General features: G+C 46.4%; 1 protein-coding gene across 1 annotated transcript; it reads left to right on the top strand.

Moving 5' to 3' along the window:
- The first annotated feature begins 52,952 nt into the window (after positions 1-52,952).
- LOC125941055 (uncharacterized) lies at positions 52,953-135,785 on the top strand. The gene is made up of 11 exons (XM_049657975.1): positions 52,953-53,349; positions 72,002-72,269; positions 82,487-82,763; positions 89,848-89,983; positions 92,818-92,985; positions 98,359-98,511; positions 105,989-106,265; positions 113,242-113,402; positions 129,800-130,143; positions 131,222-131,564; positions 134,853-135,785. Exons 2-11 carry the CDS (start codon positions 72,005-72,007, stop codon positions 135,174-135,176), a joined length of 2,448 nt encoding a protein of 815 aa, XP_049513932.1. The 5' UTR covers positions 52,953-53,349; positions 72,002-72,004; the 3' UTR covers positions 135,177-135,785.
- The last annotated feature ends 8,394 nt before the right edge of the window (positions 135,786-144,179 follow it).

Below are 144,179 nucleotides of genomic sequence, written 5' to 3'. Positions count from 1 at the left end.
TAGAGCAGAAGGAATTCATATTAGATGCTTTTGAACGCGAACTGCACACAATCGGTATCTTTATAGATTACTCAAAGGCTTTCGACACCATAAATCATGTTACACTTTTACAGAAATGCAATTATTACGGCTTCCGAGGTGTCTTGCTAAAATTAATTGAATCTTACTTAAAGTATCGGCAGCAGGTGGTGGTCATGAACAATCACACCTCCAATTTACAAGCAATTTCAGCAGGCGTGCCCCATGGTAGTATCCTGGGACCCATTTTATTCTGGATATATATAAATGATATTGTAAACATTGACGCCTCTGTAAAATGTGTTATATATGCGGACGACACAACCTTACTTCTCACTGCGCAACACTATAAAGATCTGATCAATGACGCGAACCAGGTATTATTAAAGTTAGCTTCTTGGACATACATTATTTCTTTAAAATTAAACACTTCGAAAACTAAAGCTGTTTACTTTAGGCCTAGAAATAAACCTTCCCCCTTGCATGACCCGTTAATGCTGGGCACCTCGGAACTTCAGATAGTACCACGTATTAAATGTCTGGGTGTAATTTTCGATGAGCATATGTCATGGAATGCACATGTTGAAAAACTGTCTTCGAGTGTGTCCAGGATAACCGGAATTTTGTCTAGGGTGCGTTTTCTGCTTCCTAAAAAAGTTAAGCTTCTCATCTATAAATCCTTGTTTTTATCGCATATAAACTACTGCCATCTGGTTTGGGGTACGACAACTTTAACGAAGATTCATAAATTGCATGTAATACAGAAAAGGGCAGTTCGCGCCATTGCAGATGTTCCGTATGGAAGTCACACTTCTCCGCTCTTTGATGAAATGAACCTACTAACCCTACCAGATTACTACTACACAAGTCCTATGAAACGCTACCACACAGGGCTAAAAAGTGATAACTTTTTGGGCACACTTGCTCGAATAAACCAGCGGACCCTTTTTTACAACACTCGTCATGTTCACACGTGGTGTCTTCCACGCACGCGCACTAAATATGGCAAAGAAATGCTGCGCTTTCTCTTGCCCTTCTACCTAAATCAAATAACAATATGAAAATCTTGCTAAAATACTTTTCTGGCTTACATATCGTTTAATATTTGTGTTTTTCGTTTGCATGGTTTCCTTGCTTTTTTATGTTGACACATTTTCTTGCCGCTTTATACCTCTCGGTTTCACTTGCATTGCTTTTGGTAAGTGTATGTATGTGCATGTGTATGTGTGTGTATGTGAGTAGAACGCCCGCCTCGGCTGCGGGAGGCTGTGGGTTCGATTCTCACCGCCGCCGGGCACCCACTGGTTCAAAAGGGTACAAGCGTACCCCGGGCTGGCGTTCGGCTTCCTTCAGGGGTGATACGCTTGGGAAAGGAGCCTGCGCCCTGAATTCCCGTCGAAACCAACGTGAGCACGGAAATAAAGTGGTGTCTGGGCCGCTCCCATGGCGGTCATTTCCCATGTGGCGCCCCAAGCACCTATTGAGGTGGGGGCACCTTCGGGTTGAGGTCAAGCACCCCTTTCCAAGCGTTCAGGTCCCATACTGGCCGAGCACCAGGCCGGGAGCGCACTTGTACCTATTTTACCGGTAGGTACCCGGCGGCCGCACTTGCCTCCCACAGCCGCGGCGGATGCTCGTCTACAAGGCCGTCTGTGGTTGGACAAGAGACGCCCAGAGACAACAGCTGAAATCTCTTTTGGGCCCTCTTTCGAGATGTGGACCCCCCACGACAGCCGAGCACCAGGCCAGGGGACATCTCTACCCATGAGAAAAGCCGGTGGGTTCCCGACGGCACCGGGATTTGAACTCGGTACCTCCCGCATACGAGGCGGATGCTCTACCGCTAGGCCATTGCTGTGGTATATATATGTATATATATGTATATGTATGTGTATATATATGCAGTCTGGTTAGAGTCATAAATTAACGTCATTTTGTTGTCTGATTTCTGTTATATGATTACTAACGATGTCACTCAGGTTTTGGCAAATTCTAAATGCAGTGGCTGTTCGTGTATTTTCGCTTAAAAAGTATTTCACTGAGCACTTTCTGTTTATGTTCGATGAAATTTGAACTAAATAGGTATGTTGTTTTCACTCTGTACATTGCTTTATTGACCTGTACGCGTGCCTATCCCTGCCATTTTGTACGCGGTCGTGGTCCTAGTCAAGCCCGTGAAGAGGCTTTTTGACCCCGGCCCCCAGCATCCCAAATTATAGAATGTTGGAATCAATAAAGTTTCAAAGTTATTTTACTCTGTACAATTGTGTCCGCGAAAAGTGCGTCGATGTAGGAGCATAGCGCCATCATTTTTTGGTCGCTACGACAGCCGCAAGGTGGCATTATGCGGAGAAAAGAACGGTTGTAATGGATGACGACGGTGACATCTCCGAAGGAGATGATGCGTTGCGGCACATCACAGTGGGTTTGGCGATAACTTCGGCACGAAAGAAAGCGTTGTTTACACTCAGATAGATCCAGGAATAACAGAAAAGGCTGTGAGTTCAAAATACAGCATAGAAGCATTTTACTAGAAAAAATGGAGATAACACGCCTAATAATACGCCTAATAACACCGCCGCAATACAGCTAATCAAAAACCTCGATCAAAAGAGCAAGGCACTGCTGACGAATGCCATATAGCAACTGTTTAGAACGAAACATGGCGTGAAAGCAAGAAGAAGCTCATTTGGAAAGGCAAAGACGGTAAGGACAACACGAGTTCCTGCAGGCCATTCAACTTCGGTGATATATCGACTGGAAATACAAGCCACAAAAATAGAATGGTCCAAGTGTGTGGACAAAAATGATGTACTGGGGGAACTACAGAGTGGGTTCAGACCAGGCAGACGCTTAGAGGATAACAAGTTTCTACTAACTCAGTGCATGGATATTTCAGTAGCAAAGAATAGACCTTTATGGGTAGCATTTCTAGATAATATAGGAGCCTACAATAACGTCGACAGGGAATTGTTATGGTAGATATTAAAGGAGCCTACGATAATGAATGCAGGGAACTGTTATGGGACATTCACAAGCACGCATAGATTACGATTTCGTGGAGCTGCTGAATGAGCTATATGGAGACATCTAAGTACAAGTTGCATGGGAAGGCTGAAAATGTAATGAAGTGGTGGAAAGTCACCAAGTACTGATGTAAGGATGGCCTCTGTGTCCATTGTTGTTCAGGTGTTGATAGCATAGAAAAACGACTAGAAAACAGTGACTTAGGGTTTGATATATTCCACATGCGTAATTGACAAATGATGCAACAGAAGATGTTCTGACTGATGTATGTGAACGACATAGTGCTACTAGCGGAAATTACAAGAGATTTACAGACACTTGTAAATATCAGTGGCAATTTGGCAATCTTTCGCCTTCAAGTCGTCTTAGGGATACAGAAGAGACCCTGTGAACATATTTTTAATCATCCTGGTATGAGCATATTTCACGTTTGCTTGGTATGTTTGCCGCCAGCCAAGCGTTTCTTCTTTGTTTTACAGTGCCTTCCTTTGAGACAAAGGAATGAAGTACCCAGTTTTATCACGCAACCCGGTGAAACCGCTAAAGTGCTTGAGGTACCCACCCAGAGTCTCGAGCACAGTGCACAAGCTCCGGCTGGGGAACAGCGAACGGTTGCTCCACCACGTCCAGCTTGAGGCTACACCGATGTTGCATTTTCGCCGCCGGGACGACACTACACGAGCGTCGATAATCGTCAACACCGCCGGAAGACACCCATCATCGCTGCATCTCAACTTATCAAACGGTAAAACGCTTCCACAATAACACTTAAGTGTTCGCGTAAACTTCTCGTAAAAGGGTATTTTCCCTTCTTATTTAGTCGTCTTGGTGTGAACTCATTTCTTGTTCGCTTGGCACCCCTGTAGACAGCCGAGTGCTGCCCCTTTGTTTTGCTGTGACTTCCTGCGACAAGAAGCATGAAGCGCCTAGTTTTCTGACGGCAACCCGGTGAAGCCTATAAAGCAGGCAAAATTGGCAACTACACCGCTTAGAAATATATGTCCAATTTAATTTTATGTACGACTAGTGTGCGTAAATATCAGTAGCAACGCAGCGATAACTCTAGGTCTTCAGTTTAGCACAGAAAAATCAGCAATTCAGCAGCAAGTCATACCCGTAGTCAAGCAATATAAGTAGTTCGGCGAATACATAAACGAAGGAAAGACTTGCTCAAACATCCGCCAGGTTTATCTGAAGATAATGAGAAAGCGGAATGTAGCAATAATGGAACATAGAGCACTTTGGGGCCACAATAAAGAGGAGGTGGTGAGTGCAGTATGGAAATGAGTAATGGTGCAAGCAATAACGTTCGGGCAGTTGCCACTCTGTGTTAAAAACCTGATATCTTGTCGGGGTTGGAAGTTATCCGAAGATGGGTAAGCTCGTTGGCTTTGGGAGCCCACAGTTAAACAACAACTGAGACAGTGGACGGGTGACACGGGTTGGGATCTCTTTTGAAGTCCGAAAGGCGCAGAGCAAAATTGGTATTGAAGAAAGAATCATGGTCATGGTTCAAAATAACTGAGTGGCTGAAGTGAGCAAGTATCTGTACTTGAAACGTGTGGGCACACAATAGCGAAAGAGGTCGAGAAAGCTGGCAACCAAGTACGGGATAATTCAAACTGTAAATAGTCAACCAGGAGTCATCAGAAAGAAAATGAGAGAAATAGAGACAGTGAATTGGATACAAAGAATGGAAACAAAAATGGCAATGGATATTTACAAGAATGAGAAGAAAGAAATTGGACGGGAAAATCTGTACGATGAGACAAAGGGCAGTGCTTTGCTATTTGTGGCTAGAGCTGGCTGACTAAGAATAAAAACAGACCGGATCAAATATTCGCAAAATGATAAGGCATGTCTATGTTGCAGCGAAAATCCGGGGACCACTAAGCACATCGTAACCGAATGAGAAAGGATTCAACCAGTGAGGTCCTTATGTAATGTACGCCTTGCAGAAGCAATTGGATTTATAGTGGCCTTAGCATAGACCGGAGAGCGGTCAAGGTAAGCAAGAGGCCTTTTCAGTATTTGCACCGAGATCTATGAGCGGCGCCCCCTCGCGTGTGACGTCAAGGGGGGGCGGGGGGCGACTCGGCTGCCGCGCCGCCCGTGCGCTCGCTGCGTGGAAGCAGCTTGATGCTGTCGACCTCCCTACTCTTTTCTATTTTTTGACAAGTGAGCCTACAAGTTTCTTTACCAGTATGTACGGAATGTGCCGGGACAGTATTCCCTGCGAAATCTAGCCGAGTAGTCGTCACCATGCTCAGTGTGGATTGCTCCTGGCGTCGTTTGCTGGTCATCAGTGTGTATACGTGCGTGCACGGCGTTGGCTTCTCGACATTGCTGTTCCCGTTTTCACAGTGCATTCACAACGACTTGTCGGCCCCTACTCTGTTCTATTTTTGACAAGTGAGTCTACATGTTTTTTTACCAGTATGTGCGGAATGTGCCGGGACACTATTCCCTGCGAAATCTAGCCGAGTAGTCGTCACCACGTTAAGTGTGGATTGCTCCTGGCGTCGTCTGCTGGTCATCAGTGTGTATACGTGCGTGCACGGCGTTGGCTTCTCGACATTGCTGTTCCCGTTTTCACAGTGCATTCACAACGACTTGTCGGCCCTTTCTTGACAATGAACTGCGGCATCTGGCCTTCAGCTATGGTGCCTGCGCTGTAATAGCGTGTTTTTCTGTTCAGCGCGTGCTGCGTGTTCGATCGCCTACTCCGTTTGCCTCAGACGTTTCGATTTTGTTGCTGCCCGACGCGTTAAGCATAGAATGGAAGAAGTTGAATGCCATTCTCAAAAAACTAGGTGGTCACTGCGGTACGTTAATGCATGCAGTGATTTAGCGGCACTGCAGCAAAACGTGGTCTGGAACGTCTGAGACAAGGGCGTATAAAATTTGTGATCAAAACAAGATTACGTAGTCTTGTGCTGCAGTACTGACCTTCGCATAATTTTTAATTAAAATGAATTACTTTCACCGTGACACAGCTCACCCCTGCATGTCAGTAGGGTCAGCGTAACCGTTTCTTACCTTGCTCTATACCGTGGGTAGCGTGCACATTCCCTGGTCTAGATTTGCCTAGCGATGGTAATTAGTGATATCGGGTAACAAAAGCAGGCGACAACATTTTCTTAGACCACCGTTTCCAATTTAGTTTGCTGTGTAAGCGGGTCATACCTATTCAAAACTAAAACAAGAAAACTAATAAGTTTAGTTTTCCTGGTAACTATGCCGAATAAGTTGCTGGACCTCTGAACAAACAACGAAAAAGAAGGAGGAGAGAGCGGGGAGGCAGATGTATAAAGGCGAAATGTTTACAAGCATTTCTGCATTTTTAGCATAATATATTTACTAACGGTGATAAAATAATGTCCCCGAGTGGTTTGCGGTAGTCGGAAAGTGCGTTGAAGGAAATGGTATTATGCTAAACCTAACGAACAATTTCTTTTTTCTTCATTAGAAAGTGCTAATGAGATTTATTTGCAAGAGAATAGTGCAAAGCATTGTTGGCAATTGGGAAACATAGCGCGTAGTGCCTACTAATGTTCAAGGTAAACCTCTTCTCAGTAAAATAACGAGACCTTTGTTGTAAGAAAAAGTTTTACACTTGGAATCCCAAGTTACTGGAATTACAAGCAAAATTTGAAATTGCCATTCAACTACAATGCCGCTTTGTCAACGCAAAATTTTGCTCATGAGCCCTGCGATCGTGCTTCATTTTCAAAGCTGCGACGATTCTCACTTACTGGCTTCGCGCGATGGTTCAAGACTGAGTCACGAGATCGTGCCCCTGCCCGCGAGAGATGGGGTTATATGAAAAAGAAAATTATATGTAAAAATAAAATCTGACATTTTACGCGGCAAACGCACCACAAGAATATCAGGCACGTAGTGCTGGACTGGGACTTAATTTTGACCCCCTGGGGTTTTTTAGCCCCCCCCCCCCCCCCCCCCGAGCACTTAATTCCAAGTACACACGAGCCTGTTCGCAATTTGCTCCCATTTGGAAGAGCTTGCCCCCAGCCTTGGAAGAGGTCCGATTAGCGACCTCGAGCTAAGTAGCGCAACGCCAGCGCCACTGGGCGATCAGTTTGGGCGCTTATATCGCAGATACATTTAACATACAAGGTTTGTTGTCCTCAAGGCGCTGTTAATTATACAACTTACACTATACAAAATACAGATGGTAATTAGAGAGCGCCGTGCTACGCGATCACGAAGTAAGAGCGCGAGCAAATGCATGAAAATGAAGCTTTTCAAGCCGGATTGTAACAGACGACAAAGGCCAGTCCCCCCTCTGACCTAACGAGCACCCATTCTAGCCACTGCATCACAGGGGCGCCGTTCGCAGCGCCACCGTCGGTATCGCACGAGGCCAATTGGCGAAAAAAAGTGCAGGGAAGCGATTCATACAACCCGAACTGTTACAGCACATGTAGCGGTACAAGGTAGATAGAGAAGTTTACATGAGGAAAATGACAAAGGAGATGCAACCTGCTTGATTAAATCAAGCAGGTTAGGTGACTATTTCTTACCGCCTCGTTTAAAAGGGGAGCCCAATAAATCATAATCACCAATTGCCGCTAGTAGTTGGAGTATTTTACTGTGAGCGACTATGGAGGTATAGACTTGCGCTTTAAACAGCTGTGAACACAAAATTCTGCGTGAAGCTTGTTAAGACTGTCACACAGAGGTATCAGCGTCTTCGTGACTCTTATGGCAAGGATGCATTATCGTGGGCGTGAGAGCCATTCACCGCTTCTCCTGTGCTCCGTGCCGTAGTGCTATGAAAAAAAAAATGATAGACACCTTCGATAGCGATTTTCATTGCCACATGGGAAATGCGCTTTGACCCTTTCAGGCCCAAAATAATTCTGTTCAATGTAAAAAATTTGTCTTTACAATTTGAGATGTGCATGATTGTGGTAGTAAAAAAAATTTCTAAATCTGTGCTCACACTTTTAAATCAAAACTTATTTAATGATTCCAAATGGAATCAGTGGGACTTGCTGGACTTGAAATGCGCCGTTTCAAGCAATACGTGAAAAGCCTATTTTAGATGAAACTCTTTGAAGCAATTCTTTTCTTTGTTGAGGCAGAGGTGTGTGCCACACGTCTCGCACCGAATGCGGGAGTAAGAGCACATTCTTCTCTATTTTTTTTTCTAGTTTGCGCGATGACTTCCTTTTTCATCGGAAGAATGAATGTCACCTCGATGGATCAGCACAAGCTTCGGGACTTCTTTTTTTTTTTCATAAAACTCGCATGCGCTGATTGCCGCGATCTGTTCCGAAAGAAAATGTTTCCTTATTACGGAGGGATTTCCCCAAAAAAAGTTTATCTACATTGGATAAGCTCATATCAGCATCATAAAATCACAAAAAGCAGAGCAAGGCTTCACCAACAATACTGGCTCCTGACGCGATAATGATCCATCAGGTAACACGCGCCCAAAACATGACCAAGTATGGCATGTAAACGCCGTTTGAGCGCGAACAAACACGCGATTTAGTCAGTGAGGTAACGTCAATCGAAAATGTATAGCGTGAGTAGTCGGGGCCGCTACGTCCCAATGATTCCACTTGGAATCATCAAGATTCGCAAAGTTCGGCGGTACCCGCAAATATTTTTCGCCGAATAAGTTTACTTCGAAGGGATAGCATAACTCCTAATCATCAAAGTCCAAATGTTCGATACCAAATTGAAATAATTGTTGAACCTCTGCACGGTGAAAAATAAAGGGGATCTCAGCGAATGGCGGGAACAGTGCAATGGACGGATGGTAATAACTTTATTATTGCGATAGCAATTATATGGACACTCAAAAGCAGATTTCTGCCGTCGGCGTCGCCGTCGCCGTCGCCGTGAGGTTCCGTATGACGTCAATGGAGATGAAATCGTCGCCGCGCGCCGAACGCTGTATGTGCGAGTGAAAGGGCGCGAGGGGCGCGCGCTTTCACGGGGAGTGAACGCACGGCGGAGAACAAAAGCGCGTTCTGCGCCGTGCTCGCTTAAGGGCTGCAGAAGTAAGCGTCTCTTTCCTCCTTTACAATCACCATATATGTAGAGCAAACGCGCCTTCTCCCGACGCGCGAGAGGCCGTGGGGGAGGTGGAGGGAAGGGAGGCGACGTTTAGCTGCGGCACCAAGTGCCTATTTATATCAGAGGCTCCGGCAACAGTCACCAACGCCGCACGCATTTTGAGCGAACGCGGGCAAAACGCCGACGGCGTCGACAACAGTTCTGCGTGTTGCCGGTGCTGCTGCATGTCCAAGTTTATACAGCTGATAAAGCTAATATCATTACTCCGTATAGCTCTCTACAAATTTGCTATCGCAATTGATGCTTCGCCTTTCAGGTGAAACTGCGACAACTTTTTGAATTGTCCTGCAGTTTTGACGACCCGGGCTGAGGTCTCCCACGACGGGACGTCGAGATCTTATCTCAGCGCCGCCTCGCGAGCCTGCTGGACAGCCCAGAGTTCGTCGCCGAGTTCGGAGCTGCGCAGAGCGGCGGCCCACCTCAGCGATAGGGTCTCGGAGTTTAATTCGTTTTTGGGTTGGGCGTTACATTCCCATAGCATGTGTTTGAGTGTAGCTGTTTCCTGTTTGCATATCTTGCATGTGTCTTCTTTATGTACTTCGGGGAATATCCGTTTGTGGTGAAACGGGTTCGGGTAGGTATTTGTTTGCAGTTGACGTAGGGCCACTGCTTGTGCCATGTTTAGGTCTTTGTGTGGCGGTGGGAATACTTTTCTGGCTTGTTGGTACATCTTTGTAATGGCGTTGTATGTGGTCTGTCTGGAACAGTCAAAGCGATTTTTTTTATTTTTTCGTTCAGAGGTAGCAGCACTTCGTTGTGTCTACCAGCTTGCCAGCATATGTAGAGCAAGGGCAAAATATGAGTTGTACCGTAAGAACAACCTTTTTTTTAACCCGGGGTTGCCCACTAAGCTATAAAATTGATGATTCTATTTGCAATCACTGGGCCTGAAAGGGTTAATTTGATTCGGTTGTGGCCCACCACGCGCAACCTTTCCTCTCCTCCCGCCTTTTCCTATTCCCCACATTCTTCTGATAGCTCCTAGACGACCTCCTCAGCACGCTGCCTGTAGTTTCTTTACATACGATCGACGTAGTTTACAAGTATGCAATGTCTCCGGTATGAGCCACCATTACTCTGCGAGAAACTGACCGTGCACACGCGCCAGAACCTGCGCAGAAAGCCAATAAAAGCTTCCTTAAAGGAATTCTGCTTTTCAAGGTGCGTATATTTGTTGCAGCGACAATATGTACGCGCCCCTTGTTTCAAGGTCGAGCTGGGTACTTGGCGCATAGACGGCGCCATAAGGTATATCTTCGTTTTGTAGCGTTATTCTACGAAACGATAAAGAACAGCTTACTGCGCTACGTCTTTTTGCTGAATACTTCGACAGGATGAGTCATACGCGGAGAGTTTCCATTTCTCTGCAGCGAGGTTGTCTCCCAGGGCTCGATGTGCTTGTGGAACCCTTGCGCATACATATGCTTTGTTCGCGATGTCTGGAGAATAATTTATTTTCTTGTATACAAATAATGATATTCCGAAACGTACGTCGCCACAGGAGCCTAGCGCCATCTGTTGAGACAAACTAGTTTCATTTTTTTAGGTCGCTCCGACATACGCTCGTATGGCATTACTTGCGGAAGAAATCGGCAGAAAAACAAATATTGGGAAAAAAAAGCGGCCAAGAGTATGTTTGAGGAAGAGAAAAAGATTAAGGAGATGTATAAAAAATGGTTGAAAGAAAAGCATGTTTTTAACTCAGGTTGGCTAGGTGACTATTTGTCGCCGCCCCGTTTCAAAGGGGATGCCAATAAATCGTCATCACCATCATCAACTGCTATTAGTCTTTGCAGCGTTCTACTGTGAGCGACTGTTCAGAGATAGACGTGTGCTTTAAACAGCTTGTCAACATCCAATTCGATGTGATGCTTGGCAAGACTGCCTCACAGACGTATCAATTTCTTCGTAACGCTTACGTCATCTATTCATGATGGCGGGTGCTAGTGTTCGAGTGCCACAAGAGGTTCGTGTGTCCTGATGCCTTCCGTCTAGGAAAGGCATCGGGCAAACGGGTCGGTGCCTAAACATTCGGCCCAAAGAGCACCACAGCTTGCTCAAGAAGGCCACCTGTTTGCAGTTTAGGTTACACTTGTGCCAAACCAACTTCCCGTATCTTTGAGGTTACTTGTTGCACTGCCATAAACGAAGGTGTGAACCAGTTTTATCAGATGCCTCAACCGTGTATATGCAAGCGTTCGTCATCCACAGAAAAATGGCAACACGTGCGTTAGGCAACCACCACTGACGCGGTTCGAGCGTGATGTTAATCTGCTAAAAGTTTTAGAGCCTTACTGCCGTTGAACCCATTCCGCTCTTGTGTGGATGCATCCTCATGTTTAAGAATTCCTCTTTTCTTTGTATTTCTTGTGTGTATTGAAATAGCTTTTCGTACGGAGTTTCCATCACCTGTGTCCATGTGTTTTCCGTATGTGCAGCTACTTCATTTTCGCTAAATCACGCAGTCATGTTGCGCAGTAATAGGGGTCATCACACGCGCTAAGCAATTGAGACATACCCTTCTTGCAAAGAAATTGAGAATCTTTCGCAAGCCAACAGAGTAACGCTCGGTGAAGAGAAAGAACAGGGTATCTCCAGATCTGCGACGATTTTTAAGGTGAAGCGGCTTGTTGGTTTATCTTTTTTTGTCCGGCTGGTGGCACTAATCTGCAATGAAAAGGTGTTTGTGGTATGTTATCTTCAACAAAATTTAGGTCAATAGCACTTGGTTGGGTCGACTTTCTGCACATTTTGTAGCGCTGTCACAAAAACGTACGTAACTGGGCGCGCAGCCATACACAAGGACAAACCGAGAAACGAACCTATCTATAACACTGCAGTGCAGTGTTATGGAGCATTACAAGAAGAAATCTAATTTTAAAAGGGCATAATTGCATAACGGTTACAATTGCATCAGTTTAAAACAAAACTTGCCGCAGCACTTGGACTCTGAATTTATGCTGTCATTTATGATGTCATGCTGCCAACGAGAAGCAGATCTTGAAGCCCGTAACTCGGCTATCATTAACGGAATCAGGATTCTGTAAAGTGCCCATATTCGTGGCAATTTGGGAAAGTTGGTATGTCATAGTGAAGCGTTTGGATAGCGCAAGTGCGTGAAAAAATGCGGGGAAAGTCACGGCGCTAATTTATAAAATAGTCGTTGGATGTTAGCGCTCTCTTTCCCTGTGTTCTTTTAACGCACTTGCAGAATGAAAAAATAAACTGCACCTATTTAGGAATTTCAAGGATAAAACATTAGTCGGTAAAACATTGCCATCCAACAATAACACTCAATGGAGAGTATAACTTAAAAAAAACAACAACTTGTAAACGCTCTAAACATGTCCTGAAGTTTGTAAACTGAAGTGTAAAAATTTTCCGCTAAAAATGCCCTATCAATGTAGTTTTGAAAATTACACTATATATTTTTGTGGAGCGAGGTTAAGGATTTCCAAGTGTGCACCTGTGCTTTTTACCCTTATAAATTTTGCAAATATTGCGATAACTTTTCCAACCCTAAATTTAAATCCTGATTCCTAGTTTCGCTATAAATTACCTTTCTCTCTCAAACTGAACAGGTTTGATCCAATCGTCCCAGCGGATCTTTTGTGAAAGCATAGCGTTCATTTTACAAGCAATTCCTTCGTGTATTTATGTGCATGTTAAATATACTTCAGTAGGAAAATCAGAGTTTGCCTCTATCTAAAGATTTCTTTTAGTACAAAGCAACAGATAAATTGTTTTCCTCGCTGTCCACTACCGCATCGACTTTACGAGATTTAGTTGTAGTTAATGAAAGTGACAATCTATCTGTGCAAGTTTATTTTTTACATGTCGTAATTGCACATAAAGGTTACTAAACAACCAATGAAGAAAACAAAACGCATCCAGTGTGTAATCAGCCATAACAATATGCACTTCCTAAAAAGCCGAACGTCTTAAAGCTCTACGAGGTGTGGAAAGGGCGAAGCGACGATGAAGGCTCCGGGCTTTTAGCCAATCGGGTTCTTTTACAACCAGCTAAATGCGAGTACGCAAGCGTCTTGCATTTCAGTGCTGGCGAAATGCTGCTGCCGGGAAACAAGCTGGCGGCGTCGTGCTCAAAAAAACACCGCATATCCACGGGGTGAATGATGATGAGTGGGCGAAGCTCCGGAGGGAATCATCGGTAAACCGGGAATCTTCCGTGTAATTCTCCCAGTCTCGCCGCACTAAATAGAACGGTTGACTTCCACCAATGACACGCGCCATATGTGACGTCATTCCTATTTTATAACAGCGCCCTTCATTATAATTGCACCATCTCCGGCTTAAGGAGACGCTAGCACAAACGCGTTAGAAACGTGTAGTACTCTCTATACTCGCGGACAACTTTCTGTGGCAATGAAGGGAAAGCTACGGAGGCAAAGCGCTCACAAGTGAGGGTGCTTCTGAAAAGAGTCCCGCGTTTTAATCCACGTTGGTTTATGTTGGCGAAGAGTAAAGATAAGCAGCTTATTAGCAACAGGTAAATAAGACAGAACACACCACTGAGTGTAAAAGTTTACTCATTTTGCGGCTTTTCCCTTCCGCGTCTGGGCAAACGCGAAATCGTCGCACGTGGAAGTTGCGTCGATTCAGCGTCTGTTCCGAGCAACCAAAAGCACTGTCCAACGCTGCCGGACTACTTGGCGTGGTAACACATGTGCAGCATCCACGCGCCCGTAGCTTTCCCTTCATTGCCACAGAAAGTTGTCCGCAAGTATAGTAAGGGGGAGAGGCCACAGCGTCTTACGCAGCCGTTTACACATGCCGGAACATTCACCGCGTTTGCCGACGCCATCAGCGTTTATGAATACGGGGGTAAGGCGGAGAGGCCACAGCGTCTTACACCAGCTTCTTACACGGGCCGTAACGCGCTAGCACAAACGCGTTAGAAACGCGCAGTCTTTCGTTAATTTTGGGTATTTATTGTCATCGTGGTGCGTGTGTCCATGTGCGCTTCGTGGCGTAGTGGAGAAAGACGAAGACGCCGTTCTAAATGGTCGCGTTTTTGGAGGAACTATTTGCCGACGCTGACCGCTGACGTGTCCACGCAGGCGCTCGCTCTGTTCGATTCCTACGTTCCTGCGTTTGATCCCTGTAATAGCTTCTCCTGCTTTGGGGGCTTGGGTCAAGTATCGGGTGGTATTTTCTTTGTTCACCTTGATCTTATGTTACTCTTTTTATTTCCGTTTGAAAAATTCTTATGAGTTTTTGAGTTACTCAGCCTTGCTTCATGTCTGTCTCATCACCTGGCCTCGGGGCTTCCCCGTGGTCAGCCTCGGTGGCTCCCCAGGAGCTACCGCTTGAGTTTTTTCTCCGCAGTGGAACCGGCAACGTTCCCGTGGCCATGGTGCCTACCGACGGGGGTATAATTAACATGAAAAACCCGAAGACGATTCAGGTGGAGTTGCAGAAGGCCTCAACTCACTACCGACAGATCACTGAGGTCCGCCAGTTCGGCAAGGGAGGTATTTTATGTTGCTCGCCAGACCACAACTGCGCCAAGGAACTGCTCAATTGCCCAACATTCGCTTCACATCCGGTGAGATGTTTCGTCCCACCACATCTTGCATGCTCTAGAGGCATTGTACGAGGTGTAGACGTCAGTTTAACCCCGGAAGAGATTTTAGAGATGTTTTCGGTGGCTGGTGTCATCTCCGTTTACCGGTGTAGCCGAGTGATTGGTAATAGGAAGACTCCAACTGAGTCAGTGATAATCACATGTGCTGGTACATTGCGACCGACAGAAATCAAGGTCTGGCCCCTTATATATAAGGTTGAAGCTCTAGCTCCACGCATTCTACAATGCGCCAACTGTTGGCGATTCGGTCACAACGTGAGGGGCTGCAGATCTGCGCCACGTTGCCGTAATTGCGGTGACAACCACAATTTTACTGATTGTTCATCCGAAGAAGAGAAATGCTGTCTCTGTAGTGGTGGTCACCACGCTAACTACTCGAACTGTCCTGCGAGAACACAGGAACTTCAAATCCTGGAAGTAATTGAAAGGAGACGTTGCTCACGCCGTGATGCTGTTGCTGAGGTCCAGGGAAGATCTAAGGGATATGCAGGAGTGACAGCCCGTCAACAAATGGTTGCAGACTCGACCCTTTCCGATGCTATTGCGATAGCTGTCGAAAAAGCGCTGTCAAAAGCTATGGAACGCCTAACATCAAACCTATCGGAGACTCCAGCTCATGTGATGACATCACAAATGATTCAGCTTTTCAGTTCTGTAACGAGCCCTAACACTAGCTCGCAGATTCCTACAAATCCCATTACATCGAACGCTGGGCAACTAATAGATCCCTCGCCAGTCATTGCAGAAAGCACTAAAAATGCAAGACCATCAACTTCAACTCAGCAGACCGACAACGGATGCTTCTCTGGATCAGTGTCGGAAAACAACCAGGACGTAGAAATGGATCTTCCGACGCTTAAACGCACAAGATCACCTAATGATAATTCATCCACCTCTGTCCCGCACTCCAAAACCAAAAAAATTGTTAAAGATAACATTTTAAAATCCGATGCTAACCCCAATTCTTCAAGTTCTATCCATAAATCAAAACCCGCAAAACACGGTAAAGACAGTCTTTCGAAGAAAGATTTTTTAAAAGACAGTATATTAGAGCAAGTGATTTCTACAGTAGGCATTAATTCATCATAGGTGTTTTAAAGGTATTACAGTGGAACTGCCGTTCCATTATTTCTGCAGCCACAGATTTAGTATATTTTTGTTCTCAATTTTCTCCCGACATCATTCTCTTGCAGGAGACTTGGCTATCACATGGCCAAGATTTCCACATAAGAAACTACCGTTTATTTCGATTGGACCGTCCATCCAGAGGTGGAGGACTCGCTTTCCTGATAACAAATAAAATATGCCACAAAGCAACAATATCATATCAGTATATGTCTACGGAGTGCGAGATACTAGCAATAGATGTAACTATTCCTGGTTGTTCTCCGTTTTCTTTAGTTAATACATATTTTCCTGCAGGTGTTCAAGATATTCGATACCTTAATAACTTTGTCAAATCTTGTAGGAAAGAAATTGTGATAGCGGGAGACTTTAATTCACACCATGTGGCTTGGGGTTTCCGAACAGACTCATGTGGAAAAAGATTATCGGACTGGGCAATTAATCAAAATTTTTGTTGCTTAAACACGAAAACAGTTACGTTTATTCAAGGCCGTTATAAATCAGCATTGGATCTAACATTTGCCAGCACGGGGATGTGCGTGACTTCCTGGTCTACAGTCGACTCTGCTTCAAACAGTGACCATCTACCCATTCGATTTGATATTCTGTGCCCTCTGACTTCTTTAGAGTCTCCGGCGCGAATTTTTGTCAATTACCAGAAATTTCAGAGTGTATTAAAAGTGACCCTCAACTCCCAGATAACGGTGCCGGATGACATCAAAGCCATGAGTCTTTGCGCGGTATTAAAAAGTTCATATAAAAAATCTCAGTTCAATGTTAACAAAGATAAACGTACTCACTCTCCATGGTGGAATTCGGAGTGCACGCGGGATTATAGAAGACGAAAAGCCGCTTGGAAAAAACTACTTTACAATCAGTCTCCGAGTAACTGGAGTGATTATAAGTTTGCAGCTGCCATATTCAAAAGAACTGTATCGAATGCCAAAGACGAATATGATAAAAAACATCATGAATTCCTCTCTAAGCCTAACAACAAAAAAGCACTGTTCAGATTCCTTCGGTATAGAAAGTTCATACCGACATCAGCGAATTCTACATCGATAATTCTTTCACCACGCGAGATATCTGCTTCATTAGAATTCATAGGAAAGGGATTAGCTCAACGCTTAACATCACGTTTGCCGAATCGACAATTAAGACCTCCCATCGTGGATGACTTTGTGGAAGTCACAGTGTCGGAGCTTTCCAATATCGTTAGATCTTTGCCTGCCTCAGCACCAGGTCCTGATGGCATTTCCAATGCCATGTTAAAAATTTTGTTTGCAATATCTCCTGAGGAACTTCTCAACACCGTGAATTATTCTCTTAAAAATGCTTGGATTCCTCAAGAATGGAGACAGCCAAAATAATTCCGCTACTTAAAAAACAAGGAGCTGGCTACAATCTTGACAATATTCGACCTATTTCTCTTACCTCAAATATGGTAAAACTTATTGAAAGAGTTCTATATGATCGCATGATAGATCATATATCTAAAAATTCGTTACTGAGCCCAAGTCAAATAGGTTTCCGGCCTGGTCTCTCTATTTGGTGTGCGCATGTAGACTTGGAAAGCCGTATCCAACTTGCTAGAAATAGAAAAGAATTGAGTGCTTTAGTGACTCTTGACGTGGCGAAAGCTTATGACAGTGTCGAGTACCCACTACTACTGGACAGATTACAGTCCTACAATTTTCCGAGATATATAACGACATGGATTTTTGCATTTTTAAGAAATAGAAAATTTTATTGTTTTCAAAACGGTGTTTCTTCAACAAAATTCGATCAGACAAGAGGGGTGCCCCAGGGGGATGTTCTGTCTCCTGTCCTATTTAAGCTTTTGATGAGTTCAATTCCACTGAGCCGGGAAGTTCATCTCTATGTCTATGCAGACGACATCGCATTTTTCGCGACAGCAAGAGACATCAATTCCCTTTACCTGTCCTTGCAAACATACCTCAGTATGCTAGAGACGTGGCTTCACACTCTTCACCTGTCTCTAAACGTAAACAAAAGTGCAGTCCTTGTCTTTCCGCTTTCCGGGCCGATACATTTATCTTTAGTATATGATCAGAGAACAATTCCACAAGTAGAGTCGCTTAAGTACCTGGGTATCACATATGATGAAAAACTTAGCTGGCGTTCTCACATAGAAAATATTGCAACAAAAGGGACACGAGCTGTAGGTTTATTACGTAGAATCAGTAACCGGCGATCTGGTATGCGAAGTGACACATTAATTATGATCTACCGTATGTATGTACGACCGATTATAGAATTTGGATGTGTTTTGTTTTCCGGAGGTGCAAAATATAAAATAAGACCACTTGTTCTTTTAGAGAGAGAAGCTCTTCGAATATGTTTAGGCCTGCCTAAATTCGTTGCTAATAACGTGTTATACCAGGAAGCGCGCTTACCTTCTCTTCACACGAGATTCTGTATGCTTACGGTTCAAACCTACTTAAGGGCATATGAATCGCCTCTTAGACGTACAGAATATATATTTATTAGTGAACCAAATTCATTTTTTGAGATCACGTGGCCTCGGTTACATACCCCACAGGTTGTATTTGTGCAGGCACATTTGGCACCTTTAAATGTTCACATTAGGGAAATCATTCCGTTTGATAGGTCCACATTCTCCTTTAAAATAGAATTTGCGGATATTTTCCCCAATAACGCAAGACTGCTGCCACCAACATATTTGAATGCCCTTTTGCAAGATTATTTGGCTCATTTCCCAATAAATGTAATAGCGACTGATGCTTCCTCGTGTGAAGAGAAGGCAGGCGTGGGAATATACTCACCATCCCTCGATTGGTCTTTTTCACTTCGCCTGCCAGATTACACACCAGTTTTTCAGGCCGAACTTCTGGCAATAATTCTTGCATTGAGAAAATTACCGCTATATGTTACAAAAGTTATTATTGTCACAGATTCACTTTCTGTATGCAGCGCGCTTAACGCATCTACAAATTTGACAGCTTTAAACACGTTTTATACATTAGCTCCTCCCCACTTAAAGTTAGTTCATTTAGTATGGGTACCAGGCCACCGAGACATCCAACTTAATGAAATAGCTGATTCTTTAGCACGAGCTTCTTTAAAAGGTCCGGCGATATCTGTGCTGCCGGCAACTGCGTATATCACTGCAGCCAGATATAGGCAGTTTGCTTTGACTGAAGACAAGAAAAGCCTCGCACTAGCAAAATCAACAGACTTTATACATCTAAATTATTCTTGGAATCGACAGTGGTGTCCCAACCGGCAATTCGAAGTAACATTGACAAGACTGCGTTGCCGTATTCCACAACTAAATTTTTACTTGCACAGATGTGGTCTGGCGGCATCACCATTATGCTACCTCTGCAATGAACCAGAATCTATTGATCACTTTTTACTATCCTGTCGGCGGTTTTCTAATCATCGACAACGATGTTTAGAAATCCCACTTCGTAATCTAGGACTGCCGTTAAGCAGTTCAGTTTTACTCTCACTTGGAGCCACGGTGTTAGGATATGGCCACGGGAATGTTTGCCGAGCCATTTATAACTTTTTATGTGACACAAAAAGATTGCCTTATTAATATTTTCCCATTGTTACGTGATTGCTTTATTTATCCTTCAATAAATTATAGCTTTAGCAAATTCAAAAAGTAAAGACATAAAACCACAATTATGTTATTATTATTATTCAAAATCTACGTATTTCCTTTGCTGTATTTAATTTATTATTAGATTCATATTACTATTCCTATTCAGGCAAGGCTGAAACTTAGTAAACACTACTTAATTCTTTTATTATTGCTTTATTTCTCATTTTCAATTAGTCATTTATTTTTATTCTTATACTTATGTATTTATAAAGTAATTTATTTCAAATTTCTATCATAATACCACCCGGTTCGTGGCCTATCCCCCTCAGTGGGTTGTGCCAAGTATTGAGGCATCATCATCATCATCATCATCGTCCTCCACCACAAAGGATCAATCGGCATCCAGCCGAGGTACTGCACAGGTTTATACCAGCATTAATGATTATCGTATCGTCCTATCTCGTCTGCCCTCCGGTAAGCTCGTCGCCGACTCCGTTTTTCTGCATGCAGACCTCGCTGGTCGTCCTTACCGGGCCCAAGACTTTAGAGATACTCTCCGGAACGTTATCGATCTCAAAGACATAAGCTTGATTGGTCAATTTCCAATGTCACATGTGTGGATGGTGACTTGCAAGACAGCGCTAGCTAAAATCAAGCTAGTCACTTGTGGTGAATTTCTGGTTCGAGGTCGCCGCTGTGTTGTGATAGACCCTGAGCCTACAGAAGTTAAGATGAAGCTGATATGGCTGCCTGAACGCATGGAAGATATTTACATACATGAAGCACTTCAGTCATTTAGGAAGATTAAAGCCATATCTGCAGAAACTTGGAGGGTGTCCGATATGGAACAGATGCGCACACTTAATCGAGACGTCGTAGTGTCACTGGCGGATGGAGTTCGCGTCAGTGACATTCCGCGTCTACTGACTGTTTGTGGCCTACAGAGCCTAGTACTCATTCCTGGCAGGCCACCGTTATGCCTACGTTGCCACAGAGTCGGGCACATTCGTCGACACTGCCGCACGCCACGTTGCGAGGATTGTCACCGGTTCGGACACTCTGCAGAAGAATGTGTGGTGACATCCGCCGGTAAACTACGGAATCGCACAAGACCACCCGACCATGCGTTGCAGGACCATATCATGGATGCTACTGAAGTCTTAGATGCAACGGGTGACCTTCCAGGTGCTGTGGTGTCTGACGCCAACGCTGTCGACATGGCATCGGGAAGTGAGTGCACAGTCGCGGCGATATCTGAAGACAAGGCAGAAAATGCAGATATGACGCTCCACTGTGTGAAGGAAACGCCGACTGCTTCTGAGCCAATGGCGACAGAACAGGATAACCTCAATCGGGCTACTGCTGCAGAAACTTCGAAGACGGAACCGCCTAGTGCACAGCGCCATCTTACAGCACGCACTGCAGACGAACTTGTCTGCACCGAAATACCTGCAACTAAGCGCCCTGCATCGTGCAACACGGTTACGAGTGAAGAAAGTGACTCAACAAGCGGTCCTAGACAGTCGCGTCGCCGCAGAACATCAAAGCATTCTGGGAAGTGCAGACGCTCGAGATCAAGGAGACCTGGAGTTGGTGCGGGGGAGGATTCGCCTCCGCCTTCCCCGCCAGATCAACGCATGCAGTAATGAGGTATACCTTGTAGTCACCATGGCGCTGTCCCATCAACTTATTATTGCGATAGCAATTATATGGACACTCAAAAGCAGATTTCTGCCGTCGGCGTCGCCGTCGTCGTCGCCGTTGACGTCGCCGTCGCCGTGAGGTTCCGTATGACGTCAATGGAGATGAAATCGTCGCCGCGCGCCGCCGAACGCTGTATGTGCGAGTGAAAGGGCGCGAGGGACGCGCGCTTTCACGGGGAGTGAACGCACGGCGGAGAACAAACGCGCGTTCTGTGCCGTGCTCCCTTAAGGGCTGCAGAAGTAGGCGTCTCTTTTCTCCTTTACAATCACCATATATGTAGAGCAAACGCGCCTTCTTCTGACGCACGAAAGGCCGTGGGGGAAGGGGGGGGAGGGAAGGGAGGGGACGTTTAGCTGCGGCACCAAGTACCTATTTATATCAGAGGCTCCGGCAACAGTCACCAACGCCGCACGCATTTTGTGCGAACGTGGGCAAAACGCCGACGGCGTCGACAACAGTTCTGCGTGTTGCCGGTGTTGCTGCATGTCCAAGTTTATACAGCTGATAAAGCTACTATCATTACTCCGTTTAGCTCTCTACAAATTTGCTATCGCAATTGATGCTTCGCCTTTCAGGTGAAACTGCGACAACTTTTTTTGCAACGTTTAACGTATGTGGCCTCCGGTCCCGCCAGAAACAGGTGCAGCTACGCCGGTTGCTGTTCAGCAGACACTTTGACTTCGTAGCCGTTCAAGAAACGAAGATGGACAGCGATGAGGACACTGAGAAGGCTTTGAAGCCATTTATCTCTGTATTTCATGTATTTGTGTCACATGCTGTGGGCCTTTCGGCGGGCTGCCTTTTGTTTCTCAGGAAGAGTTTACCATATTCTGCTGTCGCATATAATGTTGACAGTGAGGGGCGATTTATACAATGCGATTTTATGTTGTATGGCTTGCCATGGCGCCTAATCAATGTATATGCCTTTAATGATGCACCGCGACGCATTAATCTTTTTGAGAACATAGCTACCTTACTTGACTGTGACCGTATATGTTGTGTTCATGGGCGATTTCAATTGCGTGTGCAATAGAAATGACCGTACTGGGCCTAGTCATAGTGATAGGAGTGCTGAAGTGTTGTCTCTTATAGTTGAGAAGGCTGGACTGATAGACACAGGGGCATCGAGTAGCCTACCCTCTTATACACATGCACAAGGAAGTACCCACACACGACTTGATCGCATTTATGTTTCATCGGTTCTTATATCCCCTGAAATGTCCTGTAAACCATAACCTGTTTCTTTTTCAGATCACTGCATTGTTACCACGCAGATTGGAAAAAACACTCGTTCAAATTTCAGACCGAACTGGGCGCTCTGGAAACTTAACTCTTCACTTGTGAATGATGGGAACTTCATTTCTCGTGTGCGGGTGGCACTCAAAACTTGTTTGGCTGCTGATATGCCTTTATTTGCGTCTTGGGAGCTTTTCAAACAAGACGTTCGGTCAATCGCGATAGAAATCGGGTCTGTGAGGTCGTTCTATAGAAAATTAGAAGAAAATACTTTACTGAAAAGTCTTAATAATCTCTATGATCTAGAATGTGAGACACCTGGCTCTTATGTGGACGAAATTACTAAAGCTAAATGTGCACTTCAGGAATATGATGCAATACGCTACAGAGGTGCCCGTGTTCGATCGCGTAATAATCGTACTTTACATTCTGAGGAACCCACACGTCAAACTTTACTTGATGAATATCGCAATGCAAAAAGCAGGCTAATACCAGATATTTATTCGCACGGGTCTCTGGTCTCTAATACAAAGGAAATAATGTCGGAATTTGAGTTTTACTACACGGCATTGTTTAACTGCCCTTCTGATAAACAAAATGATAATGTGGTAAGACGCTTTGTATCCTTTGTAACCCCTTTAACTGAAGAAGAGTGTTCTGTCATTAATGGTTCTTTCACTCAACAAGAAATAGAATTAGCTATTGACCAATTACCGATATCAAAGACGCCGGGTCCGGATGGCATTTCTGGCGAATTTTATAAAGCCTTTAAATTCCTACTTTCTCCCGTGTTACTCAAGATTTTTAAACTTGCTTTTCATCTGGATACTCTTCCTCAGTCATTCACTAGAAGCCACACAGTGTTCATTCCAAAATACACCGACAGAGAGAAACTGCGATCTGTTGAAGGCTACAGACCTATTACACTGTCTAATGTAGACTATAAAATTTTTGCAAAAGTATTACCAAACAGACTACAATTTGCAATGTCTATTCTTATTCGTTCTCACCAAACCTGCGGCCTGAAATGCCGCTCAATACAAACAAACATACACATCGCCCGTACAGCACTGTAACATTGTTCCAGTTCTTGTAGCAATGCTACAAGTAGACTTAGCTAAGGCTTTTGACAGGGTTCGTCATTCTTTTCTCTTTTCTCTTCTCGAGCATGCTAACGTAGGCTGCGTTATATTTAAAGGTGTGAAATTGTGTAGTAATGATTGTTCAACTCGTTTGATTGTCAATGGTCACCTGTCCAAGCCTGTGTCAATTCATTGCCCTTTGAAGCAAGGGTGTCCCTTGTCGCCATTGCTTTTTGCCCTTTACTTGGAACCACTTTGTTTAAACGTTACTCACTCTACTAATATTCATGGTTTCAGTGTTTTTGGAACAGAGGTGAAAGTGCTGGCATATGCAGACGACCTCGCTTTCTTTTGCACGGACAAGCCCAGTATCACAAATGTGGTGTCTAAAATAGAGGAATTCGGAGCAATTTCTGGTGCACGAATGAACGGTGCTAAAAGTTTGGGGCTTTGGTTTGGCTCATAGATATTTAAACCGACATATTTTGCTGGCAGTGAGTGGACTTGTCAACCACCAAAATACCTGGGCGTTCCATTGGATGCATATAAGTCAAGTGCACATTACTGGAGAGAACGTGTACCAACCCTAAAACGCTATGCCCAAACATTCGTTCCACATAATCTCTCAGTCTTTGGCAGAGCTAAAGCGTGCAATTTACTTTTGGCAACAAAACTCATCTATGTGCTGCAAATAATTCATTGTTCCAGGGTTTACATACAGCAGTTTCACCGAATATTTGCAACCTTTATTGGTCATCATCTTATGAGCCAATGAGGCGTGACAATATCTTCAGACGGGTTAGTGCAGGCGGTCTTGGCCTGGTTCACCTTTATGTTAGACAATTAGTGTCTCGTTTCATCTTTTTTCGAGACTGTTCTCATCCATTACTTCGGGCATTCTTGCAAGTTAATCTCGTCAACGTTTTACCAAATTTAGTAATTTCGACAAATTTTGCTTCACATCCATATTTGCAGGGATTCATGCGTGAAGTGTGCCTCTCAGTGCGTTTTCTTGCAGTGAGGTTCTCAAATGAGTACTTATTCTCTATCTCAAGGAAAAATCTGTATAAAGATCTAATTCATATGCTTCATATTCATATTTATGCTTCATATGCTTCATATTCAATTCATATTCACTGTACATCGGCTTACCTGGAGATGACGTCCTTACACGGGTCTGTAAAATGCCTATTCCTTCTCACACTAAAACATTCTTCTTCAAAGTGCACACTGAAACGTTACCTGTTAAAACCTGGTTAAATAGGAAAGGAATCTTTGTATCTTCGATAAACAGTCGTCTCTGTAATGTACCGGAAACCATAGAACACTGTTTTATTGATTGCAAGGATGCCATATTGTTTTGGGACGTTCTCCAAATGACTTTAAAAAAGGATTTTGATATAAATGCTTATACAATACGATATCTGATACCACCTCAATGTGACGATGTGCCTTTTGATATGCTCCTGCTTATGGCGTTGCACAGTTTATGGAAAACTCGCATGCTAGATCGGAATGCAGAACCACTTGTATCTTCGAAGTCACATTTCATTCGGATGATTTCACAGCTGAAAGACTTTTATGATCAGAGAGACTCCCAACCAGACTGGTATCCGTTGTTGTTGAAGTGTATCCTTTTGCCTCCCTTTTAGAGAACTCTTACCGTAATAATTGTACTGTGAAGTGTTTGTTTTGTACTTGTAGACGCGGCTGACTGTTTTGGCCGCTATGGAAATATCTTACGTATTCGTAATAAATACCATGATAGAAAAAAAGCGCTTCGTGGCGTAGTGGTTAGCGCCGCGCGTTCGGAAGCGAGGGGTCCCTGGTTCGATTCCGCGCTATGTACAAAACTTTCGGAATTTTTTTTCATAAAAGTAGACGTGGCTACCTACTACTACGACGACTACTACTACGACGCCAACTACTACGACAACTACTACTACATACTACAGAGGAGGGACAGACCCACACCCTATGGAGCTTCGCCCCTAAAACGAAATTGCACAGCCACCGAGCTATGTTTCTGCGCACAAAGAAGACGACGGCGTTGAAGTGGCGTTGCGTGCGCCGATATGAGCGAGGAAAGTGCGGGTGACAGCATGCGGAAGAACGCGGCCAGCGTGGCAGACGAAGGCGGGGTGAAATCCTACTCATTGGGTATCAGCCCTGATAGAGGTTCATCATCATCATCATCATCAACATTCCGGTTCCCGGCTCATGTTCGCTCCAGGCTCCCACCTCGACACAGAAACCACATCGCGCCCCTTCCTTTGTCCAGTGGTTGACGCACTTTGGAAGGGCATCAAGATGGGCCGACCCAGCATCTCAAGCATTGTGGCCAGCTCCGGCTGGGGAACGCCGACCGATTGTTTCTCCGTGCCCAGCTTGAGGCTACACCAGCGTCGATAATCGTCAACACCTGCGGAAGTAACCCAGCGGTGCTGTCCCTCATCTTAACAAATGGTAAAACGCTTTTACACTAGCACTCATAGTGTTCGCTGAGACTTCTCGTAAACGGCTATTTTCGCTTTCCCTCGCGTCTTACTATTGCGATTGCAATTACATGGACACTCCAGGCGCATTTCTGCCGTCATTGTCGTTGTCGCCTTGAGGTTCCGTATAAACTCCAAGGACGATAAAAGCGTCGCCGCGCACCGTATGCTGTATTTGTGAGTGCAAGCGTGATGTGCGAGTGCAAGCGTGCGAAGGTGAGCCGGCGATCGTTCTACTCCAGGTGGCGCAAGCGGCCGCGCGCGACAACCGGGCCCGCAGAGGTCCGCAAGGCGCCGGGGGAAAGGTAGGAAGGGGGAGGAGGGCTGCGCGTTCTACGGCGAGCGCCTGTCCGCATCGGGAACGGAGTCGGCCCTGCGCTGTTTTTTCGTGGCATAGTTCGCCTTGATGACAGCGGCAGCATGAAGTGAATTCGATAAATGCTGCTACCGCGCTTAACCACTCCAGCGTTTTGAAAGCCAGTTTGCGGAGGCAAGCCCGTGAAACGTCGCCAAGGATAGGGAGCAGCAGCCAAACCCCCGACTGGACTCAGTACCTGTCACGTGACGTTGGCGTGAGCGAAATCCCGCCTACGATTTTAGCGGGCCTATTTGAGCGGCCCCGACATGTATTTTCTTATTATTCTCTTCTTTTTCATCCTTCACCAACCATGAAAGAACAGTGCAAGTTTCGCACTAGAAATCGTCTTGCCCCTGCCTGGTCGCCATAGTCTACCGGACGCCTCCAGCCTACCGACAACGCCATGCTACCCAGTAGTAACGCCGGTCGTGCTTGAAGTAACCGGCGTCGCAACAATACCAAGAAAATGGAAGCGCAGTCGCGGACGGCACAACGCTAGGTGGGGTGATGAAGCTAGGAAATTTGCCAGCGCAAGTTGGAATCAGCTAGCACAAGACAGGGGTATTTTGAGATGGCCGGGAGAAGCCTTCATCCTGCAGTGTACAAAAATACAGGCTAATGATGATGATGATGATGACGATGTCATACCTGGTATTAGTGCGTGGATCACGATGAAGTAGTCGGTCGGTAGTTTGATGTAAGGGGTGACATTGATGCTTCTTCGTAGTTGTAGGCTTGGATCTTGTAGAGTCTTTCGCTTGCAAGTAAGTAGTCTTGAGTACTTGCGATGATGAGGTTTTATTTCTACTTCACTTGCATCATTATTTCCTCATTAAAATGTTCGGCTGATTGTTGATAGGTGTCGCAAGAGCTTGCGCAATTGTCACGTTTTACCACTTAGATAGTTGCAGACCCGACTAGGGATTGATCATGACTTTACGTTCCCCTCCGCGCGGTTGCGGTAACTTGAACTGCGGCTTGTTGGCGTTCGACGGCGGCGCGCGCGCGAGTGCGGTTGGTGTTAAAGCCACTGACGCCCTGTTCTCTCCGTTAGCGTAATTACACTCTTAATCTTGTTCCACATAGGTTCCAGTTAAAACAATGTTTCAGATAATTTAACCGCAACCGGCGGGGATTTTATGTGGATCCGAGTTCATTCGCGAGTTTTATCCGAAACAGTAGCTGTCTTTTCTTTTATTTTTTGCTTAGTTAACTGGAACGAGTCATACTTAACCGAAACCAGTGATTTGTTCCGGTTACCGAATTTCGTGTTTTGTGATTTGTTCCATTTACGACTGTGACGCAACGCCGTATCTGGTTCTCATGTTCCAGCTATATAACTTATGAGCGTCCGTGTAGCCTTTAACCGAGGAGGTGACAAGTCCGCCAGGATATGGTGTCCTCCAAGCCATCACGTGCACAATGCCTCAGATTATACCTGAAGTATGTAACTATGGAAAAACTCATTAATTCCTGAACAATAAGAGGCTTGACAAGTTGAGTGGTTGGTAGTGGTTTGGGCCATTTCCCATGCATGGCCTACTACTCATGCAAGTAAAATTTTTGCACGCACAAGTTGTTATTTCACGAAGGCCACTACATAAGAACAGCCTCACGCATGGACGTTACTGCATTTCGCCTGAATGCATGCCAATATGAACATTTATGTCCATGCGTATCAGCTACTTAACGTGCCAACGAAACGACTAATTTCAGTTTTGTTAAGTTCATATTTTCTTTTCAGATTTTAATGCGGGTAATGGCATACTTAAGAGTATTTTCTTGCTCTCTATAATTTCGCTATAATGACAGCTCACGCTTTGGTTCTTTTTTTTTCTACGTTATGCAATCACATAGATTGCAATGGTTATGAAATGTAGATGATTTATTTCAAGTGACGTGTCGTTTGTCGCTTCATCCGGTGGAAGCCCTAGCTAAATTTCACGCATTTGGCACATGCTTGTAAGCAGCGCTGTTTGCGCCACCTATTCTGACGGCCAGAAGGCGCGTGATTTGGCCAGCCACTTTCGGCTGAGCAAAGTTAAGGCTTTAACGCGCCAAGCAGCGCTATGCGATCGACGGAACGCTGCAAAGTGCACTGCTGGCAAGATGTTTCGGCTAGAGCATCCAGCCATATCAATGACTTCATGGGTCAGTATGCTGTAACGTGCGACTTTCAATTCGGTATTTTAAACCCTTAATTGAAGCTACTACGTCAACACAGGGGAAACATTCGGTGCGCACAAGAAGGGTGAAATATTTACGCTGACCGACTTGTACAGATGAAATAGTATACCAAAAAGCCGTCGTGGAGTTGTGCTCATCTTAACCGATGTAAACAAACTTATACACAAGTTCGCGCTTTCTTTCTTTGATCTTATATGCAAGACAAAACATCTAAATCCAAACGCCCACCAGAAACGCAGTGTCTAAGCGAATGAGGTCATGGACTACACATTTTATAAATCCCTTTAGGGGTATCTGCTTGAAACGGGCCTACACGCTTATATTTAATTTCATTGTGAAGTTATGCTGCGTGGCAACCCAAGTAAATTAAAAAAAAAAGACCGAATGAGCCCACAATACGATATCCTATCTTTCGCAGGCGTATCCTTCCTCTACAAGAACTGTAACGTACGCGCCTGTACGAATATCGAAGTACATTCGGTGCCTCCATGCTGCGGATCACGTGCGGTCACCTTCAAAGAAAAGATGGAGAACAGCGTCATGCAAAGACGCCACAAGAGAAACAGGCAATATTATTTTCGCAAGATTGTGCTATACAAGCGCTGAAGCACCGTTCAAGACCGCGCGTCACCGCGTGAGCGTCCAGCGGAATAACGCGGTGAAGGGTCAGCTACGACGCCGGCCACTGCGGTGCCGTCCCGCTGTCTCGCCTGGAAGCGCGTCCTCTACCACAATTTTTTTTTTTTTCACTTTGGTACAACGCAAACTTGCGTTAACGCTCGCCGCCTTGCCTTCCTTATACCCATTGTAACTCGCCAAGGGTCGGTTCTTCCAAGCCCTCGCTGTTGCTTTTTACTTTCTTCTTTCACTCTACTGACCTCCTCTACCTCTTTCCTTCCCATGAGCCCTTTCTTCGATCACGAAACAACTGTAGTGCTGCAACGGGGCAAAGCACACTAAAGGGTGGACTGGCGCTGGCAAAATAACGACTAAAGCGCCGCCGTGTCTCCCTCCGGCGGATTTCCTCAGAAAAAAAGAGCATATCCATGCGCTCTAACCGACCGAGTTTCACTGGCGGAGCCTTGTAGTGGTTACGGAGTTACGGCGACAAGTGCTTCACTAGTTCCGCACAGACTGTCACACAGAACGCTACAGGAGCCAGCCATTTTCTATGCCGGTAGTGGGTTTGGAAACTTCGCTCGCGCTTGTAGATTGTTCCGGATGTTCTGGGGCCATCGCTAACAAGTTTGGCTTCGACGCTTAGGACGTTTCATCCTGCGGTCACTTCTCAGAGGTGAGTGGTGAATGTTTGTACTATTTCTTAACTAGCGACAAGGCGGAGAACAAATTGTGATCTCTTGCATGCTTTCCGCCGTTCTCCTCGCTGGCTTTGTGCTCGGTCTTTGTTGTGTGGCTTGAAATTTTCTGCGACCGCCGCGGGATAAAGAGAGTTTCGGCGCGCAGCAGCGGGACGCATGAATACACGCAGCATCTGTCATGAGCATAATTTCTGTGTCATTTAGCTCTTTTATGTGGCAGATTCTGTCGAGAAATCTCGGAACTTGATCTGACGCTCGTGACGGGGGGGGGGGGGGGGGGGACACCGTGGGGCAAGGTTCTGACTGGTGTTGTAAAAGTTGTTGTAAAAGTCGCGGAGCGCTTTTTTCGTTGTTGTGTGTACGTCGCATAGACGTTCTCGCGCCTGCGGCGCTCGTGCGGATTCAGTCACGCCGGATTATACCTTTCTCGCGCCTTACGGCACTCTAACTTCGAAATCAGCTAGTAGTGCGTAGCTCTACGCCCGGTTCACTGAGAGGTCTCTGTCAAACACTGCCTTCTACGCAAGCTTTAATGAATGACATCGTTCGCTTTCATGGATGGCCTGCGTAAGCGAGCCAGTACAATTCACGATGACCTTTCAAATGCCTTTTTTTTGCATTCCTTGCTGACCTCGGGAACCTTTTTAGTGTACAGCGGACGAGTACGGAGCGCGCACAGCCACCCTACGGCTTTCTAGTTTGTAGTATCTGTGACAAGCTAGTTGTCGGTGTGGTGGTTTGATGCGTTGTTTGGCGTCTTTGTTTTGTGCGGTGACGTTTGGTATAACTGCTGGTGCAATCTCATCAAAAGTGCCCTCGCACTAATTTATCTGAGAAAAATAATCGAAAGTTAATGATCTTAGCGCGCCATTCCCGAAACATTCAGGTTATATTGAGTGTTCTTATGTAAACATGTTATGGTCCAGTACTGTTAACGTAATAACAAACTTACTGCGATGGTGCCGACAAGACATTTCAATTTTTCCCGCCATGGACTCCGAGATGGATAACGCGATCGTTGGCCTCTTCGATTATCCGTCTCTGACAGTCCCGGACCGTCCGAGAAGCTGCACACGCAACACTCATTGGTTGAAAGCACTGCTTCGGGCAGTCCGTGGCTGTCAGGGACGGATAATCGAAGAGGTCCAGTGGCACAGCATGCGATCTCGCATTAGGGAGAATAGATGCCTCCAAGTGCGTCTACCCACATGTCGAGCTATCCACACACACTATTTATGGGTCGGAGAAATGGGGTGGCTCAGATCACATGTTCTGCTTCTGAAGTTAGCGGTAGCATCACATCAAGAAATTTACATTAAAATATGGGGAACTTCGTCCACATTTCAAATTAAATTTCGAAGTTTTTCATATATTTCGTGCTTTCATCTCATTCACGCTGTGCTCTATGTAGTATAGAATCGGCGGTGAAAGTAGTTATAAAAAGTTCTTTATGAGCACTTGCAGCATTTTTTTTCACCTGAAACATTAAGAAAGTAAGCCTGGTTGTATACAGAGAGCATGCAGGTAAATTTCCAATAATTCTGCTCCGTATAATTGCTTACAGGCAATTTGAGAAATACTTCTGCATTTTTGGTTTGCTAATCTCGTCTTACTCCAAGCCATTCTTGAATGGCTGCGAAAAAGAAAAGGCTTAGTGAAATGCTCAGGATTGTAGTCTATTTCCACAAATTAAATGATTTTATGCATGAAAATAAGATTAAGTTTGTTGCCAAGGGTTTTATAACGAATCAACCTTATTTACATAAATTTATCAGTTTTTTGTTTTTATAGAACTAATGCAAGTTGATTTGCAGTGCAGGTTCCCCGCGTGTTTGCACGCCATGGCCTGCTCGACATTGTCAGAAGACATAACAGGTGTCCTAAGAGGACGCTGCACAGATTGTGAATGTGGAGGATTTCGGCGAACAGCTCAAATAATCAGCTATGATAAACTACCACCTGGGTGGTGCATCCTCTGCGGCCACTCTCCAGCTGCGCATGGAGCCTTAACCCCCTTCAGTCAGAGAGCTAATGAGAGTAAGGATGGCTGTCACTTGTCTGCACATATTTAGCAAAGTAGCAAGTTTATTTGGCCGTTTCGTTTCCTATGGCTCACTTGGTGGTAAAACTATGCAGTGTAGCCTGGTTTCACCATAATTTAAATAAATGTATTAAAAGAATATGCATTCTGAACCTAATGCAAAAAAAAATCAAAAGTGAATTCTGCATGCCTTGTACACTGCATTCAACTTCAACCGCATGAACAACTTGCATAAATTTTAAATATTCCGTTTAATGTGCTTTTATTTAATTTCTACCCAGTTCGATGCCTTATTGTGCATTGTATTTCTGCATGTGTGCCTTGTTTTTTATTCTTGGTAGCCAAGGTGCCTACCTCATTTAGAACTATATTATGCAAGTGCTCTTTAGGGTGCAGATTAGATTAGGCTGACTGCTTTTAACCTGATCAAACTGGATGCGCTATGCAATATCCAGAATGTATTTTAGTATGCACCAGCAATAAATATCAATACCATAGTAGAATTCCAACTTGTATGCACAGCGCAAAGAGACACCTCGGATGATTTGATGTAGCATCATGCAAAGCATTGCTGAGCTTGTATTAGGTGTATGTGCGATTTAATGAAAATGTGTATCTACACATATATGAAATCTTTTATTAGATTCCACCCGAATGGAGCTGGAAGGACAGCACAACTACAACAAAGGTAATCCAGTTTTTTTTAACACTCCCTTACAAGCTTCTGTCAATAAGCTCACTTTAAAAAGAAATTTTCATTACTGGAAGTAAACATACTTTTGGCTTTAGTGATTTTACACCTAATTGATCAAATGCTTTCTTTCTATTTTTCTTGAATGCGCACACTGTTGGCTACAGTTTCAAGAGGAAGCTAATATGTTGCCCATGCAAACAAGCCTTCCGGCTTCAACAGACTGTGGTGAAGGCTCCGCAGACGGCCAAGTGAACCGCATGACAACGCAGCACACGAGCAGTGCTCTGGCACCAGAACCAGCTGCTACTCCCATGAGCTCCACAGCTCAGGTAGCTTACCTGTGTAAACACTGCGACTTTTCGTCATATTACTTCAGTCGTTTTGCTAAGCATGTCAAAGAATATCATCCTGGTATTAAGGAATACAGTTTTGCCATTTGTAAGGTAACTTTTGCTGCACTTAGCCGCTACAAGACACACTATGATGAATGCCATGGACCTGCACAGATATCAGAGGAAATTCATGGTCATACTGAATTAAGTGGCCTAGAATCTGGAGAAAGCTATGCAGAGAGCTTAAATATGGATACTTCATTAGAACCGGATGTTCTCGCACTTAGTGATGAGGACAGGATGTCAGATTTGTGCAGGCTGCTTGAGGGCAAACACAGATGTTCAAAAACAGTCGTGGATACTGTTGTGAAAGGTGTATCAAATTTGTTTTATGCGAAAGGCCTGCACTTTGATGTTTTTAATTTAAACAGTGACAAAGCACGAAAACGTTTGTATGAAGCGAATTGCATCTACGTCAAACCCAATGAGATTGTTCTTTCAAATGGTAGTCGGGCATACTATGTACCATTGAAGTCCCTCTTGCAAAATTTATTCCGACATCCTGAAGGAGCAGCTTACCTCCAGCGACGCTTTTCCTTTTCTGAAGATGGTTTTCTCAGAGATATTTGTGATGGCGTCAGGTTTAAGAGTCGTGCTGAGTTTAAGCAGGAGAATGCTTTAGGGGTCATGCTTTACTGTGATGACGTAGAAATTGCTAACCCTTTGGGAATGAAGAGGGGGACATGTGGAAAGCTTACACTGTTTTATGTTACATTTGGAAACTGGAAGGTCGCAGCTGAATTCTATCTTCCTTCTTGCTGTTGCAAACTCAAGAGACCTGAAGACATCAGCCACTAAAACTGAACTACTTCAGGATTTTGTCGAAGCCATGAATGAGCTGGCAGGCAGAGGAATTTCGGTCCAAGTGAAGGAAGGAGAGATACGGGCAAAAGGGGGCCTGGTAGCATTTCTGGGTGACAGTCTCGCAAGCAGTGCTATAGCCGGCTTTAAAGAATCTTTTTCACCAAATGTGCGGTATGCATGCCGACGCTGTAAGGCACGCACTTGTGATTTTCCGAATATATTTTTACACTCAGATTGTCCTTTGAGGACAGACAGGGAAATTGAAGCCAAGGTGCAGCAGTTGCTCAGCACAGAAAACAAGGCTGAGCGGAAAGAGGTGTCAGCTTCTTCAGGTATTAAAGGCCCATCTGTGCTTGGTCTAGTTACAGGGTTCTCTTTAACTCGAGACGTGCTCTTTGACCCTATGCATATTCTTCTAGAAGGAATAATACCCAAAGAAATTTCTTTGTTTATGCGTCACCAAATACACACCCTTCGTTCATTTAGTCGAAAACAACTAAATGATTCCTTAAAGGCATTCAAGTTTCACCATTCAATCAGTACCAGTGAGTACCCACGCATGTTCGATGCGTCATTACAGCTTGTGTCATCAGCAAGTGCAACAGCCATTCTTGTAGTGCACCTCCCGCTTATTTTGAACAACATTGTTTCTGTTAATGTCTTGGGGCCGACATACGAATGCTTGATTCTTATTTGTCAAATTATGCAGCTGATACTTTCTCCAGTTTTGAGCATTGATGCATTGGGTACGCTCGAGTCGCTGATTATCAACCACCAAAAATTGTTCCTCAGCTGTTATGGGGAGCAAGCTTTCACGCCAAAGCTACACATGTTGATTCACATGGTGGACCAGATCAAGGAGTATGGACCAGGCCACCATCATTGCACTATGAGATATGAGGGGAAAAATGCACTGCCTAAGTCCAAAAAGCTCTTCAATTTCAAAAATGTTCCGTTTTCAGTAAGCGCATTTTTCCAGATTAATTTGTCCCATTCAATGTGGCATGGGAACGGAGAAGCAAAAATTAGCTTTCTTGATGGCACAAATGAAGACCAAAGCGGCATACCTTACCCTTTGTCGCCTGCCTTCGTTCAAGCAGGCTTACCAGTCTCTTCACTAGATTCTGTTGGCCAATCAGTGCAATCAGTAATGTGTGACAATGTTGTTATTAAGGTGAATGACATTATGATGACTCAGACTGTATCTGGTGATGCCGGCTTTTTGAAAATCACTGTTATTGTCCAGTTTTTGAAACAGGTATTTTTGTATGCCATGTTATAGTCATGGAAGCTTTTGACACAAATTTGAACTGTTTTGTTTTGAGGGCGACAAACCATGAGTTAGTTGTGTCTAAAAACAAATTCTTGCTGTCTTGGCCTCTCTATGTATACAAGCACGACAGTGTTTTTTATTGTTTGCCTCGGTATTATTCTTCCTTGCCGTAACTGTTGACCTGCCATTTTTTAGCCAGGATAACACTTTGTACTTAGCTGTCGTTTGGCTCTTCCATCACCTGCTGTAGCTTGCAAGTACCCATGATTTTGTTAAGTGCATTCATATAAGTTACTAGCATAAAATGTGTTTACGTTTCTAATCATTCTAGAAAATGTCACACCACATTTTAGCTGTGATTATCTCGTTTAGTTTAAGTAACACATTTTTAACCTAAATAAAATTTGAAATTTCAGCAGTGGCAAGCTTTTTCTATAGCATTCATTTAATAAGGGATATAGGAATGACTGCTCATGAAAGTATTTCTGTTGTCAAACGTCCCTTTTAACATTTTCTTAGGTGTTTTGTCTAAATGAAATAAAATTTATTACTATGAACTTTTATTTCTTTTAATACTTGGTGTCATTCATTGTGTACATTATTCCATCCCTAGGAAGCCACCAAGCAGACTTGTCGGAAGTGGGATAAAAACTTTCTTCCCTCTTTCTCTGCATACTTAAATCCACTGCTCCATGGCCAAGAAATGCTTACTATGGCACGCCGCCGCATGACAGCACAGCTAAGAGTCATTGAATTCCTTGAGTGAGTAAAATTTGCATGGTCATATCCTGTGAGGAATATTCATAATTAGGACTCTCCCTGAGCATTACGCAAATTCTCTTTCAGAAAGAACAACTTCATTAAAAGTTCTAACTCTGCTGTCAGAAGGTGGAACTACTGTGCCTTTGCAGAAGCTCTAAGTGACGCCTATCCACGAATGGTATGATAAACAAAAGGAACTGCAGCAGTTCAGCAGCTTGGATGGGTGAGCTTGGTTAAATCATTCCTTATGGTTGGAATGAAAAAGCTTTGGTGGGCCATTTGATTGAAACATCTGCTTGATCACAAAAGCTTGCATGAAGCATAGGAGAGGATCAATTTAATGTTGCGGCGGCTGTATCTCGTTCACCATAAGTTGGCCATAGTTTTGCTACTTTTGCTACAGTGAGCACCAAGTATATTAAAAACCCCATTTGCGGCTTGTAACCATAGGAAATATACTTTGTTTTGTGGTATTTGTAGAAATCTGGCAGATTTGTGGCTTTTTTAGGTTCGTATTTATTACTTGTCCACTTGCAGAGGGAGTTTATGCATTCAGTCAGCAGCTAAAGAAAGACAAGAAAATTGCGAATGAAATCCCTTTCGACGCTGACCTCAAACACTTCTGAACAATCAATTGATATCTCGTGCGATGAAGCACAGCGTGAGTTGAAGGTGAGGGTCGAAGTTTTTAGTCAGCCTTGCAGGCCATTTTTATTTGATGCGACAAAAGGCTTCCCATTTTATATTAACACTCAGCACTGCAGATATGTCACTGTTCCACACGTATATTTGCTTGTCTTGCATGTCATTAATTAAATAATGTGACCTAATGAACAGGCAGTTGTTACATAGCCCTTATCTAATATGGATTATTGGTGCACAGGCGATTTCAGAAAATGTGACAGACCCAGAAAGAATTGATCTCTCCACAATGAACATGTTGCTGCATGCAACCATTGAAGTACGGAAGAAAAATCCAGTCGAGAAACTCCCTGTATACTTTTTGAATGCAGCTGTGGTAAGCGTATTTACATAAACGAGTAACATTTTGCATGAATGCCTTCACATTTTTTCAATCTGTTTTGCCTGTTGAAGTGGCTATTGAACGAAAATTTTTACGTTGAATTCTTATTAGGCTTTCCAAAAACAGCACGCCGCACGCTTGTCTGCGTTTTGTTTGCAATGCAGACAAGTATTTGCAGACAGGTTTGAGAGCAGACATTCTTAGTACATAGTACTTTTGCAAGCACAGTGCATAAAAACTACAAGGAAGGAAACAGCACCAGAACAGACTAAATCCTAATGATTCAGACTATTTTGCAGTAAGCAAGAAAGTAAGAAAATGAATTGAAAGGAACATGTTTTTGTAAAAATATAGATTGTGTTGGAAAAAAAAAACGGGCGCCTGAGACATTTCATTACAAAGAATAAAAGCCTCATCATTACAAAAGCACTTTGAAAAGTTCAAATGTGCCCAAAACAAACCAACATGATTCAAAAAACGTACTGAGTGTTTGTTTAGACTACTTTTAGAAAAAGGCTATGGGCTTAGCGAATGTGGCATTTGAATGATTGCGTATACTGTCTTTTTAGCTTGGCATGGAGGCTGAAGTTAGGTTTGGGGCATCACTGCACGCTATGGAAAGTGAGCTTCATAAAATCCGGGAAAAACTCAACATGGACAGCTTTGTTGATATTGACTGCTATCTGCGTCCTAAAAAAGCAGAATTTGCTTTAATATCTGTGGTGAGTACCTAGGAGGAGACATAAGCAACGTTAATTCATTGCATTCAGGTGCCTAATCCTTTCCGTAATTAAAGTTTCTAATCATTAAAACACATTAAAATGACTTTGACACATTAAAAGTACACATTAAAAGGACTTTGACACCGATAAGTTTCATACTGATATTAGCTTAATATTTTAAAACACCTTAAGGTAAACAGCCCTTTTCAGTACATTAAGTGTTATGGCATATGCAGCCTGCAAGAAATGCAGTAAATTTGACCTAAATAACGAATGCATAACAAGTAACCTCCTTAGTCCTACTTTTTTCGCACATTTTTTTGCATGACCGAATATATTTTATTATTTAAAGGGGTATGCGTTTAGAAAGGGCTCAAAACTGTGCTTGTTTATATTAATGGGAAAATGCTAAAAAACTTGCATGATAATGATGTACATAGAGGTGAACTAAATAAACTTTTCTTTAGGACCCACATGATGCCAGCAAGCTCCTTCCAGGGCCATGTGTTGTCATGGAACCGGGAGCCGAAAGAATCTTATGCAAGCAACAGACAGTTCATCTTGTGCCTGGATGTTCCGTTGAGCATGCATTAATCCTATGTTTGACTATATATTTCGTACTAGATGTCTCCTATCCACATGCATTCGGACAGACCTTAGGGTTGCTACAAAGCATACTGTTAAAGAGTGAAACATTTCAGGAGCGCTTCATGTCCCAAAAGCTGAAAGGTTTGTTGAAGCAGCTGAAAAGCTACCTGACAAAGACAAGGTAGAAGGCTAGCCAGGCTGCAAACTGAATATGTAGCTAGCTGACTGCTTCAGACAAGCTCTCTTAATGTTTTTTGTGTTGCTTGGGTGATATGAGCAGCCAGTGCATGCTGCTCATTTGTATTGGCAATTGACAAATCTGTATAAGTAAAAACTCATTGAACTGAATACTATATGCCAATACTTGATTTACTTCTTGTTTATTGCGGTTTTCCTGTTTATTCCAACTGTCTTGATGTTCTTGCTACACAGACTTCTGTATAGTTGTGTACTAATGTTTATTCTTTAAGCTGGCCTTGTATTATATAAATAGTTGTTTGCACATAACCGTGCTGCAGAAAGTGTTCTGTGGAATAAAGTGTTCAAAAGTGTTTTCCATCCTTGTTTACTTATTCAGTACTGTCAGCCAGAATATCAGGCTTCGTTAGTACTGTACCTCTGTAAGTAGCATTTCATAAGGTTGAGTGCATTCAGAAATAGAATTCAGCCTTCAGATCATGCCCACGTAAAGCATTGGCGTCAGCTATCGCGATTGTAGTCTCACAGATTGTGTAGCACTGCAATTTCATTTAATATGACATGCATCTACAATAAATCTTAGGCATGACACCCGAATGCAAATGCTGCAGCCTTTACTGCGGCCATTCTCAAGACTTCACAAATTCTTTCATTCATTATATTGAGCACTCACTGATTAGCATGGCTGTTTCCGTGCACATGCACCTAAAAATTTATGTTGCCATTTTTAGGCGCAATGAATAAATGGGTGACTTACTGATTGGTCATCTCATGCCACCAGCTTATGTAGACCACATTTGGCGTCATTCACATGTCTGGTATAACTAAAGTGATATGACATTTAAATTAGACAAGTCAGCATTGACTACTATAAATTTGTTGTATAGCTGAACTGTCAACTTCAAGACAATTTTTATTATAATATAAAGGCATTGCTTTATAAAACAGTTGTTGCTTTACTGCAACGCTGCCCAGATATGTTTTCATGAAACAATTACAGGTAAAATTATAGAAAATGTGTGCGAAACGTTCCAAACAGTATGTGGAACAGTGCTATGCATATCACTAATGGAATTACTGGAGCTATGATCCAGCTAATAAACAAGTGGAACGCTGCTGCGCATAGAACCCAATAAAAATAACCAAAACACTGTTCCATATATTTTATCTGGGGCGCAAGTTACACTTAAGTAAGCGGAACTTTCTTGCAAAAAAGTTCCGCTTACTAGCTGGAACTTATCTGGAACCAGATTAAGAGTGTAGGGACGGATGTTGTAGCTGGCGGCCTTCTTTAATGGCTCGTTTTCTTTTCCCATCTTGCACTATACACTCTGGATGTCTATAGTTTCCCAATAGTGGAATCAAATGGTACAATCCATCTGCGTTGCATTGTTCTCGCCAACGGATGTGGGAATTGAAGCCGACGCTGGGTCCAAAATCATGTTTCGCGGGAGTTCAACGGCCGTGAGCCACTTTAAAAAAATTTGTTGATAAAGCATTGAAATACCATTGGTCATTTTTGACTATTGTATTGTAAACGCATTGTGATTTTGTTGAGATGTCATCGAATATTGACCACCTAAATTTTATTTAAACAGCATTGGGCAAGAAAATATGCGATAGTCGTTGAGTTACCATTGAAATAACATTGTGCTTAGGCATATCCTTGGGTAATTTTGTTGAATTACTGGTGGGTTACCATTGACGCAGCATAGTAATGGTGTTATAGTTCTGTTGACCAGTTGTTGAGTCATTATTGACACAGTATTGTATATACATTGTGCCACAAATAAGAGAGGATTGAGATTTGCTAACTCGCAATTGAAATATGATTGATATTTCGTTGGGCTAGTGCATTATTGTTCATTTAATCTTGAAATTGATTTACTATTCACACTTGCATACCCCAGTGCCTGTTGTTCATAACATTCCCTACACGAAGAGAAGCAAAGGCGAAACTGACCCATTTCAGGTACCTATATTTGCACCAAAGATACATGCACCTGAAACATTATTACAGTATATAAGCCACAACGGCACGGAATCTGAAAACGAAGGCTGGTGCCTATAGCACTCTTAACACACGGGCGCCTCAAGCTAAGCGACACTCAAGCGCCGTTTGCGCGGCGAGGAATGGCGCGTGCATGAAGAGAGCTCACTGCACAGACGCAAGCGTGCAATGCGAATATTTACCTGCGAACTTACCGTAAAAACCAGAATATAGGTCGAACTTTTTTCAAAAAACCATTGCGAAAAGTCGACCCTCGTCTTATATACCGGACATTGGCGGAAAAACTACGGAATTCTTGCAACAATGGGCAGATGAAATAAACAGCCGCCTTCGCCATCGCATTCAGGCTGCTTTTTCACATTTTTTTTCAAAATGAGCGGAAGCCGACGGCAATTCACCGTCGCCTTCAAGAAAAAGGCGATTGAGTACGCGGAAGCCCACGGCAACCCGCCAGGTTGCCGTGGGTTTCGTATCGTGCGACCATCGACCCGCGTGTTTGTCAGCACCTTATCATCACGGCACGGAGCAGCATTAAAATAAATACTGTCACCATTGTGCAACCGGCTGAGTCGCATTTGTTTAAAGGTAAGGGTGTCTTTCGGTACTTTTGCTATTGAAAAAGATTTTTTTTTTCATTTTAAGAATTGCTTAGTTGGGGGGTCGACCTATATTGCGGTTCAACCTACAGTCCGGTTTATACGGTAGCAATGCACTTATCATCAAGATTACGCAGCAGCCTGTTCGTGATTCCATCAGGTCCAGGGGCTGAGCGACAGTTAAGCTCATGAAGCACCTCTTCGATCTCAAGTTTCGTAAAGGGCGAGTCGATTTCCTCCAGCAGCCCTCCCGGGTAGTCCGGGTAATCCCAGCCCCCGCCGGGGCCCACCGGGAGGTATCGCTCCCCCAATTCCGTAAGTAGAGTCGTGTCATCGACCCCACCGCTCCTCTGTGCTTGGACCAATGGGTCCAGTGCCAACGTCTGATTTGCTTTGGAGTTAGTCTCATCGAGCAGCACCTTCACGAGGTTTCATTTGCCTCCGATGCACATCTACCCTTCTACTTTTGAGCAAACTTCATTCCACTGCTGCCTAGACAGTTCCTGACAATAGTTCTCGATTTGTTTATTGAGGAGGGCTATGCACTTCTGCAGCCTCCTATTGAGCTTCTGCATGCGCCATTTCTCAACCAGCGAATTTAAGCCTCCGACAGATTCTCAAGACATGAGCCCATTGCATGCACCTGTAAGCCAGTCTGGACCGTCTTGGTTGCGAGGAGCGCATCCTCTGCTAATCGCTAGAAGAGGTCCTCCAACGTGCCATGTTTGGTCTGATCAGCCTTGCGGCACTTTTTATTGCGATAGCAATTATATGGACACTCCAAAGCAGATTTCTGCCGTCGGCGTCGCCGTCGCCGTGAGGTTCCGTATGACGTCAATTGAGATGAAATTGACGCCGCGCGCCGCCGAACGCTGTATGTGCGAGTGAAATGGCGCGAGGGACGCGCGCTTTCACGGGGAGTGAACCCTCGGCGGAGAACAAACGCGCGTTCTGCGCCGTGCGTTAAGGGCTGCAGAAATAGGCGTCTCTTTCCTCCTTTACAATCACCATATATGTAGAGCAAACGCGCCTTCTTCGGACGCACGAAAGGCCGTGGGGGGGAGGGGGAGGGAAGAGAAGCGACGTTTAGCTGCAGCACCAAGTGCCTATTTATATCAGAGGCTCCGGCAACAGTCACCAACGCCGCACGCATTTTGTGCGAACGCGGGCAAAACGCCGACGGCGTCGACAACAGTTGTGCGTGTTGCCGGTGCTGCTGCATGTCCAAGTTTATGCAGCTGATAAAGCTGCTATCATTACTCCGTATAGCTCTCTACAAATTTGCTATCGCAATTGATGCTTCGCCTTTCAGGTGAAACTACGACAACTTTTTAAACTCGCCCCAGTCCGTCACCCTGAACTCCCTAGGCGGAGGCGCCCGGGTTTCCTGGGTGGCCGAGAAAATAAAGTGATCGCTTCCCAGGCTTTCCTGCAGGTTATCCCATTGTACGCTCACCGCGTTTTTGGTAAATGCTGGATCCGGAGTAATGTCTCTCGTAACGGAGGTGCCCACCCTAATTGGGAACTGAGGGTCCGTGAACAGCTCTAAGGAACAGTCCGTCATAGCTTGAACCAGGTTTCTCCCCTTAACAGTTTCCTTTGGATATCCCCAGGCCACGTGGTGTGTGCATTAAAGTCCCCGACAGCTTCGAACGGCGACTTGCCCGCTAGGGCAGCAGCCTTTGCGACCACCGAGGAAAACGCCTGCTTGTGATTCCAAGGGGTACTGTAGACATTCAGTATGCGCTATTAGGCCAATTATTCTGGATGATTTCCACCAGCTGGGCCTCCAAAGTAGAGCTGCCTAGCTGAAGCTTCTGTTCTACAAACGCACATTTTCACGCAACCAAGATAGCCAGACCGCGTTGCCCCTCCCACATAACCGATACAGATCGATAGCCGGGCCAGGCAAACGCCGCGTCAATGATTTCCTGTAAGGCAATAACATGCATCCTCACCGCCAATTGGGAAATGTACTGCTGGAGGGAGGCTTTACGCTTCCTAAACCCCGCGCAGTTCGACTGCCAAATGACAAACTCATTTGCGCTGGGAGCAATGATTACTACCACTGTTTTGCCGACTTCTCGGCACGTCTTTATGTATGGGGGCCAGAGCCATTGGCATACAAGGCCCGCGTGGGGAACCAGGGCGACGGGCGTCACCGGGACGACCAGAAAATTCTTGCCAAGACCAAGCCTGCTTTCGATCACTGCGACTTTACGTGCTACGGAGTCAAAACATTTCGCTTGCCGCACTACCGACTTTTACAATTCCTTGATTTCTTCAAGGACGGCCGAGTCGGACGCCGCCGCAACCTTTCCTTCCGGAACTATCCTTCGCTTAGCCGGCCACCGCTAGGCTGACGAAGGCGGCGCCGGGGGCTGTGCTGAATTCCTGAGAGCTTCTAACTCGACCCTCATCTGCTGAAGCTGAGCTTTCAAGGTAGCGTTCTCCTGAATTAGAAAGGTGACCCTAGGGTCTTCCTTTTGTTCTGGCGGTGCCGCGTACGGTACTAGTGCTGGCTGCTGCGCCGGCCTTAGCTTGACTCGATCCGCGCAGGTGGTGGGAGCCTCTTGGATGCGCACCCTGTAGCGGGAGCGCCGCTGGAGCGAGAGCGTCCGAGGGAGCGGAAGCGCCTCCTGGTGCGGCTACGGCGCCTCCCAAGAGCTGGCGAGAGAGAGCGCGCGTTCTCGCAGGTGGTGCCACGCTGGAATCTCGTGATGTCACACCCTCCTGGGCCTCCTTGCGTTTCTTGACGTGCTTTCTACGCCGTCTTCTTTGTCTCACCGCAAAGGGGACTTGGTAACGATGTTTGCAGGACTTGTCTGTCGTTAGATGTGCCCCTCCCCGCCCGCCCGCACAAGGCACATTTCGGCTGGCATTGGTGATCCTCCGCAGGGTCGCTTACACCACAACCGCGGCACAATCTCTTCGTCGGGCTGGGGCAAACATCGGCACGACGGCCGAGAGCCCCATACCCATAGCAAACATCAGTCTGTCTGTTGTACAACATACACCGGCCTTAGCATGCTCGTAGTGCACATGACATAGTTAGGTACCTTTAGTCCACGGAAGAGAACGACGACCGTAGTCGTTTTCTTAATAGGACGCATCTCCATGGCTTTAGGGTTATGCTGGTTGACGATCATCGCCGCCAACTGCTGCTCGCCAATGTCCCCGTCGACAACTCGAACGATGCCTTTGCAGGTATTGTCGGAGGCCGCGGCGTAGGAAGAAACTTGATACTCAGTCGAGCCGAGCCTGATGAGATGCAGCGCCGCTTAGGCGCCGGCATTCTTGGACTTAGGGGTAGAGATCAAAAGAATATCCTGACTTAAGTTCGGGCAGATGAGCCCTCCTTTGTTTCCTCCGGGGATAGTTTCGCCACCGTCGCCAGGGCTTGGGCCAGACCAATCTGGGTAACCTTCATGAGATCCTGGCCTCCCTTGGGTCCGAAAGTGACTCGAATATGGCTCCGCAGCAAGCAGGGGAGCCTCGATGCGGTCGCAAGGCGCCGGACGACCCCCTGCGTGTTGGCCGTGCGGCGGCAAACCGCACAGTCACTTTGAGTAGAAACACTCTCTTGCTGCCGGGAAGAACGCTTATTCTTGCTTAAAGCGGTCCGACACCCAGGCGCGTCCGCTTCCTTGCGGGAAAGAGTTTCCCCTTCGACCATCTCTATCCCAGCATGATGCCGTTCCGACGGCGTGGGCGGGCGCCCGCCAGTACTCCTCGCCGCCGCTAATCCCAAATCTAGGGTTAGTGGGAGAATCGGCGGGAGAAAACTTGAAACTCTCGAAAAATGGCTAAAAATGGGCCTACCGGGTCAAAAACAGGCTCGGTGAAGTCCTCTCGACGAGATCTGTAGAATGGTGAAAAATCTTGAGGATTGTAGCAATTCTTCCAATCGCAATCATTCGAAGATGACGAAGCCGGCGGAGACGCGTCCGTACGTGTCGGCGGCCCTGCGCTCCTCGCTGGAAGGAATCGCCACGCAACCAGTGGAAGTGCTTCGTATAATGCTGCTGCTATACAAGCTGTGCGAGCAGAGGCGGAGCGCCGCCGCCGAGAGCACCCTGCCTTTCAGATTCAAATTATTTGTATCAGTACAACGTTGCTCAGTATAACGCGAATTCAAAATACCTAAACAGCTGCGCCCATTTTTCGCATTGGGAGGTATCATAATTGTCGACGAATTTGTTTTTTAGGCGATAGCGTTAAATGCCTCCTATCGCAGAAAATCGAGTGTCGGCGTAGGCGTCGGCGGAGTTGTCGGTGAGCAAACATTACCGTATATATTTAGGTATATGTATACGCCACGCCTTGCTATATGACATTCGGTATATGCGGACAATATTGCCGCACCATTCTATCGCTAAAATTGCTCACGTATTGTCTTACGTTCTTGACAACGCTATTCCCCGGAATTTTGAGAATGACAGCCCACAAACAAATGTCATGAAACAAAGCACTGACAACCGCATGGCTTTCAAGTTAAATCTTAGAGCAAAATAATAAAGGTGTTAAACACTAACAGCAACCTGAAAATGATGTATTCTTCTTTTTCTTTTGGAGCGGCTGTCCGGGATCGGCACACGCAAAGGCCGCACTTCAACCTGAAAGCTCGCCTTCGTGCATAGGGTTCACCGCAAGCGTTTCCGGGCAAGCATTACGGTTACATAAGCTACAGTTGCCGGGAAGCGTAAGAAGCAGTCAGGGATCTTTGAATACAACCGCGTTCCATTCTTAAAGGCGAATCCTTAAGCATCATCCAAGTTTTGCTGTGCCAAATCACGAGAAACTCTACTTAAATATTCTCACTCCAACTAATGGCTTTCTTTATTAATATACAGCGGTTCTTAATAAATCAACTCTTTGGGTTTGTTCTGCTTTCCACGCCAAATTCGCTTGTGTATCTCTCTCCGGCCTATTGTAACAAATACATCTAGGCACACGCATCCTCACGCGAGAGCTCTGTAGCGCCTTGAGGTGTTAGATTACGCCATCACGGTGGTGCCACTAGGTCTACCACTTTGGCTGACGATTGTCGGACGCATTCGCCGGCGAAATTCACAGCGAATTTCTTGTCGAAATTCGCCGTTCCGTCTGGCTTCGTCTTCGTTTAACACATCTGTAAAGGTGCCTGGGATGTGCATACATTGAATGGTCATAATGTTTTTACGCTTATTAGCTCTCTGACACGTACGCTCGCGCGAGAGCTTTGTGTCGTTAACTGTGCATAAGGATTGACTCTCGTTCTCCTGATCATCACCCATCCCAATACTCTCACTCCTTTCCCCTCTTCCCCAGTGCTGAGTAAAGAATAAAGCACACCAGCTCAGGTCGACTTCTTTGCTCTAAAAGAAACCGCTCGTCAGTGCCCTAAAGCTTTGGATGCTATTGTAGGTGAGGAAGCTCTGTCGCTTGTCTCTACGACGGGGAGGACAAGTGAAGGGCGCAGTTGTTACAGGAGACTCAACTTGGCAATCGCCATGACCCCTTCACTTTTTCGGTCGCTGATATGCCCATTGAAGCCGCTCATTCTTACAAGTACCTGGCAGTTAAAGTTTACTCTGCTCTCGACTGGTGTTCGCATGTAACTACCACAATCTCATCCGCAATGTGAACTGTAGGGTTTTATTAATGACATTTGTTTTATTAATGATATTGACGGCCTAAAATACTCAGCAATCAACCATCTAGAACCCTAACAAAAAATACCTCATGAACATCATTGAATCACTGCAGAATCTAGCGCCATGATTTAGCCATCCATCAAACTCATAAGGCATCAGCGCAACTTCAACGGAACTCAAACTTCCCTAAGAAACTAATTATTGTCGCTGTTGTGTGAGCCTGTGGTTATTTTATATTTTTTTCTGTAGCACCCTCAACAAGAAATCATACATATCGCCACCTGCCAGCACTCCACAAAGGTGTTCGAAGTACTAGCAGTTTGTAAGAGGTATGTTCCTGGCCCTCATGCCCGTACGCCAGTTTTTTGTTATCTTCTCGCAGAGTAACCGAATAAGACGGCCTTCCGTACGGTGGTAATACCTACGCTGGTGATACGAAGTTTTGCAATTCAATTCAATTCAATCAGTTCTTGAGTACAATATGAGTACATTTAGGTAAGAAATATATACAGAAGGAGGTCTCATAGTCAATGACCTTAACGGCGTGACCTCCTGTAAATACTTAATAACGGGAAAATATATTTGTTATTTTGGGAAACAGAAAATTGGTGAAAACATGATTAAAGTACGAACATAAATTCTTAATAAATATGGACACATAGTTATGAAAGAAAAAGAAAGATGCATATATAATGTGAACTTTATACATAATGAAAGAACGCACGCAACTCGAACTTATATGAACTGAGGGTAAAAAGAATATTCTTTAAGGTAGCCGGTAAGATATTCCATATTGATACTGAGGCAAAATAAGCGGTGAATTTTCCGTAATTAGTACTTCCTTTAGGGAACAAAATGTTGCTCTGTGAAGTGAACCTTGTAGATGCGACGCGTGAAAGAGAGAGAGGAAATGTTTTCATGAAAGGCAGGTAGGTTAACCAGGACTGAGCCCGGTTGGCTGTCCTACACTGGGAGAAGGAAAAAGGGGAGAGAGAGATTAAGAACTGATCTTGGGTAATAAGGGGTATTGGGAGTTTTTCATTGAAGAATTTGTAAAATAAAATGCCGAGAGAGTATTTGTTTAATTTATTCAAAGAAAGAGCGTTGTCATCAGAATGCAGTAGGAAGCATTAGTTGTAGGCTTGTGAAATGTCATGATGCGTAAAGCCCGATTTGGAATGTGCTGCAACGGGGACAAATATCTGGGGTAAGTGTTACCCCATCAAGAACACAGTAATTAAAATGACTGAATAAATGCGTAATGATGTGATAGCAGGGTTTTAATGTGAAAGTATAACCTAGCCTTTAGTGTGCAGTCTAGTCAAGACTGCATAGAGCGCACAGGTTCCAGCAGGTTTCATTCCGCCAGGAGAGCCCCTCATCCAGCCCCACTACAACGTCTTTGTCTTTGCCATTGCTCGTGACAGTATAATCTAATGCCGCACACCGATTTCTTCATAAGTTCGTTTATATGCGTAGTAAACTTTAGATGCCTATCCAATTTACTCCCGGGAAGGTAGTATTGTCACAAGCAAATCTTATGTCCTTACCAATCTGAATAGATGAAATGCCAGAAATATACCTATTGTCTGAGGAAAAGATAATAAAATTAGACATCTTCTTATTAATACTTAGTCCATTACACTAGTAACAGTTCAACACATTGGCGGCGTGTTTGCTGATTTTTGATAACAGTAAGTCTATACATTTACCTGCACGTAGTATAGTAGTGTCGTCAGCATAGAGTATACAATTAGATGAGCTTATGCATAATGAAAGGCCATTGATGTAGATTAAGAGTAAGAAAGGACCAAGAATAGAGCCTTGCGGCACACCTATGCTAGTTAATTTATGTATTTAGTAAGTACCAGATATGTATGCCAATTGTTCTCAATCTTGTAATTAACTGCGGAGTAAAGTTAAAGCTGGGCCGGTTATTCCAATCAGTTCTAGCTTCTGAAACAATATGCAGTGAACAATGGAATCGAATGCCTTTGAAAGGTCATGAATAACGCAGCAACGAAATTACTAACATCTATAGGCACCGGGCGGCCGTCGTAAGGCGCCAGTGGCGCGCTTGCGATATGCTGGCGAACAGCGCCGCGAACGGCAGCTGTCAGAGCACTGGCATGTGAAGCAGACGACAGGACGAAAGCGCTCGATGCTTCCAGTGATTTGGCACTGCAGGTTTTAAGGGCTGACGCACCGGAAAACGGATTTTCGTGTGTCTGCTTTTGAGAAAGGTGGTCCCTTGTACGAGACAGATCACATTCATGACATCAAGTAGTATATGAAGCAGAAAACGAGCGCAAATTGCGATGCAAATGCACCACGCGAACGGAGCTCACCGCGGCAAGCTAAGACGTGGAACTCTAGCAGTTATATTCCAGATGTTATTTTACTGTGCGCGTTATCAGTCTCGCGTATTTAATCATGTAAATAGGCGAAGAACACAAAAATTATGGACAGATAAAAAAAAGGAGGCATACGTCTTCCTTATTCTGTTTCTTGCGCTGCTTCACCGATCGCACATTTGTCAGTAAGTTCCCGTTCTCTGTCCGTTGTAGTTATGTTATCTTTGCAATGCTTCCCCATTCCTAATTGCTTATAAACTAGCCCAATCTTCAGGCACGGCCCATTTTATATAGCTTAGCGCGACGGGAGCCGTCAATGGTGGCGAGTGTGAACAAGCCACTGCATGCGTTGGCGTTCGCCGTCGATGCACAGCACAGTCATGTGCCGGACGCAACCAGAGTTGGGAATTGCTAGGAAGGGAAATGTACATTAAAATGAAGACTGATACACTGATAAGATGGCAAAATGACTACAAATCTGAGTGTTTGCCTTCGGTGCCCAAGCTCCGGAGCCGTTACACTGTGGAGGCGAAGACAGGCAAGTGGGACACAAAGCTCTTGCGTATGAACGTATCTTTTATTAACGTTAGAACAACTAGACCATAGCAAATCAGCATCGGAAATTTACAGTGCCAAGCGATTGAAGCGCTGGTAGCGCGCGGCTGCCGCCGTTTTTTTTTTTCGCGCCGCAGTTGAGCGCCGTGGGACCAAATGCAGTCATAATGCGCTTACGAAGGTTCTTGCTTTCACTCTACACCACAATGCATCAGTTTGGTGTCCCGAGCGCTTACAGTCAATGCAAAAAGCACTGGCGACCAGCGATTTGAGTATTGCTGCTTCAATTGCTGGGCACTGTACGCGCTGTTGCCTACAGACCGCACATATACAGACTTTCCGCCTGAAAAACGCGATGCCGCGATGAACAACGATTGGATCGAATGGCCTAACCAGCTTCAGTCATGCTTCAGTAACGGTTGGTGCACCCAAAACGCAACATGTTTGATCAGACTTGGTTTCACGGCAGCGCCTGCTGCGCGTGGCCCAGGCCGCCACATGCCATTACATTCGCGGCGCCGCCGCATGAAGGCGCCACCGGTCCAAATTCATCCCGCGCCCGGTACCTATTGCAGTTTTGATGTTGTCTGCGAAAGCTATTAATGATAGCTCAGTAGAAAAGTCTGGCCGAAAACCAAATTGAGTTGGAGATAGAAAGTTAAAATTTCCCAAGTACTTAGTCGAACGAGTAACCATAATTTTTTCCATCACTTTGCCGAAGAAAGAAAGTATGGCGATGGGACGATAGTTTGAGGTGAGGAATTGACACCTTTCTTAAAAACAGTAATTAGCTTGGCTTTTTTTAATGCGGCCGGGAAAATGCCAGTTTCAAATATCAGGTTGATGATGTGTGAAAACATGTCACCAACTAAATGTGCTATTTTTTTAAATGTGAATGAAGCGAAAAGCCATCCTGTCCTGCATTCGAGTCTTTCATGTTATGGATGGCAATATACTCGCGCACTTCTTCGGGTGAGACAGGAAAAAGAAAGAGGGTGTGAGGAAAGCGAGGGCATAAGGAATTGACAGGTTTTAAAGAGTCGACTTCGTGCCCAGAAAATGAATTATTGAATGCATTCGCAATGTCAGATGGGTTATCGTAGGTGTGATCTCCTGGCTGAATCTGGGGTATAAAGGTCCTGCTGAGAAAATAATTGCGTACATTCCCCTGCTGTTTTCGATTATTGCCAGCACTTTAAAACTTGTTCTCGTAATAAGACTTTTATTATCCTTGAGAAGCCGCCCTAAAATGTTAGAATATGTTCTATAGCGATTACGTAAATTAATATTAAATGTCTGACTCCTCGTTTTTTATAAAGGTTGTCTTTCTTTTTCAGGCTGTTCAAAAGGCTAGTTATCCACGGGTTATATGCTGTAGAAAACATGTTTATAAGCAATTAATTCAGTGCCTGCGGTGAGGACGTTAGTTATGATGTTCGAAAACTTCTGATAAGCATTTTCTGGATTTAATGACGCTAATACTGGTGACCAGTCTGTGCGGCTGATTAGATCTATCAATAATGACCGTGTTTATCTTATAGTTCCTGATAGGCTACTTGGCGAGCCATGATATAGTGATGAAGCAGCGCCCTTAAAAGAGAGCAGTTCACGCACGCATGAAAAGGAGATACACCAGCACCTGTGCATGTCCCTTTCAAGTGTGCATGAACTTGTCTCTTTTAGGTACGCTGCTTCATCAAAATAGTGTTCATCATTATCAAATATGTTGTGTTACCACCTCGATATGGCACCATTTGGAAAATCAAGTGAAAATAAAATGCAAAGCAGTGTAGGTTTGCGTCTTGACGAGACGAACTACGGCGTGCTCGTGCCGTCCATGATGTACGATGGCAATTCTCGCTGCCAAACTTGAAGCCCTTGTTGCCACCTTCGTTTTGCATCCACCTCGCTTTTAACCACTGTCTCCAGGGTTGAGAGAAAGAGAAATGGACTGTCAAAAAAAGTGGAAAGCCATGTGACCTCACTTTAGGTGTCTAGCCAATGGTTGGTTCTTGAACATCTGTTAACAGTTTCGGCCAGGCTAGAGAAGTAACCGAAAGATGGGAAGATATAGTCATCAAAGCCCGGCTTCGAGCTGTATAGGCGTCATCGCACTTGCACATCCTTTCAGCGCTTCTGCTGTCCTCCGTGCCGTAGTGCTATGAAAAAAAAAGGTAGACACTGTCCGTAATGACTTTCATTACCACTTGTGAAATCCGCTTTAAAGGGCCCCTAAACCACCTCAGATATTTTTTTGAACTTTTCAAGTAAACAGGCGCATCGAGTTCAGAATGCGGTCACGATCAACGATGCCAAACGCTGCAGCGCTACGCGCCGCGGGCGCGCAACAAAACCAAAAAAAAAAAAACAATGCCGTCCTCCTCCCCCTCGCCTTTCCGGAACCCCAGCTGCCTCTCGATTGCCATTCTATATGGCCGCTCATTACCATTATTCGCGCGGCTCGTCGCACCACAAATTATGGCGGAAAATATCTGCAATGGCGGCCCAGCGCAACGTCACACAACGTCAAATTGACGTTTACGAAGCGGCCCTTCCTGTGACGCTCTTTACGGGATATTCCTTCAGCCAATCAACAGGCTGACATGCCGGCTATCTTCGAGTGCCAACACATAATCGCGAAATTGCGGATGCATTGGACAGGCTTCTGCACGCTACCGTCCACTTTATTTTTAAAGAGCAAAAGTCGCAATATAGGTACCAAGGAGCAGAAAGAACTATTAGTCGATAAAATTTGCAGCTCCACGTCACGTTTCGTCATTGTGACGAAAACACAAAATTGCATTTTGCAAAACCTCTGTTTGCAAAACGATGGTCGGCGCAGACAACCGATCTTTAGCGACACGGGACCCTTAACGCTATTGTGTTTAAAGGTGCTCTTTTCTGTAGTACGACAGCACGCCGCTGGAAAAACAAGTTTTGCACAAGATAGTTTGCTCCCGCTACGGCCGTCGCACCGCTTTTGGGCCAAAAGTGGTTGCATTTGAAGGAGGCTTAATGAAGTTATTGGCATTATTACACGCATGTGCTTCCAAGCTACCAGTGATCACACCGTCTGCACTTTCGGGCCCTACATAGAAACTATCACTAACCGCGGCCTCTCAACCATAACTTGGTTCTTTTCACGGACACTGTTGAATTAGGGTTCGACTTATCTGACTTCAAATGAACAACTGCTCGATTACATACGCGTCTATCTAAGGCGCAAAATTTTTATTCACTGTCAGTTACAAGTGCAGCCGTTCTCCCTTTTATCAGTCGGACATGCACCCCTGGAATGTTGTCGCAGCCAATCGATAAGGGAAGGTGCCATTAATGCGTCATCCCCGAGTATTTCTGCACAACGTGCTAAAGCATCGGGTTGCTGTGCTTAAGGAAGTGTTGTGGATCAAGTTAGAGTTCAAGCGGAGCAGAAAAAGCTATAATGGAGTTTTTGTTACTTGACAGTCAGGGAAAGCGAATAAACAGACAAGGACACGTCAACTGGAAGATTCCTGGCGTATACTAAGAATGATAATTCCAATAAATGCACAGCACTATCGCAATGTTCGATACACTTGCCTAGTTTTCGCACAGCCTCAGGATATGATATCGCTACATGCGCTGTGGGTTGTGACGTCTGCTTATCTGCATTCTCTGGTGACGTCAGGGACTACGCCCACTGTGTTCTACGCTGTTTTTCTCTGTTACCGGCAGTAGTCGTGCCTTAGTCTTGTAGCAACACAGGCCATTACAAGACCCTCGGAGTGCACGCGCTCTGTTCGGACATTTACGGAGCCACGTCGCAGCGAAGCGGGGCATTCCACATCTCTAAAGGTACGCCTGGCTTTCATGACCATTTGCCAAACGAAGCAACCGCAATGTAGCAATATTCAGAGTAAATAATGCCCATTCTTTTACTATTAAGTTGCCTCGGGTTGGACTTGAGCAGCAATAAAAACACGCGTACTAGACAACCGCAAGTGTCAAGCGAAGGACGAACAGAATATTGATTCGTTGCAGGTTCTAACACCTTATTGGAAAGTTATCTTGTTCTTCGTGTAGAAAAACGTTGCGCTTGCGTAAATTCTTTTACTTCCGGCCTTCGATGACGCTTAGTGGATTCTAATAATACCAGGATACGGTAATGAGCTGCAACATCGACGTAACTGTTTCCTCGTGACAACTTACGGGTTCACGTCAGTGAAAGCCATGTATGAATATAAAATGACACCACAGGTTATGTTCGAGCTTCTATAGGCAAATAAATCGGCGCCGATCGATGCTTCGCACAATCCAGCCTGTAGCTACGCTGAGTGTAGGCTCAAGTTCACAGAACAGCTGAGCTATGTGTTCCGAATTCATCGCCCTAACTGCTTACCTCGTGTTATGCGAGAATCTGCTAGACGAGCGTGTGAAAAACGTCGAATGACCAATAACCTTGGCATTCTTTGTATACTGCGGTCTGCCCATGGCTACACATCGCGGATGAAATATTTTATAGCTGTATATTTGGTTCTTTCTTGCGCGGCCCTAGTGTTGCGCAAACTGTTCATTGGAACAATCCTGGTTTGTGTACTGCTAAGTGGCGGTTACTAGCGTTCCTCTACCCGCACTTTAGCAGAATCTTGCGAGAGCTTTATTCGTTGTATTCTATTTTATTGTTGCACTTAAGTAAACGACGTCCCATGATTCTAACCACGTCATCGAGAAGAACCTGTCTGAGTCACATAGCGTTATTTCGAACGCCCAATAATAATCTCCTTTAACGCTCTCGTGCGCCCGGCCAGCACTAGCCTTAAGGCCGCCCTCCACAACAGTGAACATCAATACAACACCAGTAGCGCTTACACAGCTTTGTTGCTGCTTGTACCTAAGCCTGTTTATTCGCATGGGCGTTTTTCTCGCTCTACTCTAAGCATTTGACGCAGTGGAGTGGTATTCTGGCGGTGTTGACTGCGTCTGAGTTCGTCGTTCCGGCATGCCACGACACTCGGGCACGAGTTCAGGCGTCTCTATTTCGGACGGTTCTTCTTTGCTCGCTATTCGTGATTTGTCTGGCAACTAAAAATATTGGTTCCATGGAGCACGCACAAGATCGGCATGTTCTAGCTTGGTCATTGAAGTCAAGATGCCTTTTTTCAACGTGCCGACTTTAACGAGCTTTGTGACGCCAGATACATTTCATGTGGTAGCTACTTTAGTTCAGATAAAAAGAAGTGAAATGCATTCCATGCGCTGCTTTTCAATACTTCTTATCGGCATCCGAAATCAAGATTTCTCTCGTCTTGGTAGATGTATTTAGCTTATTGATACTTCCATGGACTTTCCCACAGCACGGACCGCGACGAAGTGTCTCTTGGCGGAGTGTTAGTTTTTCTACATCTGGCAATTTCTATGAAATGTCCAATATATCTCAGTTGTGCCTTGTCCGGTGGCGATGGAAGTGGACCGCCCAGGGCGTCTGCCGAACCGGTGTCGTCAGCGACGCCCTCCTCCAAGAAGTGGATCGGACTACAGACTGACAGCGACCCTATGTCTACTCGCTCAGTAGCGAGGACCCTTCCGATGACGATGGCTTCGAACTTGTGCGGTGCCGCAAAGAGAAGAGAAGGAACACCAGGCCATCTTCGTCCTCCAGTACGCAAACTGTTGAGCCCACGTGGAACCCCAACGCCAACACCATCTTGTTTATGCCTGTGATACCCAACAGTAACGTGAAACGGCTTAGTAGGCAATTGGTCTCGTTGCAGCTGGAGACCGGGTTGCCAAACGAAATCACGGACAATAGTGAACACCCGCAAAAATGTTCTGGCGGTTGAAGTTTTGCATGCGGGTGCTCTTAGCGCCCTGAGCAAAGTAACATACCTTGATGGCATGCAGGTGCGCTCTCCCATCTTGCTGTGCTCTTAAGTCACCCCCGGTGTCATATACGACGTATGTTTGGGAATCCTCAACAATGACTTGCCGATTCTGGTGAAATCAGCGAGTGATCGTGACGTCATTGTTGATGTCTACCGCCACGCAACTCACGTTGTGTAAAGACTGTTTTCAAGGTAAACTGGCTCCCATCGCACGTTGAGGTAGAAAACTTTCGTCATCATGTCCGACCTTTCATTCCGAAGTCTCTGCAGTGCCGCACCTGCATGAAAATAGGACACGCCAGCCGCGTCCGTGAAAACGAAACAGTGTGACCCCGCTATGCTGAGCCACACGCGATGGATAAATGTGCCGCCACTGTCATGAAATTTAAAAACGGCGACGGATCTCACGAGGCTTCATAGAACGACTGCCCAAATGTTAAGAAGGAAATAACCATCTTAATAGAGATGGCAAGGGATCATTTCTCACATGAAAAGCCGCCGCTAAAATCGGGAAGCGACGCTCCCGTCGCAGACGTTGTTCAAGGAAAGCTGCGTCGGTGATGGTAACCTACTATTCTTAGGATTAGATGACTGTGTCAGTGAGTCATGGAAGGAGTCCGAAGATAAAATACTGGCATTGTGCGCAGATAATCTAAACATTAAGTTAGAACCCAACTCCATTGAGTGAGCGCACCGAATGGGTAAATTTTGTGAATCAAAGAAGCGGCCTATCATTGTGAAATTCACCCATTTTAAGACTAAAGACAACATTCTGTCTCATGGACGAAAATTAAGATACCAGCTACGCCATCAGAGAAGACTTCGAGGCTACCACGCGTGCGTCTAGATCTAAACTATTACAGTTCGCCCGAACTCAGAAATGTGCATTCAAACTCAGTTTCGATAAACTTCATATCGGTAATAAGCGTTTTTTCTATGACATCACGTCTTCTAAAGTTGAAGGAATGCACACCACCAATGCGGCATGCGTACGCACGAACCAAAAATTCTGTAAGTACACCCACGGTCCCGACCAAATGATGCCTCAAGAATACTAACTTATGAAGTTCCGCTCCCAAAAGGCTGCCTACGTTTTTCAATTTCAACATAGCATTCACTAACATACGAATCGTAGTACCAAAGCGAGATCAGTTACACAGCTATATTAGCGACACAGAATCCGATATCATCTTGCTAACAGAAACGTGGCTGAGCTCGGACATTGACGATAACGAAGTTTTTCCGTCTAACACAAACTTCACATTATACCGTAACGATAGACAAGGCCGAAGGGAAGAGGCGTTCTTATCGCTGTTAGGGAGACATTATCTAATATGTCACCACGGTAACCTTGAACTTTCATGGGTATGTGTCTATAACAATACGATAAAAACCGTTTTTGGCATTTGTTACAGACCACCTGATAAACAGCAAGCGTTCATTGATCTACTGTCCCAATCCTTAGCAAACATAAAACACAAGCTGCCGAATACACACTTTTTCTTTTCCGAGATTTTAATTACCCCCAGATTAACTGGCGTACGCTGTCTGTATCAAGCGGGACCATTTCCACTGAAGCGAAACAATTTGTTGAAGTAACAGAAGATTTCAAACTCCAGCAGGTGATAGCATGTCCCACCAGAGGCATTAACATATTCGACTTCTTACAAGTCACCCGGACGAGATTTCCGCCATTACCGTGATTCCTGGCTTCAGCGATCATTGTCTCCTGCACGTTGTTATTCGTCTCCCTCTTAGTAAGAAATCATCTACCCAAAAACTAATCTCTGACTACTGGAGAGGTAACTATGAGGCTATAAACAGTGGACTAGTTATATTTGCAGAATTTTCAGACCACTTTCTTGTCACGCCCAGTCAACTCCAACTGGGAGCTATTCAGAAACACAATGTTAAACCTAAAGGATAAGTACATACCCACTATTGTAGCAAAATCTGATTATAATAACCCTTGGTTCACTAAACGTGTAAAATCTCTTCTCAAACTAAAAAAAAACATCTCTACAGAAAAGCTAATCAAAGTAATAACACTGCAGCGTGGGAAAGGTATCGCGCGTGCGTAAAACTGTATTCAGGAGGTCAGTCAAGCCAAAGATAAATTTAACAGTCACGATCTACTGTCCATTCTCCAATCAAATCCAAATAAGTTTTGGCGCATGCTCTCCACGAAAGACAGATCTAACACCATCGAACTCGTTGACCTCGATGGTGAACCTATTCCTAATGATGAATGTGTAACCGCCCTAAATAACTACTTTTCTTCTGTATTTACTGCTCCCATTCATGATCCTGACCTGCCCACACTCACTGCTACAGTGCAGGCTATGCCAGACCTAGAAATTTACGCGGAGGGCATATTTAACCTAATCAATAGTCTTAAACCATCATCTTCTGCTGGCTGTGATGGTATAAGTAGTAAACTTCTGAAGAACACCTCTCATGTATCAGTTCAAATACTTTGCTTATTATTCGACCAATCGCTAGAAACTGGGACCGTTCCCGGTGACTGGAAGAAAGCTAATATCTTGCCTATCTTTAAATGAGGTGACCGCTCGAACCTTGCCAATTACCGCCCAATCTCCCTTACAAGCATCCCCTCAAAATTACTTGAACGCATCATAGCCTCAAGCCTAATGAAACACCTTGAGGCAATTAATTTTTTTCTACACATTTCAGCATGGTTTCCGAAAGCACTTATCGTGTGATTCCCAACTCGCCGAATCCACCCACGACATTCTGCTTATCATGGACAGGAACCTGCAGATCGACGCTGTTTTCTTAGATTATTCAAAAGCTTTTGATAAGGTGCCTCACAAGCTCTTACTGCACAAACTATCTGGACTTGGAATCTGCAATAACTTACTCAGATGGATTGAACAATTCCTATCCGGGCGCACACAATACACTTCCACAACAATCACCGCTCACCTCTTACCGATGTGTCTTCGGGCGTCCCCCAGGGTGCCTGTCTGTCGCCTTTATTATTCCTAATCTATGTGAACGACTTGCGTACTAGCATAAATTGTAAACTACGACTTTTCGCAGACGACTGCGTAGTTTACAACACCGTTAACTCCTCTGACGGTGTTCTTTACCTGCAGCGTGACCTCGATGCCATCTCGTCATGGTGCGAAAAAATGGCAAATGCCTCTCAACTTATCAAAATGCAAATCGATGTGTTTTACCCGAAAGCGCACTCCCTTTCAGTCCACTTATCACATTAGCTCGGTAAACATCGGCGCCACTTCATCCTACAAGTACCTGGGTCTTATTTTGACGTCATCACTCTCTTGGATAACACATATCCAAACAATACGTCGCAAAGCTGTGCGTTCACTCGGGTATCTACAAAGGAATTTAAAAAAGGCATCCCCGGAAGTAAAGAAGCTGGCGTACGTGACATTTGTCCGTCCACAACTCGAATTTGCTTCCGCTGTTTGGCAGCCATCTCAAGATTACCTAGCCGTATCATTGGAATCCGTTCAAATCCGAGCCACCCGCTTCATCACTTCACATTATTCACGGTACACTAGTGTCACTTCCTTGAAGCAAGCAATAGGTCTGCCAACACTGAAGTCACGCCGCATCATATCTCATCTTTGTTTGCTGCACTCCTTCTATTACAATCCATGCTCAAGGCATCACCTTCTTAAACCACCATTGCGAACTTCATCTCGCATAAGTCACAGCTCTGCCTTAGCACGTTTACCAAGCCGCTCATCCGCCATGACCACTTCCTTCTTTCCTGATGCAAGCGTTTATTGGAATGCGCTCCCTGACCACTTCGTTACCTGTACTGACCGCAAAAAATTTCGTGAATACCTAACAAATCACTTTGAATAACTTTCTGTTCCCAGTGTACATCGTTCATGAACCCATCACAAAACACTCGTAATAGTCTACCCTTGTCAGCCCTTCCACCTAGTACATATTTTTTTGTTTTGTTCACGAACGTATTGCCGCGTTGCTTATTTAAATTCGTAATTATTGTTTGATTGTTTAAAGTCATACAAAATCAGCCATGTTTCTTTTTGTTGTTTTGTACGTAACCACTTTTACACATGTTTGTATTGCTCCCCCCCCCTTGTGTAATGCCTTCGGGCCTTCACGGTGATAATAAATGAAATGAGTGTGCCACATCCGCAGTCACTTCCTCCACTACCACCCAAGCCATGCATATCGGTAATGTCTACAAAGGACAAGAACACTGGGAAGAATATGGACATCGGCGCCTGGCCTGCGTTGCTAAAACGGCAACACCAGCAGAATCGCGGGCACGCCATTGGAAGTAGACCACCGCGGGCTGCTGGCGAATTGACTGAACAGGATCGGCAAGTGGTTATAATGGTGCGATCACTAATGAATACGATTCGCGTTCTACTCAGCAAGCTGCAGACTCCAACAACTCAACGCGTATTGCAAGTACTGGATGCACTGAATCCAGCACTTGCAAGCCTCCTATGAGCACACGCTACTTTCTTTTCGCTCTGAAATAAGAAGTGCGACGATTTTCAACCGAATGCCAGAGGCTTGAAGGCTCGCATCTGACGCTTGTGCCAGTTTGCTTGAAGAATCGGTGTCCTATACTTATTTGTGATCCAAATGTGTCACCGCATTACAGGCCATGACACTTACTGGCGGTGAACTGGTTACGAAGTTTTTGCTTCTTCCATATGCGAGGAACGGAGTAACGTGCTCATTTACATCCGCATGGACTTGACCTACCATGTTGTAGAGCCTCATGATCACAACCAAAACGTATGCCTTCGCGTCAGATAGCACAAAGTGCTTTTTTTTACTCTTATTGGCTGTTACAACTCCCCGTCAAGGCGGTTTGACTCTGAAAGATTTAAATACATAATAAAGGAAACGATGACCCCAGGTTCATCACTTGGGACTTCAATACGCACAACTTGTTTTGGGGAAGCACCAACATAAGCTCCAGGGGGAGGAATGTTGCATCGCTTGCCTCTGATTATGACCTCTGCATCATGAACGATGGTAGCCCGACGTATCAGCGGGGTCCTATGTGTAGCAGCTGCCTGGACTTCACTTTGGTGTCACGGAGCTTCACATCACATGTTGAATGTTTTTGCGACATCGAGATTTATGGGAATGATCACATTCCCACTTAATGATTAACGGACTCACTCGCTCTTTCTCTCGTGGTGTCTTGACGAGTACTGACTGAGCTATGTTTACGTCGATTACGGAAGACGCATGTCAGGGAGATTTCGCAGAAGCAATGAATGCTGCGAAGTGTTCATTGTCGCTGTCGTCAAACCGAACGGATTTCGACATTGAGCTTGAGAGACTTCGTGCGATTCCACGGCGTGCAGGACGACGATAGAGACGCAATAAATCGATTTATGATCTGAGATGCACGGCGCCTTCCGAAGAAAGTTCAGCGTCACACAGACCCCCGCAGGGGCGTCTGCGTAAACAGGCGTTTGGTGTCTTGCGCCACCATGTACCCGAGCACATGAGGGTTGGACCCTCTCGCGTGTAGCCATGCGCGGCTTAGCCGTGTCTGGGGAAAGGGGATCCCGGTGGTTGAGCCGATGCCGGGTGTTCGGACCTTGACGACCCCTCGGCGGAGGCAACACACCTCCTTGGCCTCTGCTTCACATAGACGGCACCTCCAGACTGACCGACCTGGAGGAAATTGGCAGCCGCCTTTTCCTGTCCTCTCCAATCTTCGTCTTTGACTCTCACCTTTTCATCTTTCCTGTCCTCTTTTCACTTCTTCTTACTTCCGAATTTCGAGGCGGTAAGGGTTAACCATGTGTAACATATCCAGTCTTGGGTATATACATTAGGTTATAGTGGCTGTGTACTGCTGGCGCTGGCAGGCCTTGTATATACAGAACCTTGCCGCGTCCCCTTGTTGGGCTCCGTGGTGGGCGGCTGGCACAGCTGCCGAAATTTATATACTTTTATGGCTTTAAGCTCATTCCCAAAACTGCCTGCCTCTAATCAAGAGGGCGCACCGATGAATCTTTCACCTTTTTTTGCCAAGAGCAAGGAAATCTTTGCACGGTTCCATGTGATCCATACTGAAGTTCCCCAAAAGACTGTAAGAATGCTATCTCCCTTTATTGTCGCGAAGTGCCTCACCGACACCCTGGGGCCCGGATACAAAATCGCAGAAATGACCAGTGGCGACCTTCTCCTGGAAGTTCGTGACAAAGTACAATATGAGAAGCTGACAAATCTCGCTTCATTTGGTGACATCCAAATTTCGGTAACCCCACATCGTTCCCTCAACAGCACACGAGGTGTAGTTTCAGAACAAGACCTCCTAGAATTGACTGATACAGAGCTCCTGGAGGGCTGGAAGGAACATGTCACGAATGTGCAGCGAATTAAGAGCCGACGCGACGACCAAGAAATTCCGACGAAAGACCTCATTCTCACGTTTTGCACTAGAACACTCCCTGAACAGATCGAAACAGGCTACATGAATATCAATGTCGGACCGTACATAGCAAACCCATGACGCTGTTTGAAGTGCCAAAGATTCGGTCACGGCTCTCACAGCTGTCGAGGCCGTACCATCTGTGCAAAGTGCGCGTCGCATGACCACCCCGCGGACAACTGCAACGACCCACTCCACTGTGCAAACTGCGACGGTGAACACCCTGCTTATTCTCGCTCCTGTCCTTCATGGAAGAAAGAAAAAGAACTCATCATTCTAAAAGGCAAAGAAAACATTTTGTTCAAAGAAGCGCGCAAACGCCTCTCTATTGTACAGGGACCGACATTCTCCGAAGTGGCACGACAGGGGGCAGTGCCACAACGGTTCTCGGCGACCGTTAGGGCCACGCAGAGTGGACCGGCGGTAGCGCCACCCGCCCCCACTGCGGGATCAGCTAGTGCTGTTCCGCCACCCAGCAAGAACAGCCAGCAGCCCTCCGGGCCTGGGGCATCTAGGACTTCTAGGGCCTCCGCTCGTGCAGAGAAGCCCGAATCACCCGCGAGCTTACATCGCGAGAGGGCATCCAGCGCCTCGGCGGAGGCAATGGATGCATTACCAAGTGTATCGGCGTCTCAGACGCCGAAGGACCGGGGCAGCTCTCAGGAGCGCGCCTAGAAAGACAAACCCAGCATCACGGGGCCTGGAAAGGGCCCTGTGGGCTAACATAACTTTCCTCTCCTAAACACACAGCACAAAACATGCATTATGGATACACAAATACTACAGTGGAATGTTAGAGGACTTCTTCGTAACCTCGACGACATTAGAGAGCTCCTACATAAACATAATCCAAAGTTGCTGTGTGTTCAAGAGACACATCTGAACCCCACAAATACAAACTTTCTTTGTCATTACACCATCTACCGTAAAGACCATGACGTGGCGAACGCCTCGTTTGGCGGTGTAGCAATAGTTGCCGACAAGTCTGTAGCTTGTCAATATGTCGCCCTTCAAACGCCCCTTGAGGCAGTGTCAGTTCGGGCACTTTTCAGTAAGTTGGTAACCGTATGCTCCATTTATATGCCCCTGAATCCCCATCTCGAGAAAACAGACTTCCATAACCTCATTGATCAGCTTCCCGAACCCTACATACTCGTGGGAGATTTTAACGTTCATAACACGATGTGGGCAGACTCACGATGCGACGCGAAAGGGAGATTCACAGAAAACTTCCTCGTGAACTCCGGTGCATGCCTCTTCAATAAAAAGGAGCCAACCTATTATAACCTCCATCACAATTCATACTCATCAATAGACTTGGCGATTGGTACTGCTTCCCTTTTTTCCGACTTAGAATGGAGTGTAATCAAACACCCATTCGGAAGTGACCACTTTCCAGTCACCCTAAACTTAGTAATCCAACATAACTCCCCTCCGCATGTCCATAGGTGGAAACTAGCGTCCGCCGATTGGAAACTTTTTAAAAAATTGACATTTATATCACGTGATTTTATCAGTGAATTTAGTATAGACGACACAGTAGCGTATTTTACCGCTTTTATTATTGACGCAGCAGATAAATGCATTCCACAAACAAGTGGCAGCTCGTTCAAAAGACGAGTGCCTTGGTCGAATGAAGACTGCAAGCAGGCACGCAAAAAACTAAATAAAGCATGGGGCATGCTCCGTCGATCGCCAACAGCTGAAAACCTGATAAAGTTCAAACACATTAAATTACAGGGAAGGCGAACGCGACGGCAAGTCAAGAGGGTAAGCTGGGAAAGGTTCCTTTCAGGCATTAATTCCTATACCCAAGAGGCAAAAGTATGGAACGGGATACGAAGTCTTAAGGGGCAACAAAGCCATTCATTACCCCTGGTAAATGACGAAGGGAATAGCCTAGAAGACCAAGCTGATGCACTTGGGGGAATACTTCGAACGTATGTCTAGTTCTGTGCATTATTCTCAATCTTTCATCAATTACAAAGAAATAGAACATAAGGCACTTGACCGCGGATGCAGACAAAACGAACTATACAACAGTCTCTTCAACATCGCTGAACTGAAAGCTGCTTTGAACGCATGCAAAAGCTCCGCGCCGGGAGCTGACAGGATCATGTACGGCAAGCTCAAGTACCTACACACAGACACACAAATTACGCTCCTCGCACTTTTCAACACTATTTGGGCCGCCGGATACCTTCCAGCTAGGTGGAAGGAAGCTATCGTTGTCCCAATTTTGAAGCAGGGCAAAGACCCATCCTTGGTATCAAGTTACCGCCCAATAGCACTGATCAGCTGCCTATGTAAGCTGTTCGAAAAGATGATCAATCGCCGTCTGTTGCACTTTCTTGAATCCAAAAAGTTGCTCGACCACACATCAGTGTGGTTTCAGGGAAGGGCGGTCGACAACAGACCACCTCGTACGCGTCGAGGCTAACATTCGTGACGCATTTGCGCACCAACGGTACTTCTTGTCGGTGTTCTTCGACATGGAAAAAGCATACGCCTCCACGTGGCGCTACGGAATTCTGCGGGATCTGACAGGAATGGGTATCCGGGGGAACATGTTAGACGTCATTGAAAGTTACTTAACAAATCGCACATTCCGTGTTCGAATTGGTGATGCTTTGTCCAGGTCATTTATCCAGGAAACCGGGGTGCCGCAGGCTGGTGTAATCAGTTGTACCCTGTTTATTATAAAAATGAACTCCTGGTGTTCATATATTCAGCAAAGTATTTTTCGTTCTGCATATGTCGATGATGTGCAAATCGGATTTAAGTCGTGTAACCTCGCCGTCTGCGAACGAAATGCGCACCTTTGCCTAATCAAAGTGTCCAAATGGGCTAACAAAAATAGATTTAAGTTAAATCCCCAGAAAAGCTCCTGTGTCCTCTTTAGAAGAAAAAGAGGCCTCGTGCCAGAGCCCACTATCGAACTCCTTGGCCAACGCGTACCTCTAAGCAGAGCACAAGTTTTTAAGTGTGATACTTGACACCAAACTATCCTTCCTTCCCCACATTAGGTATCTCAAAGTTAAATGCCCATAAACAATGAACATTCTCAAAATACTATCACACACAACATAGGGCAGCGACAGAAAGTGCTTGTTGAACCTGTACAAGAGCCTAGTACGATCACGCTTATATTATGGTGCCATCGTGTATCACTCTGCTGTGCCAACCGCGTTAAGAATGCTGGATCCGATTCATCATTAAGGCATCCGATTGGCTACAGGCGCCTTCGGGACAATTCCTGTACAAAGTCTCTACGTGGAATCGAATGAATGGTCTTTTAACTTGCAGAGGTCAAACTCTAGTTTCACTTATTTTCTGAAAGTGCATTCGAACCCTGAACACCTGTTACACGACCATAAACAATACCACATCCGCCACACTGTTTCGCAATCGACATACAGCAAGAGAGCCCTTTTCACTGCGTGTCAGAAAGCTAAGTAGTGATATGGGGGTCCCATTGCTCGAACATCGCCTAATGCCACCAGCAAAGCTACTACATCGGTGGCAGTGGCGGGTGGTAGAATGTGATACATCTTTTATCGAGGTTCCAAAACATGCTCCACAGACACACACATTCACATGCACTTTTTAGAAATTCAAAGAATTGTTGCCCTGAATTTTACACGGATGTGGCAAAGTCACATGCCGGCGTATCTTACGCAGGTTTGGGTCCTTCCTTCTCTGCGTCCGGAAGTCTGCACCCTCAGACAAGTATTTTTACAGCCTATGCAGTACTGTCTGCAGTAAAACACATCAAGGAATCCAAACTACAAAAGACAATAATATTCAGATTCCTTAAGTGTTGTAAAAGCGTTACTGTCTTTAAAAAAGCACAAGAATCCAGTGTTTATTGAGCTTTATTCATTATTGTGCACTATTTATTCATCCAATAAACATGTGATAGTATGCTGGGTTCCTGGGAAATAGAAGGTAGACATTCGTAGCGCATCCTTTTTCAAGAGGCTGCTGCTGCGATTGGATCGCTTTGTAACGCTCATGCTTCCATGCCTTTGCGTTACAAGGGCCTTGGAAATGCAGTAGTGCTTTAAAAAAATCGCAAACGACATATTGCAGTTCATTTTATCCCCCCTTCTCAATGCATTTCTTTTTTTACAGTACATTCATTGGTCATTTCCATAATTTTATTACATATGCGTTTTACGGACTTTAAAGCCACTGTTTTTAGGCCCCTTTACAGCCATGTCACAACCAACTACATAATTCATTACTTCATTGTTAACTCATTAACTGTGGCCTGGCGCACTTTGGCCATACTTGGCCCTTGTGCCACAAAACACCAAATTCATCATCATCAACATCATCATCTCATAAGCAGACTAGAGTGTGAGCGATGGAAGACATTTTCAGAATCATTGGACCCTCGCAAGCGTCTTTCACAGATCTGTAGGACAGTGCCTGGTCTTCGTTCATACCCACGACACCTATTTGCAGCTTTGGCCCTCCATCTTGACCGCACTGAGCTTGATGTGGCAGAGTAATTCTATGTGAGTCACTGGTGACCCTGTCGACACCAATGGTGATGTAGGTGTCCTACCTGCGGCTCGGCTACCAGAAATGAGTGTCCTTTACCATGGAAGACCCTGAAGCTGCTCTGGCGGTTTCTAAACGATCCTCTTCAGGCCTCAATGGCGTCACCTATGCTGCTCTGGGGCACCTTGGACAAGAGGCAAGAACACTTCTGAACAGCTTTAACGAATCATGACGTAAAGGTAAATTTACCGGAAGTTAAGTGAGCTGGTACCACTGCTAAAGCCGGAAAAATCCCCATTGGACTTCGCGGCATAGCGACCTATCGCTCTGGCGTGCTTCATCGGAAAGGTGATGGAAAGGATGGTTCTTTCACGTCTTGAATGGTATCTCGACCGCTTCCGTGGCAGGCTTCCGTTGGGGTTGTTCAATTGAGAGCTTCATTGACTTCACAAGGTTTGTGCAAGAGAAAAGCCGTCAGCCCATATCAGTTGCGCTTTCTCGATGTGAAAGGTTCGTATGGCAGCGTTGCACATGATGCCATCAACTCCCCCAAGATTATTGAAATCGGCGGCAGCATGCTTCTTTGGTTATCCGAATACTTAACAAGCCGGTCGTTTATTCAAGCAGAAGCTGGCCCCACACCTGAATAATACTGCGGCGTGCCTTAGGGAGGAGTATTGAGTCCCACGTTGTTGAATGTGACACAAATTGTACCAGCTGAAGTTGTACCTAAAATAATCTACCTCAATATATGCAGGTACCATTTCCCTTTATACTTCTGCAGTTAGTAGCGTTCAGGAAGGGATGCTGACATCAGCATCCCTTCAAACACAACGCTTGTCTGTATCCACCGAGAAATATACATTGATTGCATTCACACGTAAACATGACTCCATACCCAGTCTATACACTATCACCTATTGAAAGACTCATCTATTCTAGGCTGTTATAATGGACCGAAACATTTCCAGGAGCCCTAATTGCGCGTACCTGAACTATCATCGATTGCCCAGGTACTAAGATTCATGTGCAGGAACACATGGGGCACATCCGTACGCTCCATGATTCAGTTTTCGGAGCTCTATCTATTTCTAGGATATCTACTCTGCAGCCTTCCACTGCTGCCCAATACGTGTAATTCAAATGTTCGCTCGTTGGAGAGCTTACAGGGAGAAGCATTGCGCACGTCGTTAGGGCTTGCTCACTGCGCGTGAACACCTGCAGCAATCGTCCTCGCCAAAGATCAACTCATCCAAACATACGTCGCTGTGGATTTTCTCAGGGCGCAAATTCGTCATCTTTCCCGCGTCCTCGATAATCACTTGGCATTCTTGCCTTCGCAGAGACCTCGCTCCAAGTTTTATGATGTTGTCGTCACGAATCCAGATTGTCTTCTGTCCGGATACACCCCAGCAGCAAGACCTTCATTTTCCCTTGTGGTGCCTGCAACAGCCTCAGGTGCGCTTAAGTATTCCGGCAGTAAAGAAGGCCAATCACCCAAACATGGCTCTGAAAGAGATAACGCTACTATTAATTAATGAGACCTACGGGGACCGAATACACATCTATACCGATGGTTCGGTCTCATCTACCAGCTCTTCAGGTGCCATTGTCAATACCGGCTACGAAAACTACAGCGAATTCAAACTGTCACACATGACAATGACATCAACGGTGGCAGAACTTGCTGCAAGAGACACCTCGGAAATTGGTCATGTTTCGCGACTCTAAGGCAGCACTCCAGAGTCTGCTTTTTGACCCACATTACAGAACTCTTGAGCAGCTGGCATATGAGATAAGAGAAGACCACCATCAAGCCTTCGCGAAAGGACGTGAAATTATATTTCAGTGGCCTACTGGACATACCAGCATTGCTTGCTGGTGATGACCTTGCCGAGGAAGCCGTCCAATCTGCCCATCTGGAAGCCCTACCAGTTCCAATTTCCTTATCCGCAACCGACGCTGCAAGAAAGCTTCATGTCTTGGCTAAAGATATGGCACACAAATATTGGTCTTCTCCCAACCTCCTGAAGTGTCTTCTTCATAGACTTGATCCATATTTAAAGATACAAGTGCCGTCAAAAGTTCCCCGCTCTTATGCGGCAGTATTGTGCCGCCTCTGGCTCGGGGTGGCATTTACAAAGGCCATTTACATTTCAGTATTGGAACGCGGATATCCCCAGCGAAATGAAGATGCGTGGATCATGGCCATACTCGTCGTAGGCACAGAAAGCGACGAAAGCGTTTTTACAGTACCTGAAGTCGACACGTCTTGGCGACCGTGTGTAGACTTCCTGTGAGCCTTCAATTTGCGCGCAACTGTGCTCTATCGCCTCTCTTTTAATCCCGGTTTCCCCAGTGCAGGCTAGCAAACCGGACGTGTCTCGTTAGCCTCCCTGCCTTTCCTTTTTTTCTATTTCTCTTTCCCACTGCACATTTCGGACATATCAAATTTGGTTCTACCTTGAAGGAGCACGTTTCCCCACCTATGCTTTTGAGCGCTTTGAATAAAATCTATTACGTTCCAACCAGTCCTATATACAATTTCCGCTGCAACGTATTCCCTAGCAGTACTGATTTAATCTAACGGCCATGCGATACACGGCTTCTGCGGATAAAACGCACAGAAATGGCGTGTATAATCGATCTCAACTTCGCATACGAGTAGCACCGAGCAAAGCGCGAAATAAGCCCAATACGTTTTTGTGCCTTTTGTAAGGGGTGCGACGTTTAGCTGCGGCACCAAATGCGTATTTATATAAAAACGTTGCGAGGCGAGAAGGTGGGTAAGATTTTCGACGCAGCTCGACGCTCGACGAGTGTCCCATTCTGATCTCGTCGAAAACCTCCGAGCTGCCCCAGAGGCACCGGCAAAAGTCACCAACGCCGCGCGCGTTTGATGCGAACGCGGGCAAAACACCGACGGCGTCGACTACAGTTCTGTGTGTTGCCGGTGCTGCTGCATGACCAAGTTTATACAGCTGTTAAAACTACTATCCTTACTCCGTATAGCTCTCTACGAATCTGCTATCGCAATTGATCCTTCGCCTTTCGGGTGAAACTGCGACAACTCTTTAATCGATAAGCTTTCTTTATGAACTTTAGCCATTGAGAGCCTATCTACCTAGCCACATACACTAACATAGTGATCAAAACTGATGACTACCTGCGGACACCAATTGTGTTATCGTGCACGTTATGGCGTATCGTCAGTGTATTGTCATTTTAGGGGCGAAGCTCCTTAGGGTCGAGCCTTGTCCCCCGTCGCGCCGTTGTAGCCACGCTAGTACTCGCCGCTCCCGCTAGAGGCGCAGCTGTGCTCTCGTTTGATTTGAATGGCGGCCACTAGATGGCGCGGCGGCGCTCGCTCCACAAGGCGGCGGCGGAGCGGAGGGCTCGCAAAGCGGCTGCAGCGCGCGCTCGCCGTCAAGACCGCAGGGTCTATGACTATGTACCTGGCACCTAACCTGACTATGTACCTGGCACCTAACCTGTCCAAGAGAAACATTGTCACGTAGATCGAGTAGGCGATGCTGCAATATGGAACTGAATACAAACACGGCCCCATCGTGCTCACCGGAGACATTAACGTGGACATCATGAACGACGACTCACTAGTCCAACAAATGACGTCCTGCTACGATCTCTGGTACATTTCATATGAATACAAACGGCCCACCACCATCAGGGGACGTTGTATAGACATCGCCTTCTCGAAATTTAGACTACATCTCATTCACAATCCCTTGGCTAGGTACTTTACGCACCACAATGCCGTTATACCTAAAGGGAAACGTTCTCCTGAGCTTAACGTCATATATGACTAAAACAGAATCGGGGGAAGCCCCTCCTTGTGTTTCGTAGAGCTCTTGAGCAAAATCATGTGCCCCATGTGTAAATAATGAAACATTGTGTATATAATGTATATATAATCACACCACACTCTCGTGTTTGTGTCACATCTTTGTATGATGACCGAGTGGGCTAAATCTACGGAGGATTCACGGTATACCAGATTACCTGCGGAGCTTCGCCCACTCATCATTCACTTCTTGGATATGGCGATCATTTTTTTCCAGTGTCGCCATACGACCCTCCGAAATTTATCGCCGTCATGCCATTGTCCTCATACCATCATCATCATATTCTCACGTTTAATACACAGGCGACTTCTAAAAGAGGCCGTTAAGGTAACTCTGAGTCGCCAAAGGGGCAGCGCAGCACCGACAAAAAGGCCAAGGCGCTAGCTCGTGAACAAGACTGTCCTCCTCTTCTTCTGGGAGCAAGTGGCACAAGCGCGTGGCATTACCCCTCCTCCCAGAAGAGCATCGACTCGATGCTAAACAAAACATGGACGGGCAGAAAGACTTGTCGCAGGAGAAACGTAATGGTCCGGAAACCACGACTATTCTGGTGTGCGATATGGTTTTAACCGCACTACATGCACAATATTGCCTTCGTCGTTCCATCGACGTAATTTAATGAACATTGTCATAATTCGGCTGTCGCAATTATGTCGGGACTATGCCGCCGTCGCCATGCCATCATAACGTCGTTCTAGCTCGGTCGCCATTTAGTATTCTTCATCCATACCGTCGTCTTAGTTACCCTCGTCATCCTAGTTTTTTCTGCCTAGTACAGTCATCACGTCGTCGTTAAACTGTCATAATTTCAGAATCGTCATCTCGGTGTGCCTTCGTCGTTCCTTGTTTCTTTTTGCGTCGTCCCTGCGCAGTCGTCATACATTCGTCATGCTCGTGGCAGACTTTCGCGAGCGGGTGTCATTGCAAAATAGGCCGATACAGGGGACAGTATTACATGGCATATAGCTGAAACATCGGCGGTCACAAAATGAACACTGCAGATTCTAAATAAACGTCTTCGACAATAGTGTTTTTACACCCTTGGAAAGCTTACCACATTACCGTCGACAGTCTTTAATGCACACTGCCAATAACTGCAGGAACTGTTTAAAAAAGCGTGTTTACACCTAGTTTTATTTTATGGCCATAGCAATTATATGGACACTCCAAGCGAATTTCTGCCGTCATCGTTATCGCCGTGAGGGTCGTATAAATTCCAGCGACAATGAAATCGTCGCCGCGCCGTAGCAAACGCGGTGTCTTCCGTAGTGCGAAACGCCGTGGCGTGATGGCAGGCAGGGAGCGGAGGTGACGTTTAGCTGCGGCACCAAATGCCTATCTTGTGACCGGGCGCAAGGCGAACTGGACACTCAATCTCCCACGTGGAAGGAGGAAAGCGCGAAGGCAGCACAGGATGGAGGTGGCGTGGTTTCCACTTTGCCACCAACTGTGTACTTGTTCTGGCGCGTCTTCCGGCTGTCGCGCGAACCGTATCTTGAAACCGTATACTTCGCCGCTTAGTTTCCGATGAAGCGATAGACCGCACGAACCATGGGTCGCTGGTGCCGCCGCGCTTGCGCACGCCAGCATTTTGACAGTGGTTGTCTGCGGTCATCGAGTGATCTACTCATGCTTGCTTGTGCGCGCTTACATCATGCTTCTTAATTCAGTTAGTAAGCGAAAGTGTCCAAGTTTATGCAGCCTATAAAACTACTATCCTTACTCCGTAAAGCTCTTTACTAATTTGCTATCGCAATTGATGCTTCGCCTGTTGGGCGAAGCTCCGACTTTTTTTCTTTCTTTTTCTTTCGGTGCAGAAAATGGCAAGCACATCGAGGCAGGCGCCACGTGGCACCAACGTTCTCACTCCCGAATATATGGCTTTGCTGAGAAGCCTGTGCAACCTGTATGAGCCGTGCAACAACGAAATTCAACAGATTTTCAGCGGCGCTTTCCGCCGCGCACTCGGAGGAGGAAGAGCAAGGCCCTCTGCCAGGGCTGAAGCCGCCACGGCGGAATCTCCTTCCACATCCCGTGGAACTCGGTCGACATCCCGTGATTCTCAGAAACGGCGTCGCAAGTTTGGTAACGACAATTCTCTTTTTACGTTTTTTTCCCTCTAGGCAGATATGCCTTTCAGTTTTGTCAGTACGAGGACATCTCTGCAGACTAATCATTGCATTTGGCGTTAAACCCAAGATAGAAAAGCATTCGGTGAACATATTTGTGAACTATATTGCACGAAGCTGTGGTTCACTCTGACCATCTTTTCAGCTGCACATCGCACATGCAAGAAGTAACCGAACACCTGGGTAGCCAAACACCGAGCCTAGGTGTCGTGTTTATTACTCCCGAAGTATATACCGCACGTTTTCTTAGTTTGAAGACATGTAAATAAATACAACCCTGAACTCGGGGAGGCCAACCAGGGTAATACAAGTTCAGCTATGCTCGACGCGTTCCGTTTCTTCCCGTACATTTTGTAACGGTCTGTGGCATCGTGATCGAGAAACGGCATCGTGATTCTAGTCACCCATGCTTTCATGACTTCAACCGGATTACTGTTTCACGTTGCACGTTACAATGCTTCCCTGCCAGTCATGGTAGTTTTTGGCACCCCACAAGGACCAAGCTTCTGATAGCATATCCGGACCTGTCGAGGTCGGCCGGCTTTCATTGTTTTCTAGCCCCTTCGGGCGTTGGCGCTGATATCTCGCTTGAGTTGACTTCAGCGTCGCAGTGCTCTTGGTGACACCGGCTTGCTTGTGGTTCACATTTTGCACATTCCGGCATGACATCTGGACGGATATGTCACCTTTAGGTTTCTCATTTGCGTAATGTTCACTTATATTACTTGTCCTACCACTTTCCCGTATTTCTTTCAATCGCTTGGCCATTTGTTTAGTACCGGGTATACCTGCATTTCCACGAAGTCTGAATCGCAATCTCGTCTCCCTGAAATTGTCAGTGTGACTGGCTCCCTCCACACCTCTTCGGTAGGACTCGACACAACTGGGGACGGCAGGGGCGTAGCCATAGGGGGGGGGGGTGGGTTGAACCCCCCCGAAATTTGTTGCGCAACCCCCCCCCCCCCCTTACCCACCCGTTGTTCTCGTCGCTTCGCGCTGACATAATTCAAGAAACCGGTGCTACTATCACAATTTTATTCCTGGGCGCTTCCGGTTGGGTTGGTAATTTACAGCGAATCATGTCTGCATATGGAAAAAACTGTCACGGTGTTTGTCAAGGCTTTGACACTCTGTGAGGTTTTGGGCGAGATAGTGGCGGCCGTATTGCGGTGGCCGAATTCTCAAGCAACAAATGCGGCAGCAGCATTTTAGATGAAGGCGAAAATGCTCGAGGCCCGTTTAGATTTAGGTGCACGTTAAGGACCCCAGGCGGTCTAAATTTCCGGTATACATTTCCGCCGCTTCCCTTCAGGTGCCGGTTAGGCCGCGCTCGCGCAGGATCTAGTCTGCGCTCGAAACGTCCTTTGTATGCGATTGCGCCCCTACGGAAGGCTGGTAGTTACTGTTTTGTTGAATCCCAACCAGCATATACGGAAGGCTGGTAGTTTCTGTTATGTTGTGGAATCCCAAACCAGCAATGTACACACGAAGGGGTTGATGCCAGCAGTGAAATTCCGCTGACTCGCAACAGAATGCACGAAAGAGGCAGCCGACAAGCATGGATTACTGCTGTGCGCAGTACAGCGTAAGTAAACTTGTTGCAGGCGCTGACAGTTCTCGTCGGAGTTCACGCGTCCTGAGAAATTAATTATGTGCACTATGCACTGAACAAGACCGGAGTCCATTCCTGCATCACTAGTACACCAATCAGTCGAGATTCTGTGAGGTACAAGGCCGCTTCCTATTTAAAGGGAAACTGAGACATCCACCCAAATGTAGCAATTTGCTACAATGGAAACCCAACCGGGTTCATCGAAAGAAATCCTCGCAGTTGAAGAAAAATTCGTCCTGGTCCGGGACTCGAACCCGGGACCACCACCTTTCCGGGGCAGCCGCTCTACCATCTGAGCTAACCAGGCGGCTAGCAGATGGCAGGGCCAAGTCGAATTTGTCGACAACTCGAAGCAAAGGCAAGTGTATGATGTTATATTCAGCGGAAATCCGCTAGGTGGAGATAAGTAATTAAAGGGAAACTGAATTAAAGGAAAACTGAAGAAGTAATTAAAGGGAAACGAATGTTTCTTCAAATTCGTTTTCGAAGACTGGTCCATTCATTGGCGCGATGAAAGACCGGTGCTCCAAATGCCCACTGTACCTGTCGTACTTACTGTGTTACTGAGCTTACTTTACGTTTTACTTAATCGCCTCACAAGCACACGCGAGGGGGGGGGGGGTCCCATGTCAGAGATATACATGTATAGAGTCTACTTAAACTACCGATATTTATCATCGAACACGTCACGTAGAGAAAAGCAGACGCTTGCGCCCCCCCCCCCCCCCCCCCCAGTCTGGCTACGCCCCTGGGGGACGGTAACAATATTCGGACTACTTGGCTACATTAAAGTAGGTTATATGGATACATGCATATTGCGTGTTTCTTGCGGACGATATTATTCTCTAACTTCTCTAACCCCTGTAGGCTCATAGGTCGTTGTACTAGGGAACACATTCTAATGTTTCGTTACCTTTTCGCTTCGTTAGTCACCAACACGGAATTTTATTGCGAAGCATTTGCCTGCTTTAGACGATTTGAATTTATCTAGCGTCTTACGCCGTCGTGATCGTTCCTTCAACTGGATCAAATTTGAATGGATTTGATTAGGATATCCATGACATGCATACAGCACATGACTTCCTTGATTAAGCATGACGTCACTGACATGTATGTAATGCTCTAGTCTCTTCCGCCGACTTGCTGGCGTGGTGTTAATTTAAATAAATTATATCCGAAACGCACAAACGTGACGTACTCATGACGTACACTGCATGACATGAATGGCATAAAAGGAATGACATGTACCTAAGTCTCGACATGGCAATGTCTTGTGTCGTATTATAGAGGGCTCGCATAAGACACAATTGCTTACTTTACACACATACACGCTTTCTGATCTGGTACCTCTGAAAAGCCCCGACTGGGGCTGGATAGCCAATTGCCTTCTGTGGGAAACTGCGTGGGCGCAGTTCAGCCAGACGCACAAGAAGGCACACAGAGAGACAAATACGTCTATATAACACGAAACGGCACATAGGACTAACACGGGGAACACTTGGACCATACAAATAATCTTGGGTCGTAGGCAGTGACTGTCACGCACGAGAACTCGCAATTCCAATTGGGCCCCGCAGGGGCGTCTGCGTCAGCAGGCGTTTGGTGTGTTGCGACACCACGGACCCGAGCACACGGGGGTTGGACCATCCCACGCGTAGCCGTGCGTGGCTTAGACGTGTCGGGGGAAAGGGGGATCCTGGAGGTTGAGCTAATGCCGGGTGTTTGGACCTTTAAGACCCCCCGGCGGAGGCAACACACCTCTTTGGCCTCTGCTTCACATAGACGGCACCCCCGGACTGACCCACCCGGGGGAAATCGGTGGTCGTGTCTTCCTGTCCCCCTCTCCGATCTTTCTCTGCTCTATTTTTCTGTCTTCACTGTCCTGTCACCTCTTCTCTTCATTTACTTCCTCACTTTTCATAGGCGGCTTGGGTTAACCTTGTGTAGGCGCCCTCTCTTGGGTTTCTATATAAGGTTATATCAGCAATGTACGGCTGGCGCCTGAATCCTTACACGTTAAGTGCTGCAGCGTCCCCTTGTTGGACTCCCTGGTGGGTGGCTGCCATTGCTGCCGAAGTACGCCAAACTGCTATGGGAACCCCCGCTTTTCCCCAGCTTCTTGATCGTCTCCCTCAGAGGAGGGGACGCACCGATGAGATTCCTGATGAGAACCTGACCCAAAGACATTTTCCCACGTTTTCAAGTAGTCCACAGTGAAAGAACCGAAAAAATAGCAAGAACCATATTCCCATTTTTAGTTGCAAAAAGCTTGTCCAACAGGCTAGGCCCTGGCTACAAGGTCACCAAAATGCCAAGCGGGGACCTTCTCCTTGAGCTACGTGATAAAGAGCAATACAATAGACTCGGCAAGCATGTTACTTTTGGTGATGTCCCAGTTACCGTTTCACCGCATCGGTCCATGAACACTGTAAGTTCGATAGTATCTCAAGCAGACCTCACAGACCTATCTGAAAGCGAACTGCTGGAAGGATGGAAGGAGTAAAACGTCACGAATGTGCTGTGCATTGTTATGAGACGGGACAGCAAAGAAATTCTCACGAAACTCCTGATACTTACCTTTGAACTGAGCGTTTTTCCACAAAGCATTGAAACAGGCTACACAAAGATAGCTATAAGACCATACATCCCAAATCCTAGGTGATGCTACGAATGCCAAAGATTCGGTTATGGATCGCAGAGCTGCCGTGGTCGACTCACCTGTGCTAAGTGTGGAATATAAGGCCATGCCTCAGACAATTGTCAGGCCACACCTCACTGCGTTAATTGCGATGGTGACCATCCATCATACCCCGGTCCTGTCCAAGCTGGAAAAAAGAAAAAGAAATTCTAACACTGAAAGTCCGCGAAAACATATCGTTCAGGGAAGCACGCAAAAGGTGCTCACCATTCCACACGACAACTTATGCTGATGCGGTGCGTCAAGGGGCAGCGTCGCAGCGGCTACTGCCACCTGCACAGCCCGCACACAGCGAGCGGTCGCTTGCGGCTTCTGCCACCAGGGTGGAAGCAGCTAAGTCTAGTCCACCCAACCAGCAAACAGGCCTGGTTACCCTAGGGTTGCCGGCACCACAACAGTCCTCGGTGGCAGCCCGCGCTACGCGTAGCGAACCCACAGGCCCGCCAGCAGCTCCCACCGTGGGTGCAGTCAAGGCTACCTCACCGGCCCCTGCTAGCGCTGGCAACAGCCGGCGGCGCTCAGGCCCAAAGGCAGCCCCATCGACCTCCGGGCTGGTGGGTGCAAATGTCTCGTTCTTCGCGGCGAGACTTTCTCGCGAAACTTCCCGCTCGCAAGAGCGCGTGTCCGGCGCTTCGCAAGAGGCAATGGACACTACAGCCATCCCGACGGCGCACCAAGCGCCTAAGGAGCGGCGAGGCTCCCTCGACTGCTTCAGAAAGGACAAATCCCGAGTTACGGGGCCTGGAAAGGTCTCCGTAATCTAAAGCAATACTTCCTTCTTCAGTACACACAGCACCAATTTACTTTCATTATAGATACACAAATCATACAATGGAACGTCAGAGGCCTTCTTAGGAACCTCGACGATATCCAAGAACTTCTTTACCAACACAATCCAAAAGTGCTGTGTGTACAGGAAGCACACTTAAAATCGAAACATGCAAGCTTTCACCGACAGTATGTTACGTTTCGTAAAGATCGCGATGATGCTGTCGCATCATCAGGCAGTGTTGCCATTGCAATCCGAAAAAGCATAGCTTGTCAATGTTTGCAGCTACAAATGCCCCTTGAAGCAGTGGCAGTTCGACTTGTTCTTCTAAACAAACTCATCACCATTTGATCACTTTACATACCCCCACATTACCACCTACATAAACATGAATTTCAGTCCTTTATAGACGAATTGCCAGAGCCTTATCTCGTTCTTGGCGATTTCAATGCGCAAAGCAGTCTGTGGGGCGACTCTCGTATCGATGCGCGAGGTCGTCCTGTTGAACAATTTCTTTTCTCCTCTGGTGCGTGTCTCCTGAATAAGAAGGAACCTACATTTTACTGTCTTGCAAACAGAACCTTTTCTTCGATTGATCTTAGCATAGCTTCCCCGTCTCTATTATCTGAACTTAAATGGGAAGTTACCAAAAATCCTTACGGGAGCGATCACTTCCACATGCTACTGAGAACAACCAAAGAAAATGAGTCTTCACCACAAGCCCCTCGATGGAAGGTTGATACAGCCGATTGGGAGAAATTTCGAACTCTTACTAGTAGTATCTCCTGGGCCGACATGTCTTCGTTAGGAATTGATGCTGCCGTGGAATATTTTACTTCCGTCATTATTGATGCCGCTTCTAAATGCATATCCGAGATACCTGGTGTGGGATGCAAACGCCATGTCCCATGATGGAACGACGAGTGTAGGAACGCTCGTAGGAAACAGAACAAAGCATGGGGGGTTGCTACGCGATTCTCCTACTGCGGAGGATCTTATCAATTTTAAGAACATAAAGTCCCAAGGCAGGAGAACGCGCCGACAGGCCAGAAGAGAGAGTTGGTAGAATTTTTTATCAGGTATACACTCGTATACAGATGAGCCCAAAGTCTGGAACAGGGTTAACAAGGTAAGAGGACGACACACATATTCACTCCTTTTGGTAAACACACAGGGCGACAGCTTGGAAGACCATGCGAACTATCTGGGTGCACATTTTGAACATGTGTCCAGTTCATTGCACTATTCTCCAGCATTTACGAAATACAAAGCAGTAATAGAAAAACAAACTACACCGAAAAAAGCCCCGGCAACAAGCCATATAACTTACCTTTCTCTCTAGCAGAGCTGCATGCATCACTCACCTGTGGCAACCAATCTGCCCCAGGCTCTGACCGCATACTATATGAAATGCTGAAGCACCTTCCCCATGAAACACGGAAAACCATCCTTTCCTTCTACAACGCTGTATGTTGTTCTGGCCGAGATCCCCTCTGCCTGGAAAGAGGCCAAAGTGATCCCTATCGTCATGCAGGGCAAGGATCCGTCGTCTGTATCGAGTTATCTGCCCATAGCACTAACAAGCTGTCTCTGTCTTCGAAAAAATTATAAACCATCGACTACTACACTTCTAAGAATCAAACAAACTGCTTGACCCATACCAGTGCGATTTTCGCAAGGGTCGATCCACCACTGACCATTTGATATGTATTGAGGCGCAGATACGCGAAGCTTTTGTTCACAAACAGTTATTTCTGTCTGTATTTCTAGTCATGGAAAAGGCCTATGATACCACATGGCGGTTTGGAATAGTGAGAAACCTCTCCCACTTTGGTATACGGGGTAATATGTTAAATGTGATTAAAAGTTAACTGCTGAATCACACATTCCGTGTTCGAGTTGGCAATGTTTTATCACGACCTTTTGTGCAGGAAACTGGTGTACCCCAGGGAGGCGTGCTCAGTTGCATACTCTTTATCGCTAAAATGAACACGCTTCGTGCTTCGTTACCACCAGCTATTTTTTATTCCATCTACGTGTATGATATACAAATAGGCTTCAAGTCCTGTAACCTCGCAGTGTGCGAGAGGCAGGTACAGCAGGGGTTGAACGAAGTGTCTAAGTGGGCGGACGACAACGGGTTCGAAGTAAACCCCCACAAAAGTTCTTGTGTTCTCTTCCCCAGGAAGAAAGGTCTCGTTGCAGATCCCACTGTCGAAATGTATGGACAACAAATACCTATGAACAAACCCAAGTTTTAGGCATCATACTTGACTCTACGCTTACTTTCATCCACCACATAAAACATCACAAGGCTAAATGCCTAAAAACAATGAACTTACTGAAAATTTTATCTCGCACATCCTGGGGCAGCGACAGGAAGTGTTTAATGAATCTTCACAAGAGCCTCATTCGGTCACGATTGGACTATGGTGCTGTGGTATATCACTCTGCTGCACCGAGCGTGCTAAAAATGCTAGATCCTGTCCACCATCTGGGTATCCGCCTGGCCACTGGCCCATTCAGAACAAGCCCCGTCGAAAGCTTATACGTAGAATCAAATGAGTGGTCACTCCATCTCCAGAGAACATACATCAGCTTCACCTATTTTCTCAAAGTGCACTCCGATCGGGAACATCCTTGTTCTATAATCGTTCATGATTTGAAGTGTGCAACGCTTTTCTATAATGTAACCTCTATGAGGTGGCCTTTCTCACTGCGTGTGAGAGAACTTAGCGAAGAGATGGATGTCTCACTTCTAGAACATCGCCTAATGCCTCCAGCTGAGCTCTCACAGCCCTGGGAGTGGCAGGTGATAGAATGTGATCTATCCTGTCTAGAGGTCACAAAGCACGCTCCCGAGCTCGAAATTGCAATGTATTTCCGCGAACTTCAATCGAAGTACTCGTGCTCGGAATTCTACACCGACGCATCCAAGTCCCATGCTGGCATATCTTACGCGGCTGTTGGCCCCTCTTTTTCTAAATCTGACGTATTGAACCCCCTAACAAGTATCTTCAGAGCAGAAGCATACGCAGTACTGTCTGCGGTGAAACATGTAGAGGAATTGAAACTACAAAAGGCAATAATATCCAGACTCGTTGAGTCTTGTAAAAGCGCTAACGTCTTTACAAAAGCGTAAGTATCCTGTTTTTATTCAGCTTTACTCACTCTTGTGTAACATTTACCTATCTCATAGACATGTAATAATATGCTGGGTTCCCGGCCATAGAGGAATCGAGGGTAATGTGCTTGCCGACGAAATCACCAAATCAATGGCACCGCAAGGTATTGGTTTTCCCGCTGCTGTCCCTGCTACAGATCTGAAGCCTTTCCTACGAAACAAATTGCGAAGCCACTGGCAATGCTTGTGGGACGCCGAAACAAATAAGCTCCACTTGATTAAGCCACAGTTAGGTTTCTGGCCCTCTACAACGAAAACACGACGAAATGATGTCCTAATCTGTCATCTCAGAATAGGACACACATATGGTACTCACAATGTTCTATCGAATGGTAATGATCCTCCAACCTGTGGTAGATAGTGGCGAGATGCTCACCGTCCTCCACGTCCTCCTGGACTGTCTGGAAGCCGAAACATTTTCCTCTTGCATACCGCCATTGTGTCCCACTCCATCTCTTCATGTTTCTTGGTAAAGAACCACTCTTTTACACCAACGCGGTCCTCGATTTCTTGAAAGATGTGGTCCTGCATGTTAGTAGCCCAATAAGTTCGTAGCGCATCCTCTCTCCAAAGAATGTTGCTGTGATAGTCTTTTTTTTATGCACATGCCTCCAGGTCCTTGTGTTTCAAGGGCTCTGTTTAGGCACTTGTGCTTATGGCCAATTTTTTCATCTGTAATATTTTGTGTCGTAAGATTTTTTCGCAATGCATTGTTTCATGTCCATAGTACACATAATTAGTCATCGCCATAATCTTATTACATGTAGATTTTACGCACTTTACAGCGACTGTTTTTAGGCCCCTTCACAGCCATGCTACATCTAATGTTCATATAATTCACTATTCATGCACCCCTAACAAGCCATTACCATTGTCTTGGCACTCTTTGGCCACATCTGGCCCTTGAGCCAATAAACCACAATAATAATCATCATCATCAATTTCAATTAGGAGTTCAGACCTTGTGGTGATGGCTCGGAGGACTTGGCTTCGACAGCCGGTAAGTACGGGCGGCGGTTGGCGACGCACCAATAGGCAGGACCCGGTCCAGCCGCAGGTTCACAGCTCCGGCAGGTGTTCGGGTCAACCTGGACAGCAGCGGCCCGGTCCAAGTTCAGGGTGGCACGAGGGCGAAGCCCGGTTCCGGAGCGTCAGCTCTGGGACGTAGTCCGAGCCTGGCAGCATGGCAGCGGTCGTGTGAGCCGGGACGACACTCAGCCCAGCAGGATCCGCGACGATGGTAGAAGCCGGGGCGGCGCCCGGTTTGCAGTACAGGACCGGGATGCCAGGACGTGGGCAGGTGTTCGATCCGCTCCATCTCGTCGCACTACGCCGTTCTGTCAGCTTGGCTGCCTCGCCGTTCTAGATGGTCTCACGCGGCACGCGCACTAGCCACGCGCACTCCCGCGCTTTTCGGCCCCACACACCGATCACAGGTCATCCTCCTACCACACTTCGCAATGCTTGGCATAACGTCAACTCCTACAGTGCCTAGTATCTGCATAACTTTTCGCAGGAAGTGGTGGACACCCTCGGCACCTGGTGTCTGGCGCGTGTCATGTATGAAAAAGTTAATGGTGCCTCGTGCACTATTTTTTTAAAGTTAGGTTAAACCAGGCAATACACCATGAATCAAATAATATATTAAAAGTACATTATGAACAAGAAATATGTATATTGTAACTCAGCTTTATATACCATATCTAAGCAGATTGGCTGTAGGAGAAATTAGATCTGCCCTTTATTTTGTTGGAAGTTGGTTCGCAAGGCAACAGTAGCCACGATCAGCAGTCCGAAAGGGCTACCGAATAAACGCCGTTTAAACAAGGCCAGATCAGCCTTTCCGGCATAAGTGCGCAGTGGACTGGCTTAGTTTTGTTTGACCACCGACATCCGTTCATCTGTCTCAGGTCTACTCTGTAAGGATGGCGGAGACGACGACCCCGATGACGGTGACGATGACGGCTATGAACGCTCGTGCACGTGGCAACCCAATAACCCCTGCTGGCTTTATAACGAGCTTGAACTGTGGAATCTCTTGCTCTCCAAGGGCTGCTTCGAGCTGCGGGAGCACAAGTGTTACGAGTTGAAACTTGTGGGATTCGCCTGGTCCATATTCTACACGCCAGAAAATGCGGAGGTCTTCCGGACTGCGCTTCTGACGCATTTGCTGCTGCGGCAGCACAGGTCAGTCATTTGAGCACCATTACAAAAATTTCACAGCGTAAGCTGTTCTGAAAACGTTCCAATAGCGGTTTCGGTTGGCGATGGTGTCGCCACGTTCGTCGCAGCTGTCCGTCGCAGCTATCGCCGGGAATGAGAAGAAAAATACCTCAGTCCGGCCCGGGCCCATTGCCCATCGAGCCCGGGCCCATTGCACGGGAGTCGCTCTACCACGGATCCACGCCAGTGGTTGCTAGCTTGCAGAGGAAGAATGCTCTATAGATGCGTCCTAGCGTGCGAGAAAACACGATGAAGATGATGGTGCTTAATTGGCAATCCCTTTTAAGTGGGGTGGAGACAGTCGCCTAGCCTGTTAGCGTTACTCGGGTATGCATATTTTTCCTTCCATAATTTTTCTGTACATCTCTTTAAGCTTTCTTAATTTCTTCCTCATAACTTTTCCATCTACTTCACTATCTGTCACATGCGATGTGACGTGTGTGCCGCGTAGCATCGATACCTGCACACTTTGCACTGCAGATGCATATGATTACACCAGGTGGCACGCCGGGTAGCAGACGCACATAAAATGCCACAAGATGGACAGGTAACGTGGCAATGAGCAACAGGCAGTCGTGCATCGTCTACGCCTTACTCTCAGACATGGTCAGGAAGAACTGGACTAACTGATAATAGACTAACATGGAAGAAATGGCCTGGGTAGCGATTATAGCCGTTTAACATTAAAGTTTGGGAGAGATAGCATCAAAAGATAGATAGCATCACAATTACTAAAAATGAACGAAGAGCTACTAACGGAGATCGCAAGGACAGAGAAAAAATTGGAGGCTTTTCCTACAACAGCCCGGGAATATAAGGAATCGGTAGGCGTTATCCTGCAGAAAATAAGACACACGAAAAAAAAAAACAATTGTTGATTGGAAAGAGGAAGCCACGTTAGTGGTGGAACAAGGAAATAAAACAAGCTATAGAAAAGCGTAAAGAGGCTTCTAGGGCTCATCGAGAAGCCAAAAAGTTGGGATTACACAAAGAAGAGGTGCTCTTTAGATGGAAGAAATACCTAGAAAAGATAAGGGCGGCGAGTGAGCTTGTGCAAGAGAAAATTAAACTCGCAAGTGAACATTGGGTACATAACATTAGCAAAGGGACAAAGGCGCCCCAAAAAGATTCTGGAACCATATAAAAGCTAAAATTCACAAACGGCTTTGTGTGACGAAGATGGTAACATCTACGAAGGAGACGATGCGCTGCGGTACATCACAGACGTTATTAGAGGTAACTTCGGCACTAAAAAGAAAGCATAATTCAGACAACAGATCCAGCAACAACAGAGAAGCCGAAGAGATCAAAATTTAGCATAGAAAGCTTTGTCCCTAATTACACGGCTTCAGGACCCGATGAAATCCCACTAAAGCTCATCAAAAAAACTTGGTCCAAAGATCAAGGCACTGCTGACTAATGCCATAGAGCAACTGATTAGAACAAAGAAAATACCAGTTGTATGGCGCGAAAGCAAGATGAACCTCATCTACAAAGCCAAAGGAGATAGGGATAAGACGAGCTCGTACAGGCCAGTTACAGGGATGTCGGGGATATATAGAATGGCAATGCAAGCCATAAAATTAACTGTCGAAGTGGTTGGAAAAAATCCTGTATTGGGGGAACAGAATGAGTTCAGGCCAGGCAGACGCTTAGACGACAATGTTTGAACTAACTCAGTGCATAAAGATTTCAGTAGCTCAGAATAGACCTTTATCGATAGCATTTCTAGATATTAAGGGATCCTATGAAAATGTAGACAGGGAATTTGTTATGGGATATGCTTAAGCACGAAGGCGTAGATGGCGATTTCGTGGAGCTGCTGAGGGAGATGTATATAGACAGCCGCGTACAATTTGTATGGTAAGGTCGAAAAGGTAATGACGAGGTGGAAATTCACCAAGGACTGAAGCAAAGATCTCCCCTGTCCCCATTGTTCACGCTTTATACTAAGGGCATAGAAAGACGACTGGAAAGCAGCGAATTAGGGCTTGATTTATCCTACATGCGTAATGGACAAATGGTGCAAGAGAAGGTCCCTAGCCTGATGGATGCGCACGACACGATGCTATTAGCGGACAATACAAGAGATTTGCAGATACTTGCCAACATATGTGGCAACGCAGCGACAAATCTAGGCCTTAGGTCTAGCACAGAGAAATCGGGAATTCTGATCTTTAATGAAGAGACGAGTAATTACGTTTTGCCCACAGTGAAGCAGTATAATTACCTCGGCGTATACACAAACGAAGGAAACACTTACTCATGCACCCACCAAGATAATTTGAAAACAAATTGGGAGCGAAATGCAGCATTAATGATACGCAGAGCACTGTGGGGCCACAATAAGTACGAGGCGGTGCGCGGAATCCGGAAGGGAGTAATGGGGCCAGCGCTAACATTCGCAAATGAGATTCTATGATTAAAATCCGGATATATTGCCGAGTTTGGAAGTTAACCAAAGATCAGTAGGCCGGCTGGCTTTGGGAGCCCCAGGTAATACCACAAATGAGGCATTGCAGGGTGACATGGGTTGGGTCTCTTTTGAAGTCAGAGAAGCACAGAGCAAAATTAGTTTTGAAGAAAGGCTCAGGAACATGGACGAAAATAAATGGGTGGCTAAAGTGCGCGAGTTGTGCCTCAAAAGCGTGGACACAGAATAGAGAAAGAGGTCAAGAAGGTTGGCAACTAAGTGCAGGGTAATTGAAAGCGTAAAGTCACCTTGGAGTCATCAGGAAGAGAGATAAGCAGACTGAGAATTGGATGCAAAGAATGAAAACAAAGAACCTTGGAGATTTACAAGAAGGAAAAGAAAGAAGTAGGAAGGAATTTCTGAAGGACAACAGATAAAATAGCAAGGCAGTACCGTGCTATTTGAGGCTTGAGCCGGTTGCTTAAGCACAAAAACATACCGGAATAAATATTCGGAAAGGGATGAGGCATGTGTCTTCTGCAGCAATAATCCGGAGACCACTCAGCACACCCTAATGGAATGCGATAGGAATCACCCAGTGAGAACCGTAGGTAACGTAAACCTTCCACAAGCGCTTAATTTAAAGTGAACGGAATCATCAATCAGTCAGCAGTAGAGATAAGCAAACAAGTCATTTAGAGTATTGGTGGAAGAAAAAAAGGGAAGAGAGCGATGGGACCGAACCCGTTACAGGCATAGGTTGCAGTACAAGGCAGAGAAGTTTTGCGGAAGAGAAAAAAGATTAACGAGATGTATAAAGAAATGCTAGATAAAAAAACTGGTACTGCATACTTGATCAAATCAAGCAGGCCAGGCAACTATTTGTCACCACCCCATTTTAGCACAGCACAAGTAGCGCAGCACAGGTACAGGTACAACACAGGTAGCGGCACAGCACGGGTAGTAGTGCCAAGTAGTTAGAGAACGCTTGAGGAAGAAAATAAGTATAAGGACATCTATACAATATGGCTAGAGAAGATATGCATCGTGTACCTGAAAGAACAAAGCTAGCTAGATGACTAAGTCACCGCCGCGTTTCAATAGGGATGCGAATAAATCTTTATTAGCATCGTATTGTGCCACTTGAAATGTGATATGTATGCCGCGTAGCGTTATTACGTATGCCCTTTTCATTGCTGCAGCATAGTACTACAGCAGGTGGCATGCCATGTAACAATTTCATGGGTAGTAAGGTAGTGGTACAATGTAGATAAATCTTGAGGGAAAATATTATGGACATGTATTAAATATTACTGCAAACAGAATCGTTCATGGTATATCTAATTAAATCAAGCAGGCTAGGTGACTGCTTGCCACTGCTTTGTTTGAAAGGGAATGCCAATAAATCCTCATCTTCTTCATTAGCATCGTAGCGTGCCACATTTCAGGCTATGTGAGATGCCCGCCGCGTAGCGTCGTTACGTGTAGAATTTGTATTGTAGTCCCATATACCTACACCAAGTAGCACGCGATCTAGCAGTTACGTATGTTGTTGTAGCAGGTAGATAGATATGTGGAGGAGCAAGAAAGTTAAGGAGATGTATACAAAATGCTAAAATGAAAAATATTTATAGTGTAACTGATTAAATCAATCAGGCTAGCTGACTGTTTCTCACCGCCAGGTTTCAAAGGGAATGCCATTAAGTCATCATCACCAGTAGTATCGTATCGCACCATTTGTCACGCGATGGGAAAAGCGCGCAGCGTAGCTTCGATACGTTCAAACTATGCATTGCATTTGCATTATATTCCTCCAGGTGTCCCGATAGGTAGCAGTCACCTATAGCATTTGCATGCTGCATGTAGGTCGACATGGTTAACCTATAAGGCTAGGTGACTATTTATCGCCACGCCGTTTCAAAGGGAGTGTCAATACACCATCGTCAACAGCATCGTATTATGCAACTGATCAAGGGATGGGACATGTGCGCCACATAGTCTGAATACCTGTGTTTATACTCTTCGTCACACGTTATGTCACCTCCTAAAGGGCCCCTAAACCACCTCAGATATTTTTTGAACATTGCAAGTAAACAGGCGCATCGAGTTAAGAATGCCGGTACGATCAACGATGCCAAACGCTGCAGCGCTACGCGCCGCGGGCGCGCCACAAAACCAAAACAAAAAAAATATGACGTCCTCCTCCCCTCGCCTTTCCGGTAACCCAGCGGTCGTCATGTCAGCAGGGGGGAATCTGGTGATGTCAACGGCGGAAACGATGTCCATTGGTCGAACAAGAACCTACGACTTCCGGTTTGTCTGCTAGCAGGTACGCGCGCTCCCTGCTCGTCCTCGCCGTGTTGTTCGCTTGTGCGGGCTTGCGCCTAGGTAATTACAGCCCGCAACGCAAGTGCCAAATCGCTCGTGTTCCAACACAGTCATGCTTAGCGGTCTCATTAGCTGCGCCAACAGAGTGCGACATTGTTGGCCTTTCCAGACGTGCGCGCAACACAGGGTCTATAGCGGCACGCTTCGCATAACACGCGCTGGCACCGCAGCAACAGCGAGTAGCCAAGAAGCGCCGAGTTCACGTCCACGTTACCGGCACGCTAACTCGCCGCACGCCGTTTGCCATTCGCGGGCCGCCGTTCGACGAGATTTCCTTGCCGTACGTAGAGAGGATGAGACCGGGACTCATTTGTGCGGCAGCCTCACCACCGCTGATCGCTCGACGGCGCCGATATCGTCGCTAGGCCTTTTCCGGTTCCCTTCAAAGCTAAAGCGGACGGCGCTTCGAAATGAATTACCGACGCTCACAAGCCGCAATATTTTATTATCGTTGTTATCGCTCTTCGCAATAATTGTACACAAAGAAGAAAAATACGCTGATATTAGCGGCGCCGTCGGCTACGATGCGAGCAAAGCCGAGCCGGTCGTCTCCCGTCGGTAGCCGTGCACTCAGCTGCAGCCGATGTTTTCGTTGCTGGTGGCAGAGGCGCGCAGCTTCACGGTCGTCGATTGTCCCGTTGATCGTGCAGTGGGCGGGGCGCCGGCCGAACTGTCGTCTACTTTGGACACCTCTCGCGCGGCAGACTGGAGGCTGTATCGTCGTCCGCATATGTGCCGCTAGCGGCTAGCATGGCTAGCGTGGACGTGCCTTAACCGGAAGTAGGCAGTGTTTTGAGAAGCGCGTTGGCGATGACGTATGTCACGTGACATTTGGAGCAGCAATCGGCAAGGAGGAGAGACCAGCCGTAGCGAAGGAAAGAGCGAAACGAGCGAGGGCCGTTTTTCGATCATCAAACGCGTGTAACTCCGCTATTACGGCACCATTTCGAAAAATTTTCGCGGCTACGTGTTCGTTGTATACTCGTGCACAACTGCAACACCACAACTAAATTTCGACCTCTGGGTGGTTTAGGGGCCCATTAAGGAGCGAATCCTAGAGCTACGCGCGCCGGCTGCAACCCGGAAACGTCACCCGCCGTGGTTGCTCAGTGGCTATGGTAATTGGCTGCTGAGAACGAGGTCGTGGGATCGAATCCTGGCCCCGGCGGCCGCATTTTGAGGGGGGTAGAAATGCGAAAACACCCATTTACTTAGATCTATGTGCACGTTAAAGAACCCCAGTTGATTCAAATTATCTCGGAGTCCCCACTACAGTGTTCCTCATAATCAGATGGTAGTTTTCGCACGTAAAACCCCATAATTAAATTTAATTTTAACCCGGCAACGTCGCGCTCAGCAGACCGCTGGGCAGAGCAGCACCAGCCGCAGCTCGCCGTGGACGCCGGGGCGCAAAGTTCAGATTGTTCTCCTAAAAACGACGCGAACAGACTTCACCGCGAAGACCCTGTAGTGCGTGGTGCCCAAAATAGAGCTCCTATGGAGCCGCTCCTTCAGCTTACGCTGTGACATTTTTGTAAATTGTCCTTGTACAAATTGGCTGACACTTTCTACTACCATTGTGTAGCGCAAGGTACACCAATGTAAAGAATGTAACGCCAGACAACGCGCAACATTTGCCATCAAAGGCCAAAAGAAACGCAGAGAAAATGCGCATGCATACAGGTTCCATACGGCAAAAGGAACAGACCCGAATACTTTTTCAAAAGGCGTGTCGCTTACGAAACCAGTGTCTTTTGCTTGGGCTATCTACGAGTAAATTTGTCAAAAGGCCTTTATAGGTTAAACTGGATGGCGCGTTAATCAGCTAGTATAGGCGCATGATCTTTAATTGAAAGAGGAAGGTCATACACAATCTGCCAGCCAATTGCGGGGCTTGGTAGGGCCGGCCTCTATTTGACAAGATGGATTCGAAGCAGAAGCAAGCAAAGTACTCTGTGCGTGAACTATTCGATGGTTTTCTTATCAGGAACAGATGCGCAGGTTTAACAGGGATACGTCTGTTCGGAAGCAATGATTTTCTTTATTCTTTGACATGTTGAGACTATACTGATGTGCATTATTCTTCACTGTTCTTGTTTGTTCTAGTGAGGAACTGCAATATATCGTTGAGCGTAGCACGGATGGTGTCTTGTTTTCGGTTTCTGCTTGTTCCGCACTTGTAGCATGACCAACTATGGTCACGTTCCGACCGAGAATCTCGTATGATGCACGACCTTCCTTTTGCAGGTGCGTGACGGGCGTAGCTGTGGACGTTTCCCAAGCAAAGCTTGAGTACAAAATGTTCTGGCATGCCATAGAGAATAGCGCCGGTGGCGTTGCCTTCCTCAACTTCAAGGCCAAATTTTCTGACCAGCATGGCACGGTGAGTATGTCGCGCAATCTCTACAAAATATCTACATCAACCCGACGGATTTCGGCCCAGCCTGATGTCGTATTGACATTACGCAGCCTATCCCCTATTTTCTTTTTTTTTTGTGAGCAGGTGAGCGTGCCCTATCTTGGAGGTAATCTGTGGCCAGTACAAAGGCTACAAGACATGAGGCGGCTTGAGGCTTCGTATACGACGTGTTCACGATTGCCTAGTGCTGAATTAATGCGCGTCTCCGCTTCTACTCATGCTGCGCATGGTGCGGCAGAACGCGTCTCGTATGTCCTGCCTTGGAGGCAATCTGCAGTGGGTTCGAAGGGTGCCGATCCGAAACAGCTGATAGCTTCGTGTGCGCTTTGTTCTCGCGCGCCTTCACTCTTAAAAAAAAGGCCGTAGTAGTTATTCGCTAGTGTCACACCATTTGCTACATTGGTATAATGGCAGTTGGTAACGATATGATTAGTTACTGAACTGACTAAACAATGTATTCGCTGTTACGAATGGGTCTCGGCTTCCAATCGCCAAAGCATTTAGCGCCACCGGATACAAAGGTTCTCACCTCTTCAGCATATCTCGGGCCCAGCTGTGGAGTATTTTATAGTGGATCCGAAATACGCGTTACAGAATACGAACTTTGAATCCGGTGGTGCGAGCTGCGTTCGAAATTGTTGCTGAGACCCATTAGTAACAGTGACTACGTTGTTTATTCATTTGTTACTAACTCTATCGTTACCAACTGCAGTTATACTACGATATGAAATGTTGTGACACGAGGTAGCAACTACTAAGCCTTTTTTTAAAGATTGTAGTTCGCGATGAAGCGAGGCAGCACGAAGGCATCACGCCAGCGTTTTGACAGCGAGCGTCCACAGCTATTAATTGAGCTGCGTTCTTATTTTGCCTGCGTGCGCGGGACACCATGCTAGTTAATTTAGTCAGTAAGCGAATGTTTACAGCAGCTTATAAAGTTGATTAAAAAAAGCTTGCTGCATACAGCTGTAATGATTTGCTTTCGCGATGAGTGCTTCGCCCTTCGGGCATAACTACGGTTCTTTTCATTTTTTGTATTTACATTGCATTTTGTTGCATAAACTGTTTTAATTTCTATTCTTTTGGTTTCCTTGCCCTGTAATCTTTTTTTTTCCTTTTAATGAATACGTGAGTCAGCGCTGCGACATAATGTTCTTGGTCAATGTATGATAATCACTATTTTGTCTCTTTATAATAATAACCTATAATAATAATTTTAAAATAATCACGAATGTATAAAAATCCTGAATGATTTATCACGGTAATAATATTGATTTTTGATAGCAGCATGCCGTGGCACCATTATCTGACTTACGCTTGCGGCCAACTTGGAAGTCTCGTTTGGTTGCTTTTCAATATTAAAGGTTTCACGCCCTTACATGTAACACCGCAGTGCAGCTATTGAATGCCGAACATTAGGTTACAGATTTACTGCAGTCGCTCTCAGTTCATTTCGATGGCAAACTGAAATTGACCTTCCATATTGAAAAGAAATACTGAACCGCGTTGAATTATGGCTGCGGCCAAGCGTCCGATGACATCTACCAGCAATTAAATTTCCTGCATTTCTGCATGCATACAAGCATACAGTGCTTCGTATATTTTCTAATGACCCATTCCGGAAGGAATGTGTGCCCCAACAATTTTTGAGGCACAGCAAGATTTTCCAAGCTCGTGGTTCATTACCTACGTATGGTGATGCACGGCGACGTGTTATTGTGCCAGAATGTTTTATGATGTGCTTGATCCATTTTTTTTTGCTTGAAGTCATTGTCCTTCATTTGATGCTTTTCTTGTGCTGTTGTGCGAGTATATTTATAATTTGGGTGCCTTAACCTGTGTTTAAATATAGGCGTTAAATCATTTAATAAATAATAAATCATTTCTTTCGAATTATTTTGTCGGCGCTGAGGTACGCCTGCATAGACTGCGACCTCATCTCTGTAGCTTAGGCTGCCGTGCATGGTCACGCATGTAATTCACACTCGACAAATCCGACTATTTTTTTTTTTAGTGGAGCATAAAATGATTTATTACAGCGCTATCAATTTTTACCCAGTTTAGGACTGCGTATATAGCCACGCTGGAATTTCGGCACAATGCCCACATTCTCAATGAAGACTGCAACTATTTTTAGAGGGAACTTGCAACGCAATTTCCAATCGCTATAGCAAAAGTTGTACTCTGCTACATGCGTATTGAGATAGCAGTACGAAGCGATTATATCGCTGCAGGTTTCTTACTGTATGACATCGGTACGTCTCGGACTACATCCTCCCTGTCTAAAGCAGCTTCTGTGTCAGCGCCATTTCTGAAGCTTACCCAGACACGGACAATTGTAGTTGAGCAGCAATTTGGGCCAGTTGGTGCAAGTTCATCTTGCAAAAAGGGGGATACTGCGCTATAGAAACACGGACAACAGAAGTATTAAGCGGACAGGTCGCGCGCAGTTCTCTCCCCTTGTATTTCTGTTGTCCGTGTTTCTATATAGCGCAGTATCCCCGTTTTGACTCGTGTCCACTTAATACTTCTGTTGTCCGTGTTTCTATAGCACCAGCTGTAAGCGTCGTTTCGTTCCTCGCTAAAATTACTTGATGTATTTGTTTGCGGTTCTCTAACGCCGCGAGCTAAATAAGTCTTCCTCCCAATATGCTTGACGTTTTCTCTGTACAGCTTCAGTTATAATTTTGGAGGGGGCGTGTTTTCATTGTTCACGTTAAATCTTGCGCTGACTTTGCCTTTTCTTCGCAGCTGCGCAACGGCTGCCACTGTACGCTAGTTTACCTCCGTCTTTGCAGACCATCTCGGAGAACCCCGTTCGGTGGGTTTACTCAGTGTGTGCCGTGAGGACCCTTGTCACATTGAAGCTCGCTCGTGTATTCTTCAACGAGGAAGTCGCACTGACGCTGGCCCACTACATGCAGGAGACTACTGCGCTGGTCAATCTGTCGCTGACTGAAATCATGGTTAGTATTTCGCTGCATTTCCAAAATATCTTACGGGCGAAAGCCTTAAACGCCTCATCAGACGGCGGCCTTGAAAACGCGGTGTTGAAGTCACACCCTTGTTGGGACTCAGGTAGCGTTTAGGCCGGTGATCCTTCAGCCAGAGGGATGAGTACGTCCGGGAGTAAGAGCGATAGAAAAAAGGGTTTATTCTACATATTTACGGTGGCTCCAAATATGGAAGCCCAAAACACGTCAGGACACACCACTGCACGCAGGGTGTCTCCTTATAAAACATTCGTCTTCCCTAGTTGACCCGACTGGGGAGTCAGATGACCTTGATGCGGCCAATCAGAGGGGTCGTATTGTTCACTGAACTCCGCCTCTAATGTTGTACCTTCGAAGCAAGGACGAGGCAATCCGGAAACAGGGGGTTCACACTCCTTCCACGCAAGTCAGTGACTTAGTTTCTTGCCCTCCAAGGGTCATCTTGCCAGTGTCGGGAGAATGGCCTTCACGCTAATCCCCGCTTCTAACTAAGGGTGGCGGTTGTGGTCGGTCGCTTCTAAGTGAGCTTCTTTGTCCGAATATCACTGCCGATGTCGGGCCGCGTCGCCAGGTAGGCGGCCGCTGATGAAGGGGGTGGAATGGGGGAAGCACCCAAAGAATGCGCACTGCCGAGTTGGGGCGCTTTGTCCGTCTCGTCGGTGTCGGGCACTGCCGCCGTCTGGGCGACGCTGATGAAAGGGCCTGCCTCAATGGGAAACAAAGAATGCGCCCGGCCGATTCAGGACGCAACACCGTCAAGTTTTGGCAGGAGTCGAACCCACGACCTTTGGTGTGGATAAAAGCACGTTTAATTAAGGCACGTTTAATTAAGGCACGTTTAATTAGGGCGCGTTTAGTTAGGGCGCGCTTAGTTGGGGCACGCTTAGTTGGGGCGCGCTTAGTTGGGGCACGCTTAGTTGGGGCACGCTTAGTTGGGGCACGCTTAGTTGGGGCACGCTTAGTTGGGGCACGCTTAGTTGGGGCACGCTTAGTTGGGGCACGCTTAGTTGGGGCACGCTTAGTTGGGGCACGCTTAGTTGGGGCACGCTTAGTTGGGGCACGCTTAGTTGGGGCACGCTTAGTTGGGGCACGCTTAGTTGGGGCACGCTTAGTTGGGGCACGCTTAGTTAAGGACAGTTAGTGGAGGGACCGCTAATTACAGAAGCTTCAATTAGGGCACTCAAACCAACGACCTTTGGTGGGAGAAAACAATAAGGCGCAACTACGCATTCAAATGAGAATGTCAGGTAATTTAATGTCTCTTGAGTGCGCAGGCTTTCGCCTTCGCCCTCTTTTGCATATGCTAAAGTGACTGTCAATTTCTGTTAGATCTTGAGTGTTTTCTGCTTATTCCGTGGTTATCACGACGTACGAGGACATTTTGTAGGATACTGCTGTCATGAAAGGCACAGCTGTCCTATGCACTTCTTTCTTTGAACAGAATGTGCTGAACTAGCGAGTCTTCCACTTCATTATACAGCCAACCGATGCCATAATTATAAGCGCCGAAAGACTTAAACAAGAAAGTGACTGGCAGGAACAAGAAGTGCCTTTTGACAAGAATCCTTTTCAAGAAAACAACTCATTTAAAGCCAGCCATACATCCCCAAAGAAACTCTACTTACCTGAGACACCGGTGAGCCAATGATTAGACTAGATCAAAAGAAACATCGTCAGCCACTAATAATTTCGATAATGTTTTGCCTCGCGTCTGTTTTGCGTTGTGGCACCCTATCGCAGTACCGTTCTTTGATAATGGGTACTGCGTACGTACACTTCTCGCTGTGTAAACTGGGACCGCATTATATATTGTTCGCATTTCATCAAGAGGCCTATCTTTCAGCCGGCCCAACGGGGAATACTATACCGGGTTTCACGTAACTTGATCCCCACTTTAAAAATGGAGGGAATATTGTTTTGGAAACTCTAGAATACGCTGCTTGATCTGGCAACACTGTCCAAATAAACAAATGGCTACGGCATCAGGGTTCACGGCAGCTCTTTCGTTTGGTACAGTTGCCACGTTTCTCTTTTCTGGCGTGGAACCGAGTCTTTAGTGAAAGTCGATGGGGGTCCTTGCTGCCGATCACCTTATTTTGATCAGTCTCACGGATTTGAGCGACGAAATCACGGAAATAGTTACGCTGTGCAAGCAAACTTCCGGTCTGCCTAGCGAGCCGCATGAGATTCTTGAGTGACTAAGCCTTTCAAGCGACCCGGGGATTAAAAAAAAAAGACGGTTTGCGCGCAAGGTGCAAGGACTTGTTCGCGGGGTTACTCCATTGCTGCAGATACGATACTGGACTGTTTTCGTCCTTCATAAGCAGCTACACACTGCGACTCGTGTTGCAGTAATTCACATATGGCTTCTCACAATATATTGGCAGTAACCTCTATCGTGCTATCAGAAGCTATATACGGATATTCCGCACTGATAGGAGGAGGCTAAAAACTTGTTACCTGGTCAGTGTGTGTTGGTATAAAATTGGCAGAGATATTTAACACTACTTACGTGTGGGAATGTGAAAGCGTTATGTTCCCTTTGGTGAAATGTTCTTTCCGTGCGTTCATTGTTCGCGCAAACTCGCGCCTGCCTTTTATATGCGCCTCGGTAAGTCCAAATCAAAACACGGCACTCGTCTCAACGCGCTCGCTTACCTGCGAGGAGGCGTTCAATCGAACATTAATGCTTTTAATTTATACTCATTTGCTACACTCTTCCCCATTGGCTGCGGCTTCAAATTTCGCATTAGGGAGTATGGTAACTGTCGGTTAAAGTTATTTAAGCTTACCCTTTCCGCCTAATTGGACATATAATGCTATCGCTTTAACACAAATGAGTGCCGTTTGGAAGTCGGGGTGCACCTTCCTAGTATATTTACCTCATGCGTGTGATATAAGGTCGTCTGTCTCCGGTGACAGGAACTTGTTCGCGCTATCAGTTCGCAGTGTTCGAGGTAGGGCCTGGGCTTGGGTGCACAGCAGGCACCTTTTGGCCCTAGAAACTCTCTAACCCACTGAAACGTGAGACTTGAATAACAACCTGTCGGACCAAGTCGACTTTCTTCCAAAAACTTAGCGAGGGTTTTCCTTTCGGAAAGCCAGGTGTATTAGTGCAAATGCATCACTTGGAAACGAATTGAACCAGTTGTAATGGAATTTAGCTGTGTGCGCAGGTCTACCGCTCCAGAGTTTGAAGGAGCGCTGTTCAAATTTGCTTCTAAATTTTTTGCGAGCAAATAAACTGACAACTCGCCGCGCTGAATAAGAAAACGGCCTCTTCTACTTGTACCACAAAACTAAACAGTGCTACGAAAAGAATATTTCGTTTCGTAGCATAGCATCTGATGGTCAATTTCAGACCTTCCGAGGCAGTTATCATTCCTGCTACCGCGCCTGCAGACAAGTACATTAGCTAGAATGTTCCTGCTGCTTAAGGCAATAGTAACACTAATGCTGGGGCAGAAAACTATAAACGAGCAAAACCCACGCAAAGCTCAAGCGTACATCAATGTAATTTATCAAAGCGCGTGCCGGATGAAAGTACGCTCCACGATTCGAAAGGCCAGCAAAACATGTATTATAAACAAGAATAAGGCAGTGGTCGACTCGCCAGGAATAAAGAAGTCGACCCGAGCAAACCAGTACAGTATTAGTCACCTTTTCCCAATGCGGATGTTTCTTAGTTTTTATTCAAGTACCCTAAAGTCCCATAGGGCATTACATAGGGGTGTTACAATAAATCAATAATATTGACAGTAGACGCATTCAAACAGGTAATGCATGTTAAAATAAAAACAAGAACAAAATTAAGCGGAAGAAAAAATCAAAGAGAAACCGTGAAAGCTGTTACAACACATCCTAGATCTTCAAGACACTTATAGCCATTAAGAGGGGTGTAACACAAGATCAAGTTTACTTAGAATGAGTAATTGAAAAGAAAAATTCTTGTTAAAATAGGTATACATAACAGCAGATACAGCATGTAACAATAAAGAAATATGTACATGTAAATAATAACAAAAAATAAGCAGTACAAGGAACTTGGTGCTCATCTAAAACAAAGCCACCTGTTCAGGGAACATCAAAATATGTTGATGAAAAAATGTTGATTCAAGTCGCTCTCAGGTGCGCGTCATCTGCTTCTTTCATGATACAATGAAATCGTAAGTTCTGGTCTCTCTACCGCGATTACACGCACAATAGTGCACAACAAGTCTCTGTCCACTTTCCTGTTTGTGCGCGGCGACATCGTGACGATTTGAGAACGAGGCATTCAGTGCATGCCATGATAGGATATCTTTCGCTTGAAACCTGAACGTGGATTGGATGTTTCTAGGCGCAGCCCCCAAGCAGCGAGCATTTACTTGGAGTCCCCAGTTACATTTAAGCATGCCGGTACTGTGTACCGTAAATCATATATAAATATTGTCACGTAGTAGTGACGATGAAGCAAACAGTCGTAAAACTGGGAATGACGAAACTGATTCTTTATTGGGCGAACCTGTGCCCAGAAAAGCAAGTTACACTTGAAGCACAACGATAGCGGCGAACACAGTCGGCGATCGTCGAAATCTGATAAGCGGCGAAACGCGTCGGCTTTTATACCTGAGTCATCGAAGGTTCCAGATTAATCCCTGATGCCCGCGTGTCTTCCAGAAAGTTCTAGACAATTCGCGTCGCTCATACAATCAGATTACATGGACGTCAGTGACCACAGACGACGGATAGAAGCATTGATAACGTCCGAGAAGCTTCCAATGCAGGCGCGTCCTGTGCCGAGCGATAACGTTTAACATTTGTCAGCCAATGTTGAAAGCGGCCACCGGTGAAAGATAAACATGTGTACGTGTCAATATGTGCAAAGCGTGCTGTATTCATCCAGGATATGTATACGGCTTTGCTACATATATGTATATAACTTTGGCGTAAGTGCACTTTGTCTTTTTTTTTGTGTTTGAAAAGAGTCGGACGATAGAATGCCTGGGTGTTTGTGGTGTGTTCACTTTCATTGTTACTGACCACTTTTTACATCAGGCACATTTGGCAAGTGTCTGGATGAATGATTTCCGTGTTTTCTGTGCATGCGATTGTTCTGATAACCGTTATTACTTTAAAGAATTCACGCATAGAGACCATTTTGCGCGCCTCTCCAAACTCGCGGAAAACTTGTTGTTTTGCGGTATTATGCTTCTGATGTTTTGTGGAGAGGCGGGAAATGCTATGCCGCTTCATTCTCAGTACATAAACGTGTGGCATTAAGGTGATCTGGTGCAATTACGGCCCAGACACGTCCTTGCTAAGATCAGCAGGATGTGGTTATGTGTATTCTGTACTCATGCGCAGGCTGATGACCGCAATGCTGGCTACTTCCTTGAGTTTTTGGTTCAGAACAAGTCACTGAAGAAAATTTGCCTGCATCATGCCTTCTTAAAGTCTCGACGCGGCGAAGCCCTCGCGAACGTTGTCCGCAACCATACTGTCCTCGAAGAACTTGAGGTAAGACATGCCGAAGTCGATCAGGTTTGTGTTCCAGCTTTTTAGATCAAGCAAACTTGTTTAGAGTAACGTCGGAGAGCGCACAATTGGCGACATCTCAATTGCCGGAATTGTATGCTGCGAGTCGTATTGCAACACGCCCACCGGCACTCAGATGCGGACGTCTGTTTAACAATACTTCGCAAAAGCCTAGAAATAGCCTAAAATAAAACGCGACACAAATAACTAGACTTACTAGTGATGCAAATGATCGAGTCTTCAAGTGCGAGACGAGAGGACACTTTCTGCGAGATTGGCGTCGCAGGATCTGGTGAATCACGTGCAAGCGGAATCTTGCTTCCACGAGGTGCAAAGCGGGTGTTGCCAAAGGCTCGCCTACAGCCCCAAGAAAAACCCCGGATGCTACCATGCACGTTGCAACGAACGGCGTAAAACCTCAACTTGCTACCGAGATTCATCATACGTTATGTGGATGGCACGTTGGACGTACGAGGTGTTTTGGACAACGGCAATCGGGGCAAAAAATTCTGTGTCAAGACAGCTGCAAGCAATTTAGTTTCGCATCTCAGGTGTATGTCTGGTGACTGGCACGTTCGGACGAAAGCTCTTTGTCAACGTGTGCAGCGTACTAGTTACCCTTCGACGCCAACACAATGTATGAGTACTCATATACGCAATCGTCATGTCATTAACCTATGAAGAAATTCAGTCGGGGAACTTCGACAAAAAGTTCCCTTGGCTAGCCACAAGCCGACCTATGATGCAGATGCTTTTTTTTTTCTTTAGTGCTTCAGTTTCCCAAAGTGGAGCCTCTGAGAAACCAATTAGGGACAAAGCCGTTAGTTTCAAAACGCATACAAAACCTTTAATATAACTAGTGTGCAAAGAAACAAAATACACTCAATGAAAAGGTCACAGCAAGGAACATATACACCTAGAGCTAGAATAGGACCAACACGACACACAGTTAGGGCAGATCACGAGTGTAAGTGTGCGCAAGAGTTCGCCGTGTATGGGTGCTGTTGGGACTCGGGTAGCGTTTGGGCCGGTGATCCTTCAGCCAAAGGGATGATTACGTCCGGGAGTAAGAGCGAGAGAAAAAAGGGTTTATTTTACATATTCACAGTGGCTCCAAATATCGAAGCCACCTCCATGGGGGAGCACTTTGAAAGTCTCAGCTCACTGCATGCCTCAGCACATATCAGAACACGTCAGGACACCCCACTGGACGCAGTGTCTCCTTATAAAACATTCGTCTTCCCTAGTTGATCCGACTAGGGAATCAGATGACCTTGATGCGGCCAATCAGAGGGGTCGTATTGTTCACCGAACTCCGCCTCTAATGTTGCACCTTCGAAGCAAGGACGAGGCAATCCAGAAACTGGGGGGTTCACACTCCTTCCATGAAAGTCGGTGACTTAGCTTCTTGCCCTCCGACGGTCATCTTTTCAGGGTCAGGAGAATGGCCTTCACGCTGATCCCCGCTTCTAGCGAAGGGTGGCGGTTGTGGTCGGTCGCTTCTAAGTGGGCTTCTTTGTCATCGCGTCACTGCCGGTGTTGGGCCGCATTGCCAGGTAGGCGGCCGTTGAAGGGGGTGGCATCGGGGAAAGCACCCAAAGAATGGGCACTGCCGAGTTGGGGCACTTGTTTGCCCGTCTCGTCGGTGTCAGGCACTGTCGCCGTCTGGACGACGCCGATGAAAGGGCCTGCCTGGATGGGAAACAATCAAAGAATGCACCCGGCCAATTCGGGACGCAACAGTGCCCACGAAAGAAGCGGCGTTTGTCTCGCCAAGATATGATAAAGTTGACCGATGAAGGGGCGACCTGAGCGCAGCAGCTCCGGCTTGCAAGGGGTACGCAGCCGGCTTGGCGGCACGTTCAGATGGGAGCAGCGTTCTGGCCAGGCAGCTTTGTGTAAAGCTCGGGTTCGTAGCCAGATTGCTTCAGCACTGTATGTGGCCACAGGAGCCGGCAGGCCTTACGCAGCAGTCCGCGATCTGGCAAGGTTGCCAAAGTATTTCACCCGTTGGGTGAAATACTGGGGGCTCGGGTCCGGAACCCGACTGCCCGTCTTCAGTTCCCGATCCAGTGGCCTACCTCCTGGCGTCGCTTCCTGGATCTCCCCCAACTCTGCCAGTGCAAAAGGTTTCACTTTTTCTGCCGCTCTGTCTCTTTTGTCTCTTACGGAATGGTGAGCCTCGGAGCTCGTGTTCAATGACAATTGGCCCCTGAGATTTCCGTGGGTTCTGCCGATTGGACAGACAGACAGACAGACAGACAACGAACTTTATTTGATCCTGAGGAGCTACTGTCAGGACCCCCTAACGGGAGGCCGTTGTAACCACTGGCCGCGCCCACGTAGAGGACAGAACGCCGTGACGCTCCGCCCTTTCCTGGGCCCTCTGGATAGCCTGGACTTCCTTTCGGAGTGCCGTGCTTCTGATGGCATCCTCCCATTCGGCTTCGCTGGAGAGTAGGTCGTTAGGTAACGCGGGACATCGCCAGAGCATGTGAGCCATCGAGCAAAAGATTTCATTGCAGTCGGGACAACCAGGGTCCACGTCTGAGTATATCCTACTAAGGACGCTCCGCGATGGGAAAGATCCCGTCTGCAACATTCTAAGAGTAGCTGAATGAGCTCTGCTGAGCTTCGGGTGAGGAAGAGGATAAACTCTCCTGCCAAGTTGGTATACTGTTTAGTAATTTCATTAAATGTTAGAAGTGGATCGTTCTGCTGAGTCCCTTCCTGGCCCTCCGGAGCCTCCAGACCGTCGCGGCGCGTTAGTTCTCGCGCACGGTCGTGGGCCACCTTGTTGAGGTTTGGGAAGCCCTCGAGAACGTTCGTCCCCATGCGTGCTGGGAACCACGTAATATAATCAGAAGCGGGACAAACCATCTTCTCTAGAATAGAGGCCGCCTCTCGTGTGAGGTTACCCGATTCGAATGCTCTGATTGCGTCTCTTGATTCAGTGTAAATGTAGAAATGCTCGATTGGATCATTCTTTTATTTTACCTTGTGTTGCGCGTTCTTGAGCTTGACGCTGTTCGACGTCGTCGTGTTTCACCTAGCAAGGTATTCACCTCTGCGCGCGCACTCTTGGCCGTACTCGTCCTTTCATCTCCCAACCACGGTACTGTCAGCGCACTACACACATCACAAGACCGCAAGAAAGGTATGTTCCCTGAGTCGTAACGAATGGCTAGTTGCGGTGCTCCACTTTCTCGACTCAAGTACATCGTTCTCCTCAAACCTGGCTCTAGCAAGCAGCATTGCCTCTTAACTAATGGCACTCTATAGCCACGTCGATGTGCCTTTCACACGATTCTGACTCTAGATAAGTGCGCCCGCTTCTGTACATTTCGTTTCGATGCTCCTCATAGCCTCAGTCGTCTGGCTCATCTGCTCCTTTCATGGTTACCACTATCGTTACGAATTTTAAAACGAGCATTTCGTGCCCTTATTTTTCTTGTGAAACCCTTCTATTGGCGTGCGCAGTATGTATCGTCGAGTAGGTTTAAGTATTCCAGCAAAGGTACTCATCTATCCACAATACCGCGAGAAAAATTTGCGTCGCGATTTAGCACGCTTTTCCACCGCTAAGTAGGGAGCCCAGTGACGTGATGTTTAGCTCGTTTCCCTGCAACACCGCAAAAATGCGTTGCCCTTCATACACCACAACTGTCCCTGTACATAGGAAGCTTCTGCAAGAGCACTTAGTGTCAGAAACCATGAAACTCGGCGATTGCGTGCGCATTAGCGGGGACGCTCCGCCGTGCCATTTAATCCGTGCGAAGGCCCTCGTGTCCGAGGTGTGTAGGTAAACGTATGCCGCCGCGTAGCGTTCTGGCTAGTGATAAATGAGTTTTATGGTTACTCAGTTTCCTACCTAGATTACAAAAGGGCACTAGTGTATACTGAATCTGGAAACATGGCGGTTCAACACTAATTACTAGAAGGGATTGTGGTACCATTATGGGGATGATGATTACTCCACGAATTTGTCATTTTTGGGATTGGTGATTTTACTAATAACCAATATTTGCCTTTACCGGCCTAAATTTTCAAGCTACACGTTTTTCGACGCAGAATGCAGTCACTCCGCACCTAATTGCTACTAAGTGCAGCTGTTCCGCCTGCCAACGTGGCCAAATAATGAGAAAGCACGCGCCATTCCAGTACTGTGACGATGGATTGCCAGCGAAGCAGTTTAGCACACGACATAGAGGTGACACAGAATTTAGATCAATGGTATGAGCAAATTTTATTTATCTTGAACTGCGACGGCGATCATCCCGAAGAAAGACACACGCCCACGCACTTTAATTTTGTTCGGCGGCCATGATTGACTACATACATTCGCGTGGAAGACTTCCGCCACCTCGGGGAACCGGTTCAAACTAGACACGCGCGACGGTACCGCCACCCCGAGAGAGCGGGAGGAGACTAGGCATGCAAGCGCTTGGAACGGCGATAAAGAGAGGGCGGTGCAAGCGTACACATGGCCAACGCCGCTTGCGCAGTGGCAAATCTTTCAGATACTCTTATTATCCACCTGACAGTCCACTGATCTTGAAAATTTTGCGTAATGATAACTAATCTATTGAACGTGCATATCCAAGTGAGGAGACGTATAAGCTTTTGCATAGAATGAAGCGATTTCGCATCAAATTCTGGAGCTGAGTTTTTGTACACGTACATTTCTTGACGGATACAAAAAATGCACGGAAACCTAGCCATACACAGCTTCGCTGTAAAACCAACCGAATGTAGTCAAAGCGCCATTTTTTTTCACCACCCGAATGAGATGACTGCCTCATGAGTGCTCCGATACGACCTCCCGAAGTAGCCATAAATCTCGCAACCGGGATAGCATCCAGGAAGAATGTCGCCCGGGATTATTTGCTTCTAAGCAAAAGTAACCTTTGCTCTGCAATGTACTCCACCGCGGCTGGTCCCCGCAACGGGGTGTGTTCATCGCTGAAATGTGCCAATTTCGCATCATGATTCGCACCTCTTCGCCTTGCCGGCTCATCAATGCTTCGCTTACACCGATATGCCGACAGCCCATGTTATTTGATAATCTTTTCTCGTAACTCTTTTCGGCCTTCCACATTAGAGTTCGGAGGGGGTCGATGAGTGCGGTCGACACTAATTTGATCGAGATGACGGTTGTCTGCCTCTAGCGTTTTTTCCAGGCATGGTAAATGCGAGAACCTCCAAGAGTTCATTGGCGCGGCTACTGGGCTATGCATGATGAGCGCATTTTTCTACAATCGTTCTGTTGCCACTGTTACGCTCAAGAGTCTGATGTTGTCCTATATAACTAGTGAGCTCTCGCGTGAAAGCACAAGTGTCACAACAGCCGCGTCAAAAGGAAATAACGCTCATATGCCGCTGTGCTTCTCACAGCAGAAGGTGTAGGCAGTACTAAAACGGAAAGCGTTCCGTGTCCTTGCGGATACATGGTCCGTCGTTCTCGTATCACGAGTTCAATGTGTCCAACCTCTTAAAGGGAAACAAACGTCGCACTAATTCCTGCGCCACCACTGTGCTTCTGGACATCACCTAATAGCCGATGCAAATCAGTAAGCCCAAAATGTCACCCACTCAAAGAAATTTTGCGCATTTCGCGGCAGCTATGCTAAATTTAATGTCAGCATTGATGACGGCAGAGGTAATAAGACAGCATGAAAAAATATATATCCGAGGTTTGCAGGCGAGATGTTCGATGTCTCATTTAGAACTAACAAGAGTATGGCTCCGCATACGTTTTTTAAGCGGACCTTTATGAAAAAATTATATACATTATATTATAAACATTATATTATATGCATTATATACAAAAATCGCGGGCTGCATTCAGTAAAACTTTGAGGTTCCTTAGAGCATGAAATCGCGCCCACGCGTCTCCTACGCGCTGCCTCTCACGATCTCCAGATTAGCGAAGTCGCGCCATGCAGACTTCGCTCCGTTTGCAATATACCACACGACGCAGATTGTCCGCGCCAGCTACGCTACACGCAGCGTTTTCTTCCCAATATAAACTGTGTACCTAAATAAGCATAATACAAAATATTGCCGTGGGAAACGGTATAAAAGAAGATATATTTACAAACTATTTACAGCGAGCTGCAGCACTGCCAAGATGGCGGAGGCACCAGTCGTTTACAAACGTCGTTTTCTTCGCCCCAGAGACCAACATCGTCTTTGTCGCATGGCTCGCAGTCTCGTGACATTAACGTCCGGCCGGAAAAGCGCCGACCCGGCACATAAGTGAAACGTATGGCTTGAGGCGGGCCACGTGCACGACGTCTGAGGAAGTAGAAGAGGTGGTAGGATCGAGCGGGGCTATTTTGTATGTAACGTCTGTCAATTGTCGCAGGACACGATAAGGGCCAGAGTACCTCCAAAGTAGTTTCTCAGAAAGGCCAACGCGCCGAGACGGGGACCAGACAAGGACAAGGTCGCCCGCACCGAAGTGGACGTCCTGGTGGCAGTTGTCGTACAACTTCTGCCGTGTCTGCGACGCAGAGAGGCGAAGACGGGCAATGTGACGTGCCTTTTCTGCTGTAGCAATGGCGTCGCTAGTGTATTCAGTAGGCAGTGCGGCAGGGGTCGAAATAAGTGTCAAGAAAAAAAATTACGAAAATTATGATATATACAAAATGTATTGCCGTCGAATAGGCACTATTTCCCAAAAAATCAATTTTTCATTGAACAGGTATTTCCCCACAAAAATTTAACTAAAAGCACTGCAGTTGGGCGTGCCGGGCTGCGGACGCCAATGTTCTGGGCTGGTTTGCGTCGTCGTCGCTCCTCTGAGTCCGCGTCCTCTGACTCGCTGCTATTCGATGTATCGATAAGATCAGCCGCAGATGCAGCGGAATCGCGATATCTGCGATCTGCCGAATGCCGCGCGCCGTTTCCGGACCCGGTGCTCTTTGCGTTCTGCTTTGATGATTGCGACACTTCGGAGCACGTTTCAAAATCGCCGCTTGGCGCGAAAAAGCAAACTGCTTATAAAACTAAATTATAGTTCTCCTTCACGTCCAATAGCGCAGTATGTCCGTGAGCGGTGCGGAAGGTCTTGAAAGCGGCGCTTCAGATCATCGACAGAGGGCTAACTATGCCCAATGGGCGCGGTACGTAAAGAGTTGATACTTCCCGGTGCGTCAGCCACCGTACCTCAAATTTGCACATTCCAGAAAACTGAACTACCTTCTTCAGGTACTATTCTGCAAAGTGATGCGAATGACTGGGCTGTTTTTTTTTTCTCTTGGATCAAGTTCCTTTTACTTGGAACATTCCCGCATAAATGTAGGCAATAAATCAGCCATGTGTTCATAACTGTGTCTCTACTTCGACCCCATGTGCCGGAACTTCAGCCTCTGTTAAAACTGTGCGCTCACGGCTGGCTTGTTTTGGTTAGCCTAAAACAACTTTTGACGCCTGAAGTTGGATTCACTCTCGGCAGGTGCACGGGTCGGGACTGACTTCACCGTCAGCCCTGCTGAAAGCGGCAGTGCAGAGTTCAAGTCTGAGGTGCCTGAACGTCTACTCCTGCAAGGCCATCCCGAAAGACCTCAACGCGATGGCCGTTGCCCTAACTCGACGCCCGCTTTCTCCGTCAAGTTCCGAGGGCTCGACGTCGGCAACACCTCCACCGGCTAGCCGCCTGGAGAAACTGGGATTCTTCCAATTCGCCAAGGGCAACGCTCTCACAGAACGAGCCTACGCTTCCCTCATCGGAGGCAAGTATTGCACCTTACTCACGCACAAGGCAAACAATAAGCGGTGGCGAAACCTTGCGGGCAACGAGAACTAAAGTCGTCATAGAAAGAAATTCGCAGCGCAAACTAGACCAGGACAAAACACGACAGGGCAGATGCCTGTCGTTGTCCTCGTCTAGACTGTGCCGTAACTTTCTTTTAATTATGACCCACTATACTCCGTTTCATACAACAGGTGAAACGCTGTGGAGGCTACGCAAAAAGTACGGTCGCCAAAATGTTGCGCGTTCCGTATATGCTTCGCTGCGCGCTAGCGGCGTTGCTCACGCGAGCATGCACGTGAGGCTGCAAGTAAAAAAAAAACGAACAGCAAACTGGTCTAAACAACATGTTAGCAGCCGTATGAGCGCATGGTTTGTTTGTTGCTAAGGGTAAATAATTTTTTATTCAGAACTGAGCTTATATAAAGAGCGATTTTCACAAAAATCGGTCAGCAAACACCGAACTATCTCCGAGTGCCAACGCAGCCACTGTAAAAGTGTCTCTAGCCTCCACATCATTGCACCTGATAACACCAAGATTATGCGAGAAAAAAGGAGCATCCGATGGTTTCCCTTTTTCAAGCCTTTCTTTGGCTTTTTCGCCGCTCAAACACCGTACAAGTGTTTTCGCGCCACGTGGTTGACGGGCGCGAACGTCGCCAACATTGTGAATATCAAATAGCCCAAAAAATGGGTATGAGAACAACGCTAGCATTAAAGTTCTAAATCAAAGTTAAGACGCTGCAGGCAAGAAATCGGCCCAGGCCGGAGGGGTTGCATCGCATTGGATTGCAAGTCATTCAAGCAGAAAAATCAAGTTGAGATTTTATCGAGTTTCATATGGTTGCTCAAATAACGTCAGCAATGTATCAAAAGTCAGATTAATAAAGGTTGCGTTTCAATGCAGCTACCAAGTCATTAGCTTCAAACATATTGAGTGGTAAATAATTCCACTCTTGAATCAATGGCAGAAAAAAATCTCTTACGGCTGTTTGATCTTGCAAAAATTAAGATTTATTGCGAACCTCTTACAAGCTCTTGGATCCCTAAGATTTCAGGCAGTCAGGCGTTACTAAATTAGTTTTACATCGTAGAACATCATGGAGAAATGTAAGAACACTAACTTACATCGAAGTTCCAGCGCCCATATGCTATTTTCATGCAATAAATTAGATGTTGAGTCTTCTCCTTCGTGCTTATTATAGATGAATCTACCGTGCTTTCTATTGATACGTTGACCTATATCCTTTTATTTGGTGGGTCTCATACAAATGAAATGTATTCAAGCTTACTTCATGCTTTACATTTGCAGGTTCTGTTTGCAGTCTCATTTTAGGCGCCATAATTTACGAAGGGCAGATGCACAAATGTGGATAGACCATCTTATTTAATTGGTAATAATTACGCCGAGGTAGGTGCTAATATTTTGCTACTTCTGAAATGGCTTTACCTTGTAGCTGATCGGAATAACTGGGAGCTATTCTTAGGCCTTATATGTGTTATATGTGTTAGGCATAACACATTTTTTCAGTGTTAAGGTACATGTCGTAACTCTTGCAACACTCTTAAATAGACAGCACTTTGTATTAGGTTACGGTCGATTTGTTACTCTGCTCTATTTCAGACAGTGTAGTCCTTAGTGATTTTCATTGTCGCATCATTAACCACACGCTGAATCATTTATATAAGTGAACAACTAAGGTTCCAGTACATTTCCTTGAGAGCCACCCAAGGAAACCTTCAGCGCATCAGATCAACCAATTCGTGAACACTGACCCCTGATCAGAAGACACTCTCGAGTCCCTCAAATGATGTTAAAGAGGTGTGCACGTTCTAACTTGAGGAGCAGCTTCCGTGAGATAATTGGTCGAAGGCTTCGCTAATATCGAAGGACCAGACGATTTCCCGTGTACAGAAGAAATTTAATGTATACACGTGCCAAGTTGAGTTGAGGTCGGCATCCCCCCCCAAAACATTAGTGTTGGCAGGGGATAAAAAATTACGTTCGGCAAGTAAAACGTTTAGGTAGGTAGCGAAGATAGAAACTGATAATCGCAACTTTTTTTTAGAAATCGGAGCATGAACTCTCATGGAGTCACTTTCTACTTCCACACTAGCCAACGAAAGTGGAAAACATATTGGTTGAGCATTTAGATTTGTACAGCGTGACTCTTTGTAAAGGCATTCGGAAGACCGCCGGGGCCACGAGATTTCTTTATCTCAAGCGTAAGAAGCATTGCTAAGACACAATATGGGGGATAATAAGGTCGACATCCAATCCACCAGAGATGGATATTTGCTTGCGGTCATCCGATTTGGAAAGACACTTTCAAACTACTTCAAATGTGGCGCTGTTTCAGCCGTACCTGTTACAAGTGTTTCGTTTTAATTTTGGTTAGCGGTACGTAGCTTTGTTCGGGTAACGTCGTTTTCTAAGAATCGATCCTGACAAATTCAGCAAATGCTTTGTAAAAGAATGAACTTCGTTCGTTCGTGCCGGAAACTTTTTCTTTTCTTTTTTTTTTTTTTTACTTGGGCACTACTGTATTTCGCAGTCTCCACTAATCCAAGTGTTCCCCCGACGAATATTTTTCCTGGAAGGCACTCTTTTCAATAGAGAACTTCACGACATCGTAAAAGTGATTCCGCGCGCTTTCTACGTTACAGCCAAGCATGCCTCAATGCAGGTACAGGTACTCAATTGTCACAAGGTCGTCCGCGAGGCTGTATCCTGATGATCAATGAGAATTGGTTGCCAACTTAAATGCCTTCGTCCAAGAAAAACACTGTTTAATGTCAGATTCCTGGATCTGTTTCTACCATTTCAGAAATGGTTCCACTTTCGCCCGAAAGTTGAAGCAACGATTGGATAGCAAATTGTAGGGCAACTATATCAACTAAGGATAGTAGTTTTATCGGCGCTATAAAATTGTAATCATTCGCTTACTAACTAAATTAGCAAGCACGGTGTAACGCGTGCACAGGTAAACATGAGCATATCTCGCTCGATGAACTGTAAACTAGCTGTCGAAACGCTGGCTGGAGTGAGGAGGCGCGGATCTAGCATCGAGCGAATTGACCTGCGTGCTGTCTCTCGCGTCAATGCGAACTAAATGTCGAAAGCAGAACGTATACCAAGCTACCGGCGCTACTTACACTTTGTTCATATCGCACATTGCTTTGAAGATGAGGCTCGCACTGGCGCGCACTTTTTCCACGTCGCAGATCGCTTTCACGATACGGCGCCCGCGTGGCCGCCAGCGCTGTAACCCCCCTGTACCTCGCTCGCGACAGAAGCGCGCTTGCACTGTGCCTTTCTCCCTCGCGCGCGCGAGATTGAGCCGCCATCGTCGGCTGGCCCTCGCAAACGTTCACTCGCGCATAGAGACGATGGTACCGTGTTTGGACTTCATACGGACCTTCAAAGCGAAGTCTACGACCACTTGATGTCCATATAATTGCTATCGCAATATATAAGAAGGAACCCCAGCTGCCAGTTTCTGCTCGTGTCATCAGTTACATTTATAGTGATACCAATTATATCGACACTCTAGGCGAATTTCTGCGGTCGTCGTCGCCCTGAGGCTCCTTATAAAATCCAAGGGCGATATCACTGTAGCTAAATAAAGGTCTGTCTCTGTCTGTCATCACTGTCACCGCGCGCTCTACGCTGCATGTGCGAGTGAAAGTGTGCCAGGGGAGCCGATGAGCACGGCTCAGTCGCGTCCGTGCGAAAGGGAAGAAAGTGGGCAGGAAGTGTACCGTCTTTCGCCACGCGTGAAGCTCTCACCGTTGCGACACATCGGAGGGGACGGGAGGGAGGGAGGGGGGGGGGGGGGCAACGCCATTTTTTCCGGCTGCAACTTCGTACGTGGCGGCGGCGCGCGGCCGTATCTTGAGAGCAAGCTGCGTTGGAGGCACAGTCTATGTGCGTCGGCGACTCGTAGCATTGGGCTTGCTGTGTTTTCTCGGTGCTCAGTTTGCGTTGAAGCGTAAAACAGCGCGAAGGTCACTTCGCTTGCTGCTGCTGCCGCGTTTCCTCCCGCCAGCGCTTTGACAGCGGGTATCCGCAGCCATCGAGTGTCATGTGTTCATGTTTGCTGTACGCGCTGACACTATGCTTGTTAAGCTACTTAACAAGCGAATGTTTACAAGTCCATATGGCTGATAAAATATTATTCGTACTTCGTGTGGCTCTCTGCTAATTTGCTATCGCAATCGATGATTCTCCTTTCTGGGTAACTGCGATTTTTTTTATCAAGCATCAGACATGTCTAGAATAATTGAATGTCAGAGAGACTACCCATAAGCAAACATAAGCCTTCAGGGACGCCTAAATTCCTGTATACAGACAAATTAGTGGTAGCTTTCGCAATGCAGGTGTTCACAAAGCGCACGAAAATACAAATTCAGCCTGGACACGTTGACTTGTTCATTGTAAAGGTCATTTTGTTGCAGGAGCATTTTCTTTTATATCTGCGACGCTTTGTATGATTTCTTAGTGAATCCCACGTCCTCTAGAAATTGGCGCTATGCGAAACACTGCGAACCTGGCTGGCTATCCAGCCTATCTTGGTGTTCCGCATAGCATTATCAGGTGCACTAGCTGAATCCTGTGTAGAGCAGTTGCGTGTTCCGACGTGACGATCACATGACAACAGTCACTTAGCTTCTACTGCGGCCCTACGACACGAGTTTACATCATGCCAATGGTTGGGTTCTACATTGCCATTGGACGGGTACACTTAAGTATGATATACAGAGTATGACGTCTTCTACGAAGAAGTGTAATAGAACCATGCGTACCTCTATCACGCGGCCTATTACAACAATGCAATTCGTACTGCGACGATGAAGCATTAAAGTTTGTTTGACTTGGACCGAATATCAAGTCGAAACAACGTCGCACAACATCGACGTGGCGTTAGGTGCTGCGAGGAAAGGACTAGAAAATGTCAGCCGATCCCAAGGCGGTGCAGTCAGCGCGTTTCAAAGCTAAAGCTGTCGCGAGAGAAAAATCCGAGTAACTGACTCGTGACGTACGTGCCAACTATCCGAAAAAGATACCTTACTTTGGTGGAGGCAAAACGTGTAGCGCATCAGTTGTGTTGTCTGTGTTCTTGTGTCCTGTCTGATGCACTACGGCGTTTGCCTCCATGTTATACCAAAAAATTACACCATCTTCCCGTGTAGGGGAACCCTGAGTAGTATGCGAAGCAGCCATGGGGTCGACTCAAGTTCCCATTAGTTTTCAGATCGGCCTGTCGCCGCTGCCGTTTCGTGACAGCGGCTCGAGCCCTCTTCTCTGCGTCGCTGTCCACGGCGCTGACACTGGCTTTGACACTGGCGCTGTCCGTGGCACTCATCGTGGCGTTGCGGGAGGAGAATGAGAGGACGAAGTGAATGATGAGTGGGCGAAGCACCGGGGGATCATTTGGGCAAAACGCCGGAAGCGTTCTCCGTAAGGCATCATACACACAGCCGTCAAACGCTCCGTCACGTCACCGTCACTGCATCGGTTTTCGTCAGGGGAGAGGGTTTCCGAGTCGTTTTCCCCTCAAAAACGGCTCACCGGCGACGCAGAGCGGTTCTCTACGTTTCCGTCGCCAGCACGGTGACGGAAACCTTCTCGGAAACCCTCTCCCCTGACGAAAACGGATGCCGTGACGGTGACGTGACGGAGCGTTTGACGGCTGTGTGAATGAGGCCTAAGCCGGAAGCTGGCTTCCGGAAACGGAAGCAAAACCGGAAGTGGAAACGGAAGCGAAAGCCGGCTTCCGGAAGCCGGAGCTTGGCGTACATATGCTATACATATACATACAAGGAGAGGAGGGGGAGGAGGATGCACATGTGCAGTGTGGGTGTGGACGCCGCACGGCGGATGGAGGAAGGGACATAGCCCCGACCATAAGCTGCTTTGCATCTAAAAGCTCAACGTGCAACGTTAGTTTACTTTGGTACGAGAGATGCCACCACGACCTGCCACCATGGCCTTTGGTACGAGATGAGGCCTGCCACCATTGCCTCAATTTGCAGCATCAAGTTGCGCCGCTGGAAGGTGATTCCACCATCGGTTATGCATTTATTTATAGGAACGTCGTAGAATCCGGCGTGCAGATTCCTGCATCGCCGATCAAGAAAGTATTCTGTGACTCTGCCGAACAGTACTACTAGCCTAGCTCCCTCAGCGTTACATGCCAAGTATGGGCTTGAGTTCGACACAACGTGATTTGTCGCGTAGGAACTTTCCTCTTCCTGAGCTTTTTTTCCTCAATACTGTTTGTCTTTCCTCTGTTCATGCTCTAATTTCGCCTGAAAGCTCCCATTATGCGATCCGGATCGTTTAATGTAGGGCTGGGTGTTTGCCAATACACAAAGAATTTACTTCGCACAGGCCTCATCTTGTCCGCATCGCAAACCCACCCTCTCCAGTAACCAATGAAAACCCATCTCAAAGGCTAAGTCTCTGCATATTTTGGATGCCGGAATTGGCAAGTTTAAAACATGACAGCCATCTGCCTACGTCTGTCGCAGGCGAAAGCATATTGGCTTGTTTTCTTGACGCAAGTAAATGAGAAGGGTTATGCTGAATAACTCGCACCACAAAGTGCGATCCTCTTGCGAGAAAAACATTTAGCGGAAGTGAAAACAAAGGACCGGTATGTGCTACATCAATTTTTTTAACGCAAGGGTGGCAGTTGGGGTGAGTTGGTGTTCGATGAAATTATCATGAATTAACGCATCTCAGAGTAAAAGAAACGAGATGAAACATGCGATGGGGTAACAGCCTCCTTCTCTTCTTTTTTTCTTAATGTTCTTCATATTTCCTTCACTTGTTAAAAGATGCGGTCACTTATTATTACATTATCTTGTTCATAATTACCTTAAACAAAAAACACGGGTCACAGTACATATAGGCTACATTAATCTCGCATTATATCAATGCTCTGGCGCAGGTGTGCTGCTCAGTCTCACGCTGTCCTCCTGCCATCTAAAAGTGACGTTCGCCACGGCAGCGGCACTGCAACTGCGCACTGACAGCCGCCTGCAGAAGCTCGACGTGCGAAACAACCCCATAATAATTGGCGGGGTCTACACAATTGTCAAGGCACTGGAGGTAAGCCACCTTTTCGCATTGGCGCTGTACGCGCATTTGCGAAGTGGTGCAAGAATCTTTTTTTCTAATTTACTATAATCGCTACGGTTAATAAGTCGCCTAAGCGGGTGTCAAGAGGTACGGAGAACTAGATATTCGAGACTATGTTAAGCACTAAATTCAGGAGGGAAACTTCTAACGCTGCTATTGTGAATTCATTAGTATTTTCTTTAATTTTATACTGAACCCACTATAGGAGAGTGAATCTGACATATGGTCTTCAAGCAGGGAATGAACTTTTGCCTAATATGAATGCAAAATTAGCTTTGCGCCATGTTTGGTGGCCAGTTTATTGTACTTTCTGCTTGATCGTTCTTATTTGGTTACTGTCTTTGAGCCTCATTGCTCGGTCTGTTCTGCTTATGGACACGTTGCTTGTTCATTTTTTTTTCCGGTCACCGCTTTCCACCGGCTAACAAGTGTTAAACGTCATACTTCACCGAAAGACGCGCATGCATGATTTGGAACTTACGCGAATGTTAGCGTTGATTCTATGTGTTGTGTATGTGCTTGCCGAACCTTGTATTATAATCAGACTGCATGCGTAACTCGAACCGCATGTGTGGGTCGTTTTTGGAAACCACGTGGGCGCCAGCGATTGCACTGGAAACTTCGACGAGTGATGCATAAAATCCGACCCGCTGATCAGATTTCGACGATTGCAGACTGTTTTCGCTGCTGTCATCGTACTTCGTGTGTCACGTGCTTTGTGCGCGCGTGTTCGCCCAATCAAAGCTAGTTTGGTCCACCACGAATTTGCTACGGTCACTAAACGTGACAATAGTTCGTGTTCTGGTACCACTGTAAATGCAGCTTTGTTTTCTGCAATTCTTTCTTCTCTTTCCTAGTTTGAAAATTGTTTCACAATATTTGATGCGCACATGATGTTAGGCTCTGCACCGCGCTTTTTGTGTGAGGGTTTAAGCCCTGTGCCAACATTATTTTTTTCAGAGGGTTTAAGCACTAGGAAGGTTTCCTTTTTTGCATTTTCCTGTCCTTTTTCCCGTACTATAAATACGTGCACTTGAATTGAATGGTGTGCTACCTTTTTATGCTCTATTTTAGCCGCTGAAACATTCGTCCGTTGTTAGCCGCCATTGTAGTGAAGTTTCAACACTCTATTTCAGGAACAGTCATATTATTTGGTTTCCGGTATTTTACAAGAACTACAGATATCCGACAACATGATTCGATTAGATAAATATGCGTATAGTACGGTAATAATCCCCCGCAGGGGCGTCTTCGTCAGCAGGCGTTTGGTGAGTTGCGCCACCACGTACCCGAGCACACAAGGGTTGGACCCTTACGCGTGTAGCCGTGCGCGGCTTAGCCGTGTCCGGGGAAAAGAGGATCCTGGGGGTTGAGCCGATGCCGGGTGTTTGGACCTTTACGGCCCCTTGGCGGAGGCAACACACCTCTTTGGCCTCTGCTTCACGTAGACGGCCCCCCCCGGACTAATCCACCCGGGGGAAATCGGTAGTTGCCTTTTCCTATCCTCCTCTTCAGTACTTCGTCGTTTTCTCTCTCTTTCAATCTTTCCTGTCTCCTTCTCACTTCTGAATTTCTGATCCTCCAGGCAGCTAGGGTTAACCTTGTGTGAGATAGCCAACCTTGCTTATATTTGGTTACAGTGGTTGTGTACAGCTGGCGTTGGCAGGTCTTGTTTATAACAACCCTGTCGCGTCCCCTTGTTCGGCTCCATGCTGGGCGGCTGGCACCGCTGCCGAAATCACTCTAATTTGTATGGCTTTCTCATACCCCAGACTCCCTGATCGCCCTCTCATAAAAAGGGAGCGCACCGATGAATCTTTCAACTTTTTTACTAAGTCCACCGAAAATTTTCCACGTTCCCACGTGATTCACAGTGAATCCAGCAGCAAAACCGTAAGAACAGTATCACCTTTTGTAGTTGCTAAATGCCTGACTGACTCTCTGGGTCCTGGATACAAAGTAACGAAAATGGCCAGTGGAGACATGCTCCTCGAAGTCCGTAACAAAGCTCAGGACGAAAGTCTGCCAAAACTTGTCTCGTTTGGTGACACCCAAATTTCTGTAAGCCCTCATCATTCTATGAACAGTACACGAGGGGTAGTATCAGATCAAGACCTATTGAAACTGACAGAGGCAGAGCTCCTAGAGGGCTGGAAGGAACAACACGTAACAAATGTACAGCGAATTAAGATCCGACGAGACGATAAGGAAATTCCGACAAAACACATGATTCTCACTTTTTTACCAGCACACTCCCCGAACAAATTGAAACAGGCTACACCAAAATTAATGTCAGACCTTATATACCAAATCCCCGACGCCGTTTTAAGTGCCAAAGATTCGGTCACGGCTCTCAGAGCTGCCGGGGCCGTACCACCTGTGCAAAGTGCGCATCCCATGACCACCTTGCGGACAACTGTAACGACCCACCCCACTGTGCAAACTGTGAAGGTGAACACCCGGCATATTCACGCTCCTGTCCCTCATGGAAAAAAGAAAAAGAACTTATAACGCTTAAAGTAAAAGAAAACATTTCCTTCAAAGAAGCACGAAAACGCCTCTCATTTGTGGGGCCTTCTTTCTCCGAAGTGGCACGGCAGGGGGCAGTGCCACAACGGTTCTCGGCGACCTTTCGAACCACGCAAAGTGGACCGGCGGTAGCGCCACCCGCCCCTACTTCGGGATCAGCAAGTGCCGTTCCGCCACCCAGCAAGAAGAGCCAGCAGTCCTCCGTGCCTGCAGGCTCTACGACACCTAGGGCCTCTGCTGGTGCAGAGAAGCCCGAAACACCCGCGAGCCTGCGCCGCGAGCGGGCATCGAGCGCCTCGGTGGAGGTGATGGATACATCACAAAGCCCACCGGCGTCTCAGATGCCGACTGATCGGCGCAGCTCTCAGGAGCGCGCCAAAAAAGACAAACCCCGCATCACGGGGCCCGGAAAGAGCCTTGTGGGCTAACAGATTTCCCCTCTTAAGCACACAGCACAAAACACTTTCACTATGGATACACAAATACTATATTGGAATGTCAGGGTTCTTCTCCACAACCTCGATGACGTTAAAGAACTCCTACATAAACATAATCCAAAATTGCTGTGTGTTCAAGAGACACATCTGAAGCACACACACACACACAAACTTTCTTCGCCAGTACACCATCTTTCGGAAAGACCGTGACGAGGATAACGCCTCGTGCGGTGGTGTAGCAATCGTTGCAGACAAGTCTGTAGCTTGTCATTATGTAGCCTTACAAATACCCCTTGAGGCAGTGTCAGTTAGCGTAGTTCTTTTCAATAAGCTGGTAACTGTCTGTTCTATATAAATATTGTGACGGAGGGAAGAAGCAAGACGGGAAAATATATTTACAATATTTACACGATTGAAAATGATTGACACAACCAGTCAGTCACTGAAGCGTCGTCTTCTTCAGCCCCCAGCTCGTGTTCCTCTTCCTCGTCATGTAGCAATATTGTGCAGAGCCATGTAACATATGTCCGCCCGGCGTGGGAGCGCCGTCCCGGTGCATCCTAGGTAGAAGAGGACTGGTAGCGTTTCAGGCGGCTGACATGAACGATGTCATGGGAAGTCTGGAGGGAGCGAGTAGGTGTGACCGGAGAGATCTCGTAGGTCACGCCGGTCACCTGGCGAAGGACCCGATAAGGACCGGAGTAGCGAGACATTAGTTTTTCAGAGGCCGACGCGGCGGGTTGGAGCCCATAGTAGGACAAGATCCCCGGGAGCATAGTCAGCGTCACGGTGACGACTGTCATAAATGCTTTTCTGTTTGATCTGGGAAGCACAAAGGCGATGGTGAGCAACTTGGCGTGCTTCTTCGGCTCGGGCAATGACGTCGCGGGCATACTCAGACAAGGGCTCTTGTGGGGCAGGCAGTATTGTGTCAAAAAGCAATACGGGATTGCGGCCGTACAACAAATAAAATGGCGAGTAACCGGCAGTGTCATGGCGCGAGGAATTGTACGCGAATGTGACAAAAGGGAGAGTGGTATCCCAGTCACGATGGTCATCAGACACATACATGGAGAGCATGTCCGTTATTGTTCGATTAAGCCGCTCAGTAAGACCGTTCGTCTGCGGATGGTATGCAGTAGTAAGTTTGTGTTTGGTAGAACATGAGCGGAGCAAGTCGTCCACAACGGTAGAGAGGAAGTAGCGACCCCGGTCGGTAAGAAATTGACGAGGAGCGCCGTGGTGAAGAATGATGTCGTGCAACAGGAAGTCGGCTACGTCTGTTGCACAGGAGGTTGGGAGGGCTCTGGTGATCGCAAACCGAGTTGTATAATCGGTTGCGACGGCAATCCACTTATTGCCGGAGGTAGATGTGGGGAAAAGTCCCAGGAGGTCTACACCAACGCGAGAGAAGGGGTCGGCAGGAACGTCAAGCGGTTTGAGTCGACCAGCAGGGAGCGCAGACGGCTTCTTTCGGAGCTGACATAACTCACACGAAGCGACATAGTGGCGGACAGATCGGTACAGACCAGGCCAAAAGAAGTTGGTACATCGTGCAGCTGGGACAGAACAGGGGTACGAAGATGCCGGGGAATGACAAGCAGCATCTCAGGTCCGCTAGGGTGCATGCTGCGCCGATGTAAAATGCCGTCCTGGACTACCAACAAGCGAAGGGAGGGATCGCTTGACCGAGATGTGAGCTTGTCCATGATACCACGTATGGTAGGATCTCGGCGCTGTTCGGTAGCGAGGTCAGCAAAAGCAGATAGCCAAAATACAGAAGCATCGGTCGCAGGAACATCAGGAGGGTCGACTGGATGGCGGGACAAGCAGTCAGCATCTTGGTGTAAACGGCCGGACTTGTAGGCAACTGTGTACGAGTATTCCTGTAAGCGTAGCGCCCAGCGCCTTAGGCGACCGGTAGGGTCTTTCAGGGACGAAAGCCAGCAGAGTGCATGGTGTTCTGTGGGTACCTTAAATGGGCGACCATATAGGTAAGGGCGAAATTTCGCCACTGCCCAGACAAGCGCAAGACACTCGCATTCAGTGATGGAATAATTACGCTCAGCGGGAGAAAGCGTATGCAATCACGCGGTCGTGACCTCGCTGATGTTGGCATAAAATGGCACCGATTCCATGACCACTGGCATCTGTGCGGACCTCTGTAGGAGCAGACGGGACGAAGTGCGCCAGGATGGATGGAGACGTCAGGAGGGAGATAAGCTTCGAGAAGGCGGTTGCCTGCGCAAGCCCCAGGAAAATGAACGTCTGCCTTCAGAAGAGCAGTAAAAGGACGGGCGACTTCCGCAAAATTGTGCACGAAGCGGCGGAAGTATGAGCACAGACCCACGAAGCTCCGGACATCTTTAGTACAGGTTGGGACAGGAAAGTTCTGTACGGCACTAACTTTGTCCGGGTCTGGGCGCTCACCAGATGAGTCAACAAGATGACCGAGGATAGCAATTTGGCGGCGGCCGAAGTGGCATTTAGATGAGTTAAGTTGAAGGCCAGGAGTGCGAAAAGCAGAAAGAACGAGTGAGGGGCGCTCCAGGTGCGAGGCAAATGTAGGAGCCAAAACGATGACGTCATCTAAGTAGCAAAGACAGATGGACAACTTCAGGCCATGCAGGAGTGTGTCCATCATGCGTTCAAATGTAGCTGGAGCATTACATAAGCCGAACGGCATGAACTTGAACTGGTATAAGCCATCGGGCGTTATAAAGGCAGTCTTCTCGCGGTCCAAGTCGTCGACGGCAATCTGCCAGTAGCCGGAACGAAGGTCGATGGAAGAAAAGTACTTCGCGCCGTGGAGGCAGTCGAGAGAGTCATCAATGCGTGGTAGAGGATAAATGTCCTTCTTTGTGATCTTGTTAAGGTGCCGGTAATCCACGCAGAAGCGCCAGGTGTCGTCTTTCTTTTTAACTAGAAAGGCAGGGGACGCGCAAGGACTGGATGACGGTTCGACGATACCTCGAGAGAGCATCTTTTCGACCTCCGTGTGAATGACTTTGCGTTCATGCAAAGACACGCGGTATGGTCGCCTGTGAATAGGGTGTGCGTCACCGGTGTCAATACGGTGTGTCGTCAGAGGCCTGGCCTAAAGGGCGACCATGCAGGTCAAAAATGTCGCTGAACGAGGCAAGCAGATGGCGTAGCTGGTCTGCGTGGTGTGGCGGAAGATCGGGAGCAATCATGTTTGTTAGCTCCGGATAGACAGCCGGCAAAGAAGATGCAGAGTCAAGGGTAGACGACGTAATATCAGCAGTCAAGGCTGATAACTGGTAATCTTGGGAGGAGGACAGCGTACCCAAGGCTATGCCTTGCGGGAGGACGTGGTCCCCAAGTCCGAAGTTTACGAGAGGAAGGCAGGAGGAGTTGTTGGTGATAGTTACGACGGTGTGCGGAAGAGCAACGTGATGGGCAAGGAGAACGTCCGTGAGAGGAGAAACTATATAGTCACCGTCAGGCACAGGTGGAGCGGGGGAGAGGAGGACGAAGGTCACGGCTTGTGGGGGGAGTCGAATGGGCTTAGCTGAGCACAGTCTGCTGGGAACTTCCTCGGGTGGGTCAGGGCAAGGCAAATCGAGTTGAACAAGTCCAGCGGAGCGGTGGATAAGTGCGGAGTGAGCGGATAGAAAAACCAGGCCTAGAAAAACGTCATGGGGACACTCTCGAATAATAGTAAATAATACAGATGTTTGGCGGCCAGCGACGCCCACACGAGCGGCACACATTCCTATTGTGGCCAGTGTTCTTCCATCAGCGACTCGCACAACACAGGACGCCGCAGGTGTCAGGACTTTAGTGAGCCGTCGACGAAGCTGGTCACTCATCAGAGATGTGCGCACCGGTATCAAGCAGAGCAGTAACAGGGACACCATCCACATACACATCATGTAGATTCCTATCCGTCGGTAAGGTCAGTAGAGGTATTGCAGTCCGGGTCGATCTAGCAGCGTCACCCCTCGGAGCTGCACCCGTCAGTTTCCCGTAGAGCGCCGGTACATAGGGGACGGAGAACGGCGAATAGTGGGTGAGCGAGACAGGGGTCGTCGTGGTGAGGGTGAACGACTCTGCCGTGTAGATGCGGACGCCTGAATAGAGTAGTATGGCTCTGTGGAATCTTCCGGTGGTGGTCGAGTACCGGGTGAGCGGCGGTAATGCGGGGACGCAGACCGATATTGCGATGACGTCCAGGTATTGCTGCAGTGACGGGAAATGTGGCCAACGCGTCGGCAGTTGAAGCAAATCGGCCTGTCATCGGATGTTCTCCATTCAGCTGGGTTGCGAAAAGGCCGAGAGGGGTACTGGCGTCGCGAAGCAGGGATCGTAGGGAAGGCGTAGGTATCCGATCGGTTGACGGAACAGACAGATTGAATGCCAAGGTTCGCCAACTCTTCGCGTACGACAGACTGCCCAAGGGAAATTGTCGGTCGAGAATCGGTAGCATAGGCCTGGAAGCCAACCGGTGCCGCGGCTTCGATCTCTCGCCGAACGACACGAACGAGGTTCTCGGACGTTGGCGGCTGAAGCGGAGAGTGAAGATCCTCGCACGACGACGTAGCAGCTCTGTTTGGAAGACGCGTGAATTGGTGTGCGATGCGACGACTTTTTGCTTCTTCGAAGCGTCGACATTCATTGATGACGTCGTCGATGGTGGAAAAATTCTTATATACGAGCAGATGAAAACCGTCGTCCGCTATGCCCTTCAGTGCATGGTTCACTTTGTCTTCTTCCGACATCCGCTCGTCAACCTTGCGGCAAAGGGCGAGAACATCCTGGATGTATGTCAGGTATGATTCGGTCGACGTCTGGACGCGAGACCCAAGCTCCTTTTGCGCAGCTCGCTGACGGCCAACAGGCTTGCCGAATAACTCGCGGAGCTTTTGCTTGCATTGCTCCCAGCTAGTCAATTCTTCATCGTGGTTTTTAAACCAGACCCGTGCCGTGCCTTGCAGGTAGAAAATTATGTTTGGCAGCATAACAGTTGGATCCCACTTGTTATGGGCGCTGACAAGCTCGTACATGTAGACCCACTCATCGACGTCAAGGTTGTCGGTCCCGGAAAACGTGCCTGGGTCGCGGGGCTGGGACAAGATGACTGTCGGCGTTGGGGTAGCGGTTGCTCCTGTCGGCATGGTGGCTGTCCCTGCACCGGCTCCAGCGCTCGTCATGTTGTTAGTGGCCATGCTACGTCCGCTGCGGAGCTCCGTCGTGCACAGTAGTACCCAGCACCTCCACCAAATATGTGACGGAGGGAAGAAGCAAGACGGGAAAATATATTTACAATATTTACACGATTGACAATGACTGACACAACCAGTCAGTCACTGAAGCGTCGTCTCGTTCAGCCCCCAGCTCGTGTTCCTCTTCCTCGTCATGTAGCAATATTGTGCAGAGCCGTGTAACATAATATATATATATATATATATATATATATATATATATATATATACCACCAAGCTTTCACCTCATCAAACAGATTTTTTAGAACCGCATAGATCAACTGCCGGAACCCTACCTACTCGTGGTGGATTTTAATGCTCACAACACGTTGTGGGGAGACTCCCGATGCGACGCGCAAGGTCAACTCATTGAAAATTTTCTTGACCTCTGGTGGCCTGCCTTTTTAATAAGAAGAAACCGACCTATTACAATGCCCAACACGATTCGTATTCATCTATAGATCTTGCAGTTGGACCTCCTTCCCTTCTGCCTGACCTTGAATGGAATGTCATTAAAAATCCTTTGAAGTGACCACTTCCCTGTGACTTTAAACCTAATCATGCAGAATGATAACCCTCCCAATATTCCTCGATGGAAATTAGCATTGGCTGACTGGGAGCATTTTAAAAAATCTACTTATTTGTCACGAGATTTTATAAACAATTTTAGTATCGATGAGGCTGTAGCATTTTTTACCGCTTTTATTATTGATGTTGCAGAAAAGTCTATCCCACAAACGAATGGTGGTTCACTTAAAAGACGTGTTCCCTGGGGGAACGAAGGTTGTACAGAGGCGCGAAAAAGGCAAAACAAGGCTTGGAGCATGTTGCGTAGATCGCCAACTTCAGAAAATCTCATTCAATTTAAACACATTAAATCGCAGGGAAGGCGGGCACGACGTCAGGCAAAGAGAAAGCTGGATGAGGTTTCTCTCGGGTATAAATTCATACACACAGGAGGCGAAAGTGTGGAATGGCTTAAGACAGCTAAAGGGGCAACAAATACACCCATTGCCTCGGGTGAATGATCAAGGGAATACCTTGCAGGACCAGGCAGACTGTCTTAGGGAGCACTTTGAGCATGTGTCAAGCACAATCCATTCTTCGAAATCCTTCCTTAAATGCAAACAGATAGAACAATGTAAGCCATTTATGCGCAAATGCCGGCAGAACGAACCGTATAACCGTCCTTTCACTATTGCCGAGCTGGGAGCTGCCTTGATCGCATGTAAGAGCTCTGCACCGGGACCTGACAGTCATGTATGACATGATTAAGAACGTACACCCTGATACACAACTGACACTACTTTAACTTTTCAACACTATTTGGGCTGCCGAATATCTTCCATCTGCATGGAAGGAAGCGATTGTGGTCCCTGTATTGAAGCAGGGTAAAGATCCTTCATCGGCGGCAAGTTACCGTCCCATAGCTCTCACAAGTTGCCTGTGCAAGCTATTTGAAAAAATGCTTAATCGACGACTCGTACATTTCCTTGAACTGAACAAAATACTTGATCTCTATCAGTGTGGGATTAGAGAAGGGCGATCCACAACTGACCATCTTGTGCGCATTGAAGGAAATATCCGGGACGCATTTATACAGAAACAGTTTCTTATCAGTATTCCTCGATGTGGAGAAGGCGTATGACACAACGTGGCGTTACGGTATCTTGAGAGACTTGTCGCGAATGGGCATCCATGGCAATATGCTAAACCTAATAGAAAGCTATTTGTCTAATCGTATCTTCCGCGTCAAAATCGGCAACGTATTGTCACGTCCATTTATACAGGAAACTGGTGTACCCCAAGGAGGTGTGCTCAGTTGCACACTCTTTATCGTTAAGATGAACACACTCCGTGCCTCATTACCACCGGCAATTTCTTATTCCGTCTACGTAGACGACATAAAAATAGGCTTCAAGTCCTGTAACCTCGCAGTGTGCGAGAGACAGGTACAGCAGGGCCTGAACAAGGTGTCCAAGTGGGCAGACGAAAACGGCTTTAAAGTTAATCCCCACAAAAGTTCTTGTTCTTTTCACAAGAAAGAGAGGCCTGATTCCAGATCCCTGTGTAGAACTGTATGGACAGCAAATACCTGTGAACAAAGAACACAAGCTTTTAGGCATCATACTTGACTGTAAGCTAACTTTCATTTCCCACACAAAATATCTCAAAGCAAAATGCCTAAAACAATGAACCTAATGAAGATTCTATCGCACACAACGTGGGGCAGCGACAGGAAATGTCTAATGAATCTTTACAAGAGCCTCATTAGATCGCGACTGGATTATGAAGCTGTATTATATCACTCTGCCGCCCCAAGTGCGCTAAAGGTGCTAGATCCCGTTCACCATCTAGGTATCCGCCTGGCCACCCGCGCTTTCAGAACAAGCCCTATTGAAAGTCTATATGTAGAATCGAATGAATGGTCACGTCATCTACAGAGATCATACATCAGCTTCACATACTTTCTCCAAGTCCACTCTAATCATGAACACCCGTGTTCACAAACCGTTAACGATTTGACGTGTACTACACTTTTCCATAATTTACCCTCTGTGAGACAGCCTTTCTCTCTGCGTGTGAGAAAACTTAGCGAAGAAATGGATGTCCTACTTCTCGAACACCGCCTAATGCCTCCAGGTGAGCAATTACCGCCTGGGAGTGGCAGGTGATAGAATGTGATGTATCCTTTGTAGAGGTCACAAAGCACGCTCCTGAACTTGAAATAGCAATGCATTTCCGTGAACTCCAATCAAAGTACTCTTGCTTTGAATTCTACACCGATGCGTCAGATTCTGGCGTATCTTACGCGGCTTTTGGTCCCTATTTCTCTGAATCAGACGTTCTGAACCCTCATACGAGTATTTTTACTGCAGAAGCCTATGCAGCACTGTCTGCTGTTAAACACAATAGGAAATTAAAACTACAAAGGGTAATATTGACGGACTTCTTCACTGTCGTAAAGGCACTAATGTCTTTAAGAAAATACAGAAATCCTGTCTTCATTGAACTTTACTCATACTTGTACAATATTTATTCATCTCATACACGTGTGACAATATGCTGGGTTCCTGGTTATAGATGCATCGAGGGTAATGTACTAGCAGACCAAATGGCCAGATCAATTACATCTCAAACTACTAATCTTACCGTCACTATTCCTGCCACAGATCTCAAGCCATTTCTGCGAATGAAACTGCGAAGCCACTGGCAACGCTTGTCGGACGCCGAAACAAATAATAAGCTCCGCCTAATTAAGCCACAGTTAGGTTTCTGGTCCTACAGTTCGAAAACACGAAGAACAGATGTTATCTTGTGTCGTCTCAGAATAGGACACACATACGGTACTCACAATTTTCTGCTGACTGGTAACGAGCCTCCAAGCTGTGGTCCATGTGGTGAGAGGCTGACCGTCCTCCATGTCCTCCTGGAGTGTCGGGAAGCCGAAACAGAGAGAAGAAAACATTCTCCTTTTGCATACCACTATTGTGTCCCACTCCATCCCTTCATGTTTCTTGGTAAAGATCCACTTTTTAAAACCAAAGCAGTCTTAGCTTTCCTAAACGATGTTACCCTACATGTTATAAGCCCAATAAATTCGTAGCGCATCCTCTCTCCAGAGGATGCCGCTGTGACAGTAATTCAGTATAGCCCCTGCCTCCAGGCCCTTGTGGTTCAAGGGCCCTGGTTAGGCAGCAGTGCTTTTGCCAGTTACTACACCTGAAATGTTTTGAATATCGTATCACTCCTTTTCAACGCATTCTTCATTTTCACAGTACATGTCATTAATCATTGTCATTACCTTATAACATGTAGATTTTACGCACTTTACAGCGACTATTTTTAGGCACCTTTACAGCCACGCGTCGTCATCTGATGTTTTTATCCACACCTCAAACTCACTCATGTACCACTGGCAAGCCATTATCATCGCTTTGGCGCTCTGGCCCTTGCGCCAATAAACCACATTATTCAATTTAGTACGGTGTTAATTGAAAATTGAATAGTATTATTTTAGCGCTAGCATCTTGCATTTACCGAAGCCGACTGCGTCGGGAGGGCCTCGGTCGTTTACCGTGACTGCGCATCAGAACATTTCCCAGGCTGCACGCTTCCATCCTAATTAACGCGTGGTACTTGCCCTCCGGCACGAAAGGCAAGAAATAGCGAAATCGGCCATGGATTATCTCCCGCTTAGAACTGCCCAATACCGGTACTGTCCAATACCGGTGCCAGTAACGCTATGCTAGACTGTCTATTAGCATCAGTTACGGCCAATTGAGAGATTTTAGGTAAACTCAAGATCGCTCAAGCCTAATGTTAGACAACCCTATACTTGAACACTTGAGAGGGTAGCAGTCGTCGTAATAAAGCTGAATAGGAGGTATAGAATGAAGGTAGTACAAACCTTCATTCGCCAACCTGCAGTCACGATGAAGAAATAGAACATTTCTATGAAGATGTTGAATTAGCAATGAGAAAGGTGCGAACTCAGTATACTGTATATTCATGGGCGACTTCACTGCAAAAGGGAGGAAAAAACAAGCTGGTGAGCAGGCAACTCGGAACTACGGCATTGATTCTAGGACCACTAGAGGAGAGATGTTGGTAGAATTCGCGGAAAGGAATAGGCTCCGAATAACGAATACCTTCTCCAGGAAACGCAGCAACGGGAAGTGCACCTGGAAAAATCCTCAGTGGAGAAAAAAGGAATGAAATAGATTTGATACTATCTGCCGACCTCACCCTAGTGCAGGATGTAGAAGAGCTAGGTAGGGCAAAGTGCAGTAACCATAAGTTAGTGAGGTCTAGGATTTCTCTCAATTTGAAGAATAAAATTAGTCAACAAACAGGCCAACCTAGGTAAGGGTAAAAGCAGACCAATTCAGGCTGGTGCTCGGTAACAAATATGCAGCTTTAGAACAGCAACATGAAGGCAACATAGAGGTAATGAATGAAACCGTAACTAGGCTGATCTCAGAAGCCGCAATTGAAGTGATAGTTAAGGCACCAAGACAACCAGTACTTTATCTCTTCGAAGTAACAAAGGACCTAATAAAAAAAATGACAAAACATGAAAGTTTCAAACTCGAGACACCAGATAGAAATCGCTTAACTGTCAAAACTGATCAACAAGAAGAAAGTGAGGGATATTCGAAATTGTAATGTGGAAAAGATTGAGGAAGCCGTAAAATATGGACACAGCCGGAAATCAGTAAGAAGAAAACTTGGAATAGGATAAGGCAAGATGTATGCGCTGAAACATAAGCACGGTAAAAAACTGTGGCTCCAATCCAGGCTGTGAAAGTGGTTGGACAGCGAAGCTGTAAGTGACACCCACGATTATCCGTCGTGACGTCACTTGAATTCGCACATGTGGCTCTGCTACCGCAGAAACCTGCGGAGCTTGGAAAAGCCTAGCAAAGTGGAGGCAAACCGCGCACTTCGTTTCCTGGCGCTCAGGATTTCTTCGCGATGTTCTGCGTAGTATCGCGATGAATTCAACCGGCCACGTTCACAACCCTCAGAATCACCATTTCTTCGTCTACGCAAACTCTCGGCTTCTTTCAATCTTAAACTCCGGATGTTCTCTTCTGCAACGCTTGGTTGCAGCTTGCCTAGCTCTCGCTTCAGTCTTTCGGAAGCAAGTAGTGTCCAGTTCTCTGGTCGAAGCCTGCCGAGCCGCCGCCAGAGGCATCGGCTGCAGTCACAGACACCAGGCGCGTTCGGCGCGAACGCGGTCGGCGTCGGCAGCAGCTATACGCGTCCCACTACCACCTATCTGACTCCTCTCCACCTCGCATTCATTATGCTGCGCGATGCTATTTTTATACTCTGCTTTCACTCTCTCTCAGCCCTCTCTCCCCCAGCTCGGTGAAGCTATCGCACAGCTGATATGGGCTTTGGCACTTTTTGCTTAGGCCGACACAAAAATTTGCTTGGATGGTAGAGGCATGGTAGAGGTATACAGCTTCGCTGTAATATCATCAGCAATTTCGATGACATAGTAAAAGCAGAGGAAGCATTCTATACGAATCTGTACAATTGCCATTGCAGCCAGGCTACTTTCATTCGAAGTAGTGATGAACAGGATACAGAGGCTCCTTCTATAACTAGCGGTGAAGTTAGAAGGGCCTTGCAAGACATGACCAGGGGAAAAGCTGCTGGAGAAGATGGAATAAGAGTCGATTTAATAAAAGATGGAGGAGATATCATACTTGAAAAGCTTGCGGCCCTTTATACGCAATGCCTCACAACTTCAAGTGTACCAGAGAGCTGGAAGAACGCCAACATTATACTAATCCATCAGAAGGGAAACGTTGAATATTTGAAGAAAAATAGGCCGGTTAGCTTGCTTTTGGTATTGCATAAAATATTCACCAAGATAATTTCCGATAGAATCGGGGCAACACTTGACTTCAGCCAACCAAGAGAACAGGCTGGCTTTAGGAAGGGACATTCTACGATGGATCATATCCATGTCATAAATCAGGTAATAGAGAAATCTGCGGAGTACAATCAACCTCTCTATATGAATTTAATAGATTATGAAAAAGCATTTGATTCAGCAATGATACCAGCAGTCATAGAGGCATTGAGTAATGAAGGAGTACAGGAGGCATGCATGGATATCTTGACAAATATCTACAAGGATTCCACAGCTACCTTGGTTCTCCACAAGTAGAAAGTTGCCTATCAAAGGGGTCAGGCAAGGAGACAGTCAGCCCAATGCTATTAACTGCATGCTTGGAATAAGTATTCAAGCTCTTAGACTGGGAAGGCATAGGAGTGAGGATCAACGGCGAATACCTTAGCAACCTTCGGTTTACAGATGAAATTGTCCTATTCAGCAGCAATGGGGACGAATTACAACAAATGATTGAGGACCTTAATCGAGAAAGTGTAAGAGTGGGGTTGAAGATTAACATGCGGAAGACAAAGATAATGTTAAATAGCCTGGCAAGTGGTAATTCAGGATTGCCAGTCTGCCTCTAGAGTCTGTAAATGAGCATGTTTATCTAGGTCAATTATTCACAAGGGGCCCTAATCATGAGAAATTTACAGAAGAATAACATTGGGCTGGAGTGCATACGGCAGGCATTACCAAATCCTGACTTAGAACTTACCACTGTCGTTGAAGAGAAAAGTACGCAATCATTGCATTTTAAAGGTGCTAACATAAAGGAGCACGAACTTGGAGGCTAACAAAGCTCGAGAACAAGTTAAGGGTACCGCACATAGAGCGATGGAAAGAAAAATGTTAGGCCTAACGTTAAGAGGCGGGAAGAGCGTGGTGTGGATCAGAGCAAATACGAATAACCGATATTCTAGTTGACATTAGGAGGAAAAGAACGGAGATGGGCAGGCCATGTAATGCGTAGGATGGATAACCGGTGGACAATTAGAGTTACAGAATGCATCGCAGTCGGACCAAGAGAAAGGATCGCAGTCGAGGACGGCAGAAAACTAGGTGAGGTGATGAAGTTGGGGAATTGGCAGGCTCAAGTGGAGAATCAGCTAACGCTATACAGGGGTAATTGGAGAATTTATGTCCTGCAGTGGACATGAATATAGGCTGAGAATGAAAATTATAATACTTGAGTTTACGAAAGTTGTTTTCGGCAATTGCATTGATAAAGTCACATGTCGTTATCCATTCACTTACTCTACGAACAAGCCAGCCATTGCCATGCCGTGCCTTGAAGCATAGGTTGCGCTTAGATATTCATCATTTGTGAGCTCTCCCAATGAACCTCAACTACCAAGCCTGAGCGGTAATATTGTTTTTTGCAGCCCCTTCAGCTTTGAGACGTATAGATTGCTTTCAAGTGGTTTTAGGGGTTATGCACATATAGCCTGTACATAACTGTTAATATTGTGTAACCTGCACGAGTCGGTACTTTGCACTAAAGATGCAAAACCGCGATGCAAGCGATAGAGGCAGAGGAAGTTGACCTTTTTTTCAGTGTCTAGTTCGTAAGCACTATTGCAAGTCTACTACCAAAGCGTTGACCGAGACTGTCTGTTGAGAAAGTGACTAGTTGCGTATACAAACGTCAGATTCAAAGCCGCGCATTAGGAGCGATTACCGCTTCAAAGCGAATTTGGTAGTTTCTTTCGCGCTGCTCATTGCTTTACGTACAACTCGCATTATGTGTAAATCGTCCTACAGGTGAACAAGTGTCTGGAAACACTCGCCATCACCATTGTAGAGAGTCCACCCGAGCTTGAAGTCCGCCAGCTCTTCGACCTCATCAAGGAACGTCAAGTCTCTGCTCGCCTGAATATCCATTGGGAGCAACCTCGCGGTTGTGACTTTGCGGAGGGTGTGCTCTTGTGCAGTGCCTCCTCCTCCAACATGGATCTGGGCACCTGCAGCATTGAGGACGCCAGTGCTCTCTTGAATGCTCTAGCATCCAGTCGCAACACCCACGCTGCCAGAATAGAGTGCAATAGGGCATTCAAACCTGTGATTGCAAAGCTCGTCGAAACAGTCGGCTCAACCACGTACCTCAGGTATCCATCCACCCTTCCACTTCGCTCCTACTGAACGTTGCAACACATTGCTCATACTCAGGGCTGCTCCGCATGAAATGTAGGACAAAGTATCCGCGCAATTTTTTGTGTTTTACGGCTCGTCATGGAACATCTGAATTTAACACGATTGCAGATGGGGGGCCTTGCGAGGTGCGCTGCTATTGCTGTAGTGGCATTGAGCCATAACGCCGCCACCATAGTAAGCAGGCTACCACTTTATAAGTGAAACATGCTCGGCTAATAAATACGTTTTACCGTAATCGCTCCAAAGCTTCAACACGTCATTTAATGGAAGAATGCAATAATTATGTCTTGTTATTCCTATGCTATTCCTTTACCTACATCGTATGCTGTCCGTGTGGCGCTTCGCTCACGCTAGCATCGAAATCGACTGGTGGTGAACGGCGGGTTAGAAAAATAGAAACGAGCGAGCTTGAACCTTTCAGCATTCCGGCGCTGACGTTCACCGGCTCAAATGCTCCACCAAAAACAAAAAAACATTCTCTTACTGTTCAACATGTATGCGATTGCAGTGGGTGTCGTCATATTTTTGCATAATTCTGAATGTATTACAAATGCCTTGTTTGTCGTCTTTAGCACTGCCAGCTTGTGTGAATTTCTACGTTTACAGCTGGGACTCCGAATGATTTGGTGCACGAACATTTTCTCTTCCAATATTTCTAACGTAATAGATTTGTATCCGTTTTTCTGCAGAGCCAGGCGCATTGGCAGCCGCACGTTCTTTTATTATGTACCAGCCGTTCGCACAGTCTATGTACTGAATGGCGCACTCCCTCTTTTACAGCCTACAACACTTCAGTGTAATTTTTTTGTGCCTGCTTTGCATTCGTCGTTATGGTGTATTTTCTGTTCCTTTACGTTTATTTCTCTATTGCACCTTCCCCAGTGCAAGGTGGCAAGCCGGATATTTCCCTCTGTGTAACATCCCTGCTTTTATATTTATACCTCTATTTATCCTGTACGATGGACAGCCGTCAAAGACGGAATGCCTGATTTCACCCTTCTTTCTTAACCACTGGCTGTTGTGTCAATGCAGAAAGTTGACGCTGGGCATTTCTCTACGCGAAGACGATGAGATCAGCCTGCTTCAGTCACTCGAAGGCAATCGCACCATCAGAATTTTTGAACTTTCAAAGTTCCTCTACAAGAAAAAGATGGTCAGAGCACTGGGCCAACTGGTCGAGCGCAACCGGGTGATCAACGTGCTCACCATACTCGTTCAGCAAGGCTACGACAGCTGGAACATAGTGAAGGCAGTCTGCAACGAAATGAAAGAGGCTGTTCCTCGAAACCACGTCCTCATCGTCGTCAATGTGCAGTTCTTCAACATCAACCAATCCAAAAGCTTCGAAGTCAAGGAGGCTCTCCGGCGTAACATGGTGAGATTGCGCTGTGCAAGTTGCAAACTCATGCAACTATTTCTTGTAATTCTCTTTGCAGTATACTCTGTATCATGCTTTACACAATGGCCTGCAAAAATGCCACGTTAACCGCGAGACTTTCCTCGACCAATATCTCGCTTGTCAGATATATATGAGGATCTTGTTACCTTTGATCGTTTACCCTGCTAAAGTGTACCAGCGCATAACGTGCGCTGAGCGCAGGCCCTTCTGTGGCTAAGGTGTAAATTGTTCCCCACTTGCAAGCAATTTGCGACGTTGGCAGGCACCACCACAGCGTCTCTTACGTTATAAGTAAGGCTATTTCACCGAAAGTCCGTTTCAGTGTCCCGGAAAAATGGAATCAACTGACGTAGAACATAATAAACGTAGAACAGCACGTCCCCAATGGGAGTTCGAAACGAAGTACCTCGCCCAGGTGGTCACTGTACCTTACGGTGGTCACTGTACCTTACGGTGGTCACTGTACCTTACGGTGGTCACTGTACCTTACGGTGGTCACTGTACCTTACGGTGGTCACTGTACCTTACGGTGGTCACTGTACCTTACGGTGGTCACTGTACCTTACGGTGGTCACTGTACCTTACGGTGGTCACTGTACCTTACGGTGCGGTGGTCACTGTACCTTACGGTGGTCACTGTACCTTACGGTGGTCACTGTACCTTACGGTGGTCACTGTACCTTACGGTGGTCACTGTACCTTACGGTGGTCACTGTACCTTACGGTGGTCACTGTACCTTACGGTGGTCACTGTACCTTACGGTGGTCACTGTGCCTTACTGTGGTCACTGTGCCTTACTGTGGTCACTGTGCCTTACTGTGGTCACTGTGCCTTACTGTGGTCACTGTGCCTTACTGTGGTCACTGTGCCTTACTGTGGTCACTGTGCCTTACTGTGGCCACTGTGCCTTACTGCGGTCACTGTGCCTTACTGCGGTCACTGTGCCTTACTGCGGTTCCTTGCGTATAGAACGGCAAAAGCAGAAGGTCAAAACGCACTTAATTTGCCCTTGGGTCAAACGGTTGATACCGTCCTTGTACTTTGGCAATGTAGCCAAGATGCACCGAATACTCTCCCATTGTAGTGACGTGTATAAACAGTGTTGAAAGCAAACATTGCTACAACTGTGTTAAGAATGCAAATCTTTCAAATAACAATGCAGTCACATTCGACGAACAGTGGCTGCTGAAGGCTCTCGCTGCGATAGGACGTGCGGAGTGTTTACGCCCGCTATTTATATATTGTGCAGCACTGTCACGCGCGCAATCTGATCAAAGTTCTTTCGTCATGGAATTTGAGGAAACATTCAAGTTTGTCTTATAGTAGGCAATTCGAGCGATAACGGCGTAAGGGATCGCTGGAAGAACAGCCGCCAGCTAAAACGCGGATCAACGTGTGTATCACATTATTCACCCCAGCAATAGGATTCTGCTGCACATTAAGCGATTGTAAGAAACGTGTCATCATAGGTACTGCGACAGCAAGTAAGGATAGCAGTTTCACCAGCCGTATACCCTTCTAAATGTAGGCATACTAACGAAATTAACAAGCATGGTGTCACGCGCGAACAAACATGAACGCATCTCACTCGATGACCGCGTAAACTCGCAGTCAAAACGCTGTAGTGAGTAAACGTGGCAACAGCAGCGAGCGAATTGACCTTCGTGCCGCCGTTCCCATCAACGCGAACTGAGCCGCGAAAAGAGCGCAGGGAGGATTGTGCCCCGCCGCAAATGGCTTTCAATATACAGCCGCCTGGGCGGGCACGCGCGGCGTAGAACGCGCCCCCGCCCCCTCCCTATACCCTCTCCCCGAAGCCTTGAGGCCCGGCGGGCGCGCGCGGTCTCTTGGGCGGCGCGGATATGAAGATGAGTGGCGTGAAAAACGTACACTGCAGTCAATTGCGTACGAACATGTCCGTTCAGAGCACAAGCAAATTGTCTGCCAAGACTGCAATCATTTTGCTTTGCTGCAGATGACTTGGGCTTCGTGGCACTGACGCCATTCAACACACATGTGCAGAGTATTGATGACAGGGCTTCACCTGGCGTTTCATGCTATATCGTCAACACAGGGTTGCATTTTAGTGTTTCCGTTAACAGTGGACCGCATTGTGCCTTCAGTACATTTGTTTACTCACTGAGTGGCTGCATATCCAATTATTCGACAGTTACAGCCGTGCACAAGCATGATGCGCAGTGACCTCTTCGGTTACTGACTGCTATCCACTTTTGTAAACTGAGCGACGGAAACAGCTAGTAAATTGAAAATAAAAATTGAAACGAACTGCATGGAGGTTTACGAAACTAACATGGTAACTCAGAACAGTGCCTTGCTTTCACGACCGAAAACATACAGGAGCCAATATTTGTAAGAGCACAAGGGGCACGTCTGCTGCAGGAACACAAATTGACGATGCATGTATTCTTTAGATCTGATTGGCAACTTCAATGATCTTAACTATACGTCTTATGGCTGAGAGGTAATTCTGTTGTGTATAATTACGAAACGCGGCACATACCCAGCGACCCAAGCTGGCGTTCATCGAGTTCATTGAAGAGCACCACAGACCCGGAGTTACATACTCACTGACCCAAGTTGGTCTACGTTGGTTTTTCTGCTCAGTTCGCAGCACAGCAGCCCGTTCTTTACATAGGTTGTTGCATGCTTATGCAGGTCCGCATCTAATCTCTTTCCCGCAAGTTAGGTAACTTATTAATTTAGTCAACTGGGTAAAGTTCCCATAGAATGCAGATCCAACGGAAATAATGAAATCTATGTGAATCAAAGCGTGCCAACTTCATTCGTGTTTGGCATAAATGGTGGGTGGATGGGTGGCTGGTTGTGTTTGATGATGAGCAAAGTCATGGTCTGGAAAGTCCGGCAGACGAGATAGGTACATTCTCATGGAATTCCAACATGAAATCCATTGGAATCGCTAGGGTCGAGAGGCTCATAGGGACGTTATCTGGCCAATGGCCAAGCTAAGCAAGAGGCGTTTGGTTGACTGGTAGATGAAAAGTAGGCAAGCGATTGTGGCTGGTACACCAGGGTTATGGTAAACCTTACGAGATGAGCTCAATAGCTTCTGACTGCCAGGTCGCCACTATAATTTCAAACGCATACGTTGTTTGTAATCGTTATTGTCAATCGTTGTGTAGTGGCCGAATGGAGGAACGATGTCAAATATGGGTCATAGTTCCTGTGTTTGCTTATTCGCGCGCTAACTCGCTGACCTTTAATGATTGTACTTCTGAATGCAGATGCACGTCCACGATGCCATCCGCTTCATCAACGGCTCCAGTCAAAAGAGCGACGCCCTGGCATTCGAAGAACTGCAACACGCGTACTCCCTAAAGTATGTGCTGTCCAGTAAATATGGTCTCACCGAGGCAACGGCGATCGAGAAGATTGACGAGGCCCGCAATCGGCTTGCTGCCGACTATCTCGTATTGACAGGCGTCGTCAGCGGCAGAGTAACCTGCGAAATGGACCGTGGGAGGCGGCCAACCTTGGGCGATCTTGCCGTGGACGTACTCGCGCGCGTTTGCAGCTTTCTCCACCTCAATGACGTGAGGAACAACTAAAGCTCGGCGCTGCGACACTTCTTCCTGGCACTTGATGGCGTTAGCCCATTCATGTGAACACATTAGATCCATTCTGGCGTTACAACACTACACGTTCAATCATCGTATGAACTATGTTCATTTTTATTTGTTAATTTTTATGGACCGTTTCCATTTCAGCGCTGTTACGAATTTCCCAACGCCAGCACACTAGTGCATTTTACGTGCTTCACACGTGCTTCCGAAGAGTACACTTCCTTATTGTAATTAGTATATGAGCACGTGTTTGCAGCTCTCCGCTGTCATAACGCACATATGATAATTTTATTTTAAACTTAGTCGCCTCAGTGTTGTATCATAACGCTCATTTTATGCATCCATTTGCGTCCTTTTCTTCATAGGTTGTCATGTCTATTTTAGTGATGTTATCGGACATGTTATAAGCCATGTACCTAACTGGTGGATAACGTCATGGTAGCCTATGCAGTGCGGCTGCTCTTATTGGCCCAAATTTAATATGGCTAGATCACCATTCTTTCACGCTTGTTTTAGATTCTCTATATTAAAACGTGGAAATGCTTTTACTTCAGACACAACCTGTACTTGCGGCTCTAATAAAAGAGAAGTAGAAGTAAACTTTTATGATTTATATATTCCAGTGTCCGTGATGCTTGAGCATTTTCCAAGCCATTGGGATATGTATTCTGCATATGTCATTGGAATATGTGTTCTGCATATGCATTGCACTGCATATAGGGTTTCGGTGCGTCATTCCGTCTGGTTTTCAATTCATCAATAACTAGGTGAAGTTAACTGGAACGGTAGGTGCGACATGGTGACCCCTATGTTTTATCATCATCATAATCAGCCTATATTTAGGTCCACTGCAGGACGAAGGCCTCTCCCTGTGATCTCCAATTACCCCTGTCTTGCCCTAGCTGATTCCAACTTGCGCCTGCAAATTTCCTAAATTCATCACCCCACCTAGTATTCTGCCGTCCTTGATTGCGGTTCCCTTCTCGTGGTATCCATTCTGTATCTGTAATTGTCCACCGGTTATCCATCCTACGCATTACATGGCCTGCCCAGCTCCACTTTTTCCACTTAATGTCAACTAGAATATCGGCTATCCCCCTTTGTTATCTGGTCCACACCGCTCTGTTCATGTCTCTTAATGTTAGGCCTAACATATTGCATTCCATCGCTCTTTGTGCTGTCCTTAAATTGTTCTCGAGCTTCTTTGTTAACCTCCAAGTTTCTGCCCCATATTTTAGCACCGATAGAATTCAATGATTGTACACTTTTCTTTTCAACGACAGTGGTAAGCTCCCAGTCAGGATTTGGTAATGCCTGCCGTATGCGCTCCAACGCAATTTTATTCTTCTGTAAATTTCTTTCTCGTGATCAGGGTCCCCTGTGAGTAATTCACCTAGATAAGCATACTCCTTTACAGACTCTAGAGGCTGACTGGCGATCCTGAATTCTTGTTCCCTTGCCAGGCTTAACATTATCTTTGTCTTCTGCATATTCATCTTCAACCCAATTCTTACATTTTCTCGATTAAGGGCCTCGACCGTTTGTTGTAATTTGTCCATATTGTTGCTGAACTGGACAATGTCGTCTGCAAACCGAAGGTTACAGAGATATTCGCCGTTAATCCTCACTCCTAAGACTTCCCAATCTAAGAGCTTCTATATTTATTCTAAGCATGCAGCGAATAGCATTGGAGAGATTGACTCCTTGCCTGACCCCTTTCTTGATAGGTATGTTTCTACTATTCTTGTGGAGAACCAAGATTGCTGTGCAATGCTTGTAGATATTTGCTAAGATATTCACGTATGCCTCCTGTACTCCTTGATTCCGCAATGCTTCTATTACTGCTGGTCTCTCTACTGAATCAAATATTTTTCATAATCTATGAAAGCCATATAGAGAGGTTCAGTGTACTTCGATTTCTCTGTAACCTGATTTGACATGGATATTATCAATCGTAGAATATCGCTTCCTGAAGCCAGCCTGTTCTCTTGGTTGGCTGAATTCAAGTGTTGCCCTGATTCTATTGGAAATTATCTTGGCGAATATTTTACACAATACTGCAAGCGAGCTAATGGGTCTATAATTCTTCAATTCTTTAACGTCTCCCTTCTTATGGATGAGTAAAATGTTGGCGTTCTTCCTGCTTTCTGGTACACTTGAAGTCGTGAGGCATTGCGTATGAAGGCCGTAAACTTTTCGAGCATCATATCTCCTCCATTTTTTAATAAATCGACTGTTATTCCATCTTCTCCAACAGTTTTTCCCCTGCTCATGTCTTGCAAGGCCCTTTAACACCATCGCTAGTTATAGAAGAAGCCTCTGTATGCTGTTCATCACTACTTCGAATTAAAGTAGCTAGGCTGCTCTGGGTACTGTACAGGTCAGTATAGTATTTTTGCGCTCTTTTACTATGTCATCGAAATTGCTGATATTACCCTGCGTATTTTTCAGTGCATACATTGTGTCATGCTGCGTCAATATTTTACTGCTTCCTCAATCTTTTCCATGTTATAATTTCGGATATCCCTTACTTTCTTCTTTTCGATCAGTGTCGACGGTTAAGCGAATCCTGTCTGATCTCTCGAGTTTGACACTCTCATGTTTTGCCGTTTCTTTATTAGGTCATTTGTTCATTGGGAGAGCTTACCTAATGGTTACCTTGGTGCCTTACCTCCAACTTCAACTGCTGCTTCTGAGATCACCCTAGTTACGGTTTCATTTTTTAGCCTAATGTTGTCTTCATCTTCCTGTTCTAAAGCTGCATATTTGTTTCCGAGCACCAGCCTGAATTGGTCTGCTTTTACCCTTACTGCGTCTAGGTTGGCCTGTTTCTTCTTGATTAATGTTACTCATTCTCTCATCAAATTGAGAGAAATCCTAGACCTCACTAACCTATGGTCACAGCACTTCACCCTACCTAACACTTCTACATCCTGTACTATGTTGGGATCAGCAGAGTATGAAATCTATTTCATTCCTTGTTTCTCCGTTAGGGCTATTCCAGGTGCACTTCCTGTTGCGGCGCTTCTTGAAGAAGGTGTTCATTATTCGAAGCCTATTCCTTTCCGCGAAATCTACCAACATCTTTCCTCTAGTGTTTCTAGGATCGATGCCGTAGTCACCAATTACTTACTCACCAGCCTGTTTTTCCCCGCTTTTGCATTGAGGTCGCCCATGACTACAGTATATATACTGAGTTTGCACATTTCTCGTGGCTAATTCAAAACTTGACAAAACTGTTCTGTTTCTTCTTCATCGTGACTGGAAGTTGGGGCCTAGGCTTGTACTATCTTCATTCTATACCTCCTATTCAGCTTTATTACGACGACTGCTACCCTCTCATTAATGCTGTAGAATTCATCAATGTTGCCCGCTATGTCCTCATGGACTAGAAGTCCTGCTCCGAATTCTCCTTTATCTGGAAGACCTCTGTAGCAGAGCATGTGACCGTTAGTCAGCACTGTATAAGCCTCACCAGTTCTTGTAGCCTCACTAAGGCCAATAATATCCCACGCAATACCTGATAATTCGTCAAATACCTCTGCTAAGCTAGCCTCACTTGATTGGGTGCGCGTGTGGAACGTCGCGGTGGCTCAGTTAGCGAAGGCGTTGCGCTGCTGCGCACGGATCGCGGGATGGAATCCCGGCGGCGTATTTCTATTTGCGCCCAAGCCCAGTGCTCGACCGTTGGCGCCGCCGTGCGCCGCTCGCGCGTACAATATTTCTAGCCGCCGCCGTTGGAATGGAGGAGGCGTTGACGGAGAACACGCTGGGCTGGTGGTGACTAGGCACGACTGTGGCTGCTGTTAGGGGATCGATGGTAGTCCCAAATAAACGCATCACTGTTTTCATGATCCAAATATAATCTCACTATCAGGGAGGGAGCAGTCTACCTGACTGGAGCAGTATTTTATTTGGATTGTTGCTACGCTACGCTCCACAACACCCCAACGACCGCCGCTTCGCGTCGGCGCCCGGCACCACGGCTTCGGCCGTGGCTCCGGGGTTCAACCGACCGCGCTGGCAAATACAGAGGAAAAAAAAAAGAAAGCGTGATATTAGGAAATAGATTTCTAGCCAAGGGGGGCTTCGAACCCGCGTACGCCCGGTCTCAAAGCGAGCGTCGTAATCAATAGGCCACATAACCACTTTTTTTCTTTATTGCATGGGAGCAGAATCTTCAACAACACAAGAAACAAGGCGCTACAGGTACATATTCAAAAGTCAGGCAAGCATGTGCACGCGTCCAATAAAGGGATCCAGTCCGGCGCTGTTTCTTGAGCAGCGTACACACTACCAACGTAGGCAGCAGATTCTCGAAAAAACGACCGAGTGCTTCGCGGTGGTTCAGCGTGCCTGTCGCACATTCTACTACGCCAGAAACTATGTAGACTAAGTACTATGAACATGTCATATGGTGGGTCACAGGGATCTTTAAAAGGTAAGAAACGAATTGTGTATGGTGTGATGTCTAAATCTTTTTGAAGTGTTCTTTGGAGAATGTCCCAGAAGAACACGGCATCCCTACAATCGACAAAACAGTGATCAATCGTTTCAGCATGTGAACACACACGGCAGTTTGTAGACCACGGCACGAAACAGCCCCTTTTTTTTAACCAGGTTTTGACAGGAAGGGTTGCCGAATGTAAGTCAAAGAAAAAAGTTTTGATCCCTGGAGGAATGATCATTCGACGGACACGCTTAAGTACATCTAAGTACCAACATTCCAAATAAGGCGCATGGTAATGGGGAACAGGAAACACTGTCTATCAGTGCAGCAGAAATTTCTTTACGGGATGCAGTGAAAATATAACCCAAGCTAAATCGAGTCTTTTCCCCGCTTTTGCATTGAGGTCGCCCATGACTACAGATATATACTCAGTTTGCACATTTCTCGTAGGTAATTCAAAAGTTCATAAAACTGGTCTGTTTCTTCTTCATCGTGACTGGAGGTTGGGGCCTAGGCAAACGTGATATTAAGTAAACAAAATTTCTAGCCAAGACGGGCTTCGAACCCACGTACGCCCGGTCTCAAAGCGAGCGTCGTAATCAATAGGCCACATATCCACTTTTTTTTCGTTATTGCATGGGAGTAGAATCTTCAGCAACACAAGAAACAAGGCGCTACAGGTACATATTCAAATGTCAGGCAAGCATGTGCACGCGTCCAATAAAGGCATCCAGTCCGGCGCTGAAGCAAGCGAAACGTGCATTTATGCGAACCATATGATTGCACTCGAGCGCCCTCGGCAAAAGAAACCACTTAGAAACATGGTAAGTGCGAGTGGCGCATAGCGGCGCAAGTGGTCGAGCTCTGGGCTTGGGCGCAAATAGAAACACGCGTACCGGTGGTGGCGGCCGCATTTCGATGGAGGTGAAATGCAAAAACGCCCGTGTGCTTGCGTTGTAGTGCACGTTAAAGAACCCCCGGCTGTCAAGATTAATCCGCAGACCTCCACTGCGGCGTGCCTCATAATCAGAACTTGTTTTGTCACGTAAAGCCCCAGAAAGAACCCATAGATTCTTAGCACCCTCTCCCCGTCAGAGGTCTGACCGCCGCCTTGGTCAGGTGCTCCGCAGCCACTAGGGACTGAGGGCCATGGGTTAATTGTCGGAGTAATGAGGGAGTTAGTGGCCGAATACGGCACCAGGGAGGCCAATTCCTGTTCTGGTGGGGCAGTCTTTGTTGAAGCTTAGTGCGCCTTTCTAATTTGGTTGTACCTGGACTACTATAGTCCCACTAGCTCTCGGCGATATTTATTCTTTGGTTGGTGTCAGGCGCCACTCCATGGCTGAAAATGGAGTGGACTGGTGGAGAATTCGAACTTGTGACCTTCAGATTACAGGCCGGGTGTTCTACCTCTGCTCCACGCCACCACCACTAGGTTTATGTGGCCGCCTCTCAACAGCAGTAGAATTCCTTCACTTACTTCATCTTGAAAGTTGGGGCGGTGAGTTCTTGTTTATGATCAAATCACACTGATCAAGCACCATGAGGTCGCAACGTTTGACTCCTGACATTGGCACAACAGTGCACAAGTGCCGCCGCAACGGGAAGCACTACAGGTCCAAACATCCCGAGTTGTTGGAGCCGGTGCTAAGTTTTCGTTTTCAGTTTAACTTTGCTCTGAACGTCACGGACAAGATTAACATCGTCAAAACGTTTGCAGTGAAGCGCACATCATGGACGGGCTTCAAGCTTTGTCTTCAAATGACTTCTATCGACCTAACAAAAAATTTGTCACTTAAGCATCATTACGTGATTTGAACGCGAAAGGATAATACCTTCTCAAAGGTATCACCTTACATTAACACTCTACCTTATGCCACACCAATCCACCTTGCTCTAATTTGTACCTACCTCAATGCAATTCAGTCCATTTTAATGCACTTCAGTCCATCTTCAGTCCATCTCCACATTATTCCACTTTTGGGAGCCTGCCACCGGAGCACACGACCGAACTCACCGCACCGACAGGCAGCGCCAGGACGGGTGGCGCTATATATTAGACCAGCCACAGGCGCGGTCTGACTGTGACGACGCGACTTTTTGTAGCATCTCAGGCGACGCCGCCTGATCTATGCTTCATGAGCCATGTAATGCTTTCGCATTAGAAGCGCAAGGACGAAGCCCCTAAATTAATAGGGGGACCGTAATTCCATCTTCTGTTGAAGTCAGTGGAACAGCCGCCTAAGAGATTTAGGGTGTCAGCCCAGACGACTTGGTGGCCTCTAATGCTTAAGGTGATCGTCCAAGTTTGAGCCAAAACCGACGACGTCATCAATAGGTCCACAGAGTTTCATCTTTCTTCACTGAGACCACTGGGGACGCCCACGGGCTATTCGACGGCGGGATGATTTTGTCGCGCAGCTTTTCGTCGACTTCTTGCTTTATGGTATCTCCTTATTTTGTCCATCTGACGGAGAGGTCCAGTAGATTCTTCGGTTATGATGCGACGCTTAGAAACTGGTGTTTATCGAATCCTTGATGCCGACGAAAAGCAGTCGTTGTATGGCGAGAGGAGTCCCATGAGCCGTTAGTGCTTATTGCATGGACGACAGGGATTAATATCGAAAACGGGTTCGAGAACACACATAGTCGTTATAGTATCGACAGAATCCGAGAGGACCAGTGCATCGCTGACTGTTGTTACTTGCTCCGTGCACGCGATCTTCGTACCCTTTTTCAGTGTTTGTATTCCTGGAAAAACTTGGTCCCCGTTACTTATGCTTTTTCTCCGCGTAACTGGATCATAGCCCTTGCAGCGCCGATTTCACGATCGAGCAGCAGCTGTTCGCCGTTCTCGACGATGGCTTCAACGTCACCGACTGTTTCTGCGGCGACGGAAATCATGAACGTTTACCTGAAAAATACATACCAACATTATCGATTCATGCTAACCGCCATAAACCATGGTTCACAAAAAATCTGAAAACACTCGAGAATAAGAATAAGCGCCTTTTTCGACAAGTTAAGCAAAACCCGAACGATCACTCGTGCAACAAGTACTACGAAGCAGAATGCATTTATCGATCAGCAATTCGCTCACGCAAATACACTTTCTTTCATTTCGACCTGGTGTTATGAACGGGTTGGCGTTTCATCTCAGCACTGCCATCCCTTGTTACGGGTCGGAGATTATTCCGCCGCTGCTGCCTGTTTGTTGAGACTCGGGTAGCGTTTAGGCCGGTGATCCTTCAGCCAGAGGGATGAGTACCTCCGGGAGTAAGAGCGAGAGAAAAAAGGGTTTATTTTACAGTTTTTACAGTGGCTCCAAATATGGAAGCACACTCCAGCTCACTACATGTCGGAGCACATATCGGAACACGTCAGGACACACCACTGCACACATGGTGTCTCCTTATAAAACATCGGTCTTCCCTAGTTGACCCGACTAGGGAATCAGATGACCTTGATGCGGCCAATCAGACGGGCCGTCTTGTTCGCTGAACTCCGCCTCCAATGTTGCACCTTCGAAGGAAGGACGAGGCAATCCGGAAACAGGGGGTTGACACTCCTTCTACGAAAGTCGGTGACCTGTTTCTTGCCCTCCGACGGTCAGCTTGCCCGGGTCGGGAGAATGGCCTTTGCACTAATCCCCGCGTCTAACGAAGGGGGCAAGCTTCGTGAGCTTCTTTGTCATCGCGTCCCAGCTGGTGTCGCGCCTCATCGACAAGTAGGCGGCGGCTGATGAAGGGGGTGGCATCGTGGGAAGCACCTAAAGAATGCGCACTGCCTAGTTGGGGCGCTTGTTTGCCTGTCTCGTCGGTGTCTGGCACTGTCGCCGTCTCGGCGACGCTCATGAAAGGGCGTGCCTCGATGGGAAACAATCAAAGAATGCGCCTGGCCGATTCGGGACGCAACACTGGCTAACATGATAAGTGAAAATCCAAAGAAATTTTGGCAGATCATTAACCCGCTGCCATCCCGCAATATCTCCTTCCCAAATGAGCAGGGTGAAATCTTATCAGACTCTGACATTGCGAACACATTTAATATAGCCTAAGCACATGTATACAGCCTAATACAACCATAAGCAGTATTTGTACCTATCTTCTCGTTTATTTATGTGAAATTTTGTGTATTTAGTTATGTCTAGTGCCCGATTGTTGTTTGGCACAGTTTCTTTTTTCATCCACGTATAAATTCAAATGTGCGGTTCTTTTTCTTGTAGTTGCATATTACATTTTGATTTTATAACGTGGCCATGGGCTGCATCCTTTTCATGCACTGTTTAAATTTTCCTATTTTTGTCTATTTTTTGTCATTTCTTGTCAACTGTATTGCCCCTCCTGCATGGGCCAGTATGTTGGCCTGCAGTATGAATAAATAAATAAATAAATAAATAAATAAATAAATAAATAAATAAATAAATAAAAATAAGCCTTTTCTTCAGTGTTCACTAAAGAACCCGACACCCCCTTACCTACGTTTCTTGCGCCGTCTCTACGTACAATGCCGGCTATCAATTTCTCGATGCATGGAAT

Source organism: Dermacentor silvarum, chromosome 10 (assembly GCF_013339745.2).
Source record: "Dermacentor silvarum isolate Dsil-2018 chromosome 10, BIME_Dsil_1.4, whole genome shotgun sequence".
Classification (NCBI taxonomy): Eukaryota; Metazoa; Arthropoda; class Arachnida; order Ixodida; family Ixodidae; genus Dermacentor; species Dermacentor silvarum.
Note: the sequence above shows the minus strand (reverse complement) of the source record. Positions and strands in the feature narration are given on the sequence as shown.

Excerpts from the sequence above, each read along its gene's own strand:
- LOC125941055 (XM_049657975.1), top strand. The coding sequence starts at position 72,005 with ATGGCAAGCACATCGAGGCAGGCGCCACGTGGCACCAACGTTCTCACT. Across the intron at positions 92,986-98,358 it reads TGTCGCTGACTGAAATCATG|GCTGATGACCGCAATGCTGG; the intron begins GTTAGTATTTCG and ends ACTCATGCGCAG. Across the intron at positions 106,266-113,241 it reads CTACGCTTCCCTCATCGGAG|GTGTGCTGCTCAGTCTCACG; the intron begins GCAAGTATTGCA and ends GCTCTGGCGCAG.